This window comes from Somniosus microcephalus, chromosome 12 (genome assembly GCF_052327205.1).
Source record: "Somniosus microcephalus isolate GS21.2 chromosome 12, FLI_Smic_1.0, whole genome shotgun sequence".
Classification (NCBI taxonomy): Eukaryota; Metazoa; Chordata; class Chondrichthyes; order Squaliformes; family Somniosidae; genus Somniosus; species Somniosus microcephalus.
The window spans coordinates 123,673,724-123,817,902 of record NC_140998.1 but is presented as its reverse complement, the minus strand read 5'-3'; positions in this window follow the sequence as shown (position 1 = coordinate 123,817,902).

Here is a 144,179-nt window from a genome sequence, read left to right as displayed (position 1 = left end):
TAATATTTTAAACAAAAATTTAATTTTTTGAAAAAAATAATTAAAGTTTTTTACAAGGCTAAAAATAAACTTACCTTTTTTAAAAGTACTTTTAAATTATAAATGAATGAAAATTGTTTTTTTTTACTTTTTTAAACTTCTGCTGGTAAAAGCAGGCCTTACACCTGCTTTTACCAGGTGTAAAGTTTTTAAGTGTTTTCAACGGGCAGAGGTTCTGCAGAAAGCGGAACTCTCCCCCCACAGAGGCCCTTCTCCAGGGCAGGCAAGCGATCTGGCACGAGGATTCTTGACAGATTGGAAATGCCGGTTTTCAGCGCATGTGCTTCGCATGTCTGAAACTGGCATTTCCGATGTCCCTACGGGTGTGTACACAGCTTGGACACACCCGTAGGGATCGGGAATTATGGGCCATTATTTATATCACCAGAAAATGAATTTGTCCTTAGATAATTAAGACCACAAGTTGAAACTGCAGTCATGGTGCTGCTCCTACAATTTACAATTAAAAAGAAGAGCCCTCTGGTCTGTTGGTACTATTATTATGCAGATATATTGAAGTGGGGTAGTAGTTCCTCATTAATTAGGCAAAAGAGATTTAAGGGGTGAAACTCTTGTTGCTAACTTTATTAAGAAATTGGCATAAATACAAAAATAGCAAATCTGCTTTCTACTCACACAAGCTTCTTTGCTAAAATTATCAACCTGTAGCCAGCTCAGCATAGGAGCCAACTGATTTCCTGCCCTCCCACAACTAGCGAGCTATAATGGGGCGCCCTGACGCCGGCCTGCTGATGTGCGCTTTAGGCAGGCAGCGCAGCCACTCTGCCAACTTTACGCCGGTTTTGGTCAGAAGTCGAAGATCGCCCTTGCTGTGTTTGGAAATTTTGGCCACAGCACAAGATTGTATCTTCCTAAAATATTTGAAATAAATTTGGTACATCGTGCTGGGAATGGAGTTCAATATCTGCAATTCATATCACTGTTGACATCTAAGATTGGAAGCAACCTAATTGAAAGCAGCCTCTTGATAAGCAAGCCAATAGAAACAAATTTGTTTCCTTATTATGTTTGTTCCTGGTGCACTTGATAACATGTTGTTGCAAGAAGTCTGGGGAGATCTACTTGGGCTGAGAGTTTCCCACCCCACTTGGGAATCACGGTTAATGCATAGCTCCTGTTAGTTCAACAGGGGACTCATTTTATCATAATAAATCAAAGCATAGGGGTACATTGGCATTCATAGTGAAAATGGCAAAATGAATGGAATTGTAACCTCGCTCCTTACTAATTTGAAAATAGACCCAAATAACGCCTTACACATCACAATGTTTTTTTTTGACCCTTCGCTCACCAGACCTTTCCTGTGGCGCGGGGGCGAGGGCGGGGGTGGGGGGGTGGGTGGCAGTGGGAGGAGGAGATGCATATGACAATTTTAGTTACTTAGATATTTCTTCAGAAGATGGTCTCAGTTTTCTAGGAAGGTTGTCACTTTGCATTTAAATGTTCAATTCTGACTGCATGGAAGGCATTATCCATACTGTTCCTGTGTATTTAGTACCAGTAGCATTGTAGAATATACATGGATAAAGTTCACAGTTTCGCAACGATATGATGCTTATTGTAACCTATTGTGGATTGAACAATGCATTTTACAGGATAATATTCACTTTGCTGATTTGGACAGAAATATAATCAGAGAAGAAGCATGTATGATTGCATAATTTTAATACTGCAGCCTCTTTGAAATACAACAATTGATATACTACAGTTATTTTAAAATTCAGTTAAAATTACTTTAAAGAATCATCAATAAAAGATTGCTAATTTTGATCCCATGATTATCATTGTATTCAGCATAATAGGGCTGATATTGGAAGGCTCTGTCAGTGGGGAAGGTAGAGCGGGGCAATGGTCAGGAAATCGGGTGCCTGACCTCATGTGCCTGATTCATGGAGCACCAGATTTTCTGTCAAGCAATTTGAAGGTGCAAAAGGAAGCAATGCCTCCAACATTTGTGGCCCTCATATAAATACTTAAATGAACTTACAAGGCCTCGTGCAGATTTTTACCTCTTTGGGCAAGTGTCTGCTCAAAGTGTGAGCATCACCCGTAGATACTTTCATGAAAAAATATTTGTTTTAAAAATATTTTTTGTATCCTTTTCTGCCTTTTGCTCCATGGTCCTGCATTAGTTAGCTTTGCTGGGTTTTCCCCCCACCGATACTTTGCTTCATTATTCTTGGTGGCTGCTGGCTTTAACATCACACCATACTCTTTTGGGGGGGGGTTGAATGTGCTGCAGAATCGAGATGAGGGAAAGGAGTTCATGAGAGGTCAACAAATGTAGTTGCAACAATCCCTGAGGTTTTCCTCACACCTGTTGTTAGTCCAGGACCTGAATTTAAAATCGCCCGCCACACATACCTGGGCATGACTAAGGAGACCACGGAGTTATGCCATCTGCTGCACAATGGCCTGCCCACAACATCTGGACCAGGGGCAGCTATTTATGGAGAAGTCACGTTACCACAGCATGGCCTAGAAATTGAGTTGGCGCCGCGCCAGGGCTTTAGCGCCAGAAATTTAGCGCCGGCGCTAAGTCCCCCTGCGCGCGCCAAAAATTCAGTAGCGCCGCGCCCAGACGGCTGCCGGCGCTACTGGCGGGCGTGAGCGCCTCCCAATGGGCGCTGACTGCCACATTGCGGCGCTAATCCGGCGCTGCGGGACCCGATGCGGTGCGGCAGGCTGGGGAAGTGCAGGCCTCCTCCTTCAGTTAAGGAGAACCTGCCTGCACCCGCCCGCTGTCCGTTCAAATATTGAAAAAAATGAGCCCGGCACCTCGGACAAGTGCCGGGCTTGCAGGCCAGACGCATCTGTTCCGCGGGGGGGGGGGTGGAGGAGTCCGGGGAGGGAGGTGCGGGCAGGCGGCCGGCGGGAAAGCGGCCGGCCGCCGCGCGACCTTAATGCGCCGGCGCTAACTCGGGGAAGACTCGGTTGAAAAAATCTTAGTTGCGGCTGCCACGGGCGAGGCGGCCGCAACTCAATTTCGGCGCTGGGGCCCGTCACCACGGCAACCGGGACGCTGCGCACACCGATGACGTCATCGGTGCCGGCGCAGCGCAACCGGTCTACCGCCGATTCTAGGGCCCCAGGGAATTTCTAAACTGGCCATAACTCCAGCGCTAGGCCCTCTAGCGCCTCAAATGCGGCGCTAAGGCTACTCAATTTCTAGGCCCATATGTTTAATACTACCAGATCCTTTCAAGCCACAGTAGGAGATATCTACCTCATCAGGCAGTCTGCAGTGCACAAGGGTATCAAGCAAGTGACAAGTACTGCATTTATAAGGAGGCAACATCTTCATTACTTTTTGGAAGGCAGTACAGCTGAGTGGCAGAGTTCAGTGAGCCTTCATGTACAGAAAGACATGAGTCTTCATGGCCACAAAGACATGATTATGCATGTACAGGAAGCATGATGCCTTCATTGTGTGGCATTCCAATGTGCCCAGACTATTTAAAATAGAAGGAACGTTAGAGAGCAGGGATATCCATGGCTGCTGACTTCACGAGGAACTTCTTAACAGCAGAGCCTCAGCATCTATCTGTTGTTCCTCAGCTGCTATCTGCACCGTTCTAGAAAAGGTGACATACAGCTTAGTCACAAAGAAAGAATGTGTGCAAAAGGGCAATGGTTATGCACAGTGTCTCAAATGGTACCTCTCAGTGGAGCAGGAGTTTGCAATTTAGGTTTTTGCCGTTCTTGATAGAGCCCCAAAGAAACATGCAAAATTGAGGAACATTCTTCTCGTCACCTTTTTTCTGATACAAGCAAACTTCTGGCTGATTTCCAGTCAAGTTTGAGGGACTTTAATGACTGGGTTGATGACTTCCTTTCATGTATCCTGCACATATGCTTTTACTGAAGGGTGGTCTTCATCCCTGGATAGAGCACCTTCCATTGGTGCACCTCCTGCAGTCAGAGTTCCAACTCTTCAGCATCAAAATAGAGTGTATTGTTCATGCCTTCACTGTGCCATTGTAAACAAATAGACCACATTTCTGCTACCACCACAACTTCTCCTTTTATGGTGAGCTGCAGTCCTTTAAAAGCTGTTGTCTCTGGATTTTGCCCTCCAAGGCCACTGCAGTCAACAGCCGCTAGAAATGGCCACAGCGCTAACCGAGTGAAATTGGTCTGGGGAGCATGGAGATAGGTGGCGCAGCACTAACCTGCCATGCAATGCTGTCCTGGTGGTGTTGCTGGAGGGATCCGGGGTGATGTTTGTGTCCAGGTCCGGCATTGGAGCTTCCCACAGCCTCTGAGCGAAGCTGTGGAGCTCGCAGGGAATTGTGGATAATGAAGGGGTCTGAGATTTAAAGGGGCCATGCACACTGAAGTAATACAAAATAAAATGCAGCAAATCAATACATTTTTCAGCCCTTTCTGCCTTTTAAAAAATATTCAACGTTTAAAGGAAGTTTCAAATGTGAATATTCAGCTGTTCAAGCTGAATTACCTTCCTAACCTCAACAAATAGGAAAAATGCCTCAGCACTAACACAAATGGCTCAGCAAGCCAGGGAAGGGGCACCCAGGGTGTCACACGCAGCACTCCAGCTTTGTGCAGGAGGTCAACACTGCAAGAGCGGCCCTCTACCCACAGGGGCCAGGAGGCCCTCCAGAGAAAACAAAGTGGTATTACATTACTAAGGTCATCACTGCCAGCAGTGTTGCCCCCACCAGCTGGCTCCAATGCCCAAAGAAGCTTCATTAATTCAGACGAGTGATCAAGGTCAGTGAATGCATCTTCAAAAGCTGTCTCCTACCAACTGCACTACTAGGCTCACACACTGTTGAATCCATGACCCCCAATCACTCGCCTACCAACAATCTGGACCAATGACGAGGCACATCTCCCATTTCGAGCCTCACCTCACCTATTGGAGGCAACGATGCAGGCCATTCTTGGCAGGGGCAAGGCTGAGCCCATGGCCAGCAGCGGTGCTGAAAGGATACAAGATGCTTGTATCCTCATACGTTATCCCCCTTCTGGCATGCACCTCTTGCTTTCATGCCATCCCATCAGCACAACTCCACCCTTGTGCTTTCCTCATTTCACACACCCAAGAAATGCAGCCTGCCCAGCAAGTGGGTCAACAAGAATAGGCAGCCTGCCCAGCCAGTGGGACCGCAGGCGGATGGCTCCATCCCAAATATCCTGGTCACAAAGGGACTGTCTGGGATGTATTCTACCATCTGATTCCTCCTCTTCTCCATCTTCCTCTTCTGCCTCTTCCTCTTCCCTCTGCAAGCGGATGGTGTAAATGTTAAATGACAGCATAAAATGCTGGAAATACTCAATTGGTGAGGCAGCATGTCGACCTGAAACATGAACGCTGTTTTTATCTCCATGGATGTTGCATGACCAGCTGAGTATTTGCAGCATGTTCTGCCTTCGCAAAGGCCTTCATTTACCATCCAAGCCCTTGCAAGCATCCAGCAGCACTCCCTACATGCTTAAAAAGCTTTTCACATCTATTGCAGCAAGCCACCACTTCAATAAAATAAAAAAAAGTCCAAACCCTTAAATTCAAATTTACCTGAATGATATGTGTGTCCCTTTAAGAGCTGCAGACCCAGCGCTAGGGTTGAAGTTCACGTGGGTGATGTTAAGTCAGCATTGCACGCTGATTGACGTCACCGCGCCAAAAAAATTTCTTTCAGTGCGCTGCCAGTTTCCGGCAGCGCAAAGCGGAAGACCAATATGGCGGCTGCCGTGGTAACTGCCACCAGCTGGCGAAATTGTGGTGGCCGTCATTTTATCGCCATTTCATGGCACTACCGACTGTTGGTAAGTAGATGAATTTCTAGCCCTAAAACTCTGAGCAAGTTTTCCCTGTGCCAGTAACCTATTCAAATTAGAAGAGAGATCTCCAGTTGTAAAATTCATCATGTCATAGGCCAATAGCCTGGGCACCCCTGGAGCGTGGCAATGCGCAACCTAAATTTTGCTGGAATAGCAAAATTGTGGCTTATTTGTTGAAAAATATATTGAACTCTGACAAGCCACAAAAGGAACAACATTACAGAACAAATTACTTAGAAATGTTACTTGTAAGTCATTTCATCCCATATATAACCTACATACTCTTTGGTGATTGTCCTGTGTGTAATATGGTCAGATGACAACTTTCACCATTACCACTTGGGTTTATGTTGGCCAACAGAAGGCACACTTGGCAGGATGGGATAACTCAATCTACTATTGTTTTCTTTGCCCTTGCATGCTTCTTTCTCCTCCCACCCCTACTGGAACACAGAACTATTGCAAACCTTTGCTTTAGTAGTCCAGCTCGTGGCAGATAAACCCACTCATGAAAGCACAGTGTTAATAATAATAGAGGGTGTCTGCTTTGCAGTGCTATAGTACAGGAAACTCTCAATTTACCGGCACCTAAATAACCGGAAATCTCAGTTAACTGGCAAAATTCAGGAGTAGGTTCAGGTATGTTTTACTTCTTATTACTTGCCTTCCTCGATCTGTTGCTGTGCAATGGGTGTGGCTGCAGCTGTTGCTAAGCTACAGAGACGCTTGGAACTTGTGGCCATTGTTCTGCACCTGTTGCTAAGCAACAGGGTTTGTTGCTTTATACGGAGCTCTCAGCTCTCCGTATCTTTTACTATTGCTCTCAGTTATCCGGAATTTTTGATGAACCGGCACCACGTCGGTCGTGTCGGTGCCAGATAAAAAAGAGTTTCCTGTACTGGAGTGCTAGTGGATGGCGCCATAGAATGGGATATGAGATATATAGAGGCCAGCACCAACACTTCCTTTATCCTTAATTCTTGGGTATTACAAACCAATAAGAGTGCTGCATGAGTTCTATTTAGAAATACATACAAGTTGCAAATAATGTTTGTGCGCCTTAGATTTTTGTGATGTCATCATCTTGCATTTATGAGCAGAACTAGGTCTAGCAAATTTCACTCACTCTAGTAATTGAATAACATTCTTTGATCGACAATAAGGACCAGATTTTCAGATTATAGCGACATATTGACAAGTATCACAATTTGTTTCAGAGCCCATAAACAGATTTGTAAACGCAAATGATTAACTCCACTAACAAATGATTACCTCCGGTAACAAATGATTACCTCCACTAACAAATGATTACCTCCGGTAACAAATGATTAACTCCGGTAACAAATGATTACCTCCACTAACAAATGATTACCTCCGCTAACAAATGATTACCTCCACTAACAAGTGGTTACCTTCACTAACAAATGAGGCTAGTCTGCACTATGCAGTGCTATATAATCAGGCAACCACACAACGCACACTCAATTATTATTTGTAATTTCTGTTTTATAAACAGTTGATCATGTTAAGTCTGCCTTCAACAGAATCTCAGATTGAGATAGTAATGAAGGACAGATTGCTTGCTACAGTGGATTAAACACTAACCCTTTCCCCTGGAACCAGTGTTCAAATCCAGCCCAGATTAATGAGATATAAATCTCATTTATCTGCTAACTGTAAAGGTTCTGTGTGAAATGAGCTTGGGCCATCTCGATCCAATTCGCTGGTGTACAGACCTACACATAGGGGTGGAATTTCCTGTGTATTTGCGCCCAGAGGCATGTTTAATTGAGATGGAGGATTAACGTTGTATCAGGCAGTCAAGTTGCTTCGCTTTTCAAATTTTAAAAGGTGGAATGTAACTTATCACTCTCTAGTTAGGGAATGGAATTTTCCAGTCCCGATCTAACCCATTTTACTCATCACAGCACTCATATAATTAATTAGAACTCATCACTTAACACGTCTGGTCGTGATCTTTGTGATGTTCACCTCCCACAGAATAGGTAAATTGTAGAAAAAGCAAGTGCAGCTGTATGTCTGTCTACACAGCTGGTGTTTGCTTCCATGTTGCATAATTCTCTGAAGTATTACACACAACTTCAGTGAGTCATTCTGACATAACACTGAAAGTAAATGGTAGTTCAGTATCTAAGAATTTTTAAATTAAAATGTGCTATTTAATCCTTAATAAAAGATGGAAAAGTGGCAAATCTAATAGGAACATTAAGCAGCGACCAGCTGACTGGGAGTAAACGAGTCAATGCAAAGGATTTTGAGCGCTACTTAAAGGTGTATCAGCTTTTACTTTTCACTTGCTGCTGGAGGTTTGAAGAGGACTTTTCAAACACATCGGGAGACTTTCTGGGATGCTTTGTCAAGGCTTCACCAACACTCTGTCAACATTCATTCTGGAAATTCTCTGAGGACTTTACCTAAAAAGAGTAAGTGCTGTGCTACTGTACCTTATTGGACTCCTTGTAGGAGTCACCAGGAGAAAGGGAGTGCTTGGTCATTGGCATCTTGCTAGGGGTCCCCCTTGCGCTGCATGAGGAATTGGAGGAGCAGATGAGGCCAGGCAGAACAGTACCAGCTGCTGCAGGAGAGAGGGACAGGAGGGACAAGTAAGGAGGTGGACCCCTTGCCCCCTGTGGGTAGAGGACAACCCTCCTCCTCTGGACCTCCTCCACCAGGACCTCCAGTGCTGCGTCCGATAACCTGGATGCCCTCTCTCTAGGTCCCTGAGGCATGCTTCCACATTGGCTTTTCTCCCAGCCAGTGGACTCCACATCTTCAGTGGAAGTGGGTGAGTGCAGGCTACATGTACAGTGCTAGGGAAATTGCGTCTAATCAGCACTTGAGTGCTGAACCTGCAGTTGTCGGTTTCAGCACCTGCAGGCACGTTCAAATCATGCTAATCATCAATTAGCCCGATAATTGCGTGCTAAATCCACACTTTCAAACAGGCATCTCTTATTAGCACAGCACCCATTTAGTGCCTGTATACACCATTTGGCCAAAATAACCCCCCTGGGGTTTATTTACCAAGAATCAAGGTGAAGTGATAGCTTGCAATGCTAATTATTCAACAGACCATACTGAACAGATACAGTGGATGGATTATTGCTTTTTTGCTACCAAGATATGTCAGACACATAAGCATTCTAAGAGCAAACGTATGGGACAAGAAAGGGCTATGTACAATTTGAATGACCATTGACTCTCCCTGATCTATTGAGGGTACGGTAACTAATGGTTATTGAACTACACAAGCAACCCAAAGGTCTTGAGTTCACTTCCTACTATGACAAGTTGTGAAATTGAATAAATATAGTAAATTGTGGGCTAACATCAGAAAAAATGACCAGGAAAGCTGCCTGATAGTTGAGGATGTGGATATTTATGGAGTCTCTTCCTCTCGTTTGTTGCCTGGTTGCACACCGCCATTCTCGACTGAATTTTTTTTTACTCGTTCCTGGGATGTGGGCGTCACTGGCAAGGCCAGCATTTATTGCCTATCACTAATTGCCCTTGAGAAGGTGGTGGTGAACTGCCTTCTTGAACCGTTGCTATCCGTGTAGTGAAGGTACCCCCACAGTGCTGTTAGGGAGGGAGTTCCAGGATTTTGACCCAGCGATGATGAAGGAATGGGGATATATTTCCAAATCAGGATGATGTGTGACTTGGAAGGAAACTTGGAGGTGATAGTTTTCCCACGCGCCTGCTGCCCTTGCTTTTCTAGGTGGAAGAGGTCGTGGGTTTGGGAGGTGCTGTTGAAGAAGCCTTGGCGAGTTGCTGCAGTGCATCTTGTAGATGGTACACACTGTAGCCACGGTACACCGGTGGTGGAGAGAGTGAATGTTTAAGGTAGTGGATGGGGTGCCAATCAAGCGGGCTGCTTTGTCCTGGATGGTGTCGAGCTTCTTGAGTGTTGTTGGAGCTGTCCTCATCCAGGCAAGTGGAGAGTATTCCATCACACTCCTTGTGCCTTGTAGATGGTGGAAAGGCTTTGGGGAGTCAGGAGGTGAGACACTAGCCACAGAATACCTAGCCTCTGACCTGCTCTTGTTGCCACAGTATTTATGTGGCTGGTCCAGTTAAGTTTCTGGTCAATGGTGACCCCCAGGATGTTGACGGAGGGGGATTCGGCGATGGTTATGCCATTGAGCATCAAGGGGAGGTGGTTAGACTCTCGCTTGTTGGAGATAGCCATTGCCTGGCACTTGTGTGGGATGAATGTTACTTGCCACTTATCAGCCCAAGCCTGAATGTCATTCAGATCTTGCTGCATGCGGGCATGGACTGCTTCATTATCTGAGGAGTTGCGAATAGAACTGAACACTGTGCAATCATCAGCGAACATATCCACTTCTGACCTTATGATGGAGGGAAGGTGACATAATAAAGACTCACTACGCACTTGTTGAACATAAAGCAAGGCTTTAATCGACTTGTAACAAAACATGGAGGTCTAGTTAGTAGTCACTAGCTTCCTGTTTCCAGATTGTCTCTGGCCAAGTTGGGCCCACGCCTGAGTATTTAACCTCCTCGGATGGCGCCCTCAGCTGGTCATTCAGTTGTACTTCCTGAGTTACTTCTTGTAGAAGTTGCGATTTATGACAGAAGGTCATTGATGAAGCAGCTGAAGATGGTTGGGCCTAGGACACTGAGGAACCCCTGCAGCGATGTCCTGGGGCTGAGTTGATTGGCCTCCAACAACCACAACCATCTTCCTTTGTGCTAGGTATGACTACAGCCTGTGGAGAGTTCCCCCCTGATTCCCATTGACTTCAATTTTACTAGGGCTCTTTCATGCCACACATAGTGAAATGCTGCCTTGATGTCAAGGGCAGTCACTCTCACCTCACTTCTGTAATTCAGCTCTTTTGTCCATGTTTGTACCAAGGCTGCAATGAGGTCTGGAGCTGAGTTGGCCTGGCGGAACCCAAAGTGGGCATGGGTGAACAGTGATAAAATGATAAAGTCCAGTGATAAAGCAATATAGTTTTGCTCTGATCCGTTGTTGTGGGACCGCTTAGCTCAGTGTAGGTAGCCTGTATGGTATCTTCACTAGTTTTGTACCTCATTCTAAGATATGACTGGTGCTGCTCTTGGCTTTAGTCTGTCCCACTTAGCATGGACAAAAACACACTTCATGGAGGAGATGAGACTTTGTCTTCACAAGTACTGTACAGTAGTCACTTTTACCAAAGCTATCGTGGACAGATGTGTTTGTGACAGGTTTGTTGGGGAGGACGGGGTCAAGTAGGGCACATCTCCATGCTGGTTCCCTCACAACCTGCTGCAAACCCAGTTTGGTAGCTATGTCCTTTAGGACTTGACCAGCTTGGTCAGTGATTGTACTACTGAACCAGTTTTGGTGGTGGACATTGATGTCCCCTACCCAGTGTATATTCTGTGCCTTTGCTTTCCTGAGAGCTTCCTCCAAGTAATGTTCAACATGGAGGAGTACTGATTGATCAATATTGATTGTGCGCATAGGTGATTCTTAGCATATTGGTGAAGTTATTGTACATTTTCTTAACATACTGTTTACAGGAAGGTACATTGACAGCATAGTTGTACATATTTGTTCAGCTGTTTTTACACCCTCAAGGTTTGAGCAGGGGATACTCAGACATGGGTTCTCACTGGATATATTACCCTCAGTGGGGTTTTTGTTGAATTCAGCCACTGTTCATGTACATCTGATTGAAGGCAGTGATGTGCTTCCACTATCTGCCTAGTATCAGACTGCCTACTGTTACCACAACTAAAAAGCGACATGTCTTTGATAGAGATATATGTAAATAGGGAAATCAAAGGGAGACTGCAGAATATCTTTCATTGGAAATGACTGAAGGAATACATCCATTGACAGTGTAGGGTACCTAAGAGACAATTTGAAAAGAATGTGCAGATCATGAGGTTATTTTCTGTCTTTACCAGGCAGATAATGAAAGCAAAAAAACAATTGTCAGAATTGTGAAAGGTGAAGCTTAAATCTAAAAGATGTATCTCAATGGAAATGTACTTTTATCATTAAAACAATCATATCTTCAGATTAGGATGTAAAGAATCAATCATAAATCATGCATAAAAAATGATAAAATCATTGGTGTGTGCAGAGCAAACAGAATTGATAAACACAGGGATTTGACTGCCAGTGGTCTTGGCAGACAAATTGAATCAAAGGAACCATTTTCAAACCAGGAGTAATTGTGGCCAAACAATGGGAAGCAATGCACCTGAAACCAAGCAAGAGAATCCAAGAAAATGAAATCCTCAAACTGACCTACTTCCAGAAGTGTGGACAGACCTTCAATACCAATTGATTCAGGTGGCCTTTGATGTCATGTCCAACCTCACTTCGACCATATTTTGCATTGTCATCTTCTGATGTAATGATATACAAGTTTCAGTATGAGAATTTAATTTCATACCCTTAACACCAGTAAGTGCTGTTTCAATGTTGTTAGATTCAGACTGGACAAGTCGATTAGTCTGAAAAACAAGATCGTAAATTAACTCCAATACAAAAGCAAATACTGCGGATGCTGGAAATCTGAAATAAAAACAGAAAATGCTGGAAATACTCAGCAGGTCAGGCAGCATCTGTGGAGCGAGAAACAGAGTTAACGTTTCAGATCGATGACCCTGCATCAGAACTGGAAAAAGTTAGAGATGTAACTGATTAAGCAAGTGCAGGGGCAGGGAAAGTGGGAGGGGAGGAAAGAACAAAAGGGAAGGTCTGTGATAGGGTAGAAGGCAGGAGTGATAAAAGACAAAAGGGATGATATTACAAAGCAAAAGGAGATGGTAATGGGACAAGTAAAGAAACAAAGGATGAGTCTTGAAGAGGTGTAAATGGGAATGGCAGAATCATCAACAGCTGCCATCTGAAAAAATAGGGGCAGAGGTTATGGTCTGAAATTGTTGAACTCGATGTTGAGTCCAGAGGCTGTAAAGTGTCTAATCGAAAGATGAGGTTCTGTTCCTTGAGCTTACATTGAGCTTTGTTGGAACAGTGTCAGAGGCCGAGGACAGAGAGGTCAGAATGGGAATGGGGCAGTGAATTAAAGTGACTGGCGATCGGAAGCTCAGGGTCACACTTACGGACTGAATGGAGGTGTCCCGCAAAGCGGTCACCCAATCTCCCCAGTGTAGAGAAGACCGCATCGTGAGCAGCGACTACAGTATACTGAATTGCAAGAAGTACAAGTAAATTGCTGTTTCACCTGGAAGGAGTGTTTGGGGCCCTGGACAGTAGGAAGAGAGGAGGTAAAAGGGCAGCTGTTACATCTTCTGCGCTTGCACAGGAAGGTGCTGTGAGAAGGGGAGGGGCTGTTGGGGGTGATTGAGGAATGGACCAGGGTGTCGCGGAAGGAGCTTTCCCTTCGGAATGTTGAAATGGTAGGGGAGGGGAGGGGAGGGGAAGATGTGTTTGGTGGTGGGATCATGCTGGAGGTGGTGGAAATGGCAGAGGATGATCCATTGAATGTGGAGGCTGGTGGGGTGAAAGGGGAGGGCAAGGGGAACCCTATTGTGGTTCTGGGAGGGAGGGGAAGGGGTGAGAGCAGAAGTGTGGGAAATGGAACTGACACGGTCGAGGGCCATGTCAACCATGGTAGAGGGGAATCTTCGGTTGAGGAAAAAGGAAGATATATTGGAAGTACTAGTATGGAAGGTGGCATCGTCCGAACAGATGTGACGGAGACGGAGAAACTGGGAGAATGGAATAGAGTCCTTACAGGATGCAAGATGGGAAGAAGTGTAGTCCAGGTAGCTGTGGGAGTCAGTGGGTTTATAGTGGATGTTTGTCGATAGTCTATCCCCAGAAATAGAGACAGAAAAGTCGAGGCGGGAAGGGAAGAGTCAGAGATGGACCATGTGAAGGTGAGGGAAGGAAGCAAAGTTGATGAAATTTTCCAGTTCGAGGCGAGAGCAGGAAATGGCATCAATGCACCGGAAAAAGAGTGGAGGGAGGGGACCTGAGTAGGACTGGAACAAAGAATGTTCCACATATTCCACGAAAAGGCAGGCATAGCTAGGACCCATGCGGGTTGTATGATATTGAAGCATTCAGATACTGAATTTCTCTGAATAGTTTGAAAGTATGATAAAACAGTTTTTGAACTTTGAACTTACTGCTGACACATACGATTGAAGAAGAAAGGCCGATTGCAGATCACAATAGCGGGAAAGCTGGAAACATAGAAACATAGAAGATAGGAGCAGGAGTAGGCCATTCGGCCCCTCGAGCCTGCTCCGCCATTCAATGAGATCATGGCTGATCATCCAAAATCAGTACCCTGTCCCTGCCTTCTCCCCATATCCCTTGATCCCTTTAGCCTTAAGAAATATATCCAACTCCATCTTGAATATATTTAATGAACTGGCCTCCACCGCCCTCTGTGGCAGAGAATTCCACAGGTTCACCACTCTCTGGGTGAAGAAAGTCCTCCTCATTTCAGTCCTAAATGGCTTACCCCTTATCCTTAGACTATGACCCCTGGTCCTGGACTCCCCGGCCATCGGAAACATCCTTCCTGCATCTAGTCTGTCCAGGCCTGACAGAATTTTATAGGTTTCGATGAGATCCCCTCTCAATCTTCTAAACTCCGGTGAGTATAAGCTCAATCGACACAATCTCTCCTCATATGTCATTCCTGCCATCCCAGGTATCAGCCTGGTGAATCTTCGCTGCACTCCTTCCATGGCAAGAACGCCCTTCCTCATATAAGGCGACCAAAACTGCACACAATACTCAAGGTGCGGTCTCACCAAGGCCCTGTACAACTGCAGCAAGACATCCTAGTTCCTGTACTCGAACCCTCTTGCTACGAAGGCCAACATACCATTTGCCTTCTTAACCGCCTGCTGCACCTGCATGCTTACCTTCAGCGACTGGTGCACAAGAACACCCAGGTCTCTTTGCATTTCCCCTTCTCCCAATCTATTGCCATTCAAATAATACTCTGCCTTCCTGTTTTTGCCACCAAAGTGGATAACCTCACATTTATCCACATTATAGTGCATTTGCCAAGTTTCTGCCCAATCACCCAACCTGTCCAAATCGTACTGGAGTTTCACGACATCCTCCTCACAGCATCCCCTCCCACCCAGCTTTGTGTCATCTGCAAATTTGGAGATATTACATCCAATTTCCTCGTCCAGATCATTAATATATATTGTGAACAGCTGGGGTCCTAGTACCGATCCTTGCGGTACCCCACTAGTCACTGCCTGCCACTCGGAAAATGACCCGCTTATTCCAACTCTTTGCTTTATATCCGCCAACCAGTTCTCTATCCAAGTCAATACCTTTCCCCAATCCCATGTGCCTTAATTTTGCATGCTAATCTCTTATGCGGGACCTTATCGAAAGCATTCTGAAAGTCCAAATACACCACATCCACTGGTTCTCCCTTATCTATTTTACCAGTTACATCCTCAAAAAATTCCAGTAGATTAGTCAAGCACGATTTACCTTTTGTAAATCCATGTTGACTTTGTCCGATCCTGTCACTGCTTTCCAAGTGCTCTGCTATTATCTAGCATTTTCCCCACTACCGATGTCAGGCTTACCGGTCTATAATTCTATAATTCCCCACTTTTTCTCTACCACCCCTAGTGGGGTAACATTAGCTACCCTCCAATCCATGGGTACTGTTCCAGAGTCTATCGAGTTCTGGAAGATGACCAGCAATGCATCTACTATTTCTAGGCCCACTTCCTTAAGTACCCTAGGATGTAGATTATCAGGCCCTGGGGATTTATCGGCCTTCAGTCCCATCAATTTTCCTAACACCATTTCCCGACAAATACTGATTTCTTTCTGTTCCACCCTTTCATCAGACCCTATGTTCCCCGGCATCTCTGGGAGGTTATTTGTGTCCTCCTTTGTGAAGACAGAACCAAAATATGCATTTAGTTGGTCTGCCATTTCTTTTTTTCCCCATTTTAAATTCCCCTGATTCTGACTGCAAGGGACCTACGCTTGACTTCACCAATCTTTTTCTCTTCACATATCTATAAAAGCTTTTACAGTCAGTTTTTATGCTCCCTGCAAGCTTACTCTCATATTCTATTTTCCCCTTCTTAATTAATCCCTTTGTCCTCCTTTGTTGAATCCTAAACTGCTCCCAATCCTCAGGATTATTGCTTTTTCTGGCCAATTTATATGGATGTGGACTTAATGAATTATTTGGAATAAGATATTTTTGGCTAAGTTGTTGACTAAGACTTTTGCAAGCAACATCAAGGGACTACAGCTTGCTGGAGATCAAGCTGGTTGAGTTGAAAATATCACCCCATTAATTAACTTGAGGTCCTGCCAAGATGATAAAACTGGTAACAAAAATAGAAAAAAGCTGGAAATACTCAGCAGGTCAGGCAGCATTTGTGGAAAAAACAAGATCTAGTTGACGATTCAGCCCTTACGACCCTTCCTTAGGTCTTGAGGAAGGGTCTTAAGACCTGAAACGTTGACTGACTCCAGTCTTAACACAGATACTGTCTGACCTGCTGAGTATTTCTAGCCTTTTCTGTTTTTGTTTTCAGATTTCCAGCATCTGCAATATTTTGGTTTTTTCATGATAAAGCTGGTGTTTGTTATCCTTAGGCAGAATAGGAAACCATTAAAGCCTATAATTCTGCAGCTAATCTAGCAAGAGTCCCTATTTGGAAGTGTATAAAAGTGTATAAAACTCCTGCTAGATGATTAAATAAAGGGTAACAAATATTGGATCTCTAAAGAGAGACAAAACTTGACAAGCAGAAGTTTGTTGTTCTTCCCAGTGGGTACAGAAGATGTCCCAAGCATGGACAGTTTAATGTCATTTAAGAAAACTTGGACCAATTTGCTTTAAATGTGCAACTGCTTAGAACCTTAACAAACGTTACCAATTATCTATGGGTTTTTGATGGAACATCTAATTACCTTTAAGAAAGAAAGACTTGCATTTCTATAGCGCCTTTCATGACCACCAGACGTCTCAAAGCGCTTTACAGCCAATGAAGTACTTTGAAAGTGGAGTCGCTGTTGTACTGTAGGAAATGTGGCAGCAAATTTGCGCACAGCAAGCTCCCACAAACAGCAATGTGATAATGACCAAACAATCTGTTGTTGTGTTGGTTGAGGGATAAATATTGGCTACAACACCAGGGATCGCTCTCCTGCTCTTCTTTGAGATAGTGCCATGGGATCTTTTACATCCACCTGAGAGAGCAGACAGGACCGCAGTTTAACATCTCATCCAAAAGTCAGCACCTCCAACAGTGCAGCACTACACTGGAGTGTCAGCCTAGCTTTATGTGCTCAAGTCTCTGGAGTGGGACTGTGAATCCACAACCTTCTGACTCCGAGGCAAGAGTGCTAACCACTGAGCCACAGCTGACACTAATGAGGTTCTGGCCAATTTATTTCGTTTCATTGACCAGCATGGACTCGTACCAAGATACCTATGGAATGATTTAGTGGTTGGGAACTAAATAACAATCAACATTTTTGCCAGTAGAATTTAGCCAAGCATTTATTTACAATGGGAATCACAGCTCTTCATCAAAATATTTACAAATAACCATGTCATTCCAAAGGATAGTTTCAATTGTGCACAGATGTTGAATACCATGTAAAAATTAACAATCAGCTTATTAAAACTATTCAGAACCATTGACGCCACAGCAGTGTATTTGGATCATGCCTCAATTGCTCCATATTGTGCTTCATCAGTGTCATGTTCACTGTGAATATTTGCACTTTTGCCCACAACATATGGCTAATAGAATGTTGTATTATGGGAGCATGTGGTAAAATGCTATCATCGGAAGTAAATGTATGTTGTTGCTCATGGAACATTTTTGGCTCTTTTGAAAAATGCCATAAATCAACTTATTTATGTGGTTGTAAAAAGGAAACTTTTTTGTATTGTTTTTTAATGTAAGTCTATTTCTTTCATGTTACGATAAGCTATGTAGATAAATAAGTTATTAAGCCAAATCTGTGTTGAAACACAGATACACAGGAGTGTAAAATAGAAACAGATGTCGATACTACATTAGTTATGTGGTAACCGGTACACCTGTTTCAAATATAACACTACTGAATAGGACATATCTGTCCAAATGACCAAAGTTCATATAGTTTTAGCTGAAATGTAACATGACTCAGAAGTTTATAACAATACATTAACTTTAAAATGTTCACCAAAAGGGTCATTTGACTTTTTCTAATTAAGTATGCCACATTTGCACTGATTGCACCATTAACGGTGCCAAAAGTCAAGATTAAGCATAGCTGCATTATATGAAATGCTGCTGCCTTCATCTTTGGTCTGTTTTTTTCACACGGCTACACATCCATTGTCCAGTTTCGTACAAAACCTCTTTGCATTTGATGTGGGGGAGGGGCAAAATCTGTGTTAAACCCCATAACTGTTATGGTAATTGGGGATTTTTGAAATGCTTCATTATAAGCCCGCTTTAAAAAGCAAAAACAATGCTTTTAGAGCTTTCTTGAAAAGGACTGTCATTTGGCAAGCAAGTTTTTCAAGACAGCATGCCTGAATTGTAAACACAATTGTGCTGAACTACATCAATGATGCATGAACGTGGTGGATTTGTCTTGAAGTTACTTGCTGTTTGGCAAGGTGAACTTTTGGTTTAAAAACCCATTTCAATTAACTTTGCAGTCAGCAAAATGTGTAACTGGTGAAAATGAACAGCAGCAAATAACAAAATGTGGCTTTGCTATAAATGGTGGGGGTCGGGATGGTAGGAAAGGGCAAAGAGCTCCAATCGGCTACGACAGATCAGAGATGGAGGGAAAGAAAGAAAAAGTAGAAAAGCAGGCTAAGGGAAAGCTTCTCTTCAGATACTAAAACGCAAAGGATTTGCTTCACTTTTCAGTTTGTCAGAGTTAGAAAATAGTTTCGCCTGGCAAGCTAGCAAATGGGATAATTCAGCATTGCACAATGATGTGATTGTGCCACCTCTCGCTCATCCTGGGTTGATTTTTCAGTGCAGATTTGAAAAAGAGTTATTGCAGCGGAAGGGCTGCAACGCACCGGAAACATTGTTCGCGCAGTTTAAAATTAGTAGTGGATTTTCAGCAGCATGTATTTTGTGCTGGGCACTGACATCTTTAGGATTCAGGCTGTTAGAGAAGTTGAGTCTATCTGGAACATTACCATTCATTTTAAAACTCTACATGAACATAGTAACATAAAACAACAACAATGGGTTCAGGCAGGAGTCCTTCTGTCCATCTAGCCCACTTATCAACAGTAGTTCCTTTCTGATAACCCTGAATCCTATTTCTTGACATGAACCTGTGTAGTTTCCTCTTGAAACCCATTAAGGTTTCTTGTTCCAAGGTTAAGGTTACCTGTATCATGCTCGCTCTCCTCTGAGTTCACTAGCCTTCTAGCCTCCCTTAATCTCTCCCTCCATGTAAACTCCCCAACCCATATTCACGGCCACCCTTCAACCTCATCTATTGTGGCCTCGCTACTCCCAATGTGTCAATCGCAGAAAAGGCCATCTCTGACCAATTCCTCATATCACTCTCCACCCACAACCCTCTTCCCGCCCCCCCCCCGCCCCCCAATCCTACTTCCTTCTGTGTCCATCCCTGGAAAAAACTCTCTCCCAACTCTCTTACAGCTGCACTTATGAAATCCCAACTGTCCAGCCTTTAGCCCTCCATTCACCACAACATTTCTGAAGCTTAACCATACCCTCACCACCACTGTTGATACCCTAGTCCCTATTAAAACAATTACTCTCTCTCACCCTGGTCATCCCCTCTGGTACGGCCCTCATCTTCAGTCCCTTAAGTCCAAGGGACGCAGACTTGAACGGATATGGCGGACAACTGGTTTAGCCATTCACCGCCAGATCTGGCTGGACCACATAAAGCATTATCGGGTCCTGCTCTCATCTGCCAAAATTGCTAATAATTCTGGAATGCAAAGATAAACCCCAGCTTCTATTCTCCACTGCTAACTGTCTTCTTAAACCCCTCTCCCCTGTCTCCTTCACCCTCACCTCGGACACAAGTGTGAGGAGCTCATGGACTTCATTGTCTCTAAAGTTGAGACCATCCGTTCAGCTCCCTCTGCCATTTCCCTTCCTTCCCCTAGCCCACTGGGCCAACCATCCTTTAAAGTTCTCCCCGCCCTAGACCTGAACTCGCATCTTTCTCCAATTTCTCTCCGATCTCCCCTCATGACCTCTCTGCGCTCATCTTGTCCATAGGACCCACTTCCAGCTCCCTCGACCCTATTCCCACCAAACTGCTGACCACCCAACTTCCTTTTCTGGCTCCCATGTCAGCTGACATTGTTAATGGTTCTCTCTTCTCAGGTTCTGTCCCACTCTCTCTCAAATCTGCCATCATCACCCCTCTTCTCAAAAAACCTACCCTTTTACCCCATTGTCCTTGAAAACTACCACCCCATTTCCAACCTCCCTTTCCTCGCCAAAGTCCTTGAACATGTTGTCGCCTCCCAAATCCATGCCTATCTTTCCTGCAACTCCATGTTTGAATCCCCCCAATCAGGTTTCCGCCCCGCCACAGTACCAAAACGGCTCTCATCAAATTCACAAAGACATCCTTTGTGACTGTGACAAATGTAAATTATCCCTCCTCGTCCTTCTTGATGTGTTTGCAGCCTTTGACATGGTTGACCACTCCATCCTCCTCCAACGCCTCTCCACCGTCGTCCAGCTGGGTGGGACTGCACTCACCTGGTCCCATTCTTATCTATCTAATCATAACCTGCAATGGCTTCTCTTCCCATTCCTGCATCATTACCTCTGGTGTCCCCCAAGGATCTATCCTTGGCCCCCTCCTCCTTCTCATCTACATGTTGCCCCTTGGCGACATCATCCAAAAACACAGCGTCAGTTTCCACATTTACGCTGATGACACCCAGCTCTACCTCACCACCACTTCTCTCGACCCCTCCATGGTCTCTAAATTGTCAGACTGCTTGTCCGACATCCAGTTCTGGATGAGCAAATATTTTCTCCAATTAAATATTGAGAAGATTGAAGCCATTGTTTTCAGTCCCCACCACAAACTCCATTCCCTAGCCATTGACTCCATCCCTCTCCCTAACATCTGTCTGAGGCGGAACCACACTGTTCGCAACATTGGTGTCATATTTGACCCTGAAATGAGCTTCCGACCACATATCCGCGGCATAACTAAGACCGCCTATTTCCACCTCTGTGACATTGCCCATCTCTGCCCTTGCCTCAGCTCATCTGCTGCTGAAACCCTCATCCATGCCTTTGTTACATCTAGACTTGACTATTCCAACGCACTCCTAGCTGACCTCCCATATTCTACCCTATGTAAACTTGAGGTCATCCAAAACTCAGCTGCCCATGTCCTAACTCACACCAAGTCCCGTTCACCCATCACCCCTGTGCTCACTGACCTCCATTGGCTCCTGGTTAAGCAACACCTCAATTTCAAAATTTTCATCCTTGTTTTCAAATCCCTCCATGGACTCACCCCTCCCTATCTCTGTAATCTCCTCCAGCCCCACAACCCCCTGTGATATCTGCGCGACTTTAATCCTGCCCATTTGAGCATTCCTGATTATAATCGCTCAACCATTGGTGGCCGTGACTTTTGTTGCCGAGGCTCTAAGCTCTGAAATTCCCTCCCCAAACTTCTCCGTCTCTCTACCTCTCTTTCCTCCTTTAAGACGCTCCTTAAAACCTACCTCTTTGACCAAGCTTTTGGTCATCTGCCCTAACTTCTCCTTATGTGGCTCAAAGTCAAATTTCTTGTCTTATAACCCTCCTGTGAAGCACCTTGGGATGTTTTACTATGTTAAAGGCGCTATATAAATACAAGTTGATGTTGTTGTAATCTTTTCAACAAACTTACCACCCTTTTAGCATTTCCTATTTTCTTTTACAAAAGCAAAATACTGCGGATGCTGGAAATCTGAAATAAAAACAGAAAATGCTGGAAATACTCAGCAGGTCAGGCAGCATCTGTTCTGACAAAGGGTCATCAACCTGAAACTTTAAATCTGTTTCTCTCTCTACAGATGCTGCCTGACCTGCTGAGTATTTCCAGCATTTTCTGTTTTTATTTCCTATTTTCTTTTGTTGCCTTTAATTTGTAAATATGGTGCCTTGTGCTTAAATTCTGTACAGGGCAGAATAGCTTACTTGGATTCTTCCATAAGAAAAAAAACAGAGGTACTCAATTTTTCCACATATGTCATTCTTTTAAGTTCTATGATCAAGCTTGTAATCCTTCTCTGTACCCCCTCCAATAACTGAATATCCTTTTTGAAATAGTGAGGCCAAATCTGCCTGCAATTCTCTAGATGTGTGCTGACCAGGGCCAAATATATTTTTTAAATGACCTCTCTGGAATTATGTTTCTGCTTATTGCTATGTATTCCAACATTCTGTTTGCTTTTTTAATAGCATGGGAGCACTGTGCTGATGGTTTTAGTGCCCTGTCCACACTAAATCCCCAAGATCTCTCTTCTGCTCCAGTACCTCAAGTACATTCCCATTTAGCATCACATCAACCTTCTCTATGCCAGATCTCGTAGCCTTACATTTCCCATTATTAAATTGCACCTGTTATTTCCCTGCCCACAGATCGAGTTTATCAAGATGCTTTTGAATTTGTCTGCGTTGATAATCATCATTTGGTACTGCTCCCAATAAAACAGAAAAAATATATATATTAATTGTACATAGTGGATCATCTGAAATGAGAAATATCTTGTGATTCTATCAATATTCCTTAATCTATTTCAGATGCATTTAGCATTTGGCTACTTTATGAATAATTCCAACTCAGTGTACACAAACATCCTCAAATGAAAATGGTATACAAAGGTTGTAACCACACAACTGATGCACCAAATATCCTAAATATCACATGCAGCAACAGCTTCCATTTATATGATGTCTTTTGTGTATCAAAGCATCCCAAGGTGCATAGGAGGGGAGCAGTAGACACTGAGCATGAAGTAGGAGTGAAATTAGGGTAGGTGATCTAGCCACGGTCAGAGAGAAAAGTTATGAGGAGGTTACAGAAATGTCTCACAACACATAAACTGCATAAAGCCAAATTAGGAGTATTCAATATTCCCAGAGTCTTTGTCTAATTTTAGGTAGTCTTAATAGGAAGAATAAGGAGGCCACATACCTAAGTGTCTACACGGGGTAGAGGAACAGAAGGATCTGGGGTACTAGAAAGATTTACTAGAATGATACCAGAACTGAGAGGTTACACCTATCAGGAAAGTTTGAACAGGCTGGGGCTCTTTTCTCTAGAAAAGAGAACACGGAGGGGTGAACTAATAGAGGTCTTTAAGGTTATGAAAGAGCTTGATAGGGTAGATGTAGAGAAGACGTTTCCCCTTGCAGGTGAGACCAGAACGAGGAGCCATAAATATAAGATAGTCACCAATAAATCCAACAGGGAATTCAGGAGAAACGTCTTTACCCAGAGAGTGGTTAGAATGTGGAACGTGTTACCACAGGGAGTAGTTGGGGTGAATACTATAGATGCATTTAAGGGGAAGCTAGATAAACACACAAGGAAAAAAGGAATAAAAGGATAAGTTGATGGGGTTAAATGAAGAAGGGTGTGAGGAGGCTCGTGTGGAGCATAAACACCGGCATGGGCCTTTTGGCCTTTTGGCCTGTTTCTGTGTTGTAAATGCTATGTAATACTATGTAATTTAGAAAAGTTTTATACTGATATAAATCTCACCTGGAAAGGAAGGACCCCTGTATGTGGAATAGGTTGGCACTAAAGTAGTGATCAACTCCTCCAAAAACCAGTTGACTACACATTTGATGAAGAAAGAGATAAGTAGAAGACATACAAGCCCCATTTCTTCATCGGAGACTTCCATTCAGTGCATGTTGAGTGATGTGATACAGTGTGTATGTTATGTGCATTGCAGATAAAGATCTGGTGTAAGTGATTCCTGCCCATATTTTGGCTTCCCAATTATGCCCATTAATGGTACAGAATTGTCCCAAAAATCCACCCTTGAACCTCCAATGTTCTTTGGAACAATATATGGTTCCAATCGTGTCGGAACTATGGATATTTGATCGGTACTGAACTGTTGGGATTTTTGCTTTGTTCCTTTGGAGGTGTGGGGTGAAGGAAGGGGTCAGAAAGGAATTTCAGAGTTTGAGTTCTTGGAAGCTCTGCCTGAGGTCATTTATCTCTACCACTGGATTAAATAAGTGGTGAGGAGTACATGAGTATGTAAATTCCAAACGGAAGAAGCCAGTTTGATTAGCCAATATATATTTTCCTATTTCCAACTTTCTTTATGTTCTCATCATTCCAAAAATGATGAGAGGCTTCATCACTGCTTCTGTTTTGTATACTTTTGATTTGGTCCAAAAAGTTTTAGTGTGTAAGATGCTGTTTCAGATGATTTGGCTCCTTTAACTAAATGCTGTAAGATTTGCAAAATTTCTACATTTCCCCGAAGGTTATTATTAATAAACGGGACCCTGCGTGGACATTTTAAATCAAAAAGGGGTACACAAGATGGCGTCCACGCCTCGTGGCAGAAAGCCTGTGAGATTTTTGTAATGTATATACCTTTAAGGGGGGGAACTACTTTTTACAGCTCATGTATACGGTAGTACCGGCAGTGACCACACCTATATATAGCACTGAGTAGTAATCTGTACAGTCAGTTCAACTGTGAGCCACGTTGAGTAAACACCTGTTGTACCGTTTCTGCTGCAGTCTGTATCTTATTATACACGGACGTAACAATTTTAAAACTTGGACTCTGCAGCGCAGGCAGCTTGTGGAGAAATCGAAACCAAAGCTGCAGTTTCTGTGAAGAGAGACTTTGTATTTTGAAACCAGACAGGACTTTGAATTATGTATTAGATCAAATTGGAGACAGATCTAAACCCAGTTAGGCCTACAGTTAAGGCCATCAAGCAGTTTACATATATAATCGGCAACAGATTAAGGAAGCTGTCGAGGCTGGACAGGCCCATCAAGGAACATTCATAACAAAACAAGTCAATTATCGGGCCGGTAGATGCGATTACTGGCCATCTAGAAACAGTTAGTATAGATTGCTACCAGAGGTTCCTAGCTGAAGAATTGAGATTGGCGCAGAGAATCAAAAACAATAAAATTTAATGAACAAACGAAGTTAAACAGTAAACTGCTGGATACAATGCAAATAGGTCTGGTCTGGTTGAAAGCCTCTCTAGAACTGCTAGAAGGTTCCGAGCACTGACGTCATGATGTCATCAGATTCTTCCCGCCGTTGGGGGATCACGTGACGGGCGGCATGACGTCATCACGCGGAGTAAAGAAAAGAAGCCATAGTACAGTTAACAGATACATTAAAGGTGCAGCCCCCGGTTGCACTACATTGCTGTTAAAGGAATTATAAACAATTGTCCTGAATCCCCTGGTGGCTCCGCCACATACACCCCCCCAGAATTGTCTTTAACAGAAAAGGTAAGACGAGAAGGGGGTCTGACGAGTCTGTCCGACTGACTGCGATACTCTGGCAACTGGAACGGAGCGCTAGAAGATGAACTGGCAGTTGGCCTTGGTTGGGATGGTGCCGCAGGCATAGGAGAAGAAGTGGCTGGCTGTGATTGACCCGATGAGACGGGTACGGGCGACCCAGTGGCTGACTGTGGCTGTACTGGACCGACGGTCGACGGTGGACGCCCACGACGAGGCGGTTGAGCGGTGACGACTGGCTCGCTCAGATCCAGATGAGCCGGTTTTAACCAGTTGAAGGAGATGTGGTCAGGCTTACCGCCGACGTCGACTGTGAAAGACTTGTCACCTGACGAGATGACGCAGAACGGACCAGTGTAAGGCAGTTTGAGCGGGTCTCTGTGAGCATCTTGACGAATAAAAACGTATTCGGCGCTCTTAAGCTCCACCGGGACATGGGAGCGCTGCAGGTTATGATGAGACGTAGGCTCTGGGATGAAATTCTTAGCTGCCTCTTGGTGGCTGACGAGCTGCTGAGCTTCGGACTAGGGTTCCGCGTGAGGAGGAAGAAAATCGCCAGGAACTCTGAGCGGTTGGCTGTAAACCAGTTCTGCAGAAGAAGATTGCAGGTCGTCCTTAGGAGCCATGCGAAGACCCAGCAGCACCCAATGGAGCCTGTCCACCCAACCAGTCCCACGAAGACTAGCACGCAGTGCAGCTTTAAGGGACCTGTGAAATCTCTCGCACAGACCGTTTGCCTGTGGATGCTAGGCGGTGGTGCGATGAAGCTTGGTACCCAAACCCTGAGCCACGGCATTCCAAAGTTCCGAGGTAAATTGAGGTCCTTGGTTGGAGGAGATGTCAGCCGGTACCCCGAACCGAGCCACCCATGACGAGATGAAGGCTCTGGAAACGTCCGCCGCTGTGGTGGCAACCAAAGGAATTGCCTCTGGCCACCGGGTGGTGCGATCTACCACGGTGAGGAGATGCGTGAAACCACGAGAAGAAGGGAGAGGGCCAACCAGGTCCACGTGAACGTGGTCGAAGCGACGCTCTGGAACTGGAAAAGTGGCCACTGGGGCCTTAACATGGCGTTGGATTTTGGACTTCTGGCAACTCACGCAGGTATTGGTCCAGTCACGGACGTCGAGTTGCATGCCTTTCCAGACGAACTTCTTTGCCATGAGTCGTTGTGAAGCCCTCATACCAAGGTGTGACAAACCGTGGATTGCGTCGAAAACTCTCCTGCGCCATTCGACTGGTACAATTGGTTGGGGGACTCCCATCGAGATGTCGCAAAGGAGTGTGGTCCCTGCGGCCTGAAAACTGACATCAGCCACTTGTAAGCTGGAAGGTGTGGTCCGGTATGCCTGCACTTCAGGGTCTGCCATCTGTTCTTCTGCCAAACCAACATAGTCGATTCCCAGGTGGACTGCGTGGACCGGGGCGCGGGAGAGACAATCCGCCACCAGGTTGTCCTTGCCAGACACGTGTTGTATGTCCGTTGTAAATTCTGATATGAACGTAAGATGACGTTGTTGCCGAGCCGACCATGGTTCCGCTGTCTTGGCCATGGCAAACGTAAGTGGCTTGTGGTCTACGAAAGCCGTGAATGGGCGTCCTTCCAGTAAGAAGCGAAAATGGCGGATGGCCAGGAAAAGTGCCAACAACTCCCTATCAAAGGTACTGTATTTGCGTTCATTTTTCTGCAATTGGCGGCTGAAGAAAGCCAGTGGTTGCCACGTGCCGTTGACCAATTGCTCTTGCACTGCATCTGTGGTAAGGGCGATGGTTGCACCTGGAAGAGGATGTGCTAACATGGTCGCATCAGCCAAAGCATCCTTAGTGTTGAGGAACGCCTGGTCCATCTGGGGTGTCCAGCCGATGGGGTCTTTACACGATTTAGCTTTTAGAGCCTCGTACAACGGTTGCATTAACAGGGCCACCTTTGGGATGAAACGATGATAAAAATTGACCATCCCCAGGAATTCCTGGAGAGCCCTGATGGTCTGAGGATGCGGGAACGAGGTAACTGCCTCCACCTTCGTAGCCAGCGGAACGGCGCCTTCTGAGGTGATTCTGTGTCCCAGAAAATCAATGCTTTGTAAGCCAAATTGGCACTTGGCCGGGTTGATAATAAGGCCATGCTGGCTGAGATGAGAAAAAAGGGTACGCAAGTGCGTAATGTGCTCTTTCTTGCTGGTACTGGCGATGAGGATGTCATCGAGGTAGACGAAGATGAACGGCAGATCGCGCAACACAGAATCCATGAGACGCTGGAAGGCTTGCGCTGCGTTCTTCAACCCAAATGGCATACGAAGGAACTCAAAGAGCCCGAAAGGCATGATGACAGCGGTTTTGGGGATGTCCTGAGGATGAACGGGCACTTGATGATACCGCTGGACAAGGTCTACTTTGGAAAAGATGGAATTCCCTGCCAGGTGGGCCGAAAAATCCTGTATGTGAGGAATCGGGTACCGATCTGGAGTAGTAGCTTCATTCAGGCGTCTGTAGTCGCTGCATGGTCACCATCTGCCGCCTGGTTTAGGAACGATGTGTAATGGTGAAGACCAAGGACTATTTGATCGTCGAATAATTCCCAGGCGCTCCATGGTATGGAACTCCACCTTTGCGGCTGCGAGTTTACCGGGTTCCAGCCTTCGAGCCCGTGCATAAACTGGGAATCCTGTCATGGTAATGTGGTGTGCCTCATGACTGAAGAAGAAAAAGTGGGCCTGGTGAGCTCCGGAAACTCACCGAGAAGACGAGAGAACTCATCTGGAGATGGGACTGCACAGGCAACTGACCAAGACACAGTGGTGCTGCGGTGGCAGGGGACCGAATGAAAGGTGGCCGTGTTGATTAACCGGCAGTGCCAGACGTTGACGAGAAAACCATTGGCACAAAAAAAATCTGCCCCCAAGATGGCCTGTGAGACTTTCGCCGTGATGAACTCCCAAACGAAATGCTGGCCGCCAAAACGCAACTGGACCCTACGCTTTCCGAATGTGCAGATGGCCGCACCATTGGCTGCCTCGAGGGAGGGACCGTGACCGTCGGATTGAAGATCGAGCTTCAATGCTGGTAGGATACGGCACTGGGAGCCAGTATTACAGAGAAAGCGTCGACCTGACAGGGAGTCTGTGATATAAAGGAGTTTCCCTGCGGAACCGACGGCCACCGCAACTCCGGCGTGTCCCTCAGGCCCTGTCACCCTTCTCAGAAACCGCTGGTTTGAGGTAGGTATTTTTGGGGGGGAAAAACTGCAGGGAGGATGGCAGCATTGGGCTTTCACGCCAAAATGAGCGTGGTATGCACACCAGCCTGCTGGCGGAGGAGTCGGCTTCGCCCTTGTGGGGGATTGGCGCCTCATGGCCGCACAACATTGTTGCGTGACGGTGAAAATTTTATCCGCTTCTGCAGCGAGTTCAGCACAGTCCGTGATCGCGGAATTGGCCAAGGCCGCCTATACTGGCTCTGGCAACTGGCAGAGAAACAACTCCCGGAACAGAAAACATTCTGATTCCGAGCCCAAGAGCGTGAGCATCTGGCTCATGAGCTCTGATGGCTTTGAGTCCCCGAGGCTGGGCATGGAGATAAGTCTGCGAGCGCGCTCCGACTTGGACAGACCGAAAACCTGCAGTAACCGTGTTTTTAAAGCTTCGTACTTGCCATCGTCCGGAGGACTCCCGAGGAGGCTGACGACCCACGAGGCCGTGGCACTGTCGAGGGCGGAGACCACGTAATAATAACGGGTCGAATCCGCTACTACTCCCCGGATTGCAAATTGGGCTTCCGCCTGGAAAAACCACGTGGCTGGTTGTTGCTCCCAAAATTGTGGCAGTTTGAGGGTGACGGCGTTCGTGTCCATGATGTAACTTCAACGAAAATTGCTCGAAGAAATCAGGGTCACCAATGTAGAAACGGAGGTTCCTAGCTGAAGAATTGAGATCGACGCAGAGAATCAAAAACAATAAAATTTAATGAACAAATGAAGTTAAACAGTAAACTGCTGGATACAATGCAAATAGGTCTGGTCTGGTTGAAAGCCTCTCTAGAACTGCTAGAAGGTTCCGAGCACTGACGTCATGACATCATCATGTTCTTCCCGCCATTGGGGGATCACGTGACGGGCGGCATGACGTCATCACGCGGAGTAAAGGAAAGAAGCCATAGTACAGTTAACAGATACATTAAAGGTGCAGCCCCTGGTTGCACTAAATTGCTGTTGAAGGAATTATAAACAATTGTCCTGAATCCCCTGGTGGCTCCGCCACACCGCCAAGATTAAGACAAAGAACTAACCTGATTTGGTGCGCAGCTAAGGGTTTTCGAAAAGAGTATAATTGAAGACCCTGTGTAGCAATCGCGCTCTCTCTCTCTCTCCTCTCTCTCTCTCTCTCTCTCTCTCTCTCTCTCTGCTCGGCTCTTATGCCCCTCGCCCTCGTGGCTGTTGCTCTTTCCCCGTCCCGCGCTTACCCCTGGCCTTTGCCCATGCCTTTTCCCACTCCATCTGGAAATCGCCCAAGCACTGCATCGGGCGGACACGGACAATTCAGGCCAGGCGAGGCGGGGCGTGATGAGGGGAGGAGGGAAGACCAACTGAGGAAGACCAACTGAGGAGATGAACTGAGGAGACGAACCGAGGGTAGGCTTCGAATCATCAGGCCTTCAGTCCCGGCCAACCTGCAACTATCTTTATGCAAACTCAAACTGTCAGCCGAAGAAGAGGAACCATCATCCCTGCAAGGTAAAGTACCCAAACAGAGACTTTAACTTTGGGGTACTCGAACCTGGACAACGCCCTTGCAGCACCCGGAGACCACGTGATGACGGCAGGCTCCAGAGAGCACCAAGAGCGAACCCCGAACCCCACCGCTGTTTTGAGTTCAGCAAAACCCTTTTGATTGGTGAGCATAAATTCTGGCCCCTCATAGCTTAATCTAGTTAGGTATAGGGGGTGAGATAAGGATAAGGGGATTGTTAAGATAATTGTTTTTCCCTCGATGTGCCGTGTGTTCCCCATTCCCTGTATAAGTATAGTTATTTGTATTTGCCTGTAATTTTATATACTGGTAACTTCTCATAAGACTGTGTTAAATTTTCTGTTTAATAAAATCATGAGTTTTGCTTACATCCAAACCACCTGTCTACTCGAGTCTTTTCTGTATCGTTACCTGTACCTAAGTCCGGTGTCGAGAATCTCAGGGGTGTGGGAGCGATTCAAACCGCTCACGGGCAGTCAGAGGCATAACTGACTGGGCTCATGCGCCACCCCCTACATAATGGCGACCGTGGCAGGACACCGGCAACAGGGTTGCGATATAGTAGACAATGGTTTGGATGAACAAACCATGATGGAGGAAAGGATTTCTGATTATGTGTTTGGCAAGGTGAATATCACTAAGAAGTGAATCACCACTCTGTTAAAGGCTGGGCGTCCAGTAGATGCAGAAGCTAAGTGGAGAGAGGGAAAGGAACACAAGAAGTCCTTAGAGAAGGCAGTTTGGCTGATGTGCTTTAAAAAGCAGGTCCAGCTTTTGGACAGGCTCGTCGCAGCACAGGCAGTCGAGTTAAGGGAGTCAGCCCTGGAGATCCAGGATAAGGCTCTCGCAGTGAAGAAGTTATTAGTAGCTTTGCAGGCTTTGAACCAGGAAAGAGTGCGTTTAGTGGGAGAACACAGGGCCCAGTTGGAATACCTACGGTGCCAAGTCACCGAGGCCAAGGGAAACGAGTTAAGGTTGCGCGAGAAAAACGCCCGCTTGGCAAGGCAGATTAGGGAACAGGAAGAGAAAGTGCAGGAGGTAAAAGCCACTTACAAGCTAGCGAGTGAACAGGGGTTTGAGGAGGCAGACCACGGCCCCTGTAGAGAGAGGACAGAGAATCTGAGCCGGGCCCTCTGGAAGGCAAAAAGCATGGTATGCCTCATAAGCCCAAAGGTGGGCCAGGCAGATTTTATGGGGAACGAGGGGAGGACAGTTCCAACGTCACCGTTAGTGCTTAGGGACAACCCGGTTGAGAGAAAGGAGACCTCACGGCCACCACCCGTAGCGCCAATTTTCAGCGAGGTTTGGCAGCAAGGGGGGGTGGAACCGGTGGTGGAACCCGGTGGAGCCAGAGGTGGAGGCGGAGGTAGAGCAAACCCCGCCCGAGAGGTCGGAGCCGGGACCGATGTGCCCAGCGTGGCATCGGAGGTTCGGCCCACCCGCCAATGGCGACAATGAGGGACCCCTCCAAAACCAGTTCGTGTTACCCTTTAACACCCAACAGCTCAGGGTTATGGTCAACCATATCTCGAAGCTTTCCGCAAAGGGAAACCCCTCGATCCACTTCAGGGAAATACAGCAGACCGCCAGCGTCAACAACTGCGATGACGCTGCGAAGGCCAAGATGCTGCTATTCTCCCTGGAGAGTAATCTCCTCCAATCCCTCTCTGACGAGTGTAAAAGGGGGCAGAGCAGGTATGAGGAGCTTAGAGATGCGGTTCTGGAGGCCATGGGGATGGATGAGGGAAGTCCTTTCTACCGTGTGGAGAAGACGATCCAGCTCTCTGGGGAAACCCCGCAGGCTTTTGTGGACCGGCTGTGGCCGGTGTACCGGAAGGCTTGCCCGGGGACGCCGGGCCGGGCGTTCCTGAATGGGGATTCCCTGACGCATTGGCTCCGTTGTCTGGTGGCGAACAGCTTGCCACAGGTCCGGGCCAAGGCAGAAGCCTGGTTCGACCCCAAAGATCCCCAGACCAACGAACTCACGGTAATTAGGCAGCTCACCCTGGCTTACAAAAACAGTCGGGGAGCCGATGCACACCCACCCAAGGGGAAGGTGCATGAGATAAAACCCGGACCGGGTAGGAAAGAGTGGCACCAGGAAGGAATAACCCCCCCAACACAAAGACCAATTGTTACGGGTGTGGGAAGGATGGTCACTGGCGGAAGGAGTGCAAAATCCCTTGGAAGGATAACAAGGGAAAGCATCCCACAGCCCCAGCCCAAAAGGCGGAGGCAGGGACCCCTTCCACAGAGGTCGAGTCACTTTTGGACGCCATGAGGTCCTTACTGACTGGCCAGGGGAGAGTAGCAGCTGCCACCGGTGCTCTCACCCCGTCAGCCCCATCCAACCCACAGCCGTAACTAGAGCCAGCGCAGCCTGTTTATCTGTGTTCGCTCCGGTATGATGAGTGGAAAAGACCCCCTTTGGAGATGGAGGTGGAGACGGTGACGAGGACCTATCTGTTAGACACGGGGGCATCATGCACCGTGGTCTACTCAGCTAACCCCATCGCCTCACCTCTCTCCAGCGGGGTCGCATACAGTCTATCAGGGTTCACGGGTAGGGAACAGGCCGGCTTGTTTTCCATCCCGCTCGCCATTCGGGTAGGACCGCTCTGCTCCAAGTGGATGTCTGTCCTGATGAAATGGGACATGGAGGGTGGAAGAGGGGTCCTGGGGGCCGACTTTATCGTGGGTCACGGGATCCTAGTGGATTTGAGGAATCACTGCCTTTGGGGGGCAGGTAGAGTAAAGAACGGAGAAGTGGTAGTGATCCCGGGAAAGGAAGGGAAGGGGACCCTCTGCACCATGAAGCCCAAAGAGGATTATAACCTTGGGCTCATGGTTAGCAACACCCCACCAGAGTTCCAGGCATTTGTGCAGGCCCACCTGGCCACATTTGCCACTCACAAGCATGACTGCGGGAGGGTCACAGGGTTTGAGGTCAGCATAGATGGGGATCTCATGGCCCGACCACAGAAACAGTATAACTTCCCCAGGGAAGCAGAGCCGGACATGGAAGCAGCCACGTCCTCGTTAGTGCAGCAGGGAGTTCTGAGACCGATAGCTACCCACGTGAATTCTTCGTTATGGCCAGTCAGAAAGCCGGACAATTCCTGGAGGGCCACGGTGGACTATCGGGTGCTCAATAGTAACATCCCAGCCTGCGCACCCACAGTAGCAGTAGTTGCTGACCTCATCGGGAGTATTTCACCATCCGCGACCACGTTCACGGTGCTGGATATTTGAAATGGGTTTTGGTTCATCCCTGTAAGGAGGGAGGATCAGTATAAGTTTGCCTTTATGTTTAAAGGGCAACAGTGCACGTGGAACTGTTTGCCACAGGGCTTCCACAACAGCCCCAGCATTTTGCATCAGTGCATGGCCAACAGTTTGAAGGATTTTAGCCAGCCCAGACAGTTGGTTCAATATGTGAATGACCTGCTCCTGTTCACTGATTCGAAGGAGGAGCATGGCCCACTATTGGCCGAACTGCTGGAGCTGTTAGGGCAGAAGGGTTTCAAGGTAAATCCCAAGAAGGCACAGATCGGCCAGCAGGAGGTGAAATTCCTCGGTCTGACCGTGCGCGCTGGAGAAAGGGCCATAGATAAGGCTAGGAGGGAAGCGGTACAAGAACTACCGGTCCCTAACACAGTAACGGGTGTGAGGTCGTTTCTAGGGCTAACCGGGTACTATAGAGACTTTATTGAGGATTATGCAGCCACCGCAGCCCCTCTGCTCCGACTCCTGCACAAGGGAGTGGAGTAGCTTTGGGATGAGGGTTGCCAGGCAGCATTTGTCAGGCTCAAGAAGGACTTGCAGACCGCGCCAGCTTTAGGGGCCATAGATGGGGGGGAAAGAGTTTTTCCTGGAGGTAGCAGTCAGCGGGGACAGCCTGAGTGCTGTGCTGCTCCAAGAGCGGCACGGCCGGCTGCGGCCGGTGGTCTACTCCTCCAGGATACTCACAGATGTGGAAAGGAGCTATTCCAATTGTGAGCGGCATCTTTTGGCCACACATTGGGCTGTGAAAAGATCATTGATCTTCACAGGCACCTCTCCCATCACCCTCCTCACCCATCACACACCCACCCAGATGCTTCTGGACGGGAGGATCAAGGATGGAACAGTGAGCAGTGCCCGCATTGCCCGCTGGACCTTACTCCTCTCACAGATGGATCTGAAGGTGAAGGGTCTCTGTGAGCCAAAGCTCGCAGCCAACATGGTATATCCTGGAACAGCTCAACAGTTCCATTGAAGGGGTTTGTGACGTAAACATAGGTTTACGGGCCGGGATACATCCCACAGGCCGCGAAATCTATGTAGACGGTTCCAGCACGGTATCTGCTGCCGAGCGTCTCACGGGGTGTGGAGTTTACAACCCAGCCGCAAACATTGCCCTGGCGATTAAGCTCCCCAGCACCATGAGCGCCCAGCAGGCTGAACTGTCCGCGGTGGTGTATGTTGTTACACACCCCAAAATCTTCCCCACCCCCTACACGATTTGCTCGGACAGCATGTTCACGTGCAATTCGTGTACGGAGTACTTAGCCATCTGGTCCCGCCGCGGATACACCTCCGCTGACGGGAGACCCCTCACAGTAAAGCCCCTGCTGGAAAAGATCCTGGCAGCAGTGGGGGAGGAAGGGGAGGTTTTCATCCACAAGGTGAAGGCCCATTCCTCCACAGAACTCCGCGGCCAAGGCAGCCAGCAGGCTGACTTGCTCGCCAAGGAGGGTGCCTGCACAGGCACTTTCTGGGACCCATTTGGATCCAGACCCATGGCGGCGGTCAGAGGTAGGGACGGGACCCAAGGGAGTGTAGGGGTAGCGTTAGCCCTGGACCTTAAGACGGTCCAAGCCCAAGACCCCGTCCTCAAAGCAGTCCTCAGCGCTGCAGCTGAGGGAAAGGGAGTAGAAGGTCCATACGGCACAGCGACCCTCTCCATTAAGGAGGGCATGCTGTTCCGGGGGGATCAGTGGGTTGTGCCGCAGCAGCACCAGAGGGAATTCCTTCAATTGGCCCATGAGGGTTCAGGAGCGGGAGACCCCGGGCATGAGACCACCTGGCAACGGGTGGAACAGGCGGGATGGTGGCCAAGACTCGGGGACGATGTCCGTGAGTTCTGTGCAGGCTGTCTTGTGTGCGCTGCGAACAACCCTGACCCCCACAAAAGGAAGGTCCCTATGGGACACGTCAGGAGGGTAGAGGGTCCATGGCAGTCGATACAAGTCGACTACATCGGGCCCCTGCTCACCACCCAGGGAGGCTATAAGTACTGCCTAGTCCTGGTGGACGTGTTTACCAAGTGGGTAGAGGCTTTTCTCTGCAGAACTGCCACAGCTCTGGGTACTGCCAGGATCCTGGTCCAGGAAGTGTTCTCGAGGTGGGGACTACCACAGTTTGTGGAGTCCGACCAAGGGAGCCACTTCACTGGACAGGTGATGCAGAACACCCTGATGCTGCTAGGCATTGAGGGGAAATGGCACGTGGCCCACAAACCCCCAGTCATCGGGGATTGTAGAACGTATGAAACGGACCCTCAAGGAAAGGTTAAGAAAGGAAACGGTGGACTCACCCCGTAAATGGGCCGAAGTCCTACCATTGGTTTTGATGGGGATCCAGGCCAGCCAGTCTAAAAGCACTGGTTACTCCCCGTACGAGCTGATGACTGGCAGGGTTATGCGGACCCCCACCCATGTACTAGCCCCGGTGCTCACGGAGGGTCAGCTCAGGGAGGTAAACTGGGACAGGTTTGCCCGAAACCTCTTTGAGCACCTGAAGCAGGTCCATGAGCAGACAGCTGGGAACATGGGAAGGCAGCATCGGAGTAACTGATTGCTGCTCGAACCGAGAAAGCACCACAAGTGGGAGGTAGGAGATCAGGTTATGGTAAGGAATTATGCCCGAATAGGTAGCTTGGAGCCATTGTACATGGGGCCCTACAGTATTGTAGATAAAGCCAGCCCCATGGTATACGCCGTGAAGATGCCCCGGCGTAAAAAATGGTTCCATATCAACCAGTGTAAGCTGTTTACACCTGAAAGGGGAAAGCAGCCAGTTGGAGACAGGTCTGAGGATAAAGATCCTCAGCCTGCAGCAGGAGCGAGTCCACAGACTGCACAGGCAGGCGCTGTGGTTTGCTTGAAGGGAGGGGCCATTCCACCCATCGATTGGGACACTCCCCCACTCTTCTGGGATCCAGACGAGGGGGAGGGACCTGAGGGTGAAAACCCCGCCCCTAACCCAGGTGTAGAGAGGGAGGGACCTGAGGTCAAAAACCCCACCCCAGACCCAGCCATGGGACCTGGGGGCGGAGACTCTCAGCTCGCAGCAGCAGGCTGCGAAAAGTTACCTGCCCCCAGCCCGGGTTCGGGAGGGGTCAAGCCTGGGGGAGCAGCGGTTCGGGTAAAAGGCCCAGCGGCCAAAAAAGCCCCACCCGTCAAAGCCCCTAGAAGGTCCCCATGGATGCCCCAGCCGAGAAAGCCATGGTCACCAGCCCTCCAGTTACCAAGGGCCACCCCTCGAGTCAGGGAGAGGTCCAAGGACACAGGTCCTCAGCCAGCAGCCACGGGCTGCGAGGGACCAACAGTGAAGGACGGTGCGGTCACGCTGGAGGTAGCGGTGAGCCGCAGTCCGACCAGGGATTAGCCTGGCGGCGCATGTATATAGTTTAGTTTAAGTTTTAGTTTAAGTAAAGTGTAATTATTTAGCTTAAGTTTGGTTGTTTTTGATTTAAGTTAAATAAGGTGATGGTTAGTTTTAAGTTAAGTAGCCTGTTAAGAGTGCATATTTGGGTCGAGGTCGCGGGACCCGACCATGCCTCACCAAGCCAGAGAATCTCTTGGGGACCTGGCTGCATGTTTTTACATCTTTTTGCAGAAAGACTTTTGGGATGGAAGGGATCGTGATCCTAATCACCCTGATTGGGATGAGCGCAGGGAGACGGGGCGACGTCCAAGACTCCCACATCTACGGGTGTTCGGGAGACAGAGCGCCCCTGGCGATCGATGGGAGCGGTGAATGGGATGCGGAGGAGACCGCCGTTTACTTCCACGAGGGAAGGTGGCCAGGATGGTTGGGGTCCAATTCGTCTCAGTGCTCCAGCCAAACCGGATTCACGTATGGGGAAGCCTCCCTCCTGTGCCCCAGGGTACGGGTCGTTACCACGAGGGTCAGCGGCATCGTTGGAAAGCGAATATGTTTGACGTGTAAAGGACACATTCCACTGGATAGGTGGTGGTAGCTCAGAAAGTTGAGCAAGGACATGAGGAACCCCGAAGTCGAGTGGGAACGGTTGGGAAACAACACCCATCGGACGATTACCGGGACTCATGGAGGACTAAGCGTGTGTTGGGACAAGTGGTGGGAACCAGATCAAGGGATTTATATCTGTATGTGGGGGTCAGAGACGGACTGCCCCGCAGGCATATCCATCGTTTTCCACCGGCAGTGGCAAAACGCTGGGGAAGGGATGAAGTGGGATACCAGCCTGAAGGTGTGTGTGGTCCCATACACCCCGATCCCAATCAATGCCACTGAGCTTGTGCCCTGCGCACGGCGCAGGCGGCGAGGTTATCCAGGGAAGGTTGCCCCACTGCCACCAAGGGACCAGGGAATGGGTTGGTACTAGTCCCCACCGATCAGATGCTGTACCAGGGGGTACACTACGTGGTAGCCTCCATGATTTTAAATCTCACCGAGGTACATTTACCGGAGTGGTGCCCCAAAGAAACAGAGCAGCTATACCAGGCCCTATTAAAGGACATGTTCAAGAAGTTTTACAAGTTCGATTTTGCCCACGTGGACAAGACCGAACTCTACACCACACACCGAGAGTTCTTGGGTAATGCAGGGAGGCAAATGAGGGGAGTATGGAATAATGTTTTTACTGCGTTTAATACTGGGTCCTCTGTCATCAACAGTTTGGATGACATAGAGCTGCAGACCCAGATAAACGGTTTAAAAACACAGTTAAAGAAAATATTACTGGATGAGATCAAGGTAGTGGGCTCGGAGTTGCATAAGGACCAGGCCATGATGGTCCATTTAAAGGAGATCATAGCTGAGTTGGAAAAGCATGCAAAGACGGTAAATGCTCTCATAAGGGAGGACAGAAATGCTTCTGACCAGGCTGCGCAGAACGAGGTGTGCGTGTTATACGGGGCGTGGTTACTGTGCGAGGGCCGCAGTAATCTGGAGGATTTAAAACAGGGTTTGGTCCCCTCCTGGATTAGCAACAAGCACCTCGCAGCCCTCCACCCTTTTGTGAATGCATTGAGCCCGTGCCAACTCTGGCTAGCCTCCGAAGCCTATCCAGTCCCCGTGGATTGTGGGCGGTCCAACCACACAATCATGGGAGTAGTAGTTAGAATGCCGGTCATGGGTAGGACAGCCCAACCCGCACCAGTATACAGGGTGGAGAACATTGGAATCTTTCAAGGGAGTACACACATTCATTTCACAGCGGTCCCGCCTTACGTCATTAAGTGGGAGCACGCTATGACAGGTACTGACCTCTCAGGGTGCCGGAGCCGGGGAGCACACATAATCCTGTGTCCCCAGCACTTGAATCCCTTTTCGAAACCACAGTGTGGGTTCAGAGCTGCTGGCGCGAAGCCTATAAATTGTACCATGGAGGCAATGGCACAAGGCCATGTTCCCCCGCAGGTAGCACATATAGGAGGTGGAACATATTGTGCCACCACCGGCGCGTCCCACTACCAGCATGGACAGCATAGCTGGTGTCCGGTTAGTGACAGCAGTTTCTGTTTTAAACCCGAGGCAGAAGTTCAAGTGGCCCAGGAGCAAATTGCCCCCATTCCTGAACCCTCCACTGTTCACCTCACTGTGAAGGAGAATTTGACGAATTTGCAAAAGTACGTAGCACACTTTGGCTACGAAATTCCCCCTCTCCCTGAACACCTTACCAAAATAATCAAAGCCGTTATAGTTTCGCAGAAACATTTTTACACTCTCGAACAGAAAACAGTAGAGATAGGGACTAAGATACTGGATATTGTGCCTCCACCCTGGTGGAACATTTTCAATAACATAGAGGTCCCTTCGTGGATCAGACTGGCTTCCCACATTCTCGTGGTTTGTCAGTTAGGGAGAGTGTTGTATTTAGTTTGTATTCAGTGTAAGGGAAAAGGTCAGTGGTCAGAATTCCGAAACGAGAGGATCTGGAAGGAACAATATGTAAAGGTGGAGGGAGATACACCGGTTTAAGTCTTTTTCCCTGTATATTTTTGACTAAAGGATTGTTTCTTTGTGTTTCTTATTTTTAATAAAGGTTTTTCTTTTGATTTTTTGCGATGCGGTTTAATAAATATATGTGTACCAAGTGGTGCAGGGGTGTTGGACCCCTCCATGCTTGGAGGTGTGTAAAGTCTGTAATTTTATCCTATGTATGCTTATGTACACTACATTTTCGCGGAATGGAAAGTGCATGTGTTGTGGGTATATTAGATAGGTAATTACAGGGGAAGGTTGACTATGGAGGGTCAGAAAAATTTTGCTCACCTTAAAAGTATGATACTTCAAGCAAGTTTTAGTATCGCAGCGGGGAGTGTAAGATTTGCAAAATTATTATTAATAAACAGGACCCTGCGTGGACATTTTAAATCAAAAAGGGGTACCCAAGATGGCGTCCGCGCCTCGTGGCAAAAAGCCTGTGAGATTTTAAAACTTGGACTCTGCAGTGCAGGCAGCTTGTGGAGAAATCAAAACCAAAGCTGTAGTTTCTGTGAAGAGAGACTTTGTATTTTGAAACCAGGCAGGGACTTTGAATTATGTATTAGATCAAATTGGAGACAGATCTAAACCCAGTTAGGCCTACAGTTAAGGCCATCAAGCAGTTTACATATATAATCGGCAACAGATTAAGGAAGCCGTTGAGGCTGGACAGGCCCATCAAGGAACATTCATAACAAAACAAGTCAATTATCGGGCCGGTAGATGCGATTACCGGCCATCTAGAAACAGTTAGTATAGATAGCTACCATTATTTAAAATAGCCCGCCAAGATTAAGACAAAGAACTAACCTGATTTGGCGCGCAGATAAGGGTTTTCGAAAGTGTATAATTGAAGACCCCGAGTAGCAATCGATCTCTCTCTCTCTCTCTCTCTCTCTCTCTCTCTCTCTCTCTGCTCGGCTCTTCTGCCCCTCGCCCTCGTGACTGTTGCTCTTTCCCCGTCCTGCGCTTATCCCCTGGCCTTTGCCCGTGCCTTTTCCCACTCCATCTGGAAATCGCCCAAGCACTGCATCGGGCAGACAGGGACAGCTCAGGCCAGGCGAGGCGGGATGCGACGAGGGGAGGAGGGAAGACCAACTGAGGAAGACCAACTGAGGAAGACCAACTGAGGAAGACCAACTGAGGAGACAAACTGAGGAGACGAACTGAGGGTAGGCTTCGAATCATCGGGCCTTCAGTTTCGGCCAACCTGCGACTATCTTTATGCAAACTCAAACTGTCAGCCGAAGAAGAGGAACCATCATCCCTGCAAGGTAAAGTACCAAAACAGAGACTTTAACTTTGGGGTACTTGAACCTGGACAACGCCCTTGCAGCACCCGGAGACCACATGACGACGGCAGGCTCCAGAGAGCACCAAGAGCGAACCCCGAACCCCACCGCGGTTTTGAGTTCAGCAAAACCCTTTTGATTGGTGAGCATAAATTCTGGCCCCTCATAGCTTAATCTAGTTAGGTATAGGGGGTGGGATAAGGATAAGGGGATTGTTAAGATAGTTGTTTTTCCCTCAATGTGCCGTGTGTTCCCCATTCCCTGTATAAGTATAGTTATTTGTATTTGCCTGTCATTTTGTATACTGGTAACTTCTCATAAGACTGTGTTAAATTTTCTGTTTAATAAAATCATGAGTTTTGTTTACATCCAAACCACCTGTCTAATCGAGTCTTTTCTGTATCGCTACCTGTACCTAAGTCCGGTGTCGAGAATCTCAGGGGTGTGGGAGCGATTCGAACCGCTTACGGGCAGTCAGAGGCATAACTGACTGGGCTCACGCGCCACCCGCTACAATGCTTAACTTAGATAGAGACCTGTCCTTACTGACTGACAGTGGAAAGAACAGTAGAGATACTGAATTTAAGTGATGTAATCTCCAAATTCATTTTAGACTTGCTTGTTGAGGCATGTTTCAAGCGTTGCATATTTTGAACTTCCTCGAACAAATCTATCAACATTCAAGAGGGGGTAGTAAATAGAAATGTTGTAGTGGTAGGGGATAGTATTATTAGGGGGATAGATAGAGTTCTCTGCAGCCGAGAGCGAGAGTCCCGAAGGCTGCGTTGCCTACCTGGTGCCAGGGTTAAGGACATCTCCTCTGAGCTGGAAAGAAACTTGCAGTGGGAGGGGGTGGATCCAGTTGTCATGGTCCATGTTGGTACAAACGACGTAGATAGGACTAGGAAGCCGATTCTGTTAAAGGAGTATGAGCAGCTAGGGGTCAAATTAAAAAACAGAACCTCAAGGGTAATAATCTCTGGATTATTACCTGAGCCACGAGCGAATTTGGCTAGGAGAAATAAAATTAGAGAGTTAAATGCGTGGCTCAAAGACTGGTGTGGGAGAAATGGGTTTTGCTTCCTGGGACACTGGCACCAGTACTGGGGCAGGAGGGAGCTGTTCCATTGGGACGGGCTTCACTTGGCCAGTGCTGGGACTAGAGTCCTGGCGGATCATATAACTAGGGCTGTAGAGAGGGCTTTAAACTAACTAGTGGGGGGATGTTCCTGGAGAGCAAATAATAAAAATGACAACAGAGAAGGTCATAGGCTTAGGTAGCAGTGGGGAAATTAAAAACTAGAGCGTGTCAGGAAGGGGCAGAAGGTATGGAGTAAAAGGTAAAGTAATAAAAAGGGCAAATGCAGGAACTAAGTGTCACAAAACATATTTGAAAGTTCACTATCTGAATGCACGTAGCATTCGTAACAAAATAGACGAGTTATTGGCACAAATAACTACATATGGGTATGATCTTGTGGCCATTACAGAAACATGGCTGCAGGGTGACAATGCCTGGGAATTAAACATACCAGGTTATTTAACGATCAGGAAGGACAGGCAGGAAGGAAGGGGAGGTGGGGTGGCTATGTTAATAAAGGAAGGAATCACTGTAATACAGAGAAATGATATTGGGTCAAAAGATCAGGATAATGAAACAGTTTGGGTGGAGGTAAGGAATAATAAGGGGAAAAAAACACTAGTGGGTGTAGTCTATAGGCCTCTGAACAGTTGCAACTCTGTTGGACGGAGTATCAATCAGGAAATAGTTGAGGCTTGTAATAAGGGAACATCTATAATTATGGGGGATTTTAACTTTCATATTAATTGGACAAATCAAATTGGGCAGGGCTGCCTTGAGGATGAGTTCATTGAGTGTATTAGGGATGGGTTTCTTGAGCAGTATGTAACTGAACCGACCAGGGGGCAAGCAACCTTAGATCTGGTCCTGTGTAACAAGACAAGATTAATTAAAAATGTCCTAGTAAAGGATCCCCTTGGAATGAGTGACCATAACATGGTTGAATTCCATATTCAATTAGAGGGTGAGAAGGTTGGATCTCAAACAAGCGTGCTAAGCTTGAATAAAGGAGACTATGAAGGTATGAGAGCGGAATTGAGTAGAGTGGATTGGGAAAATAGATTAAAGGGTAAGACGATACATGATCAGTGGTGTACATTTAAGGAGTTATTTTACAACTTCCAAAAAAAAAATTCCACTGAGTAGAAAAGGGTGTAAAAGAAAAGACAGCCATCCGTGGCTAAGTAAAGAAATTAAGGATAGTATTCGACTAAAAACAAGGGCATATAAGGTAGCCAAATCTAGTGGGAGGATAGAGGATTGGGAAGACTTTAAAAGACAGCAAAAAATAACAAAAAGATTGATTAAGAAAGGGAAGATAGATTATGAAAGTAAATTAGCAAAAAATATAAAAACAGATAGTAAGAGTTTTTATAGTTATATAAAAAGAAAAAGGGTGGCTAAAGTAAATGTTGGCCCCATAGAGGATGAGACCGGGAAGTTAATGGTGGGAAATATGGAGATGGCAAAAACACTGAATGAATATTTTGTATCAGTCTTTACAGTAGAGGACACTAAGAATATCCCAACACTGGACAAACAGGGGGCTATGGGGGGGAGGAGCTAAACACGATCAAAATCACTAAGGAAGTGGTACTCGGTAAAATAATGGGACTCAAGGCGGATAAATCACCTGGACCTGATAGCTTACATCCTAGGGTCTTGAGGGAAATGGCGGTAGGGATTGTGGATGCATTGGTAATAACTTTCCAAAACTCCCTGGACTCAGCAAAGGTCCCGGCAGACTGGAAAACTGCTAATGTAACACCCTTATTTAAAAAGGGAAGTAGACGGAAGGCTGGAAACTATAGACCAGTTAGCCTAACATCTGTGGTAGGTAAAATTTTGGAGTCCATTATTAAGGAGACAGTAACAGGACATTTGGATAATCATAATTTAATAGGACAAAGTCAGCATGGTTTTATGAAGGGGAAGTCATGTTTGACAAATTTGCTGGAGTTCTTTGAGGAAGTAACATATAGGGTGGATAAAGGGGAACCAGTGGACGTAGTGTATTTAGACTTCCAAAAGGCATTTGACAAGGTGCCACACAAAATATTATTGCTTCAGATAAAAAATCACGGGATTGGGGGTAATATTCTGGCATGGATAGAGGATTGGCTATCTAACAGAAGGCAGAGAGTTGTGATAAATGCTTCATTCTCAGACTGGCAATCAGTAACTAGTGGTGTTCTGCAGGGGTCAGTGCTGGGTCCCCAACTCTTTACAATCTATATTAACGATTTGGAGGAGGGGACGGAGTGTAACATATCAAAGTTTGCAGATGACACTAAGATGGGAGGGAAAGTAGTGAGTGAGGAGGACATAAAAACCAGCAAGGGGACATAGACAGGCTAAGTGAGTGGGCAGATATTTGGCAGATGGAATACAATGCTGGAAAGTGTGAGGTTATGCACTTTGGCAGGAAAAATCGTAGAGCAAGTTATTATCTTAATGGCAAGAAACTGGAAAGTACTGAAGTACAAAGGGATCTGGTGGTCCTGGTGCACGAAACTCAAAAGGTTAGTATGCAGGTGCAGCAAGTGATTAAGAAGGCCAATGGAATGTTGGCTTTCATTGCTAGGGGGATAGAATATAAAAATAGGGAGGTATTGCTTCAGTTGTACAAGGTATTGGTGAGACTGCACCTGGAATACTGCATACAGTTTTGGTGTCCATACTTAAGAAAAGACATACTTGCTCTCGAGTCAGTACAAAGAACGTTCACTCGGTTAATCCCAGGGATGAGGGGATGGACATATGAGGAAAGGTTGAGTAGATTGGGACTCTACTCATTGGAGTTCAGAAGAATGAGAGGCGATCTTATTGAAACATATAAGATTGTGAAGGGGTTGGATCGGATGGATGCGGGGAGGATGTTCCCGATGATGGTAGAAACTAGAACTAGGGGGCATAGTCTTAGAATAAGGGGCTGCTCTTTCAAAACTGAGATGAGGAGGAACTACTTCACTCAGAGGGTGGTAGGCCCATGGAATATGCTGCCCCAAAAAGCTGTAGAAGCTACATCATTACATAAATTTAAAACAGAAATAGACAGTTTCCTTGAAGTAAAGGGAATTAAGGGTTACGGGGAGCGGGCAGGAATTTGGACATGAGTCTAGGTTCGGATCAGACATGGCCCTGTGGGTAGCGGAGCGGGCCCAGGGGCTGTGTAGCCTGATCCTGCTCCTATTTTGTGTGTCTAATTCTGTTAGATTCAGGAGATGGTTCTGTGATAGTAGATTGGCGGTTAGGATCAGATCAGCCATGATCTTATTGAATGGCGGAGCAGGCTCGAGGGGCTGATTGGCCTACTCCTGCTACTATTTCTTATGTTCTTATGTTCTTATTTTTGTCCAAATAAATAAGCATGTTTTGAAATTTGCAACATACATTTAGTACTCGAAGAACTGATAAATTGTGAAAGGTTTATGATAAATCATCTGCCAGGACCTCCAGATGAGCAGAGAAGTTGCAACGTATTGTTGAAGAGAAGGTTCAATGTGACAAAGACACATTGGAAGGATTGGGTTTTTGAAGTTTTACCTTCAGCTTCAGAAATCCTAAATTATGGACATTCACAAAGCTGAAACCAATTCAAAAGAGAGAAAGAAGGAACTTACCTATAGCGTCCTTTGCAACCCCAGGACGTCCCAAAGCACTTTGCAGCCAATTAAATACTTTTGAAGTGTAGTCACTATTGTAATGTAGAGAAGCACGACAGACAATTTGCGCACAACAAAGTCCCACAAACAGCAATGAGAGAATGACCAGATAATCTGTTTTTAGTGATGTTGGTTGAGGGATAAAAATTGGCCAGGACGCCTTACTCTTCTTTGACTAGTGCCATGGGATCTTTTAAAAGGTCCACCTAAAAGAGCAGATGGGGCATTGGCTTAATGTCTCTTCCAAAAGACAGCACCTCTGACACTGCAGCACTGTCTCTGTACTGCCCTGAAGTGTCAGCCTATATTATGTGCTCCACTCTCCTGTTGTGGGGCTTGAACCCACCACCTTCTGATGAGGCAAGATTGCTACCACTGAACCAGGGCTGACAGCTCAGAGAGGTGTCTGTGCCTTTACTATGATCACCAGGGAACATGGGCAGAGCAAGTCTTTCCACAACATACCAGGGGTCAGATGCATAGTTATCGCTTATGATATTGGCTATCAGGGACAGTTTATGCCACAGCAGTTCATCTATTGCAGTGCATGTTATTATTTTTATGTGTAGATATCTTAATTGCTACATTTCAGGCTAGTTTTAGTGACTGGTGTGATCGATGATGGGTGCATGGGTGAAATGTGCTTGAAGAGAGTAGAGCTGGAAATGGATGAGAAAAGAGAGAGAGAGAGAGAGAGATTGGGGGAGAAATTGGGTACCTTTGTGCCTCCCACTATCACCTCTGGGGGGCGATAACGGGGTGCTAACCACTTACCGCCCGGGCGCGGCGAGAATATCGCCTCCTGCTAAATTCAGCGGGAGGTTTGCGGCGGCGATATGGCATTGCACCCCAATCTCCTTCGTCTGGAAATCATGCTGGAAAGCAGCACGGTGGCATAGTGGTTAGCACTGTTGCCTCACAGTGCCAGGGACCCGGGTTCGAATCTGGCCTCAGGTGACTGTCTGTGTGGAGTTTGCACATTCTCCCCGTGTTTGCGTGGGTTTCCTCCGGGTGCTCCGGTTTCCTCCCACAGTCTAAAGATATGCGGGTTAGGTTGATTGGCTATGATAAATTGACCTTTAGTGTTAGGGGGATTAAATACGTGGGGTTACGGGGATAGGGTGGGATATGTGTTGGTGTAGGGGTTACGGGGATCGGGTGGGATATGTGCCGGTGCAGGCTCGATGGGCCGAAATGGCCTCTATCTGCACTGTGGGGTTTCTGTGATTCTGTGATCGTCATGTGCATCGCCGCGGACCCAAACTTCGGTTTCATCCCCTGCAGCCTCGCCGGGCGAAAACATCAGCAGCTGCAGGCGGTGTTCATTGGGAGGCCGGGTGCTTCGGGGGCGATAATTAAAGGCAAGGTGGCCGAGGTAGGAAAGAAATAATCAATTGCTTTTTTTCCCTTTTTTCCCGAGCACTCGATCAGCCCTGTACTCTGCTGCAGTGCATTGGGCTGACTGTGCCGGATCACGCTGCCGTCGGGGACCAGGTAAGTTGCTTTCCCTTGCAGAGCCTGCAGCAAAGGCCCTTCCCTTTGTTATGTATTGTGTGTTCTCCTCCCACCTGTGGTGGCGCTGTCACAGGAGATAAATGGTTGGGTATTCTCTCGGTTAAGTTTAGCTCTCTTTGTTCGGAACTTGCCAGAACTTCCTTTCCTTCCAATAAAGCACTTCATGTTTGAATCTCTGAGTTCTGAGTCCTAAATTGTGTCTAGGTAGAAAGGTGCCGACACAACAAGTGGCAACGAGGAGCGGATGAATCTGCGTACGTTACGGGTGCAGTGAGTAAACAGAAAATTTAATTTGAAATGTGAGATGGCTACTATATTGGGCCAGAAATTCCAGAACGGGGCTTGCAGCGCGTGCAAGCCCCGTATTTGCACTTACCCCGCGCTCCTGCCGATCAGCTTCTGGGACGCCTGAACTTGGAGAAATTGAAAGCACATTCCCGGGCAGCGTATGACGTCACGCCGCCCAGGAGTGCAGCCAGCGCGGACCCAGGAGCGTGCAGTGTAAGTGAGACACGCCCCTTGAGGTCTCAGTTTCACTGGACACGCCCCCAATGTTTCTGTCAAGCTGCTTTGCTTTTTTACATGCAAAGCAGCAGTTTAAATAGGTTTTTGGAAGTTTTTTGAAGATTTTGGTAACTTTTATAAACTTTTTAAAATGTTTACATTATTTTGAGTAATCTGAAGTAGTTTTAAAGAGAATTAAAGCAATTTAAAGACTTTTAAAAGCCCTAAAAGAATTTTTTTAATTCCATTTATTTATTTAGCAATGTCGTCGTCATACGTGTCTTCACACTGTTCCCTTTGGGGAACTGTATGAAGTGGTGGAAGGATTTATGGCCGTGATTAACGCTCATTCCGTGACCGTAGCCATCTTTGAACCAGCCATTAGGGCGGTTAGTCCTATGGCGGGAGGGTTTTACGGGCTCCCACAAGCTATACAAGGAGGGGGGGCCACCCACACCCACGGACGCAAATATCCCACTGGATGTCAACCCAGAATTTAGAGCCGGAGCTCCGACTCCACTTGCCGGGACTGTCTGGAGCGGGGTTCGAAACCCTACCCTGATCTGGCCCAGCGGCGGGGATCCTACCGCTATTACAAACGCCCAATCCGATTAGCAACGTGAAATGGCAGCATAGGGCTCCAGTCACGGGGAGGGAAAAGGCGCAGGAAACGTATGGGTGTCACCTTTTGTGCGGAGTGGGCCTTTTGCGTAGCAGTAAGCATCCCCGCCGCTGGGCCAGAAGGAGTAGGGTTTTGAACCCCACTCCAGACAGTCCCGGCAAGTGGAGTCGGAGCTCCAACTTTAAATTCTGGGTGGACATCCAGCGGGATACTTGCGTCCGTGGGTGTTGGTGGCCCTCCCCCCTCAGATGGGTTGTGGGAGCCCGTAAAACCCTCCCGCCATAGGACTAACCACCCTAATGGCTGGTTCAAAGATGGTTACGGTCACGGAATGAGCGTTAATCACGGCCATAAATCCTTCCACCACTTCATACAGTTCCCCAAAGGGAACAGTGTGAGGATACGTGCGATGATGACCTCTTGCGCAATGCACCTCCTTGGACCCTCAGTCGCAGATGCGAGGGGGCAAGTCGTGCAAGTGTTAAATTTTTTATTTTATTGACATGTAAAATGTTGGCCCAATAATTCCCTTCCAAATGCGCTAGTACGGTCGGGGTACTTACGCATCTGGCCGGATGAAATGCCGGTTTTCAGCATGCACAGTGCATGTGGGGAAAACCGGCATTTTCTGTCCTCTGAACGAAGGGGTTCAGAGGCAGAACGCGTGCGACTGCACAGGCAGCGCGTGCGCAGTATAATTCGTCGCTTTCATTAATGCTTTCAGTGAGGTCCAGTCATTACAACTTACACATGAAAAAAGCATGGGTACAGTTGCTACAGAGGCTGCGGAGGAAGATATTTCTTATCGTGGAGCTTCTGAAAGTATGTATGTCTGTATATATTCCTTTGCGTGTTATGTATATATTCCTTTACTTATGTGTATGAATGTATTATTTAATTATGACTTTCAGAGAAAGTAACTTATTGGAAAATCATAATTAAAAACATACATTCATAGTAAAGGAATATAAAACATACATACATATACGTAAAGGAATATATGTGGACATACATACATAACTCATTCTCACATTCCATTCACACAGCCACAATTGCTCCTTCTACCTACCGTTCTGAAAACCCTTTAAAAAAAAAAAAAATTTTAACTTTAAAACTTACTTAAAATTTCTTAAAATATCTTCCCTCCCTTTCTCAAACAAAAATATTGCATTTCAAAAGCTCCACGATAAAATATATCTTCCTCCGCAGCCAATGAACCACTTTACACTTGCTTTTTTTCAGTGTAACTTCTAAGGACTTAACCTCACGGATTTCATGAATGAAATCCACGAAGTTCACTGCGCAAGCGCTGCCTGTGCAGTCGCACGCGCTCGAGGTCTGGAAATGCCGGCGTTCCCCGCATGCGCTGTTCATGCTGAACGCCGGCATTTCCAACGGCCAGAAGCGTGAGTAAGCCGACCGCACTCACGCTTCTGGCCTGGAATTTCTGGCCCAATAGGAAGCATCGGTGATTTTGATGAAAATGTGGAGCAATGGAGCGCATATACGGAACGTTTTGACTATTTTGTATTGGCGAATGCGGTGGCAAATGAAAAGGTCGTGCCTACCTTTATGAGTGTAATCGGGCCACAGACTTTCAATTTACTTCGCAGCCTCGTGCAGCCAGATAAGCCAGGAACTAAAACATATAAGCAACTAGTGGAAATTCGTGGAGCACATTTTTCACCAAAACCTCTGGTTATTGCTGAGAGATTTAGATTTCACAAACGGAATCAAGAGGAGGGGGAATCAGTGACGATGTTTATTGCTGCTTTAAAAAGGTTGTCGGAACACTGCCAGTTCAAGGAGGTGCTGAATGACACCATTAGAGACAGACTTGTGTGTGGTCTACAAAATGCAGCCACACTGAAGCGCCTTCTTACTGAGGCCAACCTTACTCTTGAAAAGGCCATTGAAGTTAGTGTCTCCATGGAGATGGCGGAAAAGGAGGCTCACCAGTTGAGTTCAACAGGGAGAGTTCACAAGGTGTCGTCTGAGCCTAAAGGTGCGCGGAACGGCACATGTTACCGTTGTGGGAAAACGGGCCATCACACTAATGACTGCTGGTGTACGGAGCTGGAATGCCGAAATTGTGGCAAAAAGGGTCACATTGAACGTGCCTGTAGAGGTAAAAAAAGAACAGACATTGCTGGGAAGCATGGAAGCAAAATGTCTGTATTTGGACAAGAGAGGAAAAAGAGTGTTCATTCAGTGCAGTATGATGGAACAAGCAAAACAGAGGGGAGCGACACCTCTGAGGAGGAAGAGGTGCACATACTGATGGTTGCAGGTGGTTCAAATGGCTACTGGGTGTCACCACTGGTGGAGGGACAATCAGTGCGGATGGAGGTGGACACAGGCGCGGCTGTGTCCCTTGTTTCAGACACTGTCTACAACAAAATGCTAAAGCATCTTACCCTTCAGCCAACAAACATTGTGCTAAAGATGTATACCGGCGAACCTGTGGCCATGAGAGGCGTCATTGAGGTGACAGTTAAATTGAACGGACAGACTGCAAAATTGCCACTATATGTGGTAAAGGGAAATTACCCATCGCTACTGGGACGTGCGTGGCTGGAGAAAATCACGCTGGACTGGCCTGCAGTCCGCATGATGTCAAAAGGGGAGTCAGGTCTGACTGCAGTGTTAAACAAACATGCAGAACTCTTCAATGGGGAACTTGGGAGCATGAAAAAAATCAGCGTGAGACTGGACATTAAACCTGACAGCAAGCCGAAGTTTCACAAAGCCCGACCTGTATCCTATGCAATTAGGCCAAAAGTTGAGGCTAACTTGGAGGCCTTAGTCGAGAATGGAGTCCTGGAGCCTGTGAGCATGAGCAAATGGGCCACACCCATTGTTTCTGTCCTGAAAAAGGATGGATCTGTTCGAATCTGCAGGGATTTTAAAGTGACTATTAACCCGGTGCTGTCTGTGGAACAGTACCCTCTTCCCCTCATTGATGATCTTTTTACGGGCCTGGCCAGAGGGCAAAAGTTCAGCAAAATAGACTTATGCCAGGCTTATCTACAAATGCATGTCGATGACAAATCAAAGGAGCTGCTGACAATTGTGACACACAAGGGGCTATACAGGTACTGCTGCCTTCCGTTTGGAATTACGTCGGCCCCTGCTCTATTCCAAAGGGCAATGGATCAGATTTTGAGTGGACTGCCAGGAGTCGAGTGCTACCTGGACGACATCCTTGTCACTGGGACAAATGAAGAGGATCATCTTCTGAACTTGGATGCGACACTACAATGACTGAAAGAGTACGGACTCAGAGTTTGTAAAGACAAATGTGAATTCTTTCAGTCTTCAGTTGAGTACCTGGGGCATGTGATTGACGCTACTGGCCTGCATAAGGCGCCGCCAAAGGTCAAGGCGATCGTGGAGGCCCCAGGACCCCAGAATGTGAGCCAGTTACGTTCATTTCTGGGGCTACTTAACTACTATGGGAAGTTTATTCCAGACTTAGCAACATTGCTGAAGCCGTTACATCAGTTGCTATGTCAAGGCAAAACATGGAAATGGACTGAACTGTGCAACGAAGCTTTCGCCCAAGCAAAGAAAGCATTGCTGAATTCGGAGGTCCTGACACACTTCGACCCAAAGCTACCCGTGCAGCTAGCATGTGATGCATCACCATATGGTGTGGGAGCAGTCATATCCCACATCATGCCTTCGGGTGAAGAGAAACCTATCGCCTTCGCATCACGCACCTTGAACAAGGCCGAGAGTAACTATGCGCAGATCGAGCGCGAGGCCTTGGGAATCGTTTTTGGAATTCGAAAATTTCATCAGTACCTGTTTGGGAGAAGGTTCACACTCCTGACAGACCACCGTCCATTGACTTCAATCTTCGGGCCCCACACCGGAATTCCGTCTCTCGCTGCAAGCAGGATGCAAAGGTGGGCTTTACTGTTGTCAGGACACGCATACGACATCAAATATCGCAAATCAGACTTGCACGGCAACGCAGACGGTCTCTCGAGGCTACCCTTGCCTGTTACTCCCCCAGAGCCTCGTCAGATAGACATCTTCTACTTTAGACAAGTGGAGGGAGCACCTGTCACTGCAGTTCAGGTGGGAAGGTACACCCGCAACGATCCAGCCCTGTCTGAGGTAATGGACGATGTCATTCGAGGGAGAGCGATAGGAGATTCTCCTAGTTTGAAACCTTACGTTTCAAAAAGAAATGAGCTCTCCGTCCAGGCAGGTTGTCTTCTTTGGGGACGCCGTGTCATCATTCCGCCACCTCTGAGGGAACCTATACTGCGACAACTTCATACAGGACACAGTGGGATGGTTCGGATGAAGGAAATGGCAAGAAGCTACTTCTGGTGGCCAGGTCTCGATGGGAATATTGAGGAGAAAGCCAAAACATGTTCCCCATGTCAAAGGGTCCGGAATCACAGAATCACAGAAACCCCACAGTGCAGATAGAGGCCATTTCGGCCCATCGAGCCTGCACCGACACATATCCCACCCGATCCCCGTAACCCCTACGCCAACACATATCCCACCCTATCCCCGTAACCCCACGTATTTAATCCCCCTAACACTAAGGGTCAATTTATCATAGCTAAACATCCTAACCCGCACATCTTTGGACTGTGGGAGGAAACCGGAGCACCCGGAGAAAACCCACGCAAACACAGGGAGAATGTGCAAACTCCACACAGACAGTCACCCGAGGCCGGATTCGAACCCGGGTCGAACCCGGGTCCTTGGCCCTGGCGCTGTGAGGCAATGTTCCACAGCTGGCAACCCTAGACCCCTGGGATTGGCCTGCAGAAGTGTGGCAGCGAGTACATGTGGACTTCGCCGGTCCTTTCGAAGGGAAGATGTTTATGGTGGTTGTGGACGCTCATAGCAAGTGGCCGGAGGTCGCTGTGATGAGTTCTACCACGGCAGAAAAAACAATTGAGAAACTTGGTGAGATGTTCAGCCGTTATGGCTCACCGGAACAACTCGTAAGTGACAACGGTCCACAATTTGTATCACAGGAGTTTGCAACCTTCCTGCATGTGAATGGTGTCCAACACATCAGGTCTGCGCCCTATCATCCCTCTACTAACGGCCAGGCAGAAAGGTTCGTGCAAACTTTGAAGCACGCCTTGAAGGCATCGCAAGGTCAGGGCTCAATCCACCAACGTCTGAACAGCTTCCTGTTGTCCTACAGGAACGAGCCGCATGCCACAACCAAAACTTCCCCCGCTTCGCTCATGATGAAGAGGCAGTTGCGGACAAGTTTTGACTTACTCAAACCTCCAAGGGCAGAGCAGGTTGTCCATCGTCAACAACAAGCTCAAGTTGAAAAGAGAGAGAAAAGAGCCAAGGAGAGATGGTTTCATCCGGGAGAGCACGTCCTAGCTCGAAACTATAACACTGGACCGAAATGGGTTCCTGCTACGGTGATCGTGCCGACGGGCCCTGTGTCTAACACGGTTGAGACTGCTGAGGACGTCGTCTGGAGAAGACACACAGATCAACTGTTGCTAGGAGCAGAGACAGCCACAGAGGCTCTAATGGCTGGTTGGCCTGAACTGTTTCCGAATGATACCGCAAACCAGCACCCTTTGCCACAGTGCTCTTCTCCAACACAGGAAGTCAAAGAGACTGTTCCACCTGTGCAAACTCCTGACTTTCAACTGACACAGGCACCTTCTCCATCCAGGCCTGTGTCAATGCCTACTGCTGTGGAAGCCAGCGATGACCGCTGGTATCCTGTCAGAGAGCGGCGGCCTCCAAGACGCTTGGATCTGTAGGCTTAGTGACTTACCCACAAGACTGGGGCAGAATAAACCCCAGGGTAAAGTCAGGGTTTGAGGCAGTCTACCTCTACCTTAGGTTAGTTGAGTGTATTGAAAGTAACTTACCTATTGAGGAATAATGTGGACCTTCCATTTAAGAGGGGAGGAAATGTTATGTATTGTGTGTTCTATTGTGTGTTCTCCTCCCACCTGTGGTGGCGCTGTCACAGGAGATAAATGGTTGGGTATTCTCTCAGTTAAGTTTAGCTCTCTTTGTTCGGAACTTGCCAGAACTTCCTTTCCTTCCAATAAAGCACTTTATGTTTGAATCTCTGAGTTCTGAGTCCTAAATTGTGTCTAGGTAGAAAGGTGCCGACACAACACCCTTTAAGGGCGGGAAGGAGCCTTCCAATGCGGTAGCACGTGCGGCCCATTGCGCAGCGCTGCTCACCTACCGCCCCAGGCGCCTGCTGCCCGTTGCGCTCTAGAAAGGAAGTGTAGCGCTTGAGTTAGCACTCCACTTCCTTCCTGGAATGCAAAACCAAACTCTTTAAAAGTTAGTGGCCTAAACGGGGCTCTATAATAAATTCCTTCCCCAAGGAGTCAGGGCTAAGGAGGGGACAAGACGGAGGAAATTTGGCTTCGTAGATAACGTGAAAGGGGGAAACAGCAGAGGCAGTGGAATAGATGGTCTTTATCTTGCAGATGAAAACATCCATGAGCTCCTTACACTTGTTAGGTGGGAGGGTGAAGGGTGCAGCGAAGGGGGGTTTGAAGAGGTGGTTCGTGGTAGAGAAAAAGAGCAACATAAAATCAGATTGTGCATGTGTAGAGGGCCAGTAAACCTTTAATGAAAATGTGTTATTACCCAGGCTTCACTTTCTTAAAGGAGCAAGTCATTGAATTGGAACTGTATATAAATTCTGCTCTTTTTTGGGAGAGGATAAGACAAGTGAGGAGAATGTAGGCATTAAGTAAAGATGAGCAGCAAATTAAAAATCTGAACCCAACATAATCCAAATTAGACTAATGTTTGCAACGCAGATGTGGGAACAACACATATTTCTTTGTATTATACTACAGATGGTTAACATATTAGTTATGACGCAAGTCAAGAACATTTGTGCCAAGACTGATGTCTGTGGAAAGCCTTACTGAAATACGTAACACTACTTACTATACCAGTACATAAAATTATGCCATTGCATCCATATATGGTTGTATAACCAAAATCTACAACTGTACCAGCAGTGTAAAATTTAGCAAAAATAAATTGACCAGCACATTTAAGAAAAGGAAAAAGTTAAGCACTAGTTACAGTCCTGGGTTGCATGAGATTTGATTGTCATTTGTATAACTGAGGATTAATTTTTGGGCCTTGCAGGGCAGGTTAAGGTGCTTGAACAATTTATTTTAAGGACCAGTGTCAATATTTATGAAGTGTCATTAAGATTTCATGTGGACAACAACAGCTTGCATTTATATCGCGCCTTTAACGTAGTAAAATGCAGTCACTGCAGCCATTCAGAGCTGTGACATGCACATAGATTTTTGAGGTTGTAACTGGCAGGGCAGATAAGGGGGAACCAGTGGATGTGGTGTATTTGGATTTTCAGAAAGCATTTGTTAAGGTGCCACTAAAGAGGTTATTACACAAAATTAGGGCTCAGGGGTTTGGGGGTAATATACTACCATGGATTGAGGATTAGTTAATGGACAGAAAACAGAGAAAAGGGATAAACTGGTCATTTTCGGGTTGGCAGGCTATAACTATATACTAATTATATAGGGCCTTGGTGAGACCACATTTGGAATACCGTGTACAATTTTGGTCTCCTTACCCAAGGAAGGATATACTTGCCATACAAAGATTCACCAGACTGATTTCTGGGATGGGGGGATTGTCCTATGAGGGGAGGTTGAGGAGACTAGGCCTACATTCTCTAGAGTTTAGAAGGCTGAGAGGTGATCTCATTGAAACATATAAAATTCTTACAGGGCTTGACAGGGTAGATGCTGGGAGGATGTTTTCCCTGGCTGGGGAGTCTCGAACTAGGGGTCACAGTCTCAGAATAAGGGGTCAACCATTTAGGGCTGAGAGGAGGAGAAATTTCTTCACTCAGAAGATGGTGAATCTTTGGAATTCTCCACCCCAGAGGGCTGTGGATGCTCAGTTGTTGAGTATATTAAGAACAGAGATCGATAGATTTTTGAATATTAAGGGAATCAAGGGATATAGGGATAGTATGGGAAAGTGGAGTTGAGGTAGAAGATCAGCCATGATCTTATTGAATGGCGGAGCAGGCTCGAAGGGCCGAATGACCTACTCCTGCTCCTATTTCTTATGTTCTTATGTTCTTCTGTGTGAATTGTAGCCTCCTCTCAAAGCATTTCAAGTTAATTTCTTGGTGAAGGTTAATGCTTAATCATGGTAATGGTAATCGACCCTGCAAAGTCCTCCTCACCAACATCTGGGGACTTGTGCCAAAATAGGAAGAGCTGTCCCATACTCACAGATTCATACCTTTCAGCCAATGTCCCAAACTCCTCCATCACCATCCATGAGTATGTCTTGTCCCACTGGCAGGACAGACCCACCAGGGGTGGTGGCACAGTGGTATACAGTCGGGAAGGAGTGGCCTCAACATTGACTCCAGACCCCATGATGTCTCATGACTTCAGGTCAAGCATGGGCAAGGAAACTTCCTGCTGATTACCACCCACCGCCCTCCCTGAGCTGAAGAATCAGTACCCCTTGATGTTGAACACCATTTGGAAGAAGCACTGAGAGTAGCAAGGGCACAGCATGTACTCTGGGTGTGGGGCTTCAATATCCATCACCAAGAGTGGCTCAGTAGCACCACTACTGACTGAGCTGGCTGAGTCCTGAAGGACAGACCTGCCAGCCTGGGCCTGCGACAGGTGGTGAGAGAACCAACATGAGGGAAAAACCTACTTGACCTCGTCCTCACCAATCTACCTGTCGCAGATGCATCTGTCCAAGACAGTATTGGTAGCAGTGACCACCGCATAGTCATTGTGGAGATGAAGTATAGTCTTCACACTGAGGACACACTCCATCATGTGATAGATTCAGAAACAGATCTAGCAGCTCAAAACTGGGCATCCATGAGGCGCTGTGGGTCATCAGCGGCTGCAGAATTGTATTCCACCATAATCTGCAACCTCATGGCCTGGCATATTCCTCACTCTACCATTACCATCAAGTCAGTGGACCAACCCTGGTTCAATAAGGAGTATAGAAGAGCCAGGAGCAGCACCAGGCGTACCTAAAATTAAGGTGCCAACCTGGGGAAGCTGCAGCACAGGACTACATGCATGCTAAAAAGCGGAAGCAGCATGCTATAGACAGGGCTAAGCGATCCCACAATCAACGGATCAGATTAAAGCTCTGCAGTCCTGCCACATCCAGTCATGAATGGTGGTGGATCATTCAACAACTAACGGGAGGAGGAGGCTCCATGAATATCCCCATCCTCAATGATGGTGGAGCCTAGCACGTGAGTGCAAAAGACAAGGCTGAAGCATTTGCAACCATCTTCAGCCAGAAGTGCCGAGTGGATGATCCATATTGACCAACTCCCGAGATCCCCCCCATCACAGAAGCCAGTCTTCAGCTAATTCGATTCACTCCACGTGATATCAAGAAACAGCTGAGCGCACTGGATACAGCAAAGGCTATGGGCCTGACAACATCCCAGCTATCGTGCTGAAGATGTGTGCTCCAGAACTAGCTGCGCATCTAGCCAAGCTGTTCCAGTACAGCTACAACACTGGCATCTATCCGATAATGTGGAAAACTGCCCAGATATGTCCTGTCCACAAAAAGCAGAACAAATCCAACCCGGCCAATTTCCGCCCCATCAGTCTACTCTCAATCATCAGCAAAGTGACGAGGGTGTCATCGACAGTGCTATCAAGCGGCACTTACTCACCAATAACCTGCTCACTGATGCCCAGTTTGGGTTCTGCCAAGATCACTCAGCTCCCAACCTCATTACAGCCTTGGTCCAAACAGGGACAAAATAACTGAATTCCAGAGGTGAGGTGAGAGTGACTGCCCTTGACATCAAGGCAGCATTTGACCAAGTGTGGCATGAAGGAGCCCTAGTAAAACTGAAGTCAATGGGAATTGGGGGGAAAACGTTTCACTGGCTGGAGTCATAACTAGCAGAAAGGAAGATTATTGTGGTGGTTGAAAGCCAATCATCGTAGCCCCAGGACATCGCTGCAGGAGTTCCTCAGGGCAGTGTCCTAGGCCCAACCATCTTCAGCTGCTTCATCAGTGACCTTCCCTCCATCATAAGGTCAGAAAAGGGGATGTTTGCTGATGACTGCACAGTGTTCAGCGCCATTTGCAACTCCTCAGATAATGAAGCAGTCCATGCCCGCATGCAACAAGACTTGGGCGACGTCTTGGGCTGATAAGTGGCAGGTAACATTTGCACCACAGAAGTGCCAGGCAATGACTATCTCCAACAAGCAAGAGTCTAACCACCTCCCCTTGACATACAACGGCATTACCATCGCCGAATCCCCCACCATCAACATCCTGGGGTTCAACATTGACCAGAAACTTAACTGGACCAGCCACATAAATACTCTGGCAACAAGAGCAGGTCAGAGGCTAGATATTCTGCGGCGAGTGTCTCACCTCCTGACTCCCCAAAGCCTTTCCACCATCTACAAGGCTCAAGTAAGGAGTGTAATGGAATACTCTCCACTTGCCTGGATGAGTGCAGCTCCAACACTCAAGAATCTCAACGCCATCTAGGACAAAGCAGCCCATTTGATTGACACCCCTTCCACCACCTTAAACATTCAGTCCCTCTACCACCAGCATACCGTGGCTGCAGTGTGTACCATCTACAAGATGCACTGCAGCAACTCGCCAAGGCTTCTTCGGCAGCACCTCCCAAACCCGCGACCTCTTCCACCTAGAAGGACAAGGGCAGCAGGTACATGGGAACACCACCACCTCCAAGTTCCCCTCCAAGTCACACACCATCCTGACTTAGAAGTTTATTGCCAATCCTTCATCGTCGCTGGGTCAAAATCCTGGAACTCGCTACCTTACAGCACTGTGGGAGTACCTTCACCACACGGACTGCAGCGGTTCAAGCAGGCAGCTCACCACCACTTCTCAAGGGCAACTAGGGATGGGCAATAAATGCTGGCCTTGCCAGCGTCACCCAGATCCCATTAAAAAAAAAATTAAAAAATAGAAGAATGTGTGTTTAGCGTGTTAAATGTAAGGGGTGTTGAGATACCACGGCAAACGTGGGAGTCGAGACCAGAGTTGGTGAAACACAACTGCTTTAATCAACCTCATGGCAAAGAGAAACTGGAAAAGCCCGCGCAACCACTTAAATACTCCCCAGACAGGAAGTGCTCCCGGCAGCCTGTCCCTGCGGGAAACAAGTTGCTGGAGGAAAGGGCCCCCGGCTGGGGGCGTCTGCTTAAACTGTCCGTGCCGCCGTGAGCGGATTATGTCCAGTGGTGGCGTGTCGCCACAGGGGTTCCTATTTATTCAACAAAATGTTGACCGGGAAAGATACAACTCTTTCAATGTTTTGAATTCTGTTTGGTCATTGGTGGTATTTAAGCCCATTGGACGTATTCCTTAGTTCCATTTGCCTTTTCTTTGGAATAAAGCCTTGGAGATATAGGAGGCGAAGGTCTCAATCCTTGTTACATTTTTTTATGAATGAGCCAGAACGGAAGTAACTAAATATATATATTTTTTAAATGATGGATTAGTAACAGATTGCTGTTTATCATTAACTGGTTAAAATGCATTGGGTACACACAGTAAAGGAAGTGAATAAGATTGACTGTTCCACAGAATTAATTACTAGCTGCCTGCCTTTAATCACAAATTTCCTCGTCTTCCAAGTAAATATAAAAATCAGGCTGATATAAGATAATTATCAGGTGTGTTTTTCCCTACCTGCAGGGTTTTGGTTTTAACTTTCTTCAATTATTCTGTGTGTAAATGATTAAACTTCAAAAATTTGAAGTAGAAAAAGTAGGAAGAGTGAAGTGAAAAAAAAGAATCTGGAGATTCGAGCTGACCAGTGAAAAACACCCATTTGTAAACAGAGTAATTCCTTTTGATGACACAGCGAATGAGCTGCTCTGCTATAACCTGTACGACTGATTTGGAGAGATGGCTGTTTCTCTTAAGGCCTTGCTCCTTGATTTTTACGAAGTAATGGGCCAATGCTTTTTTTTTGTTTTTAAGTGTCACTGGCAGGTCTTGCACAAGTCAAAACAGGAATGGTTGATTTAAGTATTTTTCTGTAAAAGGTTCCAAATTGGGAAAAGGCTGAAAGCTGATATTTTCAGGTGTCCATGGGACTATGCAGGTGGTGAATAGGTATAATTTTTTGCTTGAGTATCAATCAGTATTTACTGAAAATAACAGGCTTTCTTATTACTACGCATACATCCTTTTAAGCATTTTGGGGGAAAAATTCGGTTGCTTTGCACCTCCCGTTAGTGCCCAAAGAAGAGATACCACCTCTGCATTGGACATTCGCAGGCACCGGCTCAGGAAATGGCACTACACATCCTTTAGAGGGTAATATAGAGGTGGGATCTGCATGTGATGAGTCACCGGGCACAAGTGGGCTACAGCCAGGCCAAGGGGAAAGGGTAGCTCGGGTGCCAGCTCCCCGGAGTTACACAGGACTCAGATGAGGACCTCAATGGGGTGGCATTCAGAAGAAGGGTGATGGGCATGCACACGGAAATGCTAGGTGCAATTGCAAGCCTGCCAGAGAACCTCTTGGCAATGTCAAGGAGCATGGAGGAGTCCGTCTCCAACATTACACGGGGCTTAGCGCAGAGCTTGGAGCCCATGATTTCCCAGATGGAAATGAAGGACAACTCCAGGAGAGATCTTGTGGATCCAGAGACGATGCTGGTGTGATTGGCGATCTCGCAGCTTCCATTGCAATACAGGTGGAAGCAACCCAACATTTCACTGCTGCAGTGGAAGCTCAGACTGCTGCCATCATTGCTGGGTTTACAAGTGTTGAAAGGGGCTTGCAGCATGCCAGCAATTTGTCCACGAACAGATCAGTTGAATCGGAGTCTGATGAGTCGGTCACAGGCAGCCTATCTGGAATGGGGATTTGCTACTTGCCTCCTCCTTCCCTTCTGCTCCTCCTCTTCCTTTACCTCTTCCTCTTCCTCTTCCTCCTTCTCTTCTTCCTCCGCCTCCTGAGGTGGTCCCACAATTCCTGGTGGCAAGGGCTGCACATTCATGATGGCCATGTTGTGGAGCATGCAGCAGACCACCATGAAATGGGACACCTGCTCCCGCGAGAACTGGAGGGTCAAGGCAGCGGAACTTTTATATGAGTGCTGGCCACAAGTGGTGGAGTTGCAGAGTGGAGTCATCAGCCAGGTGTAGAGTGGAAAGCCCTCGTCTCTGAGCAGCCACCCTTGGGTCTGACGTGGTGGCTGGAAGATTGTTGGCACAGCCTTCTGGCACAGGATGAAGGCATCATGACTGCTGCCAGGATAGCAGGCATTTACCATCATGCAGTGGGCGTGGTCGCACAACAACTGCACATTAATTGAGTGGTAGCCTTTCGGGTTACGGAAGATCTCAGCATTGTTACACGGTGCCTGCAAAGGCATGTGTGTGTAGTCGATGGTGCCCTGGGGAAGCCCGCTATCCTGGTAAAGCCACATGCATGCTCCTCCTACTTCTCTCTGTTCAGAGAGAAGACAATGAAGTCCTTTCTCCTGGAGTAGAAAGGCTGAGTGACCTACCGGACGTAGCGATGGATGGCAAACTGGGAGATGTTAGCTATGTCTCCTGCTTCAGACTGAATGGATCCGGTGGTGAAAAAAGTGAGGGCCACGGCAACTTTGAGGACCACTGGGAGAACTTGGAAGTATAGTGAACAGTGAGGAGGATAGTGATAGATTTCAAGAGGACATAGACAGGCTGATGGAATGGGCGCACGTGTGGCAGATCAAATTTAACACAGAAAAGTGCAAAGTGATACACTTTGGTAGGAAGAACGAGGAGAGGCAATATAAACTAAAGGGTACAATTCTAAAGCGGATGCATGAACAGAGCGATCTGGGGGTATATGTGCACAAATCGTTGAAGCTGGCAGGGCAGGTTGAGAAAGTGGTTAAAAAAGCATGCCAGATCCTAGGCTTCATAAATAGAGGCATAGGGCTGGATTTTGTCAATGGGGAGCTTTTGGAGGCGGGATTCCCACTTGTTGGGTTTTAGTCTCGCCTCCATCGACTTGTGGCCAACCCACGCTATTTTCCCTTGATTGACCTTGTTAAGCTCACCCAGCGGGCTTAGCAGGCCAATTAAGGGAAAGCCAGTTACAGGTGACGTCAGCGAGTGCCGTTTCATCTGTCAAGAGCTTTTGACAGCTCTGTGAAGCTGTCAAACACTGACAATCTCTCTTCTAAGTTGTGTCTTTACTCAAGACTCAACTAGAAAGCCTTCCTGACCAGAAAGCAGAAGGCTGCAGCTTTTGACAGTTCAGCGGCCATTCTGCTTGCTGTGCCGGAGACCTGAAGGGAGGCAGCCTGCAGGAAGAAGTAAAGGTAAGTAAAATTATTAAAACACTTTACACCCACCTCACACACTTACCTCTGCACACATGCACCCATTACTCACCTGCACACCGGACATCTTGGCCCCTCTGGCCCCCGCAGACCGACGGCCCGCCTCGCTGACCCTGGCGAGGTTCGGAGCTGTCGGGAAGCCCACACTTCAGGGCTCAAAATAGGGATTAGCCAAAAAACTGCTGTTAAGTACCTGTTAACAGGCAGTTAATTGGCAGAAAATTCTGCCATTTTCCCGGCAGTCCCGCCTCCAAACCCGCCTCCCCAGGGCTGGCAAAATCCAGCAAGGATGTTATGATGAACCTGTATAAAACACTGGTTCAGCCTCAACTGGAGTATTGTGTCCAATTCTGGGCACCACACTTTAGGAAGGATGTGAAGGCCTTAGAGAGGATGCAGAAAAGATTTACAAGAATGGTTCCAGGGATGAGAGACTTCAGTTATGTGGATAGACTGGAGAAGCTGGGCTTGTTCTCCTTAGAGCAGAGAAGGTTGAGAGGAGATTTGATAGAGGTGTTTAAAATCATGAGGGGTCTGGACAGAGTAGATAGAGAGAAACTGTTCCCATTGGCAGAAGGGTCAAGAACCAGAGGACACAGATTTAAGGTGATTGGCAAAAGAACCAAAGGCGACATGAGGAAAAACATTTTTATGCAGCGAGTGGTTAGGATCTGGAATGCACTGCCTGAAAGGGTGGTGGAGGCAGACTCAATCATGGCTTTCAAAAGGGAATTGGATAAGTACCTGAAGGAAAAAATTTGCAGGGCTACCGGGAAAGGGAGGGGGAGTGGGACTAGCTGAAGTGCTCTTACAGAGAGCAGGTACACAAGCTTGACAGGCCGAACAGCCTCCTTCTGTGCTGTAACCATTCTATGAATCTATGATTATATGACTGTGAGCAAGTGGTGTGGGCAGAAGCCTTTAAATGAGAATCAAGGCGATCTCCACTTGCAACAACACTTCCTGTGCCCTCAGCAACGTTAAACAAGTTTAGAAAGCTCCAAGAGTTGCAGAAACCTAGATAGAGCCGGTAGAACTGAAAAAGCATGTCAGCTGCAAGTTGTTGCTGATGATATGTTTAAATACTGCTGCTGGGGACTCCATCCTGCTGCTGAATGCTTGCTCAGCTGGACGTGATTAGGAGAGGATGGTAAGTGGAACGGCAATGTCCAAAATGGCAGATCATGCGTCAAATCAGCTTTGCACACTCATTGACATCATGATCTGCCTCATTTCCATTACTGCAGCCAGCACAGGCAATGGCAGCGCTGCCAATCTGCACAAAATGGCAGTCGCCGAGGTACCTGCCGGAAGTGGGCGGAAGCGAGGCGGCCGCCATTTTTTCTTCAAAACAGGCCTTAACGGCCGCGCTAAACCCCTGAATTTCTAGGCCCCTATCTGGTCATTATGTCATTGCTGTTTGTGGGAGCTTGCTGTGCGCAAGCAGGCTACCGTGTTTCCTACATTACATCAGTGACTACACTTCAATAGTACTTCATTGGCTGTAAAGCACTTTGGAACATGCTGAGGTCATTAAAGCCTTTCTTTGCCTTTAAATGTCATCTTTTCCATTGGGAAAATTCCGAGGCTGGTAAAAGGTTTTTAACATTCCACTTAAAGCTTCGTATTAATAAAATGCCTTGAGATTTTGTTTTATTGCTTACAATTGCATATTAAAACAGTTCCATGTCAATATTTCTCTGCAGTATTAGCAGGAAATGTCTCTCTGGATTGATGAAGGAGTGTATTTTCCTGTGTGAGAGCCGGTCTGGATCCTTTTTTCATAAAATATCTTCTTACGTCTGGTTGTTGTCCTGTAATGCTCTCTTCACTGCTCCCTTTCCACAGTTGAAATCTCTAAGTGCCAACTGGTTTTATTTCTCCTGTTATCCGTTTCTATCAACATCACAGCAATGCACTTTTGCTCCAATTTCAGAATAGCACCTTCTGGAATGCGATTATTTTTTGTCTCTCCCACAATCCACCCTTATAGCATCTCTCAGTGAGATTGGCAAGTAGTGTCAAATTAGGAACACTTTTATTTGTGAGCTCATGCACATTAAGGAACTCAACTAAGGCTACCCAAACTCATTTCAGTCAGCAGAGGCAGGAAAATTGCATTCCATTCGTGTGGGCTGCAGTAAAATGCCAGTGTGCTTAACCAACTGGACCACCCAGTCCCCAGTATGTTACCTTACGATGTTTTTTTACCCCCTCTTGCTAGTTAGGAATGTGTAATTCATCCTGAGAGTGTGCATTTTATTTTCTGTTTATTTCTTGCTGACTAGTAATTAATTCGGAATTGGTTCCTAAACTCAAATATCTTTTCCATTAATGACTGCTGGCAAGGCAGTCGGAATCTTCGAGTTGAAGCCATTACATATTAATGTGGATGTATGCTTATATAAAGAGGTATTTTCATGATTTGCCGGCCAATATAATCAAATGTTTGTTCAGGTAATTCTCAACCACACTGGCTTGCTGGAATTTTACTACCTGCACGATAAATGGAACAGTGTGCACTTTCATTAGCCTGAAACGGCAGGAGATGGGGAAAGTTCTTCGGGGGGAAAATTGGGTTGCTTTGCGCCTCCTGTTAGCGCCCCCCACCCCGAGAAGCTGTCAAACACTGACAATCTCTGTTCTAAGATGAGCCCTTGCACAAAGGCTCACCAAAACCTCTCTCCTCAGCAGAAAGCAGATAGCTGCTGAATCTGAGAATGCAGCAACCATTCTGTCATCTCTGCCATTGAGTTGAGGAACCTTTGGATTCTCAAAGGTTGAAGCCTGCAGAAAGAAGCAAAGGTAAGGAAACTTTTTTAAAGACATTACACTCACCTCTCATACTTACCTGTCCACACTTGCACCTATCACTCACCTCTACATTTGACATGTTAACAGGCAGTTAATTGGCTCTAATCCCCTTCCCGCCTCGAGGAGACGGGTCCCTGCGTGACTTAGGGACCTGCCTCCCAGGAAGATGGCATGAAGGTGGGTTGGGAGCGGGGTTGGTACCCGCTCCCAGTTTCTGGCATTTTCCCAGCAGTCCCGCCTCCAAACCTGCTTCCTCAGGGCTGGGAAAATCCCCCCTTAGGTAGTAGAATGAAAAAGAGCAAATGATAAGGAAATGAGGGTGGAACTAAAGAAGGTAAACTGGGAGAAACTCTTGACAACCAAAGAGACAAAACAAGAGTGGGAAATCTTTAAAAGTGTAATCAATAGAGTTCAAGAGAAATGTATTCCAAAAACAAGCAAGCTAATTATGGGGCACCTTGGATGAATAAATAACTAAAGGGATTACTGAATCTAAAGCAAAGGACATATAAGAAGTACTCAGTTTTTAAAGGAAAGGAGACAAAGAACTTAGGAGAGAAGTTAAAGAAAACCATAATGAAAGCAAAGAGAAATTACAAAATGCAATTATCAAGGAATATAAACTAATAAATAACAAAAGGAAAATTAAAGTAGGGATAGGGTCACTAAAAGATGAGCAAGATAAACTCATAGGTAATGACAGAGAAACGGCAGAAGTATTGAATAATAATAATTCGCCTCAGTTTTTATTAAAGAAGATAACAAAATAGAAAATTCACTAGGGGATGAGCTTAAAAAGAATATTAATTTAGTTGGGATAGAAAGGGAGAAAATAATTTACAAACTAGCAAAACTAAAACAGGATAAAACCCCAGGTCCAGATGTTATCTACTCACAGATACTCAAGTAATCTAGGGAGGAGATAGTAGAGGCACTAGTTTATATGTATAATAAAAGTTCCATAGAAGAGGGGATAGTGCTAGAGGACTGGTGGACAGCTAATGTTGTCTCTATATATAAAAATGGAGACAGAACAAAACCTGGGAACTATAGACCAGTCAGCTTACTGTCCGTGGTAGGAAAAATACTGGAATCTATACTAAAAGTCAGAAAGCATAATAAAAAAGTCAGCATGGATTCCAAAAGACTAAGTCATGCATAACTAATCTGATAGAATTCTTTGAAGAGGTAACGGAAAGAGTAGACAAGGGTAATGTAGTAGCTGTCATAGACTTGGATTTTCAAAGGTCTTTGATAAGGTACTACACGGTAGGCTCATGACAAAGGTTGAGGCATGTGGGGTTAGGGAACAAATAGTTGAATGGATAGCAAATTGGCTAAAAACTAGAAAACAGAGAATACGGGGTAAAGTTATTCAGATTAGACATCCAAAACTCTACGGGGTGAATTTATTCAGATTAGACATCCAAAACTCTGCTGCCCATATCTTAACTCGCACCAAGTCCCGTTCATCCATCACACTTGTGCTCGCTGACTTACATTGTCTCCCGGTTAAGTAATGCCTCAATTTTAAAATTCTCATCCTTGTTTTCAAATCCTTCCATAGCCTCGCCTCTCCCTATCTCTGTAACTTCCTCCGAGATCTCTGCGCTCCTCCAATTCTGGCCTCTTGCGCATCCCCTATTTTAATTGCTTCACCATTGGTGGCTGTGCTTTAAGCTGCCTCAGCCCTAAACTCTGGCATTCCCTCCCTAAACCTCTCCACCTCTCTACCTCTCTCTCCTCCTTTAAGATGCTCCTTAAAAACTACCTCTTTGACCAAGCTTTTGGTCATCTGTCCTAATATCTCCTTATGTGCCTCGGTGTCAAATATTGTTTGATAATGCTCCTGTGAAGCGCCTTGGAACATTTTATTATGTTAAACACTAATGAGTCACCATGGATGAATAAAGATATAAGGAAAAAATTGAGGGTAAGGAAAAAGACATACACTAAGTAGATGGACAGCAGGGGAAAGCATGACAAGGGAGAATACGAAGAGATTAGGAGAGAAATCAAAAAAAATTAGGAAGGCAAAGAGGAACTATGAAATTACATTATCAAGGAACATAAAACAAAATAGTAAAATATTCTACAGGCACATGAATAAAAAAAGGATGGTTGGGATGGAAATAGAGCCACTATGGGATGGTCAGGATAAAATCATCAGCAGCGATAGTGAAATGGCAGAAATATTAAATAATTACTTTGCTTTAGTATTTACCAGGGAGACAGATCAGGTGACATCAGAAGATGAAATTAAAAATGATATAACCACTTTTAAAATAAAAAGAGGAGAAATATTAAGTAAACTAATCAAACTCATAGAGGATAAAATCCCTGGTCCGGACGGATCACATCCGCGCATTTTTAAAGAATCTAGGGAAGAGATAGCAGAGGCATTATTACACATATTTAATAATTCGTTAGAAAAAGGTGTAGTGCCAGAAGACTGGTGGCTAGCTGACATAATACCGATATTTAATAAGGGAGATAGAACATGTCCAGGGAACTATAGACCAGTCAGCTTAACATCGGTTAAATAATGGAATCCCTACCAAAAGAAAAAATAGAAGAACATCTAGAAACCAAAAATATAATAATGAATAGTCAGCATGGATTTCAAAAGGGAAAGCCTTGCTTGACCAAACTAGTTGAATTCTTTGAAGAGATAACAGAGACAGTAGACAAGGGTAATGCAGTAGATGTAATTTATCTAGATTTCCAAAAGGATGAGTTACCAGGTAATAGACTGATGAACAAGGTCAGAGAATGCAGAGTCAGGGTACAAGTAGCAGAATGGATTGCTGGCTGGCTTCAGGACAGAAAGCAGAAAGTAGGGGTAAAGGGTAGCTATTCAGAGTGGCAGAAGGTGGAAAGTGGGGTCCCAGAAGGATCAGTGCTGGGACCACTGTCGTTCACAATTTATATTAATGATTTAGACTTTGGAATCAAAATACAGGCTAAGATTTTGTGGGGGGTCAGCAGGCATGATTGGTGGCGTGTCGGGTGGGAAAGTGTTTTTTTTTGACAGCGGGTCGGGACCCCACTGTCAACCCATCACCGTGCACCTTTCCCTATGTCATGTCTGTCAGCGCTGAGCAATTAATCTCATTATTGCCTTGTTGACAGATCATCAACAGGCTTTTTGAACTTACCTTTTCACTTTATCTTAATGGCCATGGGAATCACGCTGTTTGGGGACCACGGCTGTCAACCTGAGGCAGGAGTTCAGTGGCCATTGCTCTAGCTGATTCCTTGACAGCTTCAAATGTACAGTAAAAGCTCCCACCTGACAGATCTTCACTTTCCTCAGTCACAAGCTGTTTCTCAGTCCATTTCCAGCACAGGTTCTGCAGGCTTTCCGCTCATCATCCAGTATCACCTCTTTGGAAGAACTCTCTCACCACTAAGAGATTGCTTCTGTCCTCTGTACTTCACCTGCCATCTATTCCATCAACATGGGTGCCTTTATATTGTCTCACCTTGGTCCTCCGAATCTGACCACGATCAGCCCGAACACCAGCAGCACCAGGCACACCAGCAGTACCAACAACAATACCAACCTTCTCTGCAATCACCTGATGCTGCACAGGACAGAGGGCACCAGCACCTGAGCACATTGCTGCCTGGGTGGCCAGGGTGAAGGGATAATTACTAGTCCTAGCCCTTTTCGGGCTACCCCAGATCAGGCGTATTCCCCAGATGTTTACCTTCAACTAAAGTCAGAGATAGCTGAATCCTATAAGATGCTTAATTGGGTCTAAAGATTCAGACTATCTCTCCCTAAAGGAAAGGAATAACTTGAAGATTTTACTGTCCTCCAGATAGCACTTTTAATAAGTTTAACTAGACTGTAACCTTCCGGATATTATGAGGGTCCAGAAAACGCCCCCAGAATTCTGCATCTCCTCACCAAAGAGTGTACAAAGATTGAGTTCGCAAGTTTGATACAGAAGTACTATGTGAGACAATTCTAAAAATATATAGATTTATTAAAGAACCGACATGCAGTTAACAGCTGGTGAGTCAGTCGCAACTTTAACAGTTCAAAATACAAATAGCTCACAATTCTTATTCTCAGAGATCCTTATTCTCAAATCTTAACTTTGTTACATTTTTACATTTCATACTTATTTCTAATCCAGGATATCCACCAAAATCAAATACCTTGATTATCCGAGACTCAAAGAGTTTTAAACTTACAGAGCCTGCCTCTGAAGAATGAGAATTGCTTCTGGCTTCCTATCTGAAAGTTTCATATTTTATACACTTTCTCAGTGGTATATCCTTTGAAGTTTTCTGCTGATGTAAGCTAATTATCTCTAGTCATATTTCTGTTGACTTCTTTCTATTCTTACTGTCAGTTCAGCTGTTTGTAAGCAGACTTGTGTCTCCTAGTTGTTCCATTTTCAACACAAACACAATGTGATTGCTTGGTGCATCTATTGATGTCATATTTACAAAGTCTTCTGTTTGTATCTTTTACAACATGTAAATTATAAACACTTCAACCGAGTACATGATTGTTTTCCTAGCTACCTCAATTGGTTCTATAGACTTATGTCTCCTGTCTTTCATTTGATGTCATATTTATGAAGGCATATGGTAATTTAATGTTCTGTGTTTCTGTTTGAAGTGTTAATTTATAACACTTTAACATTATACCATTGTGCTTCTTTCATGTGCCTGTTTACAAAGTGTTGGTTTAAAACAATTTAACTGGGTTATGATATTGTGTTTTTCCCAAAGCTCAGACTTTCTGGAAGCTCCAACCTGCTGCTTTCAATAGGGCCATTGTTTCAGTGCCAACAACCAATTCCCATTTCAAAAGCTTGTATGGTGTTTACAGCTTTGTGTTAACAACTCATCTTATCTCAGAAGCCTGTATTTACAGCTTTGTGTCATTGAGGCTTTTAGATTTTTAAACACAGTTTGTCATGTTTTAATAAACTCAGAATTCTGTTCATAGGATGGTGTATTTTTCTGAATAGGTATGGCTCATTCCTTCACAAGGGATGGCCTCATCATGGCCAGATTTACTTCACTCTGTACACGCTGGCTGCCACATGATGCACCAGGTTGGCAACACCCCACACCAGCACCATAAAGCATCCCTACAATGTCCAAGCCATTCCTTTCACACACCACCATACTGTTATGTCTCACCATTCACTGCAACTCACTAAGCCACTTCCAAAGGTGAACACACATCTGTCCAAGAACGCAAAGTGTTGAAAATAAAGGTTTCAATGTTTGACAGCACGTTAACAGAAACTTTACATGAACATTGGATAAAACGCCCAAGTGGCTACCCTTGTGTGCTATTAGTTGGTATGATTGTACTAGGATGAGGGTGAGTGTGAGGGGTGGCTAGTGAGATGGAGATGTGATAATGTAGATAGAGAGGGGTGGGTGGACGTGCAAGGTAAGTTGGTGTGAGTAATGATGTGCAGGGGTAGGGTAGGGATGGCAGAGTGATGGGGATATGATGAGAGGCACAGCATAATGAGGTTGAGTGTGGCTTTGTACTAACATTTTGTGATCTACTGAGATCATTGAAAGGTTTGTGCCACAGCACCCAGGTCCTCCTGATGACATCCCTGCTTGTGGCCTCCTGTGCAATGTGCAACCAGGCTGTGTTGATCTCCTGGGGAGGTCTCTTCCACCCATGGGAAGGGAAGAGGACCTCCCTACGTGGTGTGACTCCCTCCATAAGCACCTCTGTGCAGTCATTGTCAGTGTTTGCAGCACCTCAATGCTGTAGAACACTGACAGCACAAATGTCAAAATAAAGTTGGCCATGGTCCCTTTAAGGAAACCGGCTGATGACACATCATCAATTGATGTCACCAGACCTGCTTCTTCTAATTGGCCCGGGAAACGAGCTGGGCGGGCTTAACAAACCCTATCAATGGAAAGTTATTTGACAGAGCGGGATGGAGCCAGCAGCATTGTTGGGACCTACCACCAATGTCGCCCGCCCCCGACCCGCCGAGGTGAGCAAAGTGCCGGCCACTATTTCTAAATTTGCGGATGACACCAAATTGGGGGATAGTCAATATTGAGGAGGATTGCAACAAATGAATTTCAACACAGATAAATGTGAGGTATTACATTTTGGTAAGAAAAATAAGGAGTTCACATATTATTTGGAAAATAAGAATTTAAATGGCGTAGAAGAACAAAGGGATCTTGGAGTAAAAGTACACAAATCACTAAAAGTAACGACGCAGGTTAATAAGGCCATAAAAAAGCAAACCAAGCACTAGGGTTTATTTCCAGAGGGATAGAATTGAAAAGTAGGGAAGTTATGCTAAACTTGTATCAAACCTTGGTTAGACCACAGTTGGAGTACTGCGTACAGTTCTGGTCACCATATTAGAAAAAGGATATAGAGGCATTGGAGAGGGTGCAAAAAAGATTATAAGAATGATACCAGAAATGTGAGGTAATACCTATCTTGAAAGGATGAACAGGCTGGGGCTCTTTACTCTTGGAAAGAGAAGGCTGAGGGATGACCTAATAGAGGTCTTTAAAATTATGAAAGGTTTTGATAGAGTAGACACAGAGGGCTGGATTTTGTGAATGGAGGCGAGTTGGAGGCGGGGCTGCTGCTTGTCATGTCAATATCTCGCCTCCATCCTCGCCTGACCATTCAGAGGGATTTTCCCCTGATTGAGCTTGTTAAGCCCATCCTGCGGGCTCAGCAAGCCAATTAGGGAAGAAGTCACTGACAGATCACATCAACATCAGACGTGCTATCTGTCAAGACTTCTTGAAAGAAGAAATGACAGCGTTTGACAGCTCTGTGAAGCTGTCAAACACTGACATTCTCTTTAGTTTGATGAGTTTTTGTGGTGAGGACTCAACAAACATTGAAAATAAGTAAATTTCAGATGTCTGATGGATCGGAGGGTCCATCAGCCATTACCTGAAATTGACAAGGTGGATGTCCGCTCTCCCGATCCAGCGTGACTAGACTATAGAAGGAAAAAATGGTAAGTGAACACTTTTTAAATGAATCACTCATCTTGCATACTTACCACTCCACACGCACCCATCACTCACCTCTACACTTTACTTCCAAGTGCCTCCGACCACCGCAGACCTCCTCCACGTCTCCGCCAACCCGGCAGGGTTCTCCGAGGTCGGGAAGCCTTCACCCGTGAAGGTAAAATGACACTAATCCTTTTTTCTGCCTGTTAACTACCTGTTAACAGGCAGTTAAAAGGATTAAAAGCCTTTCCCACCTCCAGGAGACGGGGCCCGAAGCTGCACATCTTCCCGCCTCCTGGCAAGTGGGCACGGAAGCGGGATGGGGTGGGTTTGCCATCCGCCCCCACTTTCTCTGATTTTACAGGCTGTCCTGCCTCCATGCCCGCCTCCTCGGGGCTTGGAAAATCCAGCCCAGAGAATGTTTCCACTTGTGGGGAAGAGCAAAACTAGAGGCCATCAATATAAGATAGTCACCAAGAAATCCAATCGGGAATTCAGAAGAAACTTCTTTACCCAGAGAGTGGTGAGAATGTGGAACTCGCTACCACAGGGAGTGGTGAAACGAATGGTATAGATGCATTTAAGGGGAGGCTAGACAAGCATATGAGGGAGAAGGGGATAGAGGGTTATGCTGATAGAGTTAGATGAGGAAAGACAGGATGAGGCTCGTTTGGAGCATAAACACCGGCATGGACTGATTGGGCCAAATGGCCTGTTTCTGTGCCGTATACCCTATGTTATCCTAAAATCTGCTTAAAAACAGTTTCTCACTAATTTGAAATAATACACTCCAGTCTTGGAAATGCTGCCATTTAAAGATCACCTCTGCTAATTGAAGTCTGTGTTTGAAAATGGCAGATACCACAAAAAAATGCTGTGACTAGCACTTCAAAGGATCAAATGAGTCCCTGTAGCCACTCTTACCTTTTATGACAGTAACCACAGTAGAATTTTCAATTGGTCTGCAGCACATTACTCACCCTGTAAATGCATTGTTCACAGCAGTAAAGTAACTAACACCAGCAGTTACCTAAAGCTGAAAGTGATCAATAATAGTAGACAGGACCTGGATTAAACCCTGCCTGCCCGACAGGAAGGGGATGGGTGAGCGGTTAAAATACCGCAGCATTCACGGTGTACTCCCTCCTGTCGCTATTTTAACCACGCAGTTTTTGGAGTCGGGACAGGTGGTAGCCTCATGAATATATTAAAATTTGGTTCCAATGATGCAGTTAGGAACCGAACGTTATTTTAACTAAAAGTCGCAGATATCCTGCTCAGTGCAGCGGGATTGGTCTCTTAGATTCATTAGATTCTCAACATTTTATAATGGTGATAAGCACATAAATATTTCTCATGGTGGTAACATTGAGTATGTTGGTAGGTGTAGAGACCGTTCCAAGATTTTGTTCACTGTATTTACAGAGAGATTCTCTCTAGCTGCTGTTTTTACTGTACTGTTACACTGTCTACTGTTACTACTGTTGCACGAAGTGGAGGAGAAGCATCCGGGAAGGCACCGAACACCTCAAGTCTCTTTGCTGAGAGAAAGCGGAAGCCAAACGCAAGGAGCGCAAGGAGCGCACGTCAACCCAAGCACCCCACCCACCCGCCCCTTCAACCACCATCTGCCCCACCTGTGACAGAGACTGTACGTCCCACATTGGACTCATCAGTCACCAGCAAACTCATTTTTAATGTGGAAGCAAGTCATCCTCGTGTCCCGAGGGGCTGCCTAAGAAGAAGAAGAAGAGTTACACTGTCACCAATGAAAAAAGCTGACAGAAATATCTCTCTAGATTACAAATCCAGAGACTCCCAACTGGGAGGAATGATCCAAGTGACTGCTCACATTCACCAACTTTTTTATTGCTAAAATAAACTTGGCCACTCAGTATCATACAGGATGCTCTGCTATTTATGCAAATGCAGAACAACTTTTATTTAAGAATATAGTTTCCTAGTTTATACCCACTCTTCTTCTTAGGCAGTCCCTCGGAACTGAGGATGACTTGCTTCCACACTAAAAATGAGTTCTCAGGTGACTGATGCGTCCAATGCAGGGCCTACGGTCTCTGTCACAGGTGGGGCAGACGGTGGTTGAAGGGGCGGGTGGGCGGGGTGCTTGGGTTGACATGCGCTGTTTGCGCTTGGCTTCCGCTTGCTCCCGGCAAAGAGACTCGAGGTGTTCGGCGCTTTCCTGGATGCTTCTCCTCCACTTTGTGCGGCCTTGGGCCAGGGATTCCCAGGTGTCGGTGGGGATGTTCCACTTTTTCAAGGAGGCTTTGAGGGTGTCCAAGAAGCATTTCCTCTGCCCACCTGGGGCTCTCTTGCCGTGTCGGAGCTCCGAGTAGAGCGCCTGTTTTGGAAGTCTCGTATCGGGCATGCGGACGATGTGACCCGCCCATCGGAGCTGATCGAGCGTGGTCAAAGCTTCGATGCTGGGGATGTTGGCCTGAGCAAGGACACTGACATTGGTGCGCCTATCCTGCCAATGGATTTGCAGGATTTTGCGGCGGCAACATTGGTGGTGCCTCTCCAGTACTTTGAGGTGCCTGCTGTACATGGTCCATGTCTCTGCGGCATACAGCTGGGTGGGTATCACTACTGCTCTGTAGACCATGAGCTTAGAGCCGGGTTTGAGGTCCTGGTCTTCAAACACTCTCTTCCTCAGGTGACCGAAGGCTGCACTGGCACACTGAGGTGGTGTTGGACTTCGTCATTGACGGCTGCCCTTGTTGACAGTAGGCTCCCAAGGTATGGAAAGTGGTCCACGTTGTCCAAGGCCTTGTCATGGATTTTGATAATTGGGGGGCAGTACTGTGTGGTAGAGAACCTTTGTCTTACAGATGTTTAGTGTAAGGCCCATGCTCTCGTACGCTTCGGTGAAAGTGCTGATGATGGTTTGGAGTTCGACCTCCGAGTGAGCGCAGACGCAAGCGTCATCTGCATACTGTAATTCGACGACAGAGGATGGGACGACCTTGGATCTGGACTGGAGGTGACAGAGATTGAACATTTTTCCATTTGTTCTGTAAATTAGCTCCACTCCAGTGGGGAGCTTACTGAGGGTGAGATGGAGCATTGCAGCAAGATCGAGAAGAGCATTGGTGCGATGAAACAGCCTTGCTTGACCCTGGTCTGTACGTGAATTGGGTCTGTGGTGGAACCGTTGGTCAGGATTACAGCTTGCTTGTCATCGTAAAGCAGGCGGAAGATGGTGACAAACTTTTGAGGGCAGCCGAATTTGAGGAGGACACTCCATAATCCCTCATGGTTGACAGTGTCGAAGGCATTTGTGAGGCCAAAGAAGGCCATGTACAACGGTTGATGCTGGGAGGAATGATCCAAGTGACTGCTCACATTCACCAACTTTTTTATTGCTAAAATAAACTTGGCCACACAGTATCATACAGGATGCTCTGCTATTTATGCAAATGCTGAACAACTTTATTTAAGAATATAGTTTCCTTGTTTATATCCACAATGTACACTTAAATAGCAAGTTAGTGACACTATCTCCCCGTTTTCATGCTTTACGATTTCAAGTCTTGGAACTGTATATTCCATTGTCATGGTGACACTGCAAAATCTATCTGTGTTTACACGCAACCATCTGCCTTTTCTGGGAAAAGTTCAGTAATTCCAGCCAATGTCACTCATCTCAGTGGAGAAAATAAGTCTGATAGAAGAGTTGGGCACCCTAGTACGATGGAGCATATCCTCACAGGAAGACCATGTGGAGATGTTCCAGCTTAACTGTTGGTGTCACATGGGTAGCTACAGACTGTACGAACAGGCACAAGAGAAATCCACTCAATAGAATGAGTGTTGATGAAATTATACCTTTCCCACTGAGTCAGTGAAGAACCTCCATTATTGAGGGCACCAGTTACCTCATTTCATTTTTGGCAAGCTATTTTCTATTGACCCTCTCTTTCTACAACTCTTTAAAGTCTCCCCGTGGTAAGCATTATCCCCATCTTCAAGGATTAGTCAGTGCCACTCTGTAACTGGCCACTAGATGCTGAGCGAAAGTGGCCCAGGGTGATTTTTTTCTGTCTTCCTTTATTACCTCTGGATTCGTGGTGTGTTTCCTCTGGCTGAGATCAGGAAATGCAGCGGGGGTAATTTTCACTCTCTTCGCTTGGGCGGTAAACCGGTGGGAGGGATTGTCCACTCATTATAGAACCTGGCCAATTATCATTCCCGTTGATCGAAATGAAAATCAGGTGGAGCATAAGAAATAAGCAGTGAAAAGCTTTGGGACCCATAGTCACCAGACAGGCAATCCGCTCTGCCAGCTCACCTAAGTGGTAAAGGTTAAAATGAAGGCAGGTGTGTAAGCTCCTTTTGCAGATCCATAGCTTTCCATTGTGTGGTACAAGGTGCTGGCAGCTCCAAAACACTGTATGACTCTGCCACCATTTTTTCTCATTTACAATGTACCTTGTTTCAGTAGTGCACACGTGTGTGTGTCTAGGGGAGGAGGGGGTAATTCCATTTTTAGTCAGTTTTTGTGTCGGTAATAGTCAGTACAGATACTTTCTGTCAATATGCTCCTTGATGTGTCAAACAGGCAATTAAGGGCTCTAATGCCCTCACTGGAGATTTACAAGATACAGTCAGCAGTTGGGTGCACATAGTTGTGGCTAGCTCATGTTCATTTTGTGTAATATTAGAATAAATGATGGGTTTTAACAACAGATGAACCTTGAAAATAATCTTCATGAATAGATGCATGAAAATAGACACACAGCTCAGACAACGTTGTTGATAATTCATTGATTGGCATTCATTGGTTAATTTATAATAATAGTACTTAATTCTTTCAATCCTTGCATAACTCTTCTGGTGGTGTGACTTATTTTGTAAAGGTGTCAGCTGTGGTTCAGTTGGTAGCACTCTCGCCTCTAAGTCAGAAGGTCATGGGCTTAAGCCCCACCCCAAAGGCTTCAGCACATAATCTAGGCTGACACTACAGTGCAGGACTGAGGGAGCTCTCCAATGTAGGAAGTGCCGTCTTTTGGATGAAATGTTAAACTGAGTCCTCTTCTGCTCGCTCAGGTGGACATAAAAGATCCAATGGCACTATTTCTAAGAAGGGCAGGGGAGTTCTCTTAATGTCCTGGGCCAATATTTATCCCTCAGTAAAAGCAGATTATCTGGTCATGATCTCATTATTGTTTGTGGGAGCTTGCTGTGCGCAAATAAGTTGCCGTGTTTCCTCACATTACAACAGTGACTACACTTCAAAAGTACTTAATTGGCGGTAAAGCGCTTTGGAGCATCCTGAGGTCGTGAAAGGCGCTATTTATAATTGTGAGTTCTTTCTTTGACAAGTATCATGAATTCCTGGAGAATGCAAACTCTGAAGGCTAAAACTTCATGAGCTTAACGCCACCTGTTACAGCAAAAAATGGTGAAAAGAGGTCGGCTGCCGACTTAACGACACCACAGTGAACATCAACCCTGGCATTGAGTTCAGCACTGGGTCCTAAGCACGCCTGGTAATCCCAGTGTGCAAGCAGACTTACAGAGGCACTGCCAGCACCTCTTAAAGGGACGCACACATCTTTCAGGTAAGTTTGCATTTCAGCTTTAAGACTGGATTTTTTTGATTTTATGCAATAGATGTTAAAAAAAATTTAAGTGCGCAGGGAGTGCTGCTGAATGCTTGCAAGGCCTCCGATGGCAAAGGAAGGCCTCTGAGAAGACAGAAATGCTGCAAATACTCAGCAGGACAGGCAGCATCCGTGGAGAGAAAAACAGAGTTCACATCTCAGGTCAAGATGCTGCCTGACCTGCTGAGTATTTCCAGCATTTTATGCTGTCATTTTGGATTTACAGCATCTGCTCACAGAGTGAAGAGGAAGATGCAGACAAGGAAGAAACAGAAGAAGAAGAAGTAGACAAGGAGAAAGCAGAAGGAAGGGTGTAACCCAGACAGCCCCTTTCTGGCCGGGATATCCGGGATGGAATCATTTGCTTGCAGTCCCAGTGACCACAACCTCAATTCCCCTTTCAACATTATTCCCACATGTCACCTTCCCTCTGTTATTGATCATCACAGCGTCCTCTTGGCCATGATACTGAAATAAAGCCACCACAAAGCAAATTTTCCAATCCAACCTAATACATTTCTCCATCCAACATAACATCCAACATAACATCAACAATCAACTCATCACCCTTATGCATTCTCTTAGTGACTGTCTTGTGTCTGCCTTTGCCTATCCTACTGATGTCACACAGTGCTACCCCAGTGGCTGCAGCATGGTTGGTGGAAGGCTACTGACTTTCAGTGGTGGACACTGCAAATGGTCTTGCTGGTTGACCTTGAGGAGCTGGTGGCTGGGAGTGTCAAATCAAGTGATGGTGTTTCTTATTCTTCTTCTTCTTCATCTTCACTCTCCTCTCCCTCTTCTTGGCCAACCACTGGCTGGGCAGGCTGGATTTCTTGGGTGTGTGAAATGAGGAAGGCACAAGGGTGGAGTTGTGGTGAGGGGAGGGCGTAAAAGCAAGAGGTGCATGTGAGAAGGAGGATAGCGTAAGAGGATACCAGCATCTTGTATCATTTCTGCTCCACTGCTGGCCAAGGGCTCAGCCATGCCATTGCCAAGAATGGCCTGCACCATCTCCTCCAAGGGGCTGAGGTGAGGCTAGGAATGGGAGGTTTCCTTGTGTTTGGTAGAGATTGCTGGTAGGTGGGTGATTGCGGGGCAGGGGTGGGGGGGGGAGGCAGGAATGAGGTGAGTCTTGCATTGAGCAGTGTGTGAGGCTAGTGATTCAGTTGGTAGGAGACAGCTTTTGAAGATCCATTCACTGACCTTGACCACTGGTCTGAGGTCATGAAGCTTCTTTGGGCACTGGGGCTAGGTGGTGGGGGCGACACTGCTGGCAGTGATGGCCTCGGTGATGTAGTCCCACGTCATTCTTTCTGGATGGCCTCCTGGCCCCTGTGGGTAGAGGACCTCTCTTGCAATGTTGACCCCCTGCACAAAGCTGGCATGCTGCATGCGGGACTCTGGGTGCCCCTCCTCTGGCTTGCTGAGCCATTTGTATTAATGCTGAAGCACTTTTCCCATTTTTTGATGTTCGGAAGGGAATTCAGCATTAAGTGCTGAAGACTCCCATTTGGGACTTCTTTTTGATGTTAATTTATTTTAAAGCAGTAAGGGCTGAAAACTGCATACTTTCACTTCATTTAAATCTTTTATTAGTTCTGAAGGGATTACCCATTTAATTTATAGCCCTTTTAATGACCCACACTTCCTTGCAAAATCCACAGCCTCGCTCCCAGCGGGCATTACACAGTAAGTTAGCGCTGGGCTAAAAATCTTTAGCTCCCAGCGTGAATTTTTCTCGGGTAGCGCTGTGGCCATTTTCAGCGGCTGTTAACCTAAGTGCCGGCTCGTGGCTGCCATGAATTTTTTCCCCAGGGTTCTTTGGCATATGGTTATTGCCAAGGAAGCCAGTACAATAGGAAGACTCAACTCAGTTGTAGGTAATAATTTAATTCTAGCAGCAGGAAACATTGGACATCTTTTTCTTCTTCTGTAACCCAGCCTTAATTCATTCAATTGCGTTTTTGATTTTCTGTTTCTTTGGCTGATGCTGTGGTTGCAATCTGGATTGTGTTTTTAATCTTATCTATCAAAATTGTACTATCTATTTGTATTTTTCAGTAACTCCAGTCATTTTAACCCACGGTGTCACTTTCAGATGTAATGATCTTTCTTGTGGTATGCTTCATATCTAAAAGATGCACACAGAACAGCCTTATAAACTGTTATTTTCCACCTGCTCGTAATTAAGATACATTTAAAAAAATTAAACACTTTTTGTAATCCGCACGTGAGCCTCTGCTGCACAGCACTGATAAAATGTGAGGAAATTGTTCATAATCATTTTAATCACACACCACAAAAGCCACACCACCCACTCCCAACTTTTCTCCAAATGGCAGCAGCATACACTGCCGTATGGTTCAATGAGTGCTGGCATTTCACTTGAATATCCATTCTGAATGTCTGAGCCCAGCCAGTGAAAAGCAGCTGACTTTTTGGTCATTGAGGGCATCACAGTAATAATGTCTCTACCTGACAGAAGGTAGACTCAGCCTGGGATTTGCCTCGCACAGTACTACATAGTGCATCTAGCCACCAAACTATTAGGGACAGGGCCACCCTTTCAAAGCCTTTGAGAACAGTTTTAATTAAGTAACAAAATGTAGCCTTTTTGTCTATGATGGATCATTTATTGGATTCTTGCTTCCTGTCCACAGTATATGCAGAATTAAAATTAAGTAGTGCTAGCTGATTCATCAAGCTACAAGAAATATACGTTACAGTGTGGTATGCCAAAACCAATGGTGTACACCGGTTTCCCTACTAGCTTTGGGCATTGTGGATTAATGGGCCTCAATTGGATTGCTCCTGTAAAAAATGAAATGGTCATTGTCCTTGGACAAGAATCTGTCTCTAAGATCATTCAAAGCATTTGGAGCAGATCAATTGTCAAGCCATTCCATTCAATTACAAGCGTCCTGTAGGAATGCTTACAGCACTTTGTTTGGCAACTGTATTTGTTTTGATTCCTGTAAATGGCTGACCATCTGAATGTAGTTATCAGAAATACAGTTGAAATGTCCTTTTGCTCTGAGATATCTTCAAAGGAACTTGGAGCTATATCTTGCATAGTTTTGCACAAAGACTGCAGTCAGTCTGAAGCTATGAGGGGCACAAGGCTACTCAGCGAGCTCTGTCTTAGCAGATAGCCCTGCGAAAAATAAAGGACCAAAGCTTCACAGGCTAGTCTGATGTTGAAAATTAAAGAGGGGAGAAGCACTTGACTCCAAGGAAGATAGTAAAGATAGTAAAGTTAGTATTGATTGCAAGTCTACTGTTTGTGTTTGGTGCTGTTCATCTACTTAATGTTCAATAAGTTTGTCGAATTGTTTATAGTGTTAGTCGCAGACTGATAGAATGCATATTCTCCTATCTACTGAAGACGAAGAGATTGTGTGGTGGTAAGTCATACATTCGAGTAAGCTGGGGTACAGTGACGAGGGTTTTCTGTTCTACCCCAGGTCTTGTTTCATTTACCCATTAGGAAAAGGCACACTTTGATTCATAGGGGACACAAAGTTCACTTATGGTGGTGGCTAGCAATGCTGAGTCCAAGAAAATATCTGGTGTAAGAGCATATACATATATAACTTATAAGAGTATGAATGAGCACTTGTATAATTTGGGGGAAATGAGGGCAGACCTTTGATCTGCAACAGCGAGTTACTTGTACTTCTTTCAATTTAGTGTACTGTATTTGCTGCTCATGGTGCAGTCTCCTCTACATTGGGGAGACCAAACACAGATTGGGTGACCACTTTGCAGAACACCTCCGTTCAATGACTCCAAGCTTCCGGTCACCTGTCACTTTAATTCTCTGCTCCACTCCCACACTGACTTCTCTGTCCTTAGCCTCCTACAATGTTCCAATGAAGTTCAACGTGAGCTCAAGGAACAGCGCCTCATCTTTCAATTAGGCACTTTATAGCCTTCCGGACTCAACAATGTGTTCAATAATTTCAGATCATAACCTCGGCCCCCATTTTTTCGGATGGCAGCTGTTGTTGATGATTCTGATATTCCCATTTACACCTCCTCTAGACCCATCTTTTGTTTCTTTACTTGTCCCATTACCATCTCCTTTTGCCTTGCACCATCATCCCTTTTGTCTTTTAATCTCTTCTGCCTTCCACCCTATCACAGACCTTTCCTTTTGTTCTTTCCTCCCCTCCCACTTTCCCTGCCTCTGTACTTGCTTAAAACATATTGGCCCAGAAATTCGGGTTGGGGGCTTCCCGCGGGTGCAAGCCCCCGACCTACACTTACATATTGCGCTGACATTTGAAGACTGGGCCTGCGTGGATTTCCGGTCTATGGCCCGGTTCAGCTCCCGGCGCGCTGTGCATGCGTGATCCAGCGGCGTACTTAGTGCGATGAGCCGGCTGGGATCACGTGAGCACTGGGCAACCAACGGGAGTTTACAAAAGTCCATTCATGAGTTAGACATAAGACCTGTCAAACGCATGAAAACTCCATGCGCCCAAAACAGTACTTAAACTTTAAATAAAAGTTTAAAAAAATCCCACTAATTAAATTAACTATTAATAACTTTAAAAAACTATTTTAAACAATTATTAAAATTTCTGCCAACATTTTTTTTTTAAGAAATCGGGTCCAAAAATACACTTAACCTTACTGTAAATTCTTTAAAAATAATAAACCGGTGGAAAAAAAATTCTAACTTTAATTATTAGACCACTTACCTTTTAAAACTAAGTCCTTACGTCTGCTTTTTACATTCGTAAAAAGTGGAGGCCTTCACGCACGGACAAACCTGTCAAAAAAACCGAAGTTCAACGCGTACGCGCTGCCTGAAATGTCGCACGGGAACGAACCGCCTCTTAACCCCTTGGTTCAGAGGAGAGGAAATGCCGGTTTTCCGCGCATGCGCTGTGCATGCTGAAATCTGGCACTTCCAACGGGCCCACGCGTGAGTACCCCGTCCGTACTCATGCGTTGGGACCGGAATTACTGGGCCATTATATCTCTAACTTTTTCCAGTTCTGACGAAAGGTCATCGACCTGAAAAGTTAACTTTGTTTCTCTCTCCACAGATGGTACCTGACCTGCATCCTGTCCAGCATCCATAGTAGTTTGCTTTTGATCTGAAGGATGGGTTCGCAGGCCGAGTTTTTAATTTGTCCATGTCCTAAATTCTCTGGTAGAGGTAGACTACATTATTATTATCAATGTTTTTACAAATTACTGTCCATGTTCAAACAAGAGCAGAGATCTCTCCATTGCTGTTGACACAGATTCACAGATTCACACAGAAACCCCACAGTGCAGATAGAGGCCATTTCGGCCCATCGAGCCTGCACCGACACATATCCCACCCGATCCCCGTAATCCCTACACCAACACATATCCCAACCTATCCCTGTAACCCCACGTATTTAATCCCCCTAGCACTAAGGGTCAATTTTATCATAGCCAATCAACCTAACCTGCACATCTTTGGACCGTGGGAGGAAACCGGAGCACCCGGAGGAAATCCACGCAAACACGGGGAGAATGTGCAAACTCCACACAGACAGTCACCTGAGGCCGGATTCGAACCCGGGTCCCTGGCGCTGTGAGGCAACAGTGCTAACCACTATGCCACCGACACTCATCAATCACTCCACTGCATGTCACAGTGCCTCCTGCTGGTGTCCTCAATTGATCCTGATGGTCTTTAATTGATTGGAATGTAGAGTGTTCAACCAGTCAGAAGATACTGTTGTCCAATATTGGCCCAGAAATTCGGGTCTCCACGGGTGAGTACGCATGGGGCACTGTGCATGTGCGGGAAACCAGCACTTCTGTTCCCCTGAAAGAAGGGGTTGAGAGGTGGAACGCGTGCGCCGGAGAGGCAGCGCGTGTGCATCGAACTTACGTTTTTTTTCCAGGAGGGTAAGTCTCCAGTAGTTACACTTTAAAAAAGCAGGCGCAAGGCCTGCTTTTAACAAGGTAAGTGGTGAATTAATTAAAATTAAAACATTTTTTCCACAGGTTTATTATTTTTAAATAATTTAAAGAAAGGTAAGTTTATTGTTAGCCCCATTAGAAAATGTAATTAATTTTTTCAAAAATTTAAATTATTGTTTAAAATAGTTATTTCATGTAATTTATAGTTATTTAAAAAATGCAATGTTTTAAAAAAATTTATTTGACGTTTTAGTGATGTTTTCGGGCTTATAGTAGTTATAGGTTTGACAGCTCTTCCTGTCAAACTTATGAAGCATTCCCTGCTAACATTGGCTCTCCATGGCCCACGTGATCCCAGGGGATGCATCGAACTAACTGCGCCCCTGGGATATGCAAGTCCTGTGCGCCGGCAGTTGGAGGAGGCCCAGGATCTGAATCCCTCGCGGGCCCACAGCTCAACAGCCGGCGCGCTAGGTAAGTGCAGGTCGGGGGCTTGCACCCGCGGGAAGCCCCCGATCCGAATTTCTGGGCCAATATTGGAGAATGGGTGTAAAAAAAAGTGGACTTAGAAGAGTACATTGAGTAAATCAGACAATCAGTGTGCAGCCTCTGATCTCAGCCAGTACCTGTAATGCAGTGCTGAGATGCCATGCTTGCTACATTTGATAAAATATTGATCATTGCATTTAAAAATATTACACATAAAAGATCATAATGGTCAACAGTGGAATCCTAAGATATATTTCTCCCTTTACATTTGAAACATTATCTGGTTGTACTGTAGCGTGACGCATTTGGAATACAGGCTCAAAAGGATCCTGATTATCTTTCTGTCGATCTGTAAATGTAAGTAGTTCCTTGCTTCTGTGGAAGTGGAACCATTAGATAATTAGGCACTAGATAAAAATGGGGGGGGAAATTAACTAACACCGCAGCCCTGCTGTTTGAACCTCCAGAGGAAGCTGACATTCAGCCAACCACCACCGCCCCGACCTCCAAACATTTTTCTGTATTTATTTCCACCACATTTATATTCCCACAGGAGGGAGAGTGACTGTGAGCATCCAATATGGAAAGCTTGAAATCTTACCTTCTCTTGCCAAAGTTCTGCAGGCAAATTATTCCTCTGATAAATGTGTTTTTAGAAAGGTCGTAGTGGCTGCGAAATTGGAGCCTTTAGCGCCGGCCGTTAAGGCCGGTTTGGAAGAAAAAATGGCGGTTGCCTCGCTTCAGCCCACTTCCGGCGGGTCCCACGGCGACCGCCATTTTGCGTAGGTTGGCAGCGCTGCCGTTGCCTGTGCTGCCTGCAGAAATGGAAATGAGGCAGATCGTGACTCTGATTTGATGCACGATCTGCCATTTTAGATGTGGCCACTACATTTAATGCCCTCTCCTAATCACAACCAGCTGACCATGTATTCAGCAGCAGGAAGGATGCCCCACCAGTGCTATTTAAAGGGATCATCAACAATTTGCAGCTGACTTGCTTTTTCATGTCTACTGGCTCTGTTTGTACAATTGTTTGGAGCTTTCTAGAGTTGTTTAACATTGCTGAGATGACAGGCAGTGTTGCTGCAAGTGGAGAACGCCTTGCTTCTCATTTAAAGGGTTCTGCTCACACCACTTGCTCCCAGTCATGGGGGCTCTACTTGCAGCCCCCCTCACACTGGAGTATGACAGGTAGATGGAGCAGAGGCAACAAAGAGGACAAGATGCTCGCAGAGGGAAGAGGAGGAGGGGCAGGAGGGCTTTCAGCAGGAGGCCTTAATGACCCAGGATCTTCCGAGAGCACTTCTACCTGTACTTAAGCGAGGAGCAGTGTATTAGGAGGCTCCCCTTCACCAAGGAGATGGTCACAGAACTCTGCCACCTCCTGCAACCAGACCTGTAGCCTCAGAGCAAGGTGATGATGGCTCTCCCAGTGGCCTTCAAGGTTACCATGGCCCTCAATTTTTTCACCACCGGATTCTTCCAGTCTGGAGCAGGAGGCATAGCTAAAATCTTCCAGTTTGCTGTCCATCGCTGCATTCGGTAGGGCACAGAGGCTCTGTACTCTAGGAGAAGAGACTTCATTGTCTACTCTCTGAACAGAGAGAAGCAGGAGGAGAGCACATGTGGCTTTGCCAGGATGACGGGCTTCCACATGGTGCAGGGCGCCATCGACTGCACACACTGCTCTGTGGGCCCCGCATACCAATCCTGAGGTGTTCCGCAACAGCAAAGGCTACCACTCACTTAATGTGCAGTTGGTGTGCGACCATGCCCAGCGCATCATGATGGTGAATGGCCGCTATCATGGCAGCAGTCATGATTTCTTCATCCTGCGCCAGTCCAGTGTATCAGCAATCATCCAGCCACCACGTCAAACCCGAGGGTGGCTGGTCGGACACAAGGGCTATCCGCTCTACACCTGGCTGATGACTCCCCTCTGCAACCCCACCACTTGCGGCCAGCACTCCTATAATGAGAGCCATAGTGCCACGAGGAACCTCTTCGAGCAGACCATCAGGGTGCTAAAGCAATAGTTCCGCTGCCTTGACCCCTCGGGAGGAGCCCTCCAGTACATGGCGGAGCAGGTGTCCCATTTCGTAGTGGTCTGCTGCATGCTCCACAACTTGGCCAACAGAGAGAATTGATGAAGGGAATGCAATGGATGTTGCCTACATGGATTTTCAGAAGGCATTTGACAAAGTACCACATAGAAGGCTGGTTAACAAAATTGAGGCTCATGGAATAGGTGGGTCAGTGGCAGCTTGGAAAGGAATTGGCTTAAGGACAGAAAACAGCAAGTTGTGGTAAATGGCTGTTTTTCAGACTGGAGGATGGTAGACAGTGGTGTTCCCCAAGGGTCAGTGCTAGGGCCACTGTTTTTTTGATATATATAAATGACTTGGATATTGGAATACAGAATAAAATTTCTAAATTTGCCGATGACACCAAAGTTGGGGGTGTGGCAAACAGTGAGGATGATACCAATCGACTGCAACAGGACATAGAAAGGCTAGCAGAATGGGCAGACAAGTGGCAGATGGAACTTAATACAGGAAAGTGTGAGGTGATGCATTTTGGCAGAAGGAACAGGGAGAGGCAATATACACTTAACATCACAGTTTTAAAGAGTGTGCAGGGACAGAGGGACCTGGGATTTAATGTGCATAGGTTCCTGAAGGTGGCAGGACATACTGAGAGAGTGGTTAACAAAGCATATGGGATCTTGGGCTTCATAAATAGAGGTATTGAGTACAAAAGTAGAGAAGTTATGCTGAACCTTTATAAAGTGCTGGTTAGGCCACAACTGGAGTATTGCATTCAGTTCTGGTCACCACACTTTAGGAAGATGTGAAGGCCCTTGAGAGGGTGCAGGGGAGATTTACCAGAATGGTTCCAGGGGTTGTAAGGTTCACAAAAATTTCAGAGGATTTCTACAGCCCCCGAAGATTATTTTTGATTAAAGAAAACCTGGGTGGAATATGCCTTAAAAACCCAGGGCATCAAAATGGCTGTCAGGCCTCGTGGCAGAAGACAAAAGGCAGCCTGCCTGTATATCTCCCATCGCTGGCTGACAAAGGATTTGAAAAAAACACCAGCCTGCGCGAATGTTGAAGTACTTGAAACTGTCAATCAACTGCAGTTTAGGAAGTTTCACCCACAGGACAAAGGATGTTTGTTTACCGAACTCTCTACAATGTTGACTCAAAGGCTTAAGTACTTAAAGCTGTCAATCAATTGCGGTTGGGCGGTGACCGCAGGACAATGGTTTGTTTACAAAGCACTTGAGTGCTGTTGACTGAAATTCAGTAGGACATTTCAAACTGGTCGCATACCAGCCAAACGAATGGGAAAACACATTCAAACCCATACAGTCAATGGGGGCAGTTCGGTCTCTTTTGTATAGCCCAGATACATCCAGATTTAGGCGCGAAGACAACGGCTCCCAATGGGGTATAAAGATAGCCCCTCAGGAAGCCATTCTCTCTCTCTGCTGCCTCTCCTCCGTGCCCTGCCTACATGAGGAACAGCTCAGCAGCCCGTCCAAAGAAGTGGAATTTCAGCAGTTACTTTGAATTACTGGGGTACCTCTACTTCGGGGTGGTGAAGAATCCAAGGCAGGACCGCAGGGGCACGGAGCAGGCGTTTACTGGTGAGCATAGATTTTCTGGCCCTTTACAAGGCAACATAGATAGGTATTGGGGTGGGAATTAAAGGGGGATTTTGTTAAATTATAATTTTAGTCAATTTTCCCTCGATGTGTCCGTTTCTCCTCCCCTATTAAGCAAAAGTGTGCTGTATTAAGCAAAGGTGTGCTGTATTAAGCAAAGGTGTGCTGTATTAATCTGCGAATGCATGCGGGGACTCCCCTGGGAGCTGCACCGTTCTTTCTACCCGGGCGAACGGACTACCATCATTGAGTCCCATGGCCTCCAATATCTCATTCCTCAGATCCTCATAATCCTTCTGCCCCCTTTTGCACTTGCCAGATAGGGCCTGGAGGAGATCACCTCCCAGGGAAAACAGCAACATTTTTGCTTGCTCTGCGTCATCGCAGTCATTAACACAAGCTGCCTGTTCTATCTCCCTGAAGTGCAGTGAGGGGTCTCCCTTTTTAGTGAGCTTGGGGATGTGGCTAACCATGGCCCTGAGATGTTGGGTGCCATACGGCACCACAAACTGATTCTGGATGGCCCCTGGGTCATCTTCATCAACGGGCGGACCGTACCTCCATTGTCGGAGGGGGTACACTGGTCCTGGTCCTGGCCTATCTAGCGGGGCCTGCTGTGCTTCCTCTACCACCTCATCCTCCACCCCACTTTGCTGCCAGAGCTCCTGAAAGCTCGGAGCTGTGGGTGGCGGTCGTGGGACCTCTGATTCCCTGACCAACATTGTTCTGGGTATTGCCTGTGGGACGGTTCTATTTGGGTTGCCGGTAAAATCCGACTGGCATATCTTCGGGCTGATAAGACATATCATCCCCTTTGCCCTCTTTAAAGCCATATTCAAGCTTTCTATCTCTTCCCTACAGGGGCCATGATCTGCTTCCTCAAACCCTTGGTCACAGGCCAGCTTATACGCTGCCTTTACCTCCCTAACCTTTTCCTCCTGCTCTTTTACTTCTTGTATGAGGCGGGCGTTCTCCTCCCACACCCTCATCTCATTGCTCTTGGCCTCTGCAACTAGGCACTTCAGGTACACTAATTCGTACCTCGTGTGGCTTTTGCCCTCACTAAACTGGACCACCAGGCACTCTATCTTGGCCTGGTATTCTTCAATCTCCCTTTCCTTATCTCAGCTCTCTGCTCTAACTTCCCTAAGCCTGCGGGAACCTAACCACAAACAGATCAGTGGGATAAAAAGAAACCCAATAACTACTGCTCTCTCCAGACCCAAACCACCGTCTGCTACATCGCATACTGTTGTCGACGGTTCTGCCATGGTCGTCATTTTGTAGAAACAGGGGGGGTACTGGGGTTATTGTCTCTGGCCAGTCAGAAGTATCTGAGCTGCTCCAGAGCCCCGTGCAGTTTTGAATTGCTCCCCTTTTCTGGTTCTGACCGCCGGACTTATTTCAGTAGCGATGTAGACAAAATGAGACTTGTGGTTGGGTGCAAAGAAGACCAGTATTTATTGAAAATAAGAATAAATTGAAAATAATGAAAATACAGCACTCTTTTACTTAATACAGCACACCTTTGCTTAATACAGCACACCTTTGCTTAATACAGCACACTTTTGCTTAATACAGCACACGTTTGCTTAATGCAGCACACCTTTGCTTAATACAGCACACTTTTGCTTAATACAGCACACTTTTTACTTAATAGGGGAGGAGAAACAGACACATCGAGGGAAAATTGACTAAAATTACAATTTAACAAAATCCCCCTTTAATTCCCACCCCTAATACCTATCTAGGTTGCCTTGCAAAGGGCCAGAAAGTTTTATGCTCACCAGTAAATGCCTGCTCCATGCCCCTGCGGCCTGTCTTGGACTCTTCATTGCCCCAAAGTAGAGATACCCCATTAATTCAAAAGTAACTGCTGGTATTCCACTTCTTTGGGTGGGCTGTTGAGCTGTTCCCCTTTGTAGGCAGGGCACGGAGGCGAGGTGGCAGAGAGAGAGAATGTGGCTTCCTGAGGGGCTATCTTTATACCCCATTGGGAGCCGTTATCTTGGCACCCAAATCTGGACGTATCTGGGCTATATGAAAGGGAATCGATCTGTCCCCATTGACTGTAATGGGTTTGAATGTGTTTTCCCATTCGTTTGACTGGTATGCGACCAGTTTGAAATGTCCTACTGAATTTCAGTCAACAGCACTCAAGTGCTTTGTAAACAAACCATTGTCCTGCGGTCACCACCCAACCGCAATTGATTGACAGCTTTAAGTACTTAAGCCTTTGAGTCAACATTGTAGAGAGTTCTGTAAACAAACATCCTTTGTCCTGCGGGTGAAACTTCCTAAACTACAGTTGATTGACAGTTTCAAGTACTTCAACATTCGCGCAGGCTGGTGTTTTTTTCAAATCCTTTGTCAGCCAGCGATGGGAGATATACAGGCAGGCTGCCTTTTTTCTTCTGCCACGAGGCCTGACAGCCATTTTGATGCCCTGGGTTTTTAAGGCATATTCCACCCAGGTTTTCTTTAATCAAAAATAATCTTCGGGGGCTGTAGAAATCCTCCGAAATTTTTGCGAACCTTACAGGATGGGGGATCTTAGCTACAAGGACAGGTTGGAGAAGCTGGATTTGTTTTCATTAGAGCAAAGGAGGTTGAGGGGTGATTTGATAGAGGTGTACAAGATTATGACAGGTTTGGATAGGCTGGACAGGGAAAGGCTGTTCCCACTAGTTGATGGCACAAGGACTAGGGGACACAGATTTAAGGTTTTGGGCAAGAGATGCAGGGGGGATGTGAGGAAAAACTTTTTATGCAGCAAGTGGTGATGACCTGGAATTCACTGCCGACGGAAGTGGTGGAAGCGGAGACACTCAATATTTTCAAGGGGAGACTGGATAGGCACTTGAGGGAAATAAACTTGCAGGGCTACGGGGATAGAGCGGAGGAATGGGACTGACTGGATTGCTCTATAGAGAGCTGGCACTGACTCGATGGGCTGAATGGCCTCCTTCTGTGTTGTTATGACTCTATGGGGGCGATTTGCCAGCCCTGGGGAGGCGGGTATGGAGGTGGGGCTGCCGGGAAAATGGCAGAATCTGGGGGCGGGTGCCCAACCTGGCCCCAACCCGCCTCCATGCCATCATGCCAGGAGGCGGCTAGCCGTCCCGCACCGGGTCCCGTCTCCTTGGAGGTGGGAAGGGATTAAAGCCTATTAACTGCCCGTTAACAGGTAGTTAACAGGCAGAAAATAGGATTATCCCCTTTTTGCCCTCACAAGTGCGGGCTTCCCGAAGGCTCCAAAACCCGCCAGCTCAGCCAGGCAAGTACTGGGTCTGTGGGGAACGGTGGGGTGCAAAAGTGTGGTGTGAAGGTAAGTGATGGGTGCAAGAGTGTAGAGGTGAGTATCTGAGGTAAGTGCGAAGTGTTTTTAACAGTGTACTTACCTTTGTTTCTTCCTGAAGGCTTCAGTCGGATGCAACAACCATCTCAATTCTGTTAAAGAAAGAACTTTGATGGGGTCTTGTATTCAAGACCTCATCAAACTGCAGAGAATGTCACTGTTTGACAGCTTCACAGAGCTGTCAAATGATGACAATTCATCTGTCAAAAATTTTTGACAGATGAAACGTCATACGTTGACATGCTCTGCAATTGGCTTTCCCTTGATTGGCCTGCTAAGCCCGCTGGGCAGGCTTAACAAGGTCAATCAAGGGAAAATAGCGTGGGTTGGCCACAAATCGATGGAGGCGGGACATCGACCTGACAAGCAGCAGTCCCGCCTTCAACGCGCCCCCAGTCACAAAATTGCCCCCTATGACTCTATGACTTGGGCCCAGCCCTTGCCACCATGGGTTCCAGGACCACCTCAGGAGGAGGAGGAGAAGGATAAGGAGGAAGGGAGGTGGCAAGCAGCAGACCCCCATCTGGACAGGCTGATCACCGTTGCTCACCACATCCCCATCATACCATCCCTCTGTCACGGAACATCACAGCATTCTCCTGGGCACAAAGCTGAAATGAGACCCACCATAAAACATACATTCCAAACATAATTGATAAATTTATCAAATCGGAATCAAAATAACAAAGTCAACTAATCACCCTTGTGCATTCCCTTAGTTTCTGTCTTTCGTGTTACTTTTCCTGCTCTAGTGCTCCTACAAAGTGCTGCCTGAGTGGCTACAGCATGGCTGGTGGAAGGCTGCTGAATTTCAGTGGGGGAGACGGCAGATGGCCTTGCAGGATGACCTCGAGCAGCTCTGCGCTAGAAGGCCCAGCTGTAGACAGCAGCAGATGGCTGGAGTGCTGTGTGACCCTGCAAGCCCCTTTCCACACTCGTAAACCCAGCCACGTTGGCAGCAGTCTGACCTTCCACTGTAGCACTGAGGTGTTGGGTTGCTTCCGCCTGTGGCAATGGAAGCTGCGACATCACCCATCTCACCCAGTGTCATGGTTGGATCCACAAGGTCTCTCATGGAGCTTCCCATCATTACCATCCTGGAAATCACGGACTCCAAGCTCTGCTCAAAGCCCCTTGCAATGTTGGAGCCGGAATCCTCCAAGCTCCTTAACACTGACAAGAGGCTCTCTGGCAGGCTTGCCATTGCACCAAACATTTCTGTGTGCATGCCCATCGCCCTTCTTCTGAAGGCCGCCCCATCGAGGTCATCAGCTGAGTCCTGTGCAGTAGAACTTGTTCACGAACTCGCCCGCCAGGGAGCTAGCACCTGAGCTACCCTTTCCCTCTGGCCTTGCTGCAGCCCACTTGTGCCCGGTGACTCACCATGTGTAGACCCCGCCTCTATACTAGCCTATAAAGTCTGCGCAGTGCCATTTTCTGAGCTAGTGCCTACAAATGTCAGATGCAGTGACGGTGTGTCTTCTCCTCCTTCATTGTCCTCCATCACATCAGGGACTGGCTGGTCAGGTTGGAGTTCTTGAGTATTTGAAAGGAGAAAGACAGAAGGGTCAAGTTGTGGTGAGGGGAGGGGGGAAAGCAAGATGTCCATGCATACACCATCAGAACCTTGCAAGTGAGAAGAGATTGTGAGATGAGGGGTAAATAGGATGTGAGAAGAAGGATTAGGTATGAGCATACCGTCATCATCAGCAATGCTTTCAACTTCCCCGCTTGCCATAGACTCTGTGACGGCCCCTTCAATGATCTCCAGCACTGCTTCCTCCAGCTCTGTGAGGTTCTGCAGACAGGCTTCCTCTCCACCCATCTGCTGCTGTTCCTGACGATTATGAGCAACCTTTGTCTGCAAGAGAAAAGGAAATGTGTCAGTGAGTGTGGTGCAATGTGTTTGGGTGATGTGCCTGTGGTGGTTAATTAGCTCGCAGTGCGAGCAAGGTGTAATAAGTGGGTGTGAGTCTTGCAGCAGTGGTAACTGTGTGAGTTTGAAGTGAAGCTATGATTGTGAGGTATGAGTGGTGATTGCTAGAGATTGTTTAGTAGGTGAGTGATGGGGGTGTGGTGCATTGAGCAGTGTGTGAGGCTTGTGGTGCAGATGGTGGGATGTGGAATTTGATGGTGCAATCACTCACCTTGACCACTCATGTGAGCTCATTAAACTTTTTGTGGAACTGGATCCAGGTCCTGGTGACAACACTCGTTGCAGTGACAGCTTCAGTGATCTCCTCCCACAGCCTTCTGGTGTTCTGCCTTGAAGGCCTCTTGCCCCCCTGCAGGTAGAGGACCTGACTTTAAACCCCCAGGATCAAGGCCTCCATTGCCACATCTGAAAATCTCCTCACTCTTTCCCTTGGCTGTTGGGCCATGGCTGTCTCCATAATTACAATGAGGTGCTTCTGCAACAAAGCACCTCCCCCATAAGTAGTGCAGCGAGCCTAGGCCAGTAGACTGCACCCGATATTGGCCCCCTTTCAGCGCTAAGCCAATCAGCAGCGTAGTTAGCGCTGAGATCAGCGCTGCAATCATTATAATGAGCAGGCAGCATGAATTTTGTGTGCTGCCTGTATCACTTTGAAGGGCGCAGGCACATAGCACTTTGCGCTACCTGTGCCCATTTTCAGGCCTTATCCAACTTCTAGTCCGATGTCTCTTCTGGGACAAACTGTTCCTTATTTAGTCTTTATTGAATTATCCTGATTTTTTTTTTTAACAATTTGTGCTCAGATTCACTTCCTAAGTGATAGCGATTTATATGAATCAACAAAAGTATCAGAAATAAACTACATTAGGTATTTTGTTCTTGGTTAGATGAGTCACTCCTTAGGACACTGAATATGGTTTTATAATTGAACTCAATTCCATGGTATTGTTCAGTGAAATCGTGCCACTGATGCTCAGCACGCTGTTTATTGACATCACAACTGATATGAACAAATGCACAGTACTTTAGAATTGTAACGTTAAATGAAGATTTTGAAGTTACTGTTTTAATGCTATGATCTTATTGACCAAAAAAACTTGTGTTTAATGGCATGTTGTCATTATATTGTGGCCTTCCGTAAACCCCCACCCTCTGTTCCACCACCACCTCCAACTTCCCCTCCAAGTCACACACCATCCTGACTTGGAAATATATCGGTGATCCTCCATCGTCGCTGGGTCAAAATCTTGGAACTCCCTCCCTAACAGCACTGTGGGAGTACCATCGCCACACGGACTGCAGCGGTTCAAGAAGGCAGCTCACCACCACCTTCTCAAGGGCAACTAGGGGTGGGCAATAAATGCTGGCCTTGCCAGCGACGCACCAACCCCATGAATGAAAATAAATAAATAAATAACTTTCCATGACAAAGCCACAGGCCTCATTTTCTCTGCAGTGGATGAGTTTTGAACTAACAACAAAACTCACCTGCTGAAAACGGGCCCCTAGCCTTTGTTATTCCACCTCATCTCTTCAATGTTCTTGCAGATTTACTTTTCCATTTCCTTTGCACAATTTGGAGGTCCGTAATACTCCCCTATTAATGTAACAGGCCATTTTTTTTTTTATCTTTGAGCTCCAACCATATTGGCACTGTCTGTTCATCTTTCTTATCTACATCAACTGTCTCCAAAGCATATAGTCCCTCTTCTCCAAATTTTGCTACTCCATTTCCTCTCTTAACTTTTGTATCTCTCCTAAATATATATTTTCCTGATATGTTTACTTTCTATCCTTAACCATCAAGCCCAGTCCAACCAACAATGGATTGTACAGACTATTCACTCACACCCTTTTAAAAAATTTATTCATGGGATGTGGACGTAACTGGCAGGGCCAGCATTTATTGCCATTCTTGAATACAACCGAGTAGCTTACTGGGCCATTTCAGAGGGCAGTTAAGAGTCAACCACATTGCTGTGGATCTGTGGTCACATATAGGCCAGACCAGATCAGGAGGGCAGATTTCCTTCCCGAATGGACATTAGTGAATCAGATGGGTTTTTACGTCGCCATTACAGATACTAGCTGTTTTATTCCAGATTTTATTTAATTGAATTTAAATAAATAACTGCTGTGGTGGGATGTGAACTCATGACTCTGGATCATTATAGCCAGGCTCTGGATTATTATTCCAGTAACATCACCACTATGTTACCCTAACCAGGCTAGCACCTGGGAGAAACATTGGCCCAGAAATTCGGGTCGGGGGCTTGCCGCGCGTGTAAGCCCCCGATATGTACTTACCCAATGCGCTGGCCGTTGAGCTTCAGGGACGCCTGAAATTGCTGTTTTAAAATGTTGACTCCCGGGCAGCGTCTGACGTCACGCCGCCCAGGAGTGCAGCCAGCGCGAAGCCTGTAGCGCGCTGTGCAACTGAGACACGCCCCTTGAGGTCTCAGTTTAATAGGACACGCCCCCAATGTTTCTCACAAGCTGCTAAGCATTTTTACATGCAAAGCAGCATTTTAAATAGGTTTTTGGTATTTTTATGAAGCTTTTGGTAACTTTTATAAACTTTTGAAAACATTTACATTATTTTGAAGAATCTGAAGTAGTTTTAAACAGAATTAAAGCAATTTAAAGACTTTTAAAAGCCATAAAAGAATTTTTTTTATTCCATTTATTTATTTAGCAATGTCGTCGTCATACGTGTCTTCACACTGTTCCCTTTGGGGAACTGTATGAAGTGGTGGAAGGATTTATGGCCGTGATTAACGCTCATTCCGTGACCGTAACCATCTTTGAACCAGCCATTAGGGTGGTTAGTCCTATGGCGGGAGGGTTTTACGGGCTCCCACAAGCTATACAAGGAGGGGGGGCCACCCACACCCACGGACGCAAATATCCCACTGGATGTCAACCCAGAATTTAGAGCCGGAGCTCCGACTCCACTTGCCGGGACTGTCTGGAGCGGGGTTCGAAACCCTACCCCGTCTGGCCCAGCGGCGGGGATCCTACCGCTACGCCAAAGTCCCAATCCGATTAGCAATGTGAAATGGCTGGAATGAGCACAATTCACGGCATTAAAAGAACTCACAATTGAACTGATGATGACCTCAGCAATCTCCTCAACGAGGTGGAGGCGCAGCGTCTGCTCATCATTGGTAATGAGAAGTCAAAGGCGCCGCAAAAAGGACAGATGATAGCTTGGTCTTTCAAGTGGCAGCATAGGGCTCCAGTCACGGGGAGGGAAAAGGCGCAGGAAATGTATGGGTGTCACCTTTTGCGCGGAGTGGGCCTTTTGCGTAGCGGTAAGCATCCCCGCCGCTGGGCCAGAAGGAGTAGGGTTTTGAACCCCGCTCCAGACAGTCCCGGCAAGTGGAGTCGGAGCTCCAACTATAAATTCTGGGTGGACATCCAGCGGGATACTTGCGTCCGCGGGTGTGGGTGGCCCCCCCCCTCAGATGGGTTGTGGGAGCCCGTAAAACCCTCACGCCATAGGACTAACCACCCTAATGGCTGGTATGAAGATGGTTATGGTCACGGAAGGAGTGTTAACGTGGCCAGAAATCCTTCCACCACTTCATACAGTTCCCGAAAGGGAACAGTGTGAGGATACGTACGATGATGACCTCTTGCGCAATGCACCTCCTTGGGCCCTCAGTCGCAGATGCGAGGGGGAAAATCGTGCAATTGTTAAATTTTTCATTTTATTGACATGTAAAATGTTGGCCCAGTAATTCCCTTCCAAACGCGCGAGTACGGTCGGGGTACTTACGCGTCTGGCCGGAGGAAATGCCGGTTTTCAGCATGCACAGCGCATGCGGGGAAAACCGGCATTTCCTGTCCTCTGAACGAAGGGGTTCAGAGGCAGAACGCGTGCGACTGTACAGGCAGCGCGTGCGCAGTAAAATTCGCCACTTTCATTCATGCTTTCAGTGAGGTCAAGTCCTTATAACTTACACATGAAAAAAGCATGAGTACAGTTGCTCCAGAGGCTGCGGAGGAAGATATTTCTTATCGTGGAGCTTCTGAAAGGCAATATTTTTGTTTGGGAAAGGGAGGAAAGTTATTTTAAGAAATGCTGAGGTAAGTTTTAAAGTTTATTTTTGTTTTTTAAAACGGGTTTTCAGTACTGTAGGTAGAAGGATCAATTGTGGCTATGTGAATTGAATTTGCTGTGTTTATTAAATGTGAAAATGACTCCAACATTTTTAAGAAAGAAACTTTTCATCAGTAATATGTTCTTTTAAGTAATTATGCATGTATGTCTGTATATATTCCTTTGCGTGTATGTATATATTCCTTTACTTATGTGTATGAATGTATGTATTTAATTATGACTTTCAGAGAAAGTAACTTATTGGAAAATCATAATTAAAAACATACATTCATACACATAAGTAAAGGAATATAAAACATACATACATATACGTAAAGGAATATATGCGGACATACTTATTACTGATGAAAAGTTTCTTTCTTAAAAGTGTTGGAAATGTTACATTACTCATTTTAGAACACTCATTCTCACATTCAATTCACACAGCCACAATTGCTCCTTCTACCTACCGTACTGAAACCCGTTTAAAAAAAAAAATTTAAACTTTAAAACTTACCTCAGCATTTCTTAAAATAACTTTCCTCCCTTTCCCAAACAAAAATATTGCCTTTCAGAAGCTCCACGATAAAATATATCTTCCTCCGCAGCCTTGGAGCAACTTTACACATGCTTTTTTCAAGTGTAACTTGTAAGGACTTACCCTCACTGAATCCATGAATGAAATCGACGAAGTTCACTGCGCAAGCGCTGCCTGTGCAGTCGCACGCGCTGTGCCTCTGAACCCCTTCGTTCAGAGGACTGGAAATGCCGGTTTTCCCCGCATGCGCTGTGCATGCTGAACACGGGCATTTCCTCCGGCCAGACGCGTGAGTACCCCGACCGTACTCACGCGTTCAGAGGGGAATTACTGGGCCATAAAAAGCAGCAACTAACTCAGTAAGGACTCTGGTAAATTCCTTTACGACTCCAAAAGTCAGTGAAGCAAGCTCGAGGAGACTGTGACTTCAATTGATTCATCAAAGTACAACTAATTGACAAGTTACACTTTGGAAATGTGCTCCTCTTTTATAAACTTAGCAACCAAATTGAAAACCCAATCATTGGACATAAATTGCCGTTCCTTCATCACCGCTGGGACAATATCCTGGATTCCCTTCCCTAACACCATTGTGGGAAAACCATCACCATAAGGACTGCAGTGGTTCAAGGAGAACGCCCACCATTACCTTCTCAGGGCAACGAGGATATTGCAGGCACTGTGAATTGCTGTGGGTTCAAGTTTAACTACAGAGACTTGAGGACAACATCTACAGTGACACTTCAGTGTAGCACTGAGGGAGTGCTGCACTGTCGGAGGTGCCATCTTTCAGATGAGACATTAATCCGAGACCCAGTCTGCCCTCTCAGGTGGACATAAAGGATCCCATGGCGCTATTTTGAAGATAAGCACGGAGTTCCCCCTGGTATCTGGGCCAATATTTATCCCTCAACTAATACCACTGAGCAGATTATCTGGTCAATATCACATTTGCTGTTGTGGGAGCTTGCTGTGTGCAAACTGGCTGCAGTGTTTCCAACATTATAACAGTAACTGCACTTCAAAAAGTACTTCATTGGCTGCAAAGAGCTTCAGGATGTCCTGTGGTCATGAAACACGCTAGATAAATATAACTTCTTTGCTTCTTTAATGGCTTTGTCATGGCTGCTTACCGAATAATGGCCATTTCTTGCATTAATATTTCTGTGGAAAGATACCATTTAAACATTAAATGAATGTAGCTTATAGGGATTAATGTGACCAGTTCTGGTGCCCACCTTGGGTGCCATCTACAATGCCCCATCACCCTGTGAAAAGCTTGCGCCCTATCTAGCTGCTGCCTACTTTCCATAAGCTAAGTAATGAAGGTGTGCCACTTTCAAACATTGCATCCGTCTCTTGCCTGATACATCTCTGGTTTGCAGTCTGTGACTGATCTGGCAGATGTCCCCTGTGGAGGCTTGGGAAGATTCAGTGGTATAAAAGCTTAATGTTGTGCAAACCATTGCAGCTCCACAAAGAGCTGTCTCTACTCTAGAAGTTGTTTGGAGGTGAGCCTGAGTAGTTGGTAGAGTTCAATGCGGAGCTGATGAAGACAAGTATCCTCTGATATGCCCAGGTAAGAGTGTTCGGGGTCTTTAAAGATGCAGATAGAAAACAATGGGGGAGAAATTCCTGTGTTTAGCACCGCACGTTAGTGCCACGACATGGCACTAAAATGGTGTTCAGAGCTCTACCGCCTGCTGATGGTGGTTCCAGCACCACATGCCATATCCGTCTTGCCAGTAGCGCTGCCAGTAAACTTGATTGCCAGGTACATCGCATTCACGGAGACCATGACATCAGTGAGTGTGCAGTGCTCACTTGACTCCCGATCTCCCAACTTTGTTTTGGCCATTGAACTTACTGACTGGAGAAAACAACGACAGCTTCAGGTGGCGTGCAACAGCAGGAAGCCAGCTTCAGTGATGCTATTTAAAGGGATCATCACCAATCATACGGACCTGACAGGTTTTTGAAGTTTGAGTGGCTGCGTGCTACTTCCTGCTACTGGAAGATTTTTCTTTGTTAATTTCAAGGTTCTTTGGTATTAGGGAGTGTTGCGGCAAGTACAAAACTCCATAATTAGTTCTGAAAAGCTCCAACCTACAACACTTGCTAAAAGTCATGGGGTATGTACTGGCAGTGGACCTCATCCTCCAGGATCTACGACGGAGGGAGCAGAGGTAGCGAGACAATTGGCCTTCCAGATAGGCTGTCCATGACTGGCTCATCAGACACCGATTCGCATGAATGAAACCCCAGAACCCCGTAGTTCACCACATCCCCATCATTCAATCCTTGTCACACGCCTTATCACAGTGTCCTCCTGTGTGCAAAGGTGAAATGAGAGAGACCATAAAATATTCCAAACACAATTAGCAAATTTATCTATAAACATATCACATATATCACATGAATTCTAATAACTTATAACCCCTGTGCCTGCCATAGTTGAATAGCTGTCATTGTGTGCAAGGTGTGAGATGTGGGTGTGAGTGTTGCTAGGTAGAGATTGTTGGTGGGTGAGTGCTGGGGGTGTGGTGTATTGAGCAGTGTGTGCAGCTTATGGTATAGATGGTGGTATGTAGCATTTGTTGAAGCCTTCACTCACACTGACCACCCGTGTGAGCTTGTTAAACTTCCTCCTGCACTATGTGTGGGTCCAGATGACCACAGTGCTGCCCGTGACATGATGTGCCACCTCCTTCCACATAGTCTGACAGACTTGTGGTGAGTGCCCCCTGCCAGTTGGCAGGCACAGGACTGCCTGCCTTCTCTCCACCGCTAAAACCAATGCCTCAAAAGCTTCATCGGAAAACCTCCAGGCTCTCTCCCTGGGGCGGCGATCTGCCATCAGCATTTGTAAATAAGTGCTCCTTCTCCTTGTCCTTCTTATGGTTGTTGAGGCAGCTGAACACCCAACAATGCTGAGAATGAGGTGCTGCAGCATCAATGAACCTCCCCTTTAATCAGTGAAAAAAGCCTGTGGCAATCATTACTTGTGTTTATACTGCCCCTGATGTTGGTCTATCTTTTCAGTGTAATGCCAATGAGCTTGGGTTTTTAGACGAGAATCACAACTGCAATCATTTTAATGAGGAGTGAGGACTAATTTTGTGTGCAGCCTCGATGATTTTCAACTGGTGCTACTTTACCATTTTTCGTCTAAACACCGCCCAATTCTTGGCTATAATGAATTTCTAGCCCAATTAGGTATTGTTGCACCTGCATAAACTTGTCCTTTTTGTCTAAATTATGCAATGCTCTAGGAACCCCCTAATCAATTCCCATCCTCAGCATTGTGTGTTGCAAATTCAATTGCAAAAGTGAACAGCAATACTGTAAAGTATAGACTATTATTAAAAAAAATCTTAATATGCAAAAATGGCACATCCGCACCAATAGAACTAACGCAGGGAGCAAAATACAACTAAACATTGATGATTCTTCAAAGAAAAATCCCAGATCCGAACTTCGGTGGCTCTGAGACGGCAAAAGCAATTTAATGTGGGCAGGAAGGTCCTGGTTATACCAGGTCCACACTCCTTTCCCAGCCAACAAAACACTGGTGGTGATAGAGACAGGCACATGATTTATCTCCTGCAAATGGGCGGCTGTATTATGATGCCGCAGACATGAGGGAAGTAAGTCATATAATGTAATTGCCCCCATTTGTGCACTAGCAACACTGAGTGCAAGGAACACCTATGTGCTCCTGGCACTCAACATTGCAAAGGGTGTTGGGGGGACATTTAACATTTAAATGGATGGTTTCCAAAAATCAATTGGTTAACAGAACTGTGGATAGTGGCTCTAGCAAAAATTCCTGCCCACGCTCGCTCACTCACTCGCTTGTGTCAAAGCTCTGTGCTGTCAGCCCAGCCTTGTAACATTGGGGTTCATTGCCTGTAGCCTATATGCTTCAGCGACCTGGTGATGCAGTACTTGACATCTTGATATAGCTCAGCAATCAAGTTCACTACCTTTTAGAGAATTTATTGGATATACAGGAAACTCTCGTTTAAACGGCACCTAAATATCCGGAATTCTCTATTAACCGGCAAAATTCATACTCCAAAAACAACACCTCAATAACCAGAAATGTTGCCGAGTCAGAGTCTCCCATGGTGCCGAGTTAGTCAGTGGGGGTAGTTCTCCAAACTGCCACTACTCGGCTTCTTGGCGCTGTCGGAAGTCCGAACACCTCAATAACAGGAGTCTGACTCTCCCGCGCTGATTACCCTCAACTGGCAGTACTGTACTTAATCAAGCATCTTCCACCATCCATTTAACACAACATTCTGTAGGAGAGTAGCTAATTACTATATACTGCACATTTCTTGATTTTTTAATTTTTGTTTGTTAAAAATAGCCTCGGTAGATAACCCTCTCCGTCATCCAGAATTTTTAATCAGCCGGCACCATCCCGGTCCCATCGGTGCCGGATACCAAAGAGTTTCCTGTAGTATTTTTATTAATAATAGTTGATGAACTCTAGTCATACTTTGTCAAAATCCATGTACTTTATAATGGCCCAGACTTTGCTGGGAAAATAACAGCAAGTTCAGGACGCACGCCATTATTAGTGCGAAAAAACGTAGAAATTTGTGGAAGGGAAGAGATAACCCACGAGTTGTGAATCACCACAAATTGCTTCACCGTTAGCCTAGCAAAAACGAGAGCATGGCATCACCTCCCCATGAGTTTCAAGAAATTGCTGCATTTCTGCATTAATTGTCTCATTCCTGCAGGTAGTAAATTGTTCCTAAATGTTTTTAAAATTTAAAATTTTAAGGTGAGGAAATTCGGCATGTTATCGCCTCCCATTAGCGTCTGGGCACCGCTAACGGGGCGCTAATGGGTTTGCGGCAGGGCGTGGCAAATGCAATGCCGCACGCGAAATTCACCCGGGATTTAGCGCCTAGACCTTTAGCGCCCTGCAGACTGTGACGTCAATGCGGTTAAAGTGCCCCGTTAGCGGCCAGGTGCAAGATTGAATGTCATACCCTGCCTTAGCGCCTGGCCTGAACAACGACAGGAAGAGGAGGTGTGATGCAGTCGGATGGCCGTTGTGGGAGCGGTATTTAAAGGGATCAACATCCACTTTCATTTTAGTGGCCAATCAATTCTGCCTTCTCAGTTTGACATAGGGAAACAGCTGTTTTCAGTGAGTTAAACTTTTGTTACTTTCAGGAGTGTTCTGCCTGCTAAATATTTGTCATTTTCATTCTGCTAAGATTTCAAAGTCCGACACTTAGTTAAATTAATGGGGCTGTACTGGCACTCGACCTCGCCCTCCAGCATCAACGTCGGAGGACTTACCTTTTATCATTTAATCACTCCTGCCTTCCACCCCATCACAGACCATCCCTTTTGTTCTTTCCTCCTCTCCCCACTTTCCCTGCCTCTGCTCTTATTTAAAACCTGTTACAGGAAACTCTTTGATATCCGGCACCGACGGGACCGGGATGGTGCCGGCTGATTAAAAATTCCGGATGACGGAGAGGGTTGTCTACCGAGGCTATTTTTAACAAACAAAAATAAAAAAATCAAGAAATGTGCAGTATATAGTAATTAGCTACTCCCCGACAGAATGTTGTGTTAAATGGATGGTGGAAGATGCTTGATTAAGTACAGTACTGCCAGTTGAGGGTAATCAGCGCGGGAGAGTCAGACTCCTGTTATTGAGGTGTTCGGACTTCCGACAGCGCCAAGAAGCCGAGTAGTGGCAGTTTGGAGAACTACCCCCACTGACTAACTCGGCCACCGCGGGAGACTCTGACTCGGCAACATTTCTGGTTATTGAGGTGTTGTTTTCGGAGTATGAATTTTGCCGGTTATTGGAGAATTCCGGATATTTAGGTGCCGTTTAAACGAGAGTTTCCTGTACATTTCTAACTTTTTCCAGTTCTGACAAAAGGTCATAGACCTGAAACATTAACACTGTTTCTCTCTCCACAGATGCTGCTTGACCTGCTGAGTATTTCTGGCATTTTCTGCTTTTATTACCCAAGAAATCCAGCCTGTCCAGTGGTTGATCAAGAAGAGGGAGAGGACAGTGAAGAAGAAGTAGAAACACCGTCACTCGATTTCACACTCCCAGCCACCAGCTCCTTGAGGTCGACCAGCAAGGCCATTTTCAGTGTCCCCCACTGAAAGTCAGCAGCCTTCCACCAGCCATGCTGCAGCCATGGGGTAACACTGCATGACATCAGTAGGATAGGCAAAGGCAGGCGCAAAATACACACTAAGGGAATGCACAAGGGTGATTAATTTGATGTAATATTGGATGTCATAGAGTCATAGAGTTATACAGCACGGATAGAGGCCCTTCGGCCCATCGTGTCCGTGCCGGCCATCACGCCCTGTCTAATCTAATCCCATATTCCAGCATTTGGTCCGTAGCCTTGTATGCTATGGCATTTCAAGTGCTCATCCAAATGCGTCTTGAATGTTGTGAGGGTTCCAGCCTCCACAACCCTTCCGGGCAGTGAGTTCCAGACTCCAACCACCCTCTGGGTGAAAAAGTTCTTTCTCAAATCCCCTCTAAACCTCCCGCCCTTTACCTTGAATCTGTGCCCCCTAGTTATTGACCCTTCTACTAAGGGAAAAAGCTCCTTAGTATCCATCCTATCTATGCCCCTCATAATTTTGTACACCTCAATCATGTCCCCCCTCAGCCTCCTCTGCTCCAAGGAAAACAAACCCAATCTGCCCAGTCTCTCTTCATAGCTGAAGCGTTCCAGCCCTGGTAGCATCCTGGTGAATCTCCTCTGCACCCTCTCCAAAGCTATCACATCCTTCCTGTAGTGTGGCGACCAGAACTGCACACAGTATTCCAGCTGTGGCCTAACCAGTGTTTTATACAGCTCCATCATAACCTCCTTGCTCTTATATTCTATGCCTCGGCTAATGAAGGCAAGTATCCTATATGCCTTTTTTACCACCTTATCCACCTGTTCCGCCGCCTTCAGGGATCTGTGTACTTGCACACCCAGATCCCTCTGACCCTCCGTCTTGCCTAGGGTCTTACCATTCATTGTGTATTCCCTTGCCTTGTTAGTCCCCCCCAAAGTGCATCACCTCGCACTTTTCCGGGTTAAATTCCATTTGCCACTGTTCCGCCCATCTGACCAACCCATCGATATCGTCCTGCAGACTGAGACTACCCTCCTCGCTATTTACCACCCTACCAATTTTTGTATCATCCGCGAACTTACTGATCATACCTTTTACATTCATATCCAAGTTATTAATATAGACCACAAACGCAAGGGACCCAGCACCGATCCCTGTGGTACCCCACTGGCCACAGGCTTCCAGTCACAAAAACAACCTTCGACCATCACCCTCTGCCTTCTGCCACTAAGCCAGTTTTGTATCCAACGTGCCAAGGCACCCTGGATTCCATGGGCTCTTACCTTCTTGACCAGTCTCCTGTGCGGGACTTTATCGAAGGCCTTACTGAAATCCATGTATACCACATCCACTGCGTTACCCTCACACACCTAGTCACCCCCTCAAAAAATTCAATCAAATTAGTCAGACATGATCTTCCCTTGACAAAGCCATGTTGACTATCCCTGATTAATCCTTGCCTCTCCAAGTGGAGACTGATTTTGTCCCTCAGAATTTTTTCCAATAATTTTCCCACCACTGATGTTAGGCTCACTGGCCTGTAGTTCCCCGGTTTTTCCCTACTCCCCTTCTTGAATAATGGAACTACATTAGCGGTTCTCCAGTCCTCTGGCACATCCCCTGTGGCCAGAGAGGTTCTGACTATGTGTGTTAGAGCCCCCGCAATCTCTTCCTTTGCCTCACACAGCAGCCTGGGATACATTTCGTCCGGGCCTGGGGATTTATCCATTTTTAGGCCTGCTAAAACCGCCAATACCTCCTCCCTCTCGATGTTAATGTGTTCGAGCATATCACAGTCCCCCTGCCCTATTTCTATGTCTACATCGTCCCTCTCCATAGTGAAAACAGATGCAAAAAATTCATTTAGAACCCCTCCTACATCTTCCGGCTCCACACACAGATTGCCACTTTTGTCCCTAATGGGCCCTATTTTTTCCCTAGTTAACCTCTTACCCTTAATATACTTATAAAACATCTTAGGATTTTCCTTTATTTTGCTCGCCAGTGTTATTTCATGGCCCCTCCTTGATCTCCTAATTTCTTTTTTAAGTATCCCCCTGCACTTTTTGTACTCCTCTAGGGCTTCCTCCGTCTTTAGCCCTTTGTATCTGCCAAAAGCCCTCCTTTTTTTTCTAATCCATTCTCGTATATCCCCTGACATCCACGGTTCCCTGTGGTTTTTGGAACCACCCTTGACCTTTACGGGAACATGTTGCCATTGTATGATCTCAATCTCCCTTCTGAAAACCTCCCATTGCTCCGATGCGGATTTTCCTACCAGTAGCTGATCCCAGTCCATTTTGGCCAGATCCTGCCTTATCCTATTAAAATCGGCCTTCCCCCAATTTAGAACCTTTATTTCCGGCCCATCCCTGTCCTTTTCCATGACCACCTTCAATCTCACCATATTATGGTCACTGTCACCAAAGTGCTCACCTACTAGCACTTCTTCCACTTGGCTGGCCACATTCCCTAGAATTAGGTCCAGTACCGCCCCCTCTCTTCTAGGACCTTCTACATGCTGGCTCAAAAAGCTCTCCTGGATGCACTTTACGGATTCTACACCCTCTGTGCCTTTCACACTCTGACTATCCCAGTTAATATTGGGGAAGTTGAAATCCCCCATTATTATTACCCTATTATTTGCACATTTCTCTGAGATTTGCCTACATATCTGTTCCTCTATCTCCCCCTGACTGTTTGGAGGCCTATAGTACACTCCCAGCAAAGTGCTTGCCCCCTTCTTGTTTTTAAGCTCCACCCATATGGCCTCATTACAGGAACCTGCTAATATGTCATCCCTCCTTACTGCAGTAATTGACTCCTTAATTCATATTGCTACACCCCCTCCTCTTATACCCCCCCCTCTGTCTCGCCTGAAGATTCTGTACCCCGGAATATTGAGCTGCCAGTCTTGCCCCTCCCTCAACCATGTCTCCGTGATGGCAACAATATCATACTCCCATGTGTTTATCAACACCTTCAGTTCATCCACCTTATTTGCAAGACTCCTTGCATTAAAATAGATGCCATCCAGCCTTGCCCTTGTATATTTGTCCTGTCTACCAAGCTGACTTGTTTTTTTCTCTATAATTGGCAGCACATCACCCCCTCTTTCAGCTCCCCTCTGTATCCCATCCCCCTGCCAAGTTAGTTTAAACCCCCCCCAACAGTGCTAGCAAACCTCCCCGCAAGGATATTTGTCCCGCTCTGGTTCAGGTGCAACCCGTCCGACTTGTACAAGTCCCACCTTCCCCAGAAGCAGGCCCAGTGATCCAGGAAAGTAAAACCCTCCCCCCTACACCAACTCATTAGCCACGCATTCATCTGCTCTATCCTCCTATTCCTATACTCACTAGCACGTGGCACTGGGAGTAATCCAGAGATTACAACCTTTGAGGTCCTGCTCTTTAATCTGTTACCTAGCTCCCTAAATTCTTGATGCAGGACCTCATCCCCCTTCCTACCTATGTCGTTGGTCCCAATGTGGACCATGACCTCTGCCTGCTCACCCTCCCCCTTAAGAATGCCCTGTAGCCGCTCAGTGACATCCATGACCCTGGCCCCAGGGAGGCAACAAACCATCCTGGAGTCACGCTTGCGGCCACAGAAACGCTTATCTGTTCCCCTTACGATAGAATCCCCTACCACTATTGCTCTCCCACTCTTTTTCCTCCCTTTCTGAGCAGCAGAAGCGTCCCTGGTGCCAGGAAGCTGGCTGCTGCTGCCTTCCCCTGGTGAGTCATCCCCCTCAACAGTATCCAACTTGGTATACTTGTTTGAAAGGGGGATGTCCGCAGGGGGCCCCTGCACTTCCTGCCTGCCTCTGTTGCTCCGCCTGATGGTCACCCCCTGTGCAGCCCTACCCTGAGGTGTGAACAACTCGCTAAACATGCTATCCACGAGCCTCTCAGCATCGCACATGCTCCAAAACTCATCCACCCGCAGCTCGAGCGCCACAATGCGGTCTACAAGTAGCTGCAGCTGGATGCATTTCCCACACACATGGTCGCCAGGGACACTGGCAGCGTCCCTGACTTCCCACATAGAGCAGGAGGAGCAGAACACGGGTCTGAGCTCTCCTGCCATGACTTACTCCTTTAATTAATCTAAAAATTTATTCAATACCCCAGTTACAGGTATACTCTAGGGCGCTTTATTTACCAACTGTCCTCACTACAACACAGAGCCCCTAGAAATTTAACACCACAGAATTCAAGCTTGTAATGAAAAGAGAGAAATACTCACCAACCAATCACTTACCTGCTCCCTGGTGATGTCACACCCCGATTACTTTTTACCTCTCTGCAACTTCCGAGCTCGCAGACTGGAGTTTGGTATGCCTCTCCTGGCCTCGCTGCCGCTTTTATTGCTGCCGCCGAGTCTCCCACAGGTCCCGCCTCTCGCTGCCTGCCGCCGCTGCTCTGAGGCCTCTCCTGGCCTCGCTGCCGCTTTTATTGCCGCCGCCGAGTCTCCCACAGGTCCCGCCTCTCGCTGCCTGCCGCCACTGCTCTGAGGCCTCTCCTGGCCTCGCTGCCGCTTTTATTGCCGCCGCCGAGTCTCCCACAGGTCCCGCCTCTCGCTGCCTGCCGCCACTGCTCTGAGGCCTCTCCTGGCCTCGCTGCCGCTTTTATTGCCGCCGCCGAGTCTCCCACAGGTCCCGCCTCTCGCTGCCTGCCGCCGCTGCTCTGAGGCCTCTCCTGGCCTCGCTGCCGCTTTTATTGCCGCCGCCTAGTCTCCCACAGGTCCCGCCTCTCGCTGCCTGCCGCCGCTGCTCTGAGGCCTCTCCTGGCCTCGCTGCCGCTTTTATTGCCGCCGCCGAGTCTCCCACAGGTCCCGCCTCTCGCTGCCTGCCGCCGCTGCTCTGAGGCCTCTCCTGGCCTCGCTGCCGCTTTTATTGCCGCCGCTGTTATTGCCGGATGTATATATGGTTAAAGTTGGATTGGAAAGTTTGCTTTGTGGTGGCTTTTATTTCAGCATTGTGGCCAAGAGGACGCTGTGATGGTCAGTGACAGAGGGAAGGTAAGGTGTGGGACTAATGTTGAAAGGGGAATTGGGGTTGTGTTCACTGGTACCGCAGGCAACTGATTCCATCCCGGATATCCCAGCCAGAAAGGGGCTGTCTGGGTTGCCTCCTTCTTTCCTCTTCCTCCACTTCTGCTTTTTCCTCTTCTGCTTTTTTCTTCTTCTGCTTCCTCCTCTTCTGCTTCCTCCTCCCTCTGTGAGCAACCTGTCCCTTTTGCTGCCTATGCTCCATCTCCATGTGATGTTGCAGCAAAAGGGGGTCTGCAACTGGAGCCCCCAGGACTGGTAGCAAGTTGTGTTCTCAGAGGCCTTCCTTTAAGAGTGAAAGCCTTGCAAATGTCCAGCAGCAGTCCCTGCACACTTTGGCAACTTTTTAAATGTATTACACTAATCCACTATTCCAATAAAATGTAAAGAAATCAGTACAAAAATCTAGCCTTACCTGAAATTTGTGTGTGTCCCTTTAAGAAGTGCTGGCATGTCTCTGTTGTACTGCTACATGCATGTTCTTCTGTGCTTTGTTTGGAGAGAGTGGTATCAATAGCGGTGATGTCAAAAATCACAGATCATGCATCATTTCAGGCGTTGCACGCTGATTACCATCATGATCGGCACCATTTAAATGTGGACAGGAGCGCAGGACACGGCAGCGCTGCCGACCTGCCAAAAATGGCAGCCGCCACATTCTGAGCCAAAAACGGGCCAAGCCAGGCGGCCACTATTTTTTCAGCAAATCCTTAACCGCTGGCGTGAAATCTCACAATTTCGCGGCCAAAGAGTCTTCCCCAACTGCCAGAGCAGCCGTTAAAATTTGGATTTAGTTGAACTATTTAAACTCATACAAAATGAGAACACAGCTATCTACTTACTGTAATATACCACAGCTCTGTTCATCTGTTGAACCTTGAACCCTTCCAACATTGCATGGTCTCATTTTCATCATTGGGTTGATTCTGCGGTAATAGTATGACTTAAATGGTGACTTGCCAATTTGTCTTTTTAATCATTATGTAACATAATGCACTGCACTGGAATACTGTTTCTGCATTGGCTGTCTTGAAGGCTGCATCATCAGTATTGTTTGCCTTCCTGGGTAAATACTTTTGGATGTGGAATTGGGTATGCCTGGTGACAGAAATCTTTCATATTTTGGTGAAGGCCACGACAAAGAAGACCCAATATTCATTTCTGCACAGAGATTAATTGCATGAAAATTAGTTGCTTGTAAATGTATGAAATTCTATGATGATGATTAATTGGCAAATAAATATAAATTCAAAGAGAAAGATGAAAGGAGGAATCAGTGTTCCTTTATGACTTTGGCATGTAGATGTCAGCAAGTGCATTGATAATTAGACTGGACCCAGGTGGTGACCTGGAATCTATTGACTGGCTCTGTATTTCATACTTTCTAAGTATCATTGTACTTCAAACCTAACACAGTTTTCTCAGTGATTTAAACCTGTTCACTGTCCATTTCAAAAGATGTGGAATGTTACACAACTTTCAGTCTCTTGAGGATTTTCTCTGAAAGGATCTTATTGTGCAGGTTCATGTGCTAGTGATTAAAGAGCATCTATATAATTGTATCAGACAGAAATGCTTGTTGTTGTACATTGTAGTTGTGCTGGTTGAGTCTGAAAGAATCGAGGTAATAATCTGGTATTCTGGGGGATCTGTTAGGTAGGCTTCTCAATAAACTATGGCCTGGAAAAGAGGAGTTTTCATTTTCTTGTAAAAAGACTTGCATTTATATAGCGCCTTTCATGACCTCAGGACAACCCAAAGTACTTTTGAAGTGTAGGCATTGTTTAATGTAAGAAACATGGCAGACAATTTGTGCACAGCAAGGTCCCATAAAAGTGATAATGACCAGATAATCTGTTTTTTAGTGTCATAGAATCTTTTAAATCTATCTGAGCAGCATGATGGGGACTTGGCTTAACATCTCATTCAAAAGACAGCACCTCTGACAATACAGCACTCCCTCAGTCCTGCACTGGAGTATCAGCTTAGATTTTGTGCTCAAGTCCCTACAGTGGGACTATGAACCCACAACCTTCTGACTCAGAGGTGAGAGCACTACTGACTGAGCCACAGTTGACACAGTTGTACAGTGAAGTTTATCATAATTCTACCATCTTGGTAACTATGGCTGCTTGCAAATGTTTCCTATTTTCTCTAGGGCAGTTTGTCCATATATTATATGTAAAATAATTCAGCTTGTTGGTTTCCAATGGACATCAATTTCCTTGAGTGTTCATGAGTATACCTTTTGGAAGACAAGAGAAACACACGTGTAGATATAGGTGAGATTACAGTATCCAGTTCGTATTACAAGAAGCTTTATTATTATAACTCATGGGCCATTCTATCATATGACTAGAGATTGGGCGGTACAGGTTAAATCCTGAATATAAGGGATAATGGGATAGAAATTCATCTACATACTGCCACTCTGTAGCACCGTGAAATGGTGATAAAATGGCAGCGGCCGCTCTTTCACCAGCTGATTTTGGGTCCCGTGGCGGCCGCTATACTCATGTCCCCTTTACGCTGTTGGTAACTGCAATGCCAACTTAATGTTACCAAAGCGAACTTTGACCCTAGGGGTCCTAAGCACACCAACAAACAGGCTAAACGTGGCGATGTCTGCACCTCTTAAAGGGGGACACACATCCTTAGGTAAGTTTGAATGTAAGGTTTTGGACTGAGCTTTTTGCTTTTATTGAAGTGTTGGCTTGCTGCAATAGATGTGAAAAGTTTTTTTAAGCATGTAGGGAGTATTTTATGCTGTCATTTCACACTTACAGCATTCACTTGCAGAGGGAAGAGGAAGACACAGAAGAGGAGGAAGCAGAAGAGGAGGAAGCAGAAGGAAGGATGCAACCCAGACAGCCCCTTTGTGGCCGGGATATCCGGGATGAAATCATCCGTCTGCAGTCCCAGTGACCACAACCCCAATTCCCCTTTCAACATTAGTCCCACACCTTACCTTCCATCTGTTACTGACCATCACAATGCCCTCTTGGCCACAATGCTGAAATAAAAGCCACCACAAAGCAAACTTTCCAATTCATCTATATACGTCTAGCCATCCAATGTGACATCAAGAAATCAACTCATCACCCATATGCATTCTCTTAGTTAGTGCCTTGTGTGTGCCTTTACCTACCCTACTGATGCCACACAGTGCTACCCCAGTGGCTGCAGCATGGCTGGTGGAAGGCTGCTGACTTTCAGTGGGTGACACTGCAAATGTCCTTGCTGGTTGACATTGAGGAGCTGATGGCTGGGAGTGCCAAATCAATCTTCTTCTGTTCTTCTTCTTCTTCACTCTTCTCTCCCTTTTCTTGGTCACCCACTGGCTGGGCAGGCTGCATTTATTAGGTGTCTGAAATGAGGAAGGCACAAGGGTGGAATTGTGGTGGCAGAAGGGCTGAAAAGCATTAGGTGCATGCGAGAAGGAGGATAATGTATGTGGATACCAGCATCTTGTATCCTTTCAGCACCGCCGTTGGCCAAGGGCTCAGCTATGCCCCTGCCAAGAATGGCCTGCACCGTCTACTCCAAGGAGGTGAGGTGAGGCTAGGAATAGGAGTTGTGCCTCATGATTGGTGCAGATTATCGGTAGGTGAGTAATTGGGGATCTTGCATTGAGCAGTGTGTGAGGTTAGTGGTGCAGTTGGTAGGTGACGGCTTTTGAAGATGCATTCACTGACCTTGACTGCTTGTCTGAGATCATGAAGCTTCTTTGGGCACCAGAGCCAGGTGGTGGGGTGTGTAAGGTTTGCAAAATTTCGGCAGCCCCCGAAGATTATTTCATTAAAGAAAACCTGGTTGGAATGTACTTTACATCAAAGATGGCTGCAGCAAGCCTCGTGGCAAAAGAGAAAGACACCCTGTCTGAATATCTCCCAGCACTGGATGACAAAGGATTGAGAAAAAAAACCAGCTTCTGATATACTGAAGTACTTGAAACTGTCAATCAACTGCGGTTAGGAAGTTTCAACAAGGAATGAAGGATTGTTTGTTTACACAAACTCTTAGCAGTGTTGACTCAAGGGCTTAAGTGATTGCTGTCAAGCTAGTTGCAGTTGAAATGTAACCACAGGACAAAGGATTGTTTACACTAACACTTAAGGTTTGTTTATCAAGCACTCAAGAAACCAGCGGGACATTTTTAAAACTGGGACAGCTCTATTCACAAACCAGTCAAATGAATGGGAAACGCATTCAAACCCATTACAGTCAATGGGGACAGATTGGTCCCTTTTGTGTGACCCAGATATGTCCAGATTTGGGCGCGAAGATAAGGGCTCCCAATGGGGTATAAAGATAGCCCCTCAGGAAGCCATTCTCTCTCTCTCTACTGCCTCACCTCCAGTGCCCTGCCTTCAAGAGGACCATCACAGCCCGCCCAAAGAAGTGGAATACCAGCAGTTACTTTTGAATTACTGGGGTATCTCTACTTCGGGCGGTGAAAAATCCAAGGCAGACTGCAGGGCACGGAGCAGGCGTCTCAACATCGTAGACTGGTGAGCATAAACTTTCTGGCCCATTACAAGGCAACCTAGATAGGTATAAGGGGTGGGAAATAAAGGGGAATTTTGTTAAATTGTAATTTTAGTCAATTTTCCCTCGATGTGTCTGTCTTTTCTCCTCCCCGTTAAGTAAAAGTGTGCTGTATTCATAATTATTTCACTGTATAGCAATTTATTCTTTATTTCAATAAACGTTGGTTTTCTTTGCACCCAACCACTGGTCTCGTCTTGTCTATATCGCTACTGAAATAAGTCCGGCAGTCAGAACTAAAGGGAAAGCGATTCGAACCGCACAGGGCTGGAACAGCTCAGACACACGGCTGACTGACCAGGCAAATACCCCACCACCAAAAAAAACCCTACAAAATGGTGACCGCGGCAGGACCGTCGGCGACAGCATGCGATGTAGCAGACGGTGGTCTGGGTCTGGAGAGAGCAGCAGTTATTGGTTTTCTTTTTATCACACCACTGATCTGTTTGTGGTTAGGTACCCGCAAGCTTAGAGGAGTTAAAGCAGAGATTTGGGATAAGGAAATGGAAATTGAAGAGTACCAGGCCAAGATAGAGCGCCTGGTGGACCAGTTTAGTGAGGACAAAAGCCACACGAGGCACGAGTTAGAGTACCTGAAGTGCCTAGTTACAGAGGCCAAGAGTAATGAGATGAGGGTGCGGGAGGAGAACGCCCGCCTCATACAAGAAGTAAGAGAGCAGGAGGAAAAGGTTAGGGAGGTAAAGGCAGCGTATAAGCTGGCCTGCGACCAAGGGTTCGAGGAAGCAGATCATGGCCCCTGTAGGGAAGAGATAGAAAGCTTGAATATGGCTTTAAGGAGGGCAAAGGGGATGATATGTCTTATCAGCCTGAAGATAGGCCAGTCGGACTTTACCGGCAACCCAAATAGAACCGTTCCACAGGCAACACCCAGAACAAAGTTGGTTAGGGAATCAGAGGTCCCACGACCCCCACCCATAGCTCCGAGCTTTCAAGAGCTCTGGCAGCAAAGGGGGGTGGAGGATGAGGTGGTAGAGGAAGCACAGCAGGCCCCGCTAGATAGGCCGGGACCAGGACCAGTGTAGCCCCTCCGACAACGGAGGTACGGTCCGCCCGTTGATGATGATGACCCAGGGGCCATCCAGAATCAGTTTGTGGTGCCGTATGGCACCCAACAACTCAGGGCCATGGTTAGCCACATCCCCAAGCTCACTAAAAAGTGAGACCCCTCTCTGTACTTTAGGGAGATAGAACAAGCAGCTTGTGTTAATGACTGCAATGACGCAGAGCAAGCAAAAATGCTGCTGTTTTCCCTGGGAGGTGATCTCCTCCAGACCCTATCTGGCGAATGCAAAAGGGGGCAGAAAGAATACAAGGATTTGAGGAACGCGATATTGGAGGCCATGGGACTCAATGATGGTAGTCCGTTCGCCCGGGTAGAAAGAACGGTACAGCTCCCAGGGGAGTCCCCGCAGGAGTTCGCAGACAGGCTGTGGCCAGTCTACTGGAGCGCATGCCCGGGAATGCCAGGGTGGGCATTACTGAACCAAGTTCAATTGACCCACTGGCTCCGTTGTCTTATGACAAACAGCCTACCCCAGATCCAAGCCCAGGCCATGGCTTGGTTTGACCCCCGAAACCCCCAGACCACCGAAGAAGCGGTGATCCACTGGCTCACAGTAACATTTAGAAACATGAAGGGTACCGAGACGCACCAGCCGAAGGAAAAAGTCCATGAGGTTAAACCTGGGGGCCCGAATAAGAAAGAGTGGCACCAGGAGGGGAACCGCCCCTCCCAGACTACATTAAATTGTTATGGGTACGGGAAAGACGGTCACTGGAGAAAAGACTGTAAGAATCCCTGGAAAGATAACAAGGGAAGGAATCCCACAGCCCCAGTCCAAAAGGTAGAGACAGGAATTCCCCCCGCCTCGGTCGAGTCACTATAGGAGGCAATGCGGTCTCTTCTGACTGGCCAGGGGAGAGTAGCAGCCACCACCGGTGCTTTGATCCCGTCTGCCCCATCCCATTCCCAGCAATGACTAGAGCCAGTGCAGCCTGTCGACTTGTGTCCCCGCAAAAATGCTGAGGGGAGCAGGCCCTATGTTAAGATGGGGGTGAAGACAGTGCAGGGGAGATATTCGGTGGACACTGGAGCTTCCAGCACGGTGGTCCATTCGGGAGACCTGGCCAATTCACCCCGGTCTAACAAGGTCCCATTTAGCTTAATGGGACCCACAGGGAACGAGCAGGCTGGAGAAAGGTCAAAACCTTTGGCCATAGGTTTGGGATCCCTCCATATCACGTGGGAGGGTAACCAAAAGACCAACGAGGTGGCCAAGCAGGGGGACAGGGAAGGAGAGTTCTGAGACCCCTGTAGAGCAGGCCCGGTAGCAGCAATCCGGGACAAGGGAGGCACACAGGGGATAGCTTTGGCCCCGGACCAAAAGCAGGTCCAAGCCCAAGATTCCACCTTTAAGGCCGCCCTGGTAAGGAGAAAGAATTTAGAACAGGATTACTGGTAGGCTGCTAGTTATATTAAACAATGTAAATTGTTTAAGCTGGAGGCAGGGAAACGGGCAGCTGGGATTGTACCTGAGGTTAGAAATCCTCAGCCTGCAGCAGGTACACTCACACAGACTGCACACGCAGGCGCAGTCGCGTGCGTGAAAGGAGAAGTTCCCCAGCACTTGGCCCGAGCGATTCGCCCTCTCTTATGGGACTCCGGGGAGGAGCCTGAACCAGGTTTTAAACCTGAAGGGGAAGACTCTCAGCCACCGGCAGCCGGTGGCGAGGGATTGCCCGTCCCCAGCCCAGGTTTGGGAAGGGAGGGACCCGAGGGAGAAGGTCCCCAGCCAAAAAGGACTGTGACCCGAGCTAAGGGTCCGCTCGCCAGGGTAGCCCCACCAGTGACACTCCCGAGGAGGTCTCTTCGGGTACCCCAGCCCAGGAAAGTATGGTCACCAACTTTCCAGTTAAAAAGGGCGGACTCCCGAGTCAGGGAGAAGCCAAAAGACAGAGGTCCCCAACCAGCAGCCATACGCTGCAAGGGACTAGAAGTTGGGATCAGTCCAGCTTTGCTGCAGGAAGTAGCCTGCAACAGTCCTAACAGAGATTAGGCTAGGAGACGGGTGGCGCTTGTATATAGCTTTGTTTAAGTTTAATCATGTGTACAAGTAAGTTAGAGTGTGTTAATTTTAATTTTATATTGCAATCGGTAGTTTTAAGTATTAAAGTATAAGTTTTAAGTATGGAACCGTTCTAGAGTGTTGTCTATGTGAGCCGAGGTTGCGGGTCCCGATCACATTCCCCCGAGCCAGGGGACCTGGCTAGATGTTTTTTTAGGTCTTTTTCAGAGCTTCGAAAGGTGCGGAGGACCATCGTGTCTTTGGATGCTCGGGGACGGGAGCACCCCTAGCCCAGGTTTGGGAAGGGAGGGGTCTGCGGGAGGCAGATGCCCATGAGGGGAGCTGGCCAGGATGACTGGGATCCAATTCAACCCAGTATTCTAGGGAGACCGGCTTCACATATGGGGAGGCCTCCCTCCAGTGCCCGAAGATACGAATCGTCACCCCAAGGAAAAGACGGCATTGGAAAATATTTTAATAACTGTGTTCTTTAGCATAGAAAATAATTACGTTATCCGTGAGAAGTAATTTAAATTTTCTATTCAGTTTCACACACTAGAACACATTGATTGACGTGTAGAATGTGTAACAATACTTGGTGCATTATTGTTCACAGCAATTAAACTGTTATTGGAAATCCAGATTAAGATTAAGTGTTCACAAAAGGCTTGTTAATTGTATATTTTGTATTATGTACTGATCCCAACTCCAAAGGAAATAATGTGTGAATTTGGTTCCTAACTGTGAGACGGTACTATTTGTCTGGAGTCAATTGAACAAATTGCATATGCCTGTGAATTGTTGTGTTTGCAGATTGTGGAAGTTTGAAATACCTTTATGACTGAAGAATGGTGCCATTTATTAAAGTGTCAGGCAATTGCATTATAAAAAAAAAAGAAAAGGAAAAGGGGAAGCTCGTTTTCTTCCGTTTGTATTCTTAACAAATATGTTTTGGCTTGGTGTTAATCTCATTAAAGATGTTGTATCGTGATAAAGCTGTATTATGTCACAAGTGATGCAGGGGTATTAGACCCCTCCGTGCTTGTATTATTGTAAATAATCATGTTTTTCTATCGATAGATGCCTACCGTGCACTGCGATTCTGGGTAAGGGGAATGGAGGTGTCGGGGGATCAGAGATAGATATAGATAAGTATAAGGGAAGGTTGTTTGTGGGGGGTCAGAAAACTTTGCTCACCTTAAGTAGGATACTGCAAGCAAGTTTTAGTATCCAAGGGTGGACTGTAAGGTTCGCAAAATTTCGGCAGCCCCCGAAGATTATTTCATTAAAGAAAACCTGGTTGGAATGTACTTTACATCAAAGATGGCTGCAGCAAGCCTCGTGGCAAAAGAGAAAGACACCCTGTCTGAATATCTCCCAGCACTGGATGACAAAGGATTGAAAAAAATACCAGCTTCTGATATACTGAAGTACTTGAAACTGTCAATCAACTGCGGTTAGGAAGTTTCAACAAGGAACGAAGGATTGTTTGTTTACACAAACTCTTAGCAGTGTTGACTCAAGGGCTTAAGTGATTGCTGTCAAGCTAGTTGCAGTTGAAATGTAACCACAGGACAAAGGATTGTTTACACTAACACTTAAGGTTTGTTTATCAAGCACTCAAGAAACCAGCGGGACATTTTTAAAACTGGGACAGCTCTATTCACAAACCAGTCAAATGAATGGGAAACGCATTCAAACCCATTACAGTCAATGGGGACAGATTGGTCCCTTTTGTGTGACCCAGATACGTCCAGATTTGGGCGCAAAGATAAGGGCTCCCAATGGGGTATAAAGATAGCCCCTCAGGAAGCCATTCTCTCTCTCTCTACCACCTCACCTCCAGTGCCCTGCCTTCAAGAGGACCATCACAGCCCGCCCAAAGAAGTGGAATACCAGCAGTTACTTTTGAATTACTGGGGTATCTCTACTTCGGGTGGTGAAAAATCCAAGGCAGACTGCAGGGCACGGAGCAGGCGTCTCAACATCGTAGACTGGTGAGCATAAACTTTCTGGCCCATTACAAGGCAACCTAGATAGGTATAAGGGGTGGGAAATAAAGGGGAATTTTGTTAAATTGTAATTTTAGTCAATTTTCCCTCGATGTGTCTGTCTTTTCTCCTCCCCATTAAGTAAAAGTGTGCTGTATTCATAATTATTTCACTGTATAGCAATTTATTCTTTATTTCAATAAATGTTGGTTTTCTTTGCACCCAACCACTGGTCTCGTCTTGTCTCTATCGCTACTGAAATAAGTCCGGCAGTCAGAACTAAAGGGGAAGCAATTCGAACCACACAGGGCTGGAACAGCTCAGACACACGGCTGACTGACCAGGCAAATACCCCACCACCAAAAAAAACCCTACAGGTGACACTGCTGGCAGTGACGACCTTGATGATGTGGCCCTACATCCTTCTTTCTGGAGGGCCTCCTGGCCCCTGTGGGTAGAGGGCCTTTCTTGCAGTGTTAACCCACTGCACAAAGCTGGAGTGCTGCGTGTGATACTCTGGGTGCCCCTTCCCTGGCTTGCTGAGCCATTTGTGTTAGTGCTGAGGCAGTTTTCACATTTGTTGAGATTTGGAAGGTAATTCAGCTTTAAGAGCAGAATATTCACATTTGGAACTTCTTTTTAATGTTAAATATTTTTTAAAAGGCAGAAAGAGCTGAAAACTGCATTTTTTCACTTCATTTAAATTTGTATGGCTTCAGTGTGCATGGCCCCTTTAATTCTCAGACTTCTTCATTATCCACAATTCCCACAATTACCCACTTGCTTCCAGAGGCTGTGGGAAGCTACAACGCCACATCTGCACACAAACTTCATCTCGGATTCCTCCAGCAACACCACCAGGCTGGCATTGCATGGAAGTTAAGCGCTACACCAACAGTCTCCATGCCCCCCAGACCAATTTTGCCCTATTAGCATTGTGGCCATTTTCAGCAGCCATTAACTCGTTGTTGGTGACGCAGGCAACTTTGCCGGTGAACACAAATTTCTCCCCCATGGGGTCCGGTCATTGGAAAGACTGGTCATGCTAAACCAGAGAGAATATCTAGTGCAGACCCAAAATTTATAATAATGCTGATACAGAGACCAATGCCATATTCTTCAATGGTGCAGCGCTCATGAATGGAAACTTTCAGGGCTCCAAACAGAAGCACAAACATAAACAACCTGACTGCTCACTCTTGATTCTTACAGATGACCAATTGTCAGAAATTTGTTGATATCGGAGATGCGGTGATTCAACTCTGAGACACAGATTTACTGTTGAAGATACACTCTATATATGAAACAAATTTTAACCTAATATTTGAACTAGAACTATGCAGAAACATTCCATCAAGACATATTTTTGAAGATAAGTCCAAGTTTTTTTTGGACATCTGGTCTGAATGGTTTTATGTGGAAAAATGACTAAGAGTATGAGCGTCATAAGAAAGTCAGCAGAGATGTTAATATATGGCAGATTGTTTAAATGTTTATGGTTTGTTTCTACTTATCTAGATTGGAGACACAAAGTAGAAAATCTGTTACAGTTGTCTGCTCCTCTAATTGCTTCCTCATCTTATATTCCCTTTTGAATAAAAATTGGTACAGAACTTCACTTATCCAAGCTTGCCGCATTACTGCTTCCCCAACTTTGCAGCTTAAATAGGGATTGAAGTATTTTTTAATTATCACAGTTTCACTGTTAGGTATCGGAATAGAAAAGAAAGAAGTTGCATTTCTATGGTGCCTTTCATGACCTCAGGACATCCTAAAAAGCTGTACAGCCAATGAAATACATTTGAAGTGCAGTCTCTGTTGCAATGGAGGGATTCACGGCAACCAATTTGCGCACAGCAAGGTCCCAGACACAGCAATGTAATAAAGGGCCCGATAATCTGTTTTAGTGATGTTGGTTGATGAATTGATGAATTGATGAATTGATAAATAAAAATGATACATAACAGTTCCTTCGTATTCACTCTGTATGCTTTTATCCTCTTAGTGAGGAAGTCAGAGAAATTACACTATTAGAGCCTGAAATAGTCACAAAACTAATTGTTTTTGAGGAGACACGATTTTGAGGCTTTCGCAATCCAAATTGTGAGTTTCCAATCTGGCCATCAAGGAGCTGCTTGGGAACAGCTCCAAAAGCCAGCTGATTGCTGTGACATTCTACAAACAACAACATTAAATCTACACTCATTCACTTCACTGTTTATTGTTTCCCCGAGCATCAGAAATTGCACTTCTTGCAGTTTTTCAGACGATGATTTTGGAATTATTGTCTGACGCACATTGAAAGCAAATCAGTTAAGCTGGGAGATTCATCACGTATTGAAAAATCAATGCTGTAACGGTATTATCAGGACTTTGATGTTAGTTCAGAGGGTTAACTTATTTTGCAGCTGTAGTGCTTGTTTATCGGGCGCTAAATAGCTTCCTAAGCCTCCAATATGGTGGGCAGGAAGCGGACACTCATTATGAGCCGGAAGTGCGCCGCCCACCATATTGGTAAAGGCCAAACACTCGGCATGCAGTGTCCGTGCCTGAAACAGGCATTAGGCCCTTTACATATGCAAATAAGCATTCTAACATCTGTTTGAGATGCCCCTCTGCAAGATTGGTTTGCCCTGCTGCAGCCAGCGCTGGTGCCAGCTGCACTCAGGAAAGCCAGGTCCATATGCAGCCTAACAGGCGTCCTTAAAAGGACCACCTGTTAGGCCGCAACCAACAAGGTAAGTGTTAAAATATATTTACCTGAATATAGAGATGGGAGGAGCAGGAGTGCTTCTCCCAACCCCACATTCAAGGCATGTGGGCCGCTGGCAGCCACTGCCCCACCCCAATTGCGAATGCTACATGCCCCCCTCCCCCCTGGCTCTGCTACCGCCCCTCCGGCCACCGTGCCCTACTGACATGATCGGCTACCTTACCCTCACTCCCCCTTTAGCCAACTACTTGAGGGCCGCAGCTGGCATCACAGCGGCTCTATCTTCCATTGCGGCTCGATGCTAATGAGGCCCAATATTGGGTGCCCCTCGAGCATCACCATTCAGGCACTAAAAATGAGGCTGCTCGAATTTCTAGGCTGATTTCTCTAGGCTTCACATTCGGATACGTATTTTTTAAACACTCACCTCACTGGTTGTGGCCTAACAGGAATGCCTGTTAGGCCACATGTGGACCTGGTTTTCCTGACATTGTGAACTCTGGCTGAGACGCTCCTCATGTTTATAACTTGTTCATAAATGTATTTACCGTGGACTGCATTGTGTCAACCGAATAAAAGTTTATACAAAATCATGAAATTACAGGGCTGCCAATACTATTTTTATTTTGCATTGAGACAGCATGATTGTAAATGAGGGCTATGTAATTTGGAGTACTTATTGCTATGACAGGAATTTAATCTCTTTATGTACATATTTGGGATGAAACAGCATTTGATTATTTTTCATTTGGAATTGTTGCTATGGATTTAAGATGCACGCTGTGACAAGTTGAACATAGATGAAATACAGATCAATTAGATCATGCTGGAGATGGCTCAGTATTCATTAGACTGTACAGTAGGTGAACCTTTTTTTGTAAGCTAAAGGAAAAGTTTATTCTCATGCAGCCCGATGATTAGTTGCAGTCTTTGTCCCTTTAGGCAGCAGAAATCCAAATGTAGAAGTTGTATAATGTCTATGGTTGACTCATGCATAAGGAGTTCATGGACTGGCAATAATTGATCTTGTCTGGAACTGCAGAGTGCTGGGTCTGTCATTTAACACACCCATAGTTGGCAAGAGGCCTGGGTGTTGCGTTTATATATTTTTTATTTGTTCATGGGATGTGGACATTGCTGACAAGGCCAGCATTTATTGCCCATCCCAATTTGCCCTTGAGAAGGTGGTGGTGAGCTGCCTTCTTTAACCACTCCAGTCCGTGTGGTGAAGGTACTCCCATAGTGCTGTTAGGGGGGTTGTTCCAGGATTTTGACCCAGCGACGATGAAGAAATGTCAATATATTTCCAAGTCAGGGTGGTGTGTGACTTGGAGGGGAACTTAGAGGTGATGGAATTTACAGCACAGAAACTGGCATTCAGCTCAACTGGTCTATGCTGGTGTTTATGCTCCACACAAGCCTCCTCTCGCCCCTCTCCATCTAACCCTATCAGCATGTATTTCTATTCTTTTCTCCCTCATGTGACCCCTTAAATGCATTAATGCTATTAGCCTCAATTATTCCTTGTGGTAGCGAGTTCCATTTTCTAACCACTCTTTGAGTAAAGAAGTTTCTCCTGAATTTCGTAATGGGGTTATTAATGATATCTTATATTTATGGCCCCTAGTTTTGGACTCCCTCTGTATAAACCCAAATAATCTGCAACACTTTGATACCAATTCAAGTAATGAACTCTTCATTCTATTTGATAAAGTAGGTAGGGATTATGGCTAGAAATTGGAAATGACCTGAAAATGGGCGTTGTCATGACCCAGTACTAGTTAGCTGCAGGGGTTCAAAGTGGTCCAGGCAGCACGCAAAATTCATGCTGACCGCTCATTTACATGATTGTAATGCTAATCTCAGCGCAAAACGTGCTGCTGATTGGCTTACCGCTCAACAGTTGGGCCAATAGCGCACCACACTGTCGGCTGTCACATACCCAGCTGTCTCTTGCCACAGCCTTCTCGATGCATGTGCTGATTGCTTCCTGCCACCCTGCAGGAACAGGAAAGCCGGCCTCCTCTCCACAGCCAGTGCCAATGCCTCCAGAGCCGCATTGGAGAACCTTCTGGCTCATTCTCTTTGCTGGTGCTCAGCCATGTGTTCCAATTGCAACTACGATTCCAATTTCTGCTCCAACTCCAATGACAATGAGGTGCTGCCACATCAAAGCACCTCCCTTTTAAGTAGTGGAGAAAGACTAAGCCAAACATTACTGGCCATTAGACGGCACCGTCATTGGAGTTGGAGCATGCATCGAGAAGGCTGTGGCAAGAGATAGCTGGGTACATGATGGCCAACAGTGTGCTACCGAGAACATGGATCCAGTGCCGAAAGAAGATGAATAACCTCACATGACTGGTCAAGGTGAGTGAAAGCTTCAGCAAATGCCATATCCCACCATCTGCACCACAGGCCTCACATACTGCTCAATGCACCACCCCACCCCCATCACTCACCTACCAACAATCGCTACATATCATACCACACAATCATAGCTTTACTTCACCCTCACAACCTTAACACTGCTGCAACACTCACACCCACATCTCACACCTTACACACACTGACAGCTATGACTAGAGCTGCTGCTAGAACTGAGGTGACCAGTTGCTGTACCGCCATTGTAAAGTCTGTGGGTTGTTTAGTTAATTAATGCACAGACTCCAAGAGTAACTTAAAACAGGACTTTACTATTCGAAGGTCAGGGCGAATCTGCCCAATAACTCCTGACACAGCACTTATATACCAGTGTGGTCACCGTCGGTATTACAGTATACAGAAGCCAACAAAGTAGTGCAACACCTAAAGTAGTTCTCTTAAAGGTGGACGGTTACATACAATAGTTCTCTTAAAGGTAGACGGGTACATACACTACAATCCTCCCTTTTTAGCTTACAACATACTGATTCCCCATTAAACATACATTATAACATATATACAACTTGATGCAAGACAGTTCACAGATTCAGTCTCTCTGGAGGTTTCCGGACTCTGACCGGATAACGCCTCGGTGGTGTCGTAACTCCCGGCGGGGTAGCAGGTGCTTCTGGCAAGGTCGATTCAGCTTGAAGGGCAGTGTCAGGTTCATCTGATTCCAGTATTACCAGATCGGAGGTAGGTGTTCTGGGTATCTCTGTCTCAACATTAACCGTGTAAGGTGGTGGAGTAGATTGGCCATTTGTGGCTGACCCTATGATCTGGTCAACATGGCGCCTTATTATACTGTCCCCAATGTCCACCGTATACATCAACGGCCCTAGCCTTTTTCCAATAGTTCCAGGCTGCCATTTCTCGGTACGGTAGTCCCGGGCCAAAACTTGTTGACCTATCGGAAAAGATCTAGTTGGCCTTTCATTCATGCCCTGGAATTGCCGGTTCTCTACGTCCCTTCTGATGTTTGGCTTAAGCAAATCCAGCCGGCATCTTAGTCGTCTATTAAAAAACATCATGGCGGGAGTTTGATTTGTGACCGCATGTGTTGCATTCCTGTACGCCAACAAGAAGCTATCCACCTTATGTTGTAAGTTAATGGCTTCATTACCCATGGCCTTTATGGCCTTCTTGAAGGTCTGGACAAACCTTTCAGCCAATCCATTGGAGGCGGGATGGTATGGGGCTGACGTGTAGTGCTTAACCCCATTGCTCTTTAAGAATTTCTTGAATTCTTCGGACACAAATTGCGGTCCATTATCAGAACAGATCTGTTCCGGCAGCCCATTCCTAGCAAACATGGTCCTTAACACTGTGATGGTTTTTTCCGTGGTGGTGGTGGACATCTTTATTACCTCCGGCCACTTGGAGTGTGCATCCACCGCTATTAGAAACATTGAGTCCATAAATGGACCAGCAAAGTCGATGTGTACCCTTTGCCAAGGAGATGAGGGCCACTCCCATGGATGCAGAGGAGCCTGTGGTGGCGCGTTTTGGACCTTCTGGCATCCTAGACAGCTCTTAGTGATTTCTTCGATGTCCCCATCAATGCCTGGCCACCACACAAACGCTCTTGCTAGGTTCTTCATTTTCACTCCACCCAGATGTCCCTCGTGCAGCTCCTTTAACACCTTCTGTTGAAGTTTGGGTGGAATCACCACTCTAGATCCACACATCAGGGTTCCTCGACACACTGACAGCTGTTCTTTTCTCTGCGAAAATGCTGGCAGTGTTGGTTCGCCCTGTGCTGGCCATCCCTCCACCGTTAAATCATAGACTCGTGAGAGAGTCGGGTCATTTCTTGTTTCGTTTTCGATCATCGAATTTGTTACTGGTAGACATTCCACTATGGATGAGTGGAACATCTCTACCGGGTCCACTGTAGTCGCTTCTTCTACTATCGGCAATGGCAAGCGCGATAACCCATCAGCATTTCCATGCTGTTTGGACCTTTTGTATTCGATGTCATATTGGTGTGCCCCAAGTAACACGGACCACCTCTGTAACCTTTGCGCTGTCATGGTGGAAACGGCCTTGTTAGGGTTGAATATGGACACCAACGGCGGTGGTCTGTCAGTAATGTGAACTTCTTGCCCTGCAGGTAATGATTGAATTTCTTTACGCCCCACACAAGGCTGAGGGCCTCCCTATCTATTTGAGCATAATTTCGCTCCGCGGAGGTCAATGATCGGGACGCGAATGCCACTGGCCTTTCCGAGCCATTTGGTAACTTGTGTGAAAGTACTGCTCCAATTCCATAGGGGGAAGCATCACAAGCTAGACGAAGAGGTAACGTTGGGTTGAAATGAGCCAACACTTCTTCAGAGGTAATCAACGCCTTGCTTCTGCGAAAGGCCTTTTTACATTCCTCACTCCACTTCCATGGTACTTCTTTCCGCAACAGAGCATTCAGCGGATGCAGCACCGTGGATAGATTCGGCAGAAACTTGTGATAATAATTAATCAACCCCAAGAATGATCTTAACTGTGATACGTTTTCCGGAGCGGGGGCCTTCACGACAGCTTCTATCTTGTCAGGTGACTTGTGCAGCCCCTCTCGGTCAATGACATGATCGCAGTACGAGATCCGTTTTTGGAAGAACTCATATTTCTTGCGATTAACTCGAAGGCCATATTCCTTCAACCTAGTGAGCACCAGTTTCAAATTTGTGAGGTGTTCTTCCTCGTCTTCTCCCGTAATCAGGATATCGTCTAAGTAACACTGCGTGCTTGGAATTCCTTGTAATACCTGCTCCATGGCCCTCTGCCAAATTGCTGGAGCCGAAGCTACCCCAAAAACCAGTCTATTATAACGATACAAGCCTCTGTGTGTGTTGATGGTGAGGTACTGACGCGACTCTTCCTCGACTTCCATTTGTAAGTATGCCTGTGCCAGGTCTATCTTGGTGAAGTGTTTCCCTCCAGCCAACGAAGCAAAGATATCTTCAATCCGCGGAAGCGGGTATTGTACCGTGTGAAGCACCGGATTCACTGTGATCTTGAAGTCTCCGCAGATGCGGACCTTCCCCGGTCCCCCTGGCTTGTCACTTGGTGAAGACTTCATGACGGGAACAATGGGCGTGGCCCACTCACTCCAGTCCACTTTTGACAGTACCCCTGATCGTTCAAGTTCTTCCAGTTCTGCCTCCACAGCAGGTCGTATCGCGTAAGGTACCGATCTGGCTTTGAAAAATTTTGGGCTTGCATGTTCTGCAATCTTAACCTTTGCTTTAATTCCTCGCAGTGTTCCCAGTCCTTGCTGGAATACCTCTTTAGCTTCGTCTAATATTCTGGACAACCGTTCAGGTTTGACATCTTCCTTTCCGGAATCTACCGTCATGGTGTTTAGTGAATGCCAGTCTATCTTTATTTTCCTGATCCACTCCCGTCCCAGAAGTGGTGGACCTCCCTCAGGCAACACATACAGGTCCATCCTTTGGTGCTCTTTGTCCTTGTATCTCACCTTGACTTCTATCTTTCCGATGGGGTATACTTTGTGCCCCGTGTATGTCTTCAATACTAGTTCCGTATCCCGTAGGGGAATATGCTTGAATAACTTTTTATAATCATGCTTATTCATGACCGTCAACGCCGATCCGGTGTCCACTTCCATTTTCACTTGGACATTTGCAATCTGTAGTGTGATCCAGATAGCTTGTCGGTCAGCTTCATTACTCACATTGTGAATTCTCAGACTATCCAGTTCGTTGCAGTTGGAGTGTGAGTCCGAATTCTGTTCTTCCGGACTCCTCCTAGTCACCTCATGTACCTTTCTGTACCTCTTTTGTGGTGACTCATTATTGTTGGTCTTCTTTCCTGACCGGCATACCTTAGCTATGTGACCGAGCTTGCCACATTTCCTACATTCCTGGTTTTTAAACCAGCATTGGTTCTGGTCGTGTGTTGTCTTCCCACAACGATAGCATTTCGTTGTACCCGAAGTAATTTGCTGCACCCTGAGTGCCGCTGCCTTTAGCTGCATTTCCGCCGTTCCTTTCGCTGCGGCTTTGTTCGATGCAGCAATAAGGACAGCCTTCTCAAGTGTAAGATCGTTCTCTTCGAGTAGTCGCTTTTGTGTTCCTTCCTTTGACAACCCGCGCACGAACTTGTCTCGCAATGCCTCTGTCAGATTCCCTCCAAACTGGCAGTGTTTCGCTAGTCTACGCAGTTCGACCAAGTATTCTGCGTTGCTTTCGTCTTTCCTTTGCGTTCTCGCATAGAATTTGGATCGTTCCACTAACATCAGTGGTGCGGGGTTAAAATGATCCTTCAGGACAGCAACAATATCATCGAAAGTCTGATCCGCCGGTTTAGCTGGTGCTAGTAGATGCTTCAAGAGCCCGTATGTCTTCGCGCCCATCGAGTTTAGCAAGGTTATAGCTTTGTCATCTTCTTCTATTTTATTGGCCTCACCATAGATCTCAATGCGTTCCACATACGTGGCCCAGTCTTCTACCTCGGAGTTAAAATCGTTGATGTTACCACGCTTAGGCATCTTCCTCTCTTCCTGATAACACCACGGATTATTTCTTTAAATTTTCATTTTTTTTTTTTAAGATGGCGGTTCCCGCGAAAATGGCGGTTTCCCGCGCTTATCTTCTCTCTCCGCCCACTTCAATGGCGGTTTCCCGCTTCTGTCTTCTTCTCCACCTAATGGCGGTTTCCCGCGTTTCTTCCCCTGGCAGGAGGGGTACACTTTCCCCACGGGCGACGGCCGCTGGATTTCAGGTCCACAGCCTGCGCGTCGGCTTCAGTGCTTTCCCTTTTCTCGGCAGGGCAACCGGCGCTGGGTACACCCCGTTGATGGCGAACAGTTTCAGCCGCTGGGCTGGCTCTCGCTCAGTTCCCCTTGCTCGGGCTCCGTCTCTCTCCCGCTCGCTCGGCTCTACCGGCGCTGGGTACACCCCGTTGACGGAGAACAGTTTCAGCTGCTGGACTGGCTCTCGCTCAGTCTCCCTTGCTCGGGCTCTGTCTCTCTCCCGCTCGCTCGGCTCTACCGGCGCTGGGTACACCCCGTTGACGGAGAACAGTTTCAGCCGCTGGACTGGCTCTCGCTCAGTCGCCCTTGGTCGGCTCTGCCTCTCCCGCTCGCTCGGCTCCCAATCGCGCCTCCCAGCCCTCTCGCAGTCCGGTGCTTCCCTCCCCGGCTGCGGCTGAGTTTATCTCTTCCCGCGCCCACGTTCCCGGTCGCAGCGCTTCGTGGCTTCGGTCGCAGCCTGGCCTTTTTCGCCGGTCGCGGTCTAGCTGTCTCACGACGCCGTTGCGTCCCCAGCCTGTCTGTACCGCGGCTTCCTTGCTCCACGCTGCCCCAGTCTCAGCGCCTCTGGACCCGACTTCTGTCCGGCTCCTTTCCCCCTCGACTGTGGTCGAGTGCACCGCCCTTATCCTCCGGTTATTCTTTTTACTTTCCCTTACTCACAGTCATCGTGGCCGCCTTGCTTCTCGTGCTGATCGGCTCACTCCTCACCGTGGCAGAAGGGACAGTCAGTGCCTGTTGCTGATGGAAGTCTTTGTCTCTAAATTCTTCCTCCTTTCTAGTTCTGCAGCCTCGAGTTTTCTCCCAGCAGAACGACGAGGGCGGTTGCCTCTTCTCGACGCTCGTTAACTGCTTCGGACGTATTGTTGCCGCAGGGTACGATCAGACTCATCGCCACTGTAAAGTCTGTGGGTTGTTTAGTTAATTAATGCACAGACTCCAAGAGTAACTCAAAACAGGACTTTACTATTCGAAGGTCAGGGCGAATCTGCCCAATAACTCCTGACACAGCACTTATATACCGGTGTGGTCACCGTCGGTATTACAGTATACAGAAGCCAACAAAGTAGTGCAACACCTAAAGTAGTTCTCTTAAAGGTGGACGGTTACATACAATAGTTCTCTTAAAGGTAGACGGGTACATACACTACAGCCATGGTGCTGTGTGCCACATAGACTTTCTTGCTCCACTGCATAGAAAATTCCAATTTGGCCACAAAATCCTGTTGCGTGACAGCTCCAATTACGGATGTTAATTAGTTACAGGCTAGAAAGAAATATTGTGCCCCTTCTCTGTTATGGTGAGTTATTTAATCAAAACAGTGGGGGTAAAATTGGACAAGTGTGGGGACACAAAACAGGCGGTACTGCATCAGTTGCCCATTATACGCCCCACCCGATAATCAGTTCCATTGAGTTCAATGGAACTGACTATTTAGGCATGTCGTATAAAGGTTGGTAAAAGCGATTCTATCTGTTTTACATCCCTGGCCAAGTTCAATTTCACCCCCAGTATGTCTTTTAGCTGCCGTAGGCTAAGTGCATTTAAAGGAGTTTGTATGTCCTTGTTCTTAATAGAACAGAATGTGCAATGGAGCAATTTCTTTTGCAAGATCATTGAAATTAGAGTTGGAGGAGAAGAGTGAGCCAAAAAGGTCAACTTTCTCCTTAGGAGAGATAGCAACTGTCCTGTCAGAATGTATTCACAAAAGATATGAGAGACAGCTTTGACAAACTGCCTAAAGAAAAATGGCTCCTGGAAATCTAGGAAGAGAGCAACTGATTATTTTCAATAAAGGTACTTTAATAGTGAATTTACAGAAGTCAAAAAACAAAGCTAAAATTAGACCGAGACGTTTCAGGCTGATTAAGGTGTCAAGTGCCACAGGCAGAATTGTTACAAGGGAAAAACAGGTATGATTGAACCAAGATATAGAAAGGGAAAAATGGAGGGTAAAAATTTCCACAGCAGCTAGAATAACCTATTACTTCATTGGCATAATTCAAAGGGACAGAAGAGTAAAATGAACAATTAGAGCAGGGAGCAGCATCAATTCTCATAGATTGCCCTTTTTAGCTGACTTACAGGGGTTGAATTTCCACAGACATTCTCCCAATTGCTCGCTGCAACTTCAGCAGAAGATCCGCAGAACCCTTGGAAAAAAAGCATTTATATCTTTTTTTCCCGGGTTTCCACAGATCTTCCGCTGAAGTTACGGTAGGCAATCGGAAGAACCCCATAGTGCCAAAAAAAGACCAGATGAATTTCGTGAGTGTGACTGATTGTATGGTACACTGCAGGAGGCAGATATGAGGCAGTGGCCAAAATAATCTGCTGGTGAGGAGAAGGATGGAGTGTAAGAATTAGGATCGGAGCTGAGGAGAAGGCTCAGAAGATTAGCTGAATTACTGAAACCATCAGGAACATGGGCAGGCTTACTGAGTTGTTCGTGCTCATTCAAGATAGCAAAGGATTTGTGGCAACCTGAATAGCGGGAGAGAAGTGTAGCCATTGGCGATGGTGAACAATGAAATTGATAAGAAAGGTGATTTTAACAGGGACAATTAGAGTGGACAGGCCTAATTTTGCTTGAATTCTGGAGCATTATTACGTTTCTGAAAGTAATAGAGACAGATGAATCTAGTGAAGTAAAGTTGGGATTTTTTTTAGACCACAAGAGTAAGGTGATTCAAAGGGGCTAAGGTGCGCAGTGTTAGAATAAACAAAAGAACATCCATCTCCTATGGATTGCAAGTTAGATTGGAAAGTGCAAGAGGAAAATTGGAAGAGGGAAGAGGCAGAAAGGGATACAAGTTAGATTCCAATGAAAAACAAATGATGAGGGCAATAGGACTGGAGATGGAAAATGCCAAAATCAAAATTTGAAGCAATTGTATGAATGCTGCAGAAATATAGCTTAAAGGAAGAAGAGGAAGTAGTGGGCACAGTGAATATACTTTGTGTTACTGACACTATGGTTCATTTTGAATCTTTAAATTGTACTTTCATATTTATGATAATGGTGAGAACCATAAGAAGGAATGAGGGGTTGTCACTGCTGTTACGTGACAGCGACCTGGCAGAGCTCTCACAACACGCTACTAAGGGGAAAAGTTCCTTTCTATCTACCCTATCTTTGCTCCTCATAATTTTGTACACCTCAATCAGGTCCCCCCTCAGCCTTCTCTGCTCTAAGGAAAACAACCCCAGCCTGCCCAGTTTCTCTTCATAGCTGAAGCGCTCCAGCCCAGGTAACATCCTGGTGAATCTCCTCTGCACCCTCTCCAATGCAATCACATCCTTCCTATAGTGTGGGGATCAGAACTGCACACAGTATTCCAGCTGTGGCCTAGCTAGCGTTTTGTACAGCTCCATCATAACCTCCCTGCTCTTATATTCTATGCCTCGGCTAATGAAGGCAAGTATCCTATATGCCTTTTTAACCACCTTATCTACCTGTCCTGATGCCTTCAGGGATCTATGTACATGCACACCAAGGTCCCTCAGATCCTCTGTCCTTCCTAGGGTCCTACCATTCATTGTGTATTCCCTTGCCTTGTTAGTCCTCCCAAAATGCATCACCTCACACTTTTCAGGTTTAAATTCCATTTGCCACTGTTCTGCCCATCTGACCAACCCGTCTATATTGTCCTGTAGCCTGAGGCTTCCCTCCTTGCTATTTACCACTCCACCGGTTTTCGTGTCATCTGCAAACTTACTGATCATACCTCCTACATTCATACCTAAATCATTAATGTACACTACAAACAGCAAAGGACCCAGCACCGATCCCTGCGGTACACCACTGGACACAGGCTTCCAGTCACAAAAACAAGCTTCGACCATCACCCTCTGCCTCCTGCCACTAAGCCAATTTTGGATCCAATGTGCCAAATTGCCCTGGATCCCATGGGCTCTTACCTTCTTGACCAGTCTCCCATGTGGGACTTTGTGAAAAGCCTTACTGAAGTCCATGTAGACTACATCAACTGCACTACCCTCATCCACACACCTAGTCACCCCCTCGAAAAATTCAATCAAATTGGTTAGACACGATCGCCCCCTGACAAAGCCATGCTGACTATCCTTGATTAATCCTTGCCACTCCAAGTGGAGACTAATTCTGTCCCTCAGAATTTTTTCCAATAATTTCCCTACCACTGATGTTAGGCTCACTGGCCTGTAATTCCCTGGTTTATCCCTACTACCCTTCTTGAATAATGGTACTATGTTAGCTGTCCTCCAGTCCTCTTGAGGAGTTTTGGGTACTGAGCAGCACTTTGCAGGTGCATTTTGATTTGCTCTTCCTTGCATCAATTTAGAATAGACTATGGGGGCTGCTCTCTGACATCTTTCCCTGGGCCTCGCCATTGCTCTTTCCAACAGATTTGATGTACAGGTCTCTCCAGGCCGAGATTCAAGGCTGAAATGAGCAGGGTGTGGATGGAGAGCAAGAGCAACCCTCCCCTTTAAGAACTGGCCGACGCCAGTATGTCTGTGTTCCATTGCTGACTGACATCACATGAACTTTGCTAGCGCTCTGAGACAACGCCTTGCTCCTCGGCGTTAGCGCCTTAAGAGAGGTGTGTAGCACTTGATTTAGCGCTCCAATCACCTCCAGGGGAGATAGAAGCCAAGTTTGCAGTCGGAGGCGATAATTAGCGCCAGGTGCTAAACTTTGCGCCCGGCCGATAATTGCGCCCCAAATGGGGCGATGCTGAATTTCTCCCCCGATGGATTTTTAAGGCCAGGAGCAGGCCATTCAGCCCCTCGAGCCTGTACCTCAACTCCAGAAGGAGCACTTATTTACAAATGCTGATGGCAGATCTCCGCCCCAGGGAGAGAGCCCAAGGTTTTTCCGAGGAAGCTTTGGAGGCATTGGTTTTAGTGGTGGAGAGAAGGCGGGCAGTCCTGTACCCGCAAACTGGCAGGAGGCCCTCGCCACAAGTCTGTCGGCCTATGTGGAGGGAGGTGGCACACCACGGCACGGGCAGCACTGTGGTCCCTAGGACCCACACCCAGTGCAGGAGGAAGTTTAACAAGCTCATATGGGTGGTTAGGGTGAGTGAAGGCTTCAACAAATGCTACATACCACCATCTGTACCACAAGCTTTACACACTGCTCAATGCAGCACATCCCCAGCACTCACCCACCAACAATCTCTACCTAACAACACTCACACCCACATCTCACACCTTGCACACCGTGACAGCTATTCAACTATGGCAGGCACAAGGGTCATTAGTTATTAGAATGCATATGATATGTGTGATATGTTTATGCATAAATTTATTCATGGAGTTTGGAATATTTTGTGGTGTTTCATTTCACCTTTGCGCCCAGGAGGACGCTGTGATATGGCATGACACAGGGATGGCATGATGGGAATGTGGTGAGCAACGGGGATCTGGGGTTTCATTGATTTAAATCGGACTCTGGTGAGCTGGTCACGGACCACTCATCCGGAAGCCCGATTGTCCGGCTGCCTCTTCCCTCCCTCCTGTTCCTCGTCTTCTTCCTCATCGTCTTCTTCCTCTGCGCACATGTTCCCATCTTCCTTGTTGCCTCCGCTCCCTTTGCCATAGATCCTGGAGGGCGAGGTAGACTGCCAGTACAGCCCCCATGACTTTTAGCAAGTGCTGTAAGTTAATCTTTCAAGAATAAATTTTACACTTTTCTACTTGCCACAACATTCCTGATACCAAAGAACTTTCAAATCACTAAATAAAACTGTTGCAGTATCAGGAACTAACACACAGGCACTGAAATGTCACTAATCTATCAGGTGTGAGTCATTGGGGCTGATGCCTTTAAATAACATCCTAGGAGCCGGCTTCCTGGTGCTGCATGCCAGCTCTCCCTGTCGTTGTTAACTCTAGGTGGTGAAGTAAGTGGTGAGAAGCATTTTGGCAGATTAGGCATTCAGTGAGCGTTACACACTCACTGATGTCACGATCTCCATGGCATTGAAGTCCCCGGCGATCGCTGTTACCGGCAGTGCTACGGGGGGTCCTGATTTGGTGTGCAGTGCTGCATTCGACAGGAGCAGTCATTACAGCTCTCAACGCCACATTAGCACCATCTACTGGCGCTAATGGGCGGCGCTAAGGGGACAAATTTTTCCCCCAAAGAATTGTGTTTCAGTACATGTTGGTTCCATTTAGGAAAAGTAAAAAAGTAGTTTTTTTAATGTTTTGCTATAGAGTACTGTACTGTTTGTACTTTACTTCCAATTTTGGCTCAGTTGAAACAATATGCCATGTGGTATGTGTAAAGTTAACCAAAACAGAAGTGTTTTTCCATATCTTGCTTGTTTCTGTCTTTCTGTTTGTCCTTCAAGATATCTCCAAATCTTAAGCATCTTCATACTTTCAATTTTGATATATAAAAGCCAAGTAAAATAATTCCTGTTGAATTCCCGCCCGGGCTTATACTTCAGTTCCTTGAATCTCCCCTCATCTGACCTATGTTAAGACAATTCCGATATCTAAGGCTGGCTAAATTTCCATTCCTCAGTTTAGAAGCAATTTGTTAATTGGTTTACAGCAATAGCTTACAGTTCATTGACAAGCCATTTTCATTTGATTTCTTTTAGATGTAAACACTGTTAGATACAAGGTAAATGTACAAATAGACCTTGAACAATATTATAATAAATAAAAAGAAGGTATTAGAGAAATTAGTTAAGCTAAAGGACAAGGTATCAAGGCTTGATGGGATATATCCAAAGATCTTGAGGGGAATGAGGGCAGAAGACTGGAGTGTGGCCAATATAATACTCATTTTCAAAAAGACAGCTAACCTGCTTAATTACAAGCCAATTCGTTTAACATCTGTAGCAGGGAAGATTTGGGGCTCTTTAATTCAAGATGATACTACATATTTAGATGAAAATAAAAGAATTAGAAGCAGCCAATACAAATTTCAGAAAGGAAGATCAAGCTTGACAAACCTAATAGAATTCTTTGAGGAGTTGACAAATATGTTGATTGTGAAGAATGTGGTGCACATGGACTTATAGAAAGCTTTTGACAAGGTACCACATGGGAGACTATTGGGGAATATTAAGGGTTATTGAATTAGGATGAGGGTAGAAAATTGGATTAAAAACTGGCTAGAAAGGAGGAAATAGAGTAGAAATTAAGGGCAGTTTCTCAGAGTGGTTGGAAGTGGGTAGCAGTATCGCACAGGATTCTGTTCTGGGACTGTATCTGTTCACTGTGTACATTAATGACTTGGATATAGATCTAACAGGAGTGATGGCCAAATTCGCAGAGAATATTAAAATAGAAACTAAGGCTGCGATTTACCCTATCCCAGCGGGCGAAGTCGGTGACAGGTCTTGGCCCCGCTGGTGGCTCCATCCCGGCCTCCGAAATTACTTTCCGATGATTGGGCTTGTTAAGCCTGCCCAGCGCGTTCGCCAGCCAATTGAAGGAGGCAGGTCTGATGATGTCACATCATTAGTCGGTTTCCTTAAAGGGACCATGCTAAATTTAGTTTGACATTTGTGCTGTCAGTGTTCTACAGCATTGAGGTGCTGCAAACACTGACAAGCACTGCACAGATGTGCAGGGCTACACGCAGGCTCTCCCATGACTCCCTGTATATACTTATGGAGTGATTCACAGCATGCACGGAGGTCCTCTTCTCTTCCAATGGGCGGAATAGACCTCCCCAGGACACCAACTCAGCCTGATTGCACATTGAACAGGAGGGCACAAGCAGGGATGTGGTCAGGAGGACCTGGCTGTAGTGGTACAAAGCTTTCAATGAACTCAGTAGATCACGAAACATTATTGCAAAGCCACACTCAACCTTATCCTGCTGTGCCACTCATCACATCCCCATCACTCTGCTTTCCCTACCCTACTCCTGCACATCATTATTCACACCAACTTACCTTGTACCTCCACCCATCCCTCTCCATCTGCCTTATCACATCCCCATCTCACTAGCCACTAGGTGTTGGTGTGGGGTGGTGCCAACCTGGCGCATCATGTGGCAGCCAGGATGTACAGCGTCAAGTGAAGTAAATCTGGACATGGTGAGGCCATCCCTGGCCTCCTGGGCAGCAATGTGTTTGGGTGCTGATGCCCTGTGGCCTGTGCAGCATCAGGTGATTGCGGAGAAGGTTGCTGTTGTTGTTGGTGCTGCTGGTGTGCCTGGTGCTGCTGGTGTTGGAGCTGATCGTGGTGGGATTCTGAGGACCAAGGTGAGAGAGTTTCAAGGGCACCCATTCTGATGGAATAGATGGCAGGTGAAGTAGAGATGACAGAAGCGATCTGTCAATGGTGGGAGAGGTAATGAGGTCAGACTGGATGGAGACTTGCAGCATCCTGAATCTGTAGTGGAAATGCAGTTTAGAGAAGCTAATAGTTAAGGGAACATATCTCAATCAGCTGGGAGCTTTGGCTTGACATTTTAAGCTGTCAACTCATCAGCTGATTCAATGACCACTGACCTCCCGCCTCAGCTTCACAAATGAGGTCTAGACACAGTGGGAAATCAGTGAGCGACCTGTCAAATCCAAAAAGCTGGGAAAAACCATTGATGGGTGGCAGACCTGACATTGGGACAGTCCAGTGTGTGCGTTTTGACAGCGGATTCCCGACCCACTGTATATCGTTTTAAATTTAACAGCTGACCCACCACCCATCCTGTCCGCTGAGCGCTGACAAAATTCTGGCCTTAGTGAATAATTCTGAGAACCAAAGGAATCTGCAAGGGGTATTGATAAGATAGTGGATTAAGCAGAAATGTGGTAGATGGTATCCAATGTCAGTAAATGTGAGGTGGTACAGCTATGTAACAAAAAAAATATGAATCATACTTTGAATGGGGGAAAGCTGAGTGGAAGAGAGGGATTTGAGGGTTCATGTTCACAAGACCCTAAAAGCAGCACTTCAAGTGGATAAAGCCATAAAAAAGCTAATGGAATACTGGGCGTTATGGCAAGAATAGAATATAAAAGCCAAGCTGTAATGGTGAATTTTTATAAAACCTTAGTAAGACCACAGTTGGAATACTGTGTGCAGTTTTGGGCTTCATACTATTGGAAGGATGTTGAGGCAATAGAAAGGGTACAGTGGGATGCTGCCTGGTATGAAGAAATACAAATATGGAGAAATGGGGGGCTATTTTTGTTAGAACAGAGGAGATTAAGGGGTGATTTGATAAGGGTGTTTAAAACATTATGAAGGGATGGGACAGAGTAGATAGAAACAGACTCTTTCCAGTGACTGAGGGGCCTAGAACAAATGTAAGAGATTTAGGGCAGAAGCAGGAGAAACATTTTTACACAGAGTGTTGTAAGGCTGTGGAATGCATTACCAGAGTTACTGATTAGAGCAGAAACCATGTCGGCATTAAAAATAGGTTAGATAGGTGGTTGAAGGAAAGGAGAATAAAGGGATATGGGAACAGAGGAGGCACATGGGATGATGTCTACTGCTCATGTGGTGGAGAAACACCAACATGGACTAGTTGGGCCAAGCAGCCTGTTTCCATGTAATTCTATGAAACCACAAATCACCGTTAGCTCCTTTGGAAATATGTTGGTAATCAATCCCACTCCAAAAACTGCATTTAAAGAAAAACTAATAGCTGTTATTATGCACACTTTTCCTAATAATGGCTCAGAAATTCGGGTCAGGGGCTTCCCGCGGGTGCAAGCCCCTGACCTGCACTTACCTTGCACACCGGCCGTTGAGCTATGGGCCCCCGTGGAATTCCGATCCTGGGCCTGGTCCAGCTGCCGGCGCGCTGTGCTTGTGTATCCCAGGGGCGCAGTTAGCTCGATGCGTCCCCTGGGATCACGTGGGCCATGGGGAGCCAATCGGAGCAGGGAATGCTCCATTCTTAAGTTTGACAGGAAGAGCTGTCAAAACTTAGAAATACTACGGGCCCCAAAATATCACTAAATCTTCAAATAAATTTTTTTAAAACATCACATTTTTTAAATAAACTATAAATTGCATGAAATAACTATTTTAAACAATAATTTAAATTTTTGAAAAAAATAATTTTATTTTCTAACGGGGCTAAAAATAAACTTACCTTTCTTTAAAGTATTTAAAAATAATAAACCTCTGGAAAAAATGTTTTAATTTTAATTAATTCATCACTTACCTTGTAAAAAGCAGGCCTTACGCCTGCTTTTTAAATGTGTAACTTCTGCAGACTTACCCTCCCGGGAAAACCTGCAAAAATAATGTAAGTTTGATGCGCACGCGCAGCCTCTCCTGCGCACGCGTTCGAACTCTGAACCCCTTCGTTCAGGGGAACGGAAGTGCAGTTTCCCGCGCATGCGCAGTGCATGCAGGAAACCGGCACTTCCATTGGGCTTACGGGTGAGTACCCCGTGTGTACTCACACGTGGAGACCTGAATTTCTGGGCCATTGATTTAAAATGTTGCACTGAAACTGTGCTCAGCTTCAGCAGGAGCAGAATGGGAGATACAATTGACATAGCTGAGATACAATTGACATAGCTGAGATACAATTGACATAGCTGAGGGCAGCCTCTTCTAAATCACGCACTTTGTGCAAAATTTCCAAAAAGTTTTCATGGTACACATGTTATAGGCTGTGACAGGAAACTTTTTAAGTCCTTTTCAAGTTGCAGAAGGGATGTTATTCCATCCTGGGATTGCAGCGCAATCAGCATTCCTGTCAGTGTGGAATAAAACCTTTTCTTGAGCCAAAACTTCTCAGTGCATTTAGAATATCTGTCCTGAGCTGACACAGTCAGTTATTCAGATACTTTTCTACCACCATTTAAGAAGTTTCCCTGAAAACATTCATGATTTTCCTCTCTGTCTGTGAAATCACAGGAGTATTTTTATTTTCCATTGTTTCAATATACTATCAGCACCATTTAGCTTGATTTAAATGTATTAGGAGCTCTTCCAAGGTCCAATGAAATTGGTTGCAACTGGAACATGTGGCTGGAATCTATCCAGTAATGTACAAATTCTATCTGACTCGCATGCTGGAAAAGCTTGCTCAACATTTCAGATAGTCTTGACTTCTATTCAGCACATTTCCTCTGAAACTCAAACGATCATGGTGATAGATTTTAAGGACTAGAAATCCGGTATCGTTCTGGTTGGGGGTGTAAAATTTTAAAAAGTTGGAGAATTGGTGCTAATCCTTCTGGCCTCCCGCTAAATTGATTGTTAGCGCTCCAAGAAGCACTAATCACCTAACTTAGGTTGCTAAACACAGAGAGCAGGGCGCTACCCGCAGAGCAATAACAAATTTCAGGTATGGTCCAATTGGGACTCATCATAAGAACATAAGAACATAAGAAATAGGAGCAGGAGTAGGCCAATCAGCCCCTCGAGCCTGCTCCGCCATTCAATAAGATCATGGCTGATCTGATCCTAACCGCCATTCAACTATCACAGAACCATCTCCTGAATCTAACAGAATTAGACACACGAAATAGGAGCAGGATCAGGCTACACGGCCCATTCACACTGGCTCCTTCCAGTTCTTAAAGGGGGGGTTCAATCAGTCTGCACAACCTCATTCTCAACATTTCTGTCTCTGAAGGCGACATCAACAGCTACACCTCTTATCCCCATAGCTGATCCCAGTCCCAGGGAGAGAGCTCGCAGTTTTAATGACCAGGCATTGGAGGCATTGGTCGCGGCAGTCGAAAGAAGGAGGGCAGTGCTGTTCCCGGCCACTGGCAGGGGGTCATTGCCCCAGGTCTTCAGGGCAATGTGGAGCGAAGTGGCCAGGACGTCTCGGCCAGCAGTGTGGTCCTCAGGGCTCTCACACAGTGCCGTAAAAAATTCAATGACCTCACTCGGGTGGTCAGGGTGAGTACATGCTTCAACAAGTCCTACATGCCAGCATCTGAACCTCAGTCTGTACACAAACCACCACACCCCCACCACTCACCCACCAAGCACTTCCACCTACTAAAACTCACAACCACATCTCACGCCTTGCCTACAATCGCAGCTATTCAACTATGACAGGCACATCTCCCAAACACATAGCTGCACACTCACTCACACACTTTCCTTTCTCTTGCAGGCCAAGCTGGCCCACAATAGGAGGGAGCAGCAACAAACAGGCGGGGGGTGAAGTGGACATCCAACAGCTTACAGACCTGGAGGAGCGAGTGCTGAGAGTCATTGGGCGCCAGGTGGTGGGCGCCGTGGTTGTCAGCGACGTCAATCCCCTTGGGGACAACAACGGTAAGTTCATCTCCTCTCCTTCTCTCAGCCCACTTCCCCCTCACACCACAAGCCTTTCCCACTTTCCAGCAAATTATACTGTCTGCATTCCTTGCTCCCTTCCTGCCCCCCTGCCCTCTTGTGCCTTTATGTTTTCAGGTAATCAGCAAACAACTTACCAGCCTGTTCCTAAGCCTCCCAGTGAGAGTGAGATGGAATAAGAGGAGGAGGAAGAAAGCACGGCGTCGCTGCATGTCTCACCCGCAGAAACTACCTCAGATACTGGGACTACGCGCTCTTTAGAGGCAAGCTTAATAGAGGAGTCTGCACTGGGTGATGCACCGGGGATGAGTGGGCTGCGGCAAGGCCAGGGGAAAGGGTAGCTCGGGAGCCAGCTTCCCAGAGGGCGAGTTCGCGCACGGGTTCTGCTGCACAGGACTCAGACGAGGACCTCGATGGGGAGACGTTCACAAGAAGGGTGATGGGCACGCACAGTGAAATCATAGGTGCACTGACAAGGGTGCCAGAGAGCCTCTCAGCAATGATAAGGAGCGTGGAGGAGTCCGCCTCCAACATTGCACAAAGCTCTGCGCACACCATGGAGCCCTTCCTTGGCAGTCTGCAAAGGATGGTGGACTCACTGAGAGACTATAGGGACCCAGACCACATGCCATGTGTCATGGGCGATGTGGCAGCATCCATTACAGGCAGAAGTGACGCAACATCTAAGTGCTGTAATGCAGTCAATGGTTGCTGCCATCGAGTCTCAGACTGCTCTCATGCAGTCGCAGCTTGATGCCACGCAAGCTCTGACTGCTCCCATCATCACTAGGACCACCACAGGACCTCACGGTGTCACAGCAGGCCAGCAATCTGTGCTCCAGCAGATTGGTAGGGATGCTGAGGTGCTGCCCCGGGGGAGTGGCAGTGGGTCAGCGGAGCAGGAACCTGCTGTCCTCTCTCAGGATGACAGCATTCCTGATCCCAGCACTGCCACTCCGTCATTGCCCTTGTCGCTGCCTGTCATCCAGCCAGGCCAGACTGCCGCTGCCCAGCCTGAGGTGGTGCAGTGTACGGCCGGGCCTTCCAGGCTCAGAGCTGGTCGAGGGTGTCCTGCAAGGCCATCTGCAGTCTCTGGCACCGACACTCAGCAGCCTTCCACCTTAGAATCAGCTGTACAGCACAGAAAGAGGCCCTTCGGCCCATCGTGTCTGCGCCGGCCATCAAGCCCTGTCTTTTCTAATCCCATTTTCCAGCACTTGGTCCGTAGCCTTGTATGCTATGGCGTTTCAAGTGCTCATCTAAATGATTCTTGAATGTTGTGAGGGTTCCTGCCTCTACCACCCTTTCAGGCAGTGAGTTCCAGATTCCAACCACCCTCTGGGTGAAAAAGTTTTTCCTCCAATCCCCTCTAAACCTCCTGCCTATTACCTTGAAACTATGCCCCCTGGTTATTGACCCCCCTACTAAGGGGAAAAGTTCCTTTCTATCTATCCTATCTATGCCCCTCATAAATATGTACACCTCAATCAGGTCCCCCCTCAGCCTTCTCTGCTCTAAGGAAAACAACCCCAGCCTGCCCAGTCTCTCTTCATAGCTGAAGCGCTCCAGCCCAGGTAACATCCTGGTGAATCTCCTCTGCACCCTCTCTAATGCAATCACATCCTTCCTATAGTGTGGAGATCAGAACTGCACACAGTATTCCAGCTGTGGCCTAACTAGCGTTTTGTACAGCTCCATCATAACCTCCCTGCTCTTATATTCTATGCCTCGGCTAATGAAGGCAAGTATCCCATATGCCTTTTTAACCACCTTATCTACCTGTCCTGATGCCTTCAGGGATCTATGTACATGCACACCAAGGTCCCTCTGATCCTCTGTCCTTCCTAGGGTCCTACCATTCATTGTGTAATCCCTTGCCTTGTTAGTCCTTCCAAAATGCATCACCTCACACTTTTCAGGTTTAAATTCCATTGCCACTATTCTGCCCATCTAACCAACCCATCTATATCATCCTGTAGCCTAAGGCTTCCCTCCTCGCTATTTACCACCCAACCAATTTTCGTGTCATCTGCGAACTTAATGATCATACCTCCTACATTCATATCTAAATCATTAATGTACACTACAAACAGCAAAGGACCCAACACCGATCCCTGCGGTACACCACTGGACACAGGTTTCCAGTCACAAAAACAATCTTCGACCATCACCCTCTGTCTCCTGCCACTAAGCCAATTTTGGATCCAATGTGCCAAATTGCCCTGGATCCCATGGGCTCTTACCTTCTTGACCAGTCTCCCATGCGGGACTTTGCCAAAAGCCTTACTGAAGTCCATGTAGACCACATCAACTGCACTACCCTCATACACACACCTAGTCACCCCCTCGAAAAATTCAATCAAATTGGTCAGTCATGATCTCCCCCTGAATGCCATGCTGACTATCCCTGATTAATCCTTGCCTCTCCAAGTGGAGACTAATTCTGTCCCTCAGAATTTTTACCAATAATTTCCCTACCACTGATGTTAGGCTCACTGGCCTGTCATTCCCTGGTTTATTCCTACTACCCTTCTTGAATAATGGTACTACGTTAACTGTTCTCCAGTCCTCTGGCACCTCTCCTGTGGCCAGAGAGGTTCTGAAAATTTGTGTCAGATCCCCTGCAATCTCCTCCCTTGCCTCACACAGCAGCTTGGGATACATCTCGTCTGGGCCTGGGGATGTATCCACTTTTAAGCCTGTTAAAACCGCTAGTACCTCCTCCCTCTCAATACTAATTTGATCAAGTATATCACAATCCCCTTGCCTTATTCCTATGCCTACATCGTCCTTCTCCATCGTGAAAACAGATGCAAAATATTCATTTAAAACCTCACCTACATCATCTGCCTCTACACACAGATTGCCACTTTGGTCCCTAATGGGCCCTACTCTTTCCCTGGTTATCCTCTTGTCCTTAATATACTTATAAAACACCTTGGGATTTTCCTTTATTTTGCCCGCCAGTGTTTTTTCATTCCCCCCCTTCGCTCTCCTAATTTCTTTTTTAAGTACCCCCCTGCACTTTCTATACTCCTCTAGGGCTTCCACTGTTTTTAGTCCTTTGTATCTGCCAAAAGCTTCCCTTTTTTTCCTTATCCATTCTCATATATCCCTTGACATCCAGGGTTCCCTGGGTTTGTTGGTCCCACCCTTGACCATTACGGGAACATGTTGGCAATGTACTCTCTCTATTTCCTTTCTGAAAGACTCCCACTGCTCTGATGTGGATTTTCCTACAAGTTGCTGATCCCAGACCACTTTGGCCAGATCCTGCCTTATCATATTAAAATCGGCCTTCCCCCAACTTAGAACCTTTATTTCTGGTCCA